The 119,098-nt window shown below is 46.7% G+C and overlaps 4 protein-coding genes and 2 long non-coding RNA genes across 16 annotated transcripts; 2 read left to right on the forward strand and 4 right to left on the reverse strand.

The window, feature by feature from the left end:
• Window positions 1–344: 344 nt before the first annotated feature.
• Window positions 345–19,463, forward strand: ZSCAN2 (zinc finger and SCAN domain containing 2). 5 transcript variants are annotated; one of them, XM_026510513.4, is made up of 3 exons: window positions 345–479; window positions 2,177–2,687; window positions 16,713–19,463. In XM_026510513.4, the coding sequence occupies exons 2-3, from the start codon at window positions 2,285–2,287 to the stop codon at window positions 18,152–18,154; spliced, it is 1,845 nt and encodes a 614-aa protein (XP_026366298.2). In that variant the 5' UTR covers window positions 345–479; window positions 2,177–2,284; the 3' UTR covers window positions 18,155–19,463. The 5 variants fall into 5 exon arrangements, with proteins under 5 accessions (XP_026366298.2, XP_044244354.2, XP_026366299.1 ...); XM_044388419.3 differs by having other exon boundaries at window positions 345–396; XM_026510514.4 differs by lacking the exon at window positions 16,713–19,463 and adding an exon at window positions 5,483–6,801 and having other exon boundaries at window positions 360–479.
• Window positions 19,464–22,920: 3,457 nt separating this feature from the next.
• On the reverse strand, window positions 22,921–26,936 carry LOC130541963 (uncharacterized). Its single transcript, XR_008956125.1, has 2 exons — window positions 26,853–26,936; window positions 22,921–25,870 (listed from the first exon to the last, which is right to left on the reverse strand). It is a non-coding gene; the product is annotated as an uncharacterized LOC130541963 (long non-coding RNA).
• Window positions 26,332–33,850, forward strand: LOC123001675 (uncharacterized). 3 transcript variants are annotated; one of them, XR_006410819.2, is made up of 5 exons: window positions 26,332–26,903; window positions 27,425–27,647; window positions 28,299–28,485; window positions 29,094–29,170; window positions 30,121–33,849. It is a non-coding gene; the product is annotated as an uncharacterized LOC123001675 (long non-coding RNA). The 3 variants fall into 3 exon arrangements; XR_007190382.2 differs by having other exon boundaries at window positions 26,336–26,903; window positions 27,546–27,647; XR_006410818.2 differs by lacking the exon at window positions 26,332–26,903 and having other exon boundaries at window positions 27,256–27,647; window positions 28,299–28,562; window positions 30,121–33,850.
• On the reverse strand, window positions 29,524–52,322 carry WDR73 (WD repeat domain 73). 4 transcript variants are annotated; one of them, XR_008956124.1, is made up of 9 exons: window positions 52,202–52,302; window positions 51,607–51,674; window positions 51,191–51,279; window positions 49,706–49,794; window positions 48,999–49,063; window positions 44,608–44,772; window positions 44,160–44,519; window positions 42,575–42,867; window positions 29,524–30,266 (listed from the first exon to the last, which is right to left on the reverse strand). XR_008956124.1 is itself a non-coding variant. In XM_026510515.4 (8 exons), the coding sequence occupies exons 1-8, from the start codon at window positions 52,240–52,242 to the stop codon at window positions 42,632–42,634; spliced, it is 1,113 nt and encodes a 370-aa protein (XP_026366300.1). In that variant the 5' UTR covers window positions 52,243–52,322; the 3' UTR covers window positions 41,209–42,631. The 4 variants fall into 4 exon arrangements, 1 of the variants encoding a protein (XP_026366300.1); XR_003319334.4 differs by lacking the exon at window positions 29,524–30,266 and adding an exon at window positions 33,417–41,194 and having other exon boundaries at window positions 52,202–52,322; XR_003319337.4 differs by lacking the exon at window positions 29,524–30,266 and adding an exon at window positions 33,417–41,111.
• Window positions 52,323–53,151: 829 nt separating this feature from the next.
• NMB (neuromedin B) lies at window positions 53,152–56,133 on the reverse strand. 2 transcript variants are annotated; one of them, XM_026510516.4, is made up of 3 exons: window positions 55,919–56,133; window positions 55,118–55,290; window positions 53,152–53,422 (listed from the first exon to the last, which is right to left on the reverse strand). In XM_026510516.4, the coding sequence occupies exons 1-3, from the start codon at window positions 56,073–56,075 to the stop codon at window positions 53,258–53,260; spliced, it is 495 nt and encodes a 164-aa protein (XP_026366301.1). In that variant the 5' UTR covers window positions 56,076–56,133; the 3' UTR covers window positions 53,152–53,257. The 2 variants fall into 2 exon arrangements, with proteins under 2 accessions (XP_026366301.1, XP_026366302.1); XM_026510517.4 differs by having other exon boundaries at window positions 53,152–53,427; window positions 55,919–56,132.
• A 9,289-nt stretch (window positions 56,134–65,422) lies between these two features.
• Window positions 65,423–102,210, reverse strand: SEC11A (SEC11 homolog A, signal peptidase complex subunit). The gene is made up of 6 exons (XM_026510520.4): window positions 102,026–102,210; window positions 83,862–83,971; window positions 78,179–78,328; window positions 72,268–72,387; window positions 66,145–66,202; window positions 65,423–65,947 (listed from the first exon to the last, which is right to left on the reverse strand). Exons 1-6 carry the CDS (start codon window positions 102,074–102,076, stop codon window positions 65,897–65,899), a joined length of 540 nt encoding a protein of 179 aa, XP_026366305.1. The 5' UTR covers window positions 102,077–102,210; the 3' UTR covers window positions 65,423–65,896.
• Window positions 102,211–119,098: the final 16,888 nt, after the last annotated feature.

The following is a 119,098-nucleotide window of genomic DNA, read 5'->3' on the forward strand; positions in this document are numbered from 1 at the left end:
AAAAGGACCTTCAAGCCCCTCCACACAACTTTCCATTTTTCAGAGGCAAATACACGGAGGCCTCAGGGAAGTGAAATGACCGGTACCAGGTCCCAACTCTGGCCAACCATGGGGTCTTGAGGGCCAGTCCGAGGATTTGCCTGCCGCTCTCACGGCGGCACCGCCGGGGCTCTCAATCCCCAGCTCCGCTCCCCTCCTGCCAGCCCGGCCGCCGTGGTGGACTACATCTCCCACAATGCCCTCGGCCCGGCCTCCCCACCCCACCGCCAGGCTGGGGGCCGGCTTCGCCAGTAGGAGAGCAGGGTTTCCAGGGGGCGTTCTCGGCGGCCAATGAGCGCGGCGGGGGGCGGGCCTCTCCCGTCCATTGTTCTCGGTGCCCCTCGGGCTTGAGCCTTGGTGAGTCCGGAGGGGCCGGGCAGTGCCCGGGGGCGCTTTTGCGCGCGGAGTGGCTGCCGGAGCCCGACCTGGTCTCTCGAGAGGTGAGCCCGGAGAGACGGGCCTGGAGCGGCGCGGGCCGGGGGAGTAGCCCGCGGAGAGGGAATAACGGGCCTGGAGCCAGTGCGGGCAGCCCTGCTGGGGGAGGGGCGTCGGGGGCGCTGTCCGCGCCCGCGGGCCGGGGCCCCCAGGTTGACGCGCCCGGTCTACTGGGCGAATGGGCACCCGGACCCTGCTCCGGGGCGGCGAGCTCTCTGCACATTCAGCCAGGGGCGCGGGGTTGGGACTGGAAGTCACGCTGGACGGCATCCCGCGCAGCTCCTCGTTTTACAAATGGGGAAACTGAGCTTCCGAGGGGGCGTGTCTTGCCCCTGGTCAGGCAGCGAATGAGCTGACCCGGAGCAGTTTTCCCGGGCTCCCAAGCAGGACTTCTGTTATACCTGTGCCTCTTGCAGCCCTTTGGTAAATACACATTGAGAGCCTCGGTGTTCCCACTAGCTTTGCTTTCTTCTTCTTTTTTTTTTTTTCTCCTTCCCCGCCCCCCCATCTTTTTTTTTAAAAGGGGAGTTACCTGAGTCTTTGTGATGTGGTAGTGATTTTTAAAACATAATTTTTCATTGCTTTTATAGGCTTTATTTTAAATAGTAATTTCACTGCTCACAACATTTTGTAGAATTAACGTCCAAGTTTTGTTTTTCCTTGTGTATGTGTTCATTTTTAAACAGATTTGGGATCATACTGTGCCTGGTTTTTCTGTTTGGCTAGGTTTGTTTTTTTATCGGTAATTTTCATGTTTACGAAGATTATCTCATATTATTAATGGTTAATAATCTTTATCAGCCTGATTTTTAAAATATTTAAAACTACATGCAGCAGAATGAACAGATCTTAAATTTCATATGTATGCTTTGTGCAACCGTCATCAAATCAAGATATAGAACATTTCCAGCACCCCAAAGACTTCTTTGAGCCCCTTCTCAGTCAGTACCCCATGCCCCAAAGGTAGCCATTATTAAATCAGCATAGTTTTAAATACATTTTACTGTATGGATGTGCCATAATTCATTAAGCATTCCTGTGCTGCTGGATTTTTAAAATGTCTTTTTTTTTTCTTTCAATTAGAAACAAGGCTATGGCTTTGTTTCCTTGCAAATAAGTTCTTCTTCACAAAGATGGTTATTTTTAAAGATAAATTCCTGAGGGGGCCAAGGCTGCACTGAAGAGTGTGAGTATTTTAAAACTCATACTCATATAGTAAGAATGCAGTTAAGATACTGCCTTCCTCTCAGTGAGGCTCAAAGTGTCTTGACATCTGATCCATTGCTAATCCTGAAGATGTCCCCATAAGATAAGAAGGTTGGGTGTTACTATCTCTACCTATTAGATGGGCACTGAGGTTAAGGGACTGAGTTGTATGTTAGGTCAAGGTCACTCACTCTGCAGCAAATCTGAACTGATTTAGGGCAGAATAACTCAGTCCTGGGTTCTTAGGAGGACTCTGAATTTCTGATACTCATTCTTTTGGAAAGAAAAGTTCTGTATTTTTTTGTGATTTTTCTTAACTTATTTCACCACAGAGAGAGGTTTTCAGGAGTAAGCCATTTTTCCTTTAAGAGGGACAGGAAACTTGTGTTGATTTGCGGATGTAAGAATCACTTGGTGGACTGACCTGGGCTGCTGTGAGTTAGATCATTGTAGGACAGTCTACTTATTGATTGTGGTTCTCTTTCTCATTTCCCAGCCAGACTACTTGTTGAAATTTGAGGAGGGAGGTGTCTTCTCCGTGAGTCTGGCTCTAGAAGACTGAGGTTCAAGGCTAGAAGCCTGGGAGATTGCCCCGGGAAGGTGGATGATGGCTGCAGAGGTGCCGAGAGTAACCACCCCCCTGAGCCCCTTGGTCCAGGTGCCTCAAGCGGAAGAGGAACAGGAGGAGGTCACCACCATGATCCTGGAGGATGATTCATGGGTGCAGGAAGCAGTATTGCAGGAGGATGGCCCGGAGTCTGAGCCTTTTCCCCAGAGTGCTGGCAAGAGGAGCCCCCACGGGGAGGCCGTTGGAGGGCCGCAGGGTGCACTTGGCCGCCTCCGAGAGCTCTGTCGGCGCTGGCTGAGGCCGGAAGTGCACACCAAGGAACAGATGCTGACCATGTTACCAAGGGAAATTCAGGCCTGGCTGCAAGAACATCGTCCCGAAAGCAGCGAGGAGGCCGTAGCCTTGGTGGAGGACTTGACCCAGACCCTTCGGGATGGCGGTAAGATGCTGGGCCTCATGGGGAGAGGGTGGGAGCATCCCCCCACTGTGGAGGAGTGTGGTGTTTATGGAAGAGGAGAAGGTGGTATCGAGGATGGAGGTGGGGACACCCTGTCCTCCTGCTGCTGCTGTAGGCAACCAGGACAGGCTCACCTTTTTTAACGCCCTTATGTGCAATGGCAGTTCCAGAATTTCAGTATAGGAGAGGCTTACAGGACTATTCTTGGAGCTATATTTGCATAATAAGCACAGTGTTTACTTCTGTGTTCATTTAGAGTGGTTGGGAAGCTGATGGAGGTTATAGGGAGGGGGACTGAAGACCGTATAAACCGCCCCTTGGCACCTTCCCTTGGTTGTGCAATAAACATCCAAATATTTGAAGTTCCAGCAATTAGAAGAACCAGATAATCCTATTTTTTAAAAGTGATTATTCTTATGACACCAGCTAGTAACTAGAAACTTGCTATGGTATAAAGTCGTCCTAAGCTCTTGGAAGAGTCATTTCAAACTTGAGCTCTTTGCCACGGTTACCATTCTTGTCTCCCATGTTACTGATACATTCTGGGGTCCAGGCATGCCATTTAACTACTCTGTCTCCATTCTGGTCTTCAACTGTAGACTGGACTCCCTTGATTACAGATGTTTCCTTCACATCTGCCTGTGTCCCTGGGGCTGCTTCAGGACCCATGGATGATGGCTGCCTTGGCACTGATGAGAGCCGTAGAAGTTCAGAGAAAGGAAGGGAGAGGACCAGAGAGGTCAGAGAGCTCCAGAAGGAGGTTGTAGGCTGGAGTGGAGTTTGCAATGGTGCAGGGCAGCAGGGAGGGTTTGGCTGCTGAGAAGAAAGTGGCGGGTGGCATGAAGCTCACTGGTTCAGGTGACAGTAAGAAAGGCTGGCCAGTTGGAGTAGAAAGTGTGTTTTTAGGAAGTGGTAGGATGTGGAGTTTGGGGGAAGGGTGGGTGGGGGCTTGGACTGAATGTCGTTGGCCTCAGCAGGTTCTTGAACTAAGCCCAAGGGGCATGGGAGGAAGTGGAATTTGGCAACAGGATGTAGGTTTGATTCGAGTAGGGAGAGGCCAGCGGCAGGAGAGCAGCCAGGAAGCCGCCTAGACATCAGGCGTGCCGGCATAGGGGTCGGGCTGAGGCAGGGACGGAGGAGAAGGGGAGGACATTGGACGCAGGTAAGAAGAACCCATAGTAACACTAGTTAGCATTTACAGATCCCTTTCTGGTCCAGGTCTCATGCGTAGTATCCACTATGCAAAACTGACGGACACTTCACCGTCTTGGGAGATAAGTGACGTTATTATCACCAGAGAAGTTAAGTGACTTCCTGAAGATCACGCAGCTAGTATGAGGCCGAACCAGGATTTGAACCCATGGGTCTGAGGACATGGCCCATGTTCTTTTTTTTTTAGATTTTATTTATTTATTTGAGAGAGAAAGAGAGAGAGAGAGAGCACGAGACAGAGGAGGGTCAGAGGGAGAAGCAGATTTCCCGCTGAGCAGGGAGCCGGATGTGGGAATTGATCCTGAGGCTCCAGGACCATGACCTGAGCCGAAGGCAGTCACTTAGCCCACTGAGCCACCCAGGCGCCCCTTGGCCCGTGTTCTTAAGCAGTTTATCACATCTGTGGTACAAAGCGATAGTTCCCAGTGGGGTGTTGCAGGCAAGGACTAAGACAAAGATGGCCAGCCCAGAGGCGTCCAGTGTGGAGGATTCAGAAGACCGGGAAGAGAAGAGAGGAAAGGAGGTGGTTTGGGAGCAGAGGCTGCGACCAAGCCCAGGGACTTGGGAGGTAGAGGAGTAAAGCTGGCTTTTGGAGGAAGGGACTGACATTGAGGGCCTCCTGTGAGCCCAGCCCCCTGGGCTCCTCCTGTGTCTGCCTCACTAGCAATCCTGGGAGGTGGGTGGGACTGTCATTTTACAGATGAGGAAATGGAAATTCAGCAGGGTCAGGCCCTTACTCAAGGTCACGCACTAGATGGTAAGTGGTGGAGCCGGGATTCAGACTCTGGTCTTTGTGCTTCCACATGTGTTCGGTGTGTTTTATCTGAAGCAAAGTACCTGGTTTTCTTTGGCCCTGAAAAATAACTTTTAACTTTACTCTTCCTATTAGAAAAAAACCCAAAATCTCTCATCCTGTCCTAAAAACTTAATTGACTTGCCTCCTGATGAAAGTGACAAGTTTGTAACGAACTTTAGGATCTTTAGTCAGATACTGTGGAGAGGCTGGAGGGGTTGAGGGCTGAGGAGTAACCTCTGAGGTAGTTGCTTATTTTTATTTTTTTGAGATTTATTTATTTGAGAGAGAAAGCAAGCATGAGTCAGGGGAGGGTCAGAGAGAGCATCTCAAGCCGACTCCCTGCTGAGCACGAGGCCCGGGGCTCGATCCCATGACCCATGAAATGACCCAAGCTGAAACCAAGAGTCAGACCCTTCACCGACTGAGCCACCCAGGCGCCCCTGGGGTGATTGTGTCATTGGGGGAAGTGGAGAAGCGGAGGGTCAGGTCGGAGCAGGTGCTTCTGAGGCAGGGATAGGCACCCACTGTGGCAGCCCTCGCCACCCGGCTGGCTGCGGGGGCTTTGTGCCTTTTATCACTCCCAGAACGTCTAAGATGGGTTCGTCAGTCCTCTGACTTCTACCCTTGAGATCGGCTTTGTTGGTCTCCACCCGTTTAACAAAGTCCCCTGACCTTCCCGTGATTACTCAGAGGAACCCATGCACTTTACCTTCATCCCCTGAAACATTTGTTCAGCCTAAACCACTTGACCTCTGTTCTGTTCGTCCAGCTCGGGACCTTTGGACACACTGACCCAGCACCGGACATTTCAATCCCTGTTTCGACGGTGGTTATTTAATATCTGACTAACAGGTACCTCTGGGTGCTCACATTAAAAGTTCTTATAACTGCCATGAAGGTGGGACCTGTGCTACTGGTTTAAGGGGTAAAGCTCATCTCTCCTTGCGACTGTGTCCCAAGGACGTTTTCATCCCCATGCGCAGTCCTCTTTCAGGCTTGTGCTGCTTCTGCCCAGAACTCTTACAGCGGCCCAGCCCTTTCCTCCTCCAGGGCCCCCTGCTCCACTCCTACCTACGTGGCCGGGCGCTCTCCTGCTTCGAAATCTTCGGAAGTTCCCCAGTGTGTCCAAATCAAGCACGAGCTCCTTATTCTGCTTGGAACTGGGGCCTTGTATGACAGCCCAGAGCTGCCCTGCAGCGGCCCCTGGTCCTCCCACCATTGCCCTGGTCCATTCAGACCAGATCTTGCCATTTCTTGAACGAAGCCTGTACTTTCTGGCATGCGTCTGTGCTCTTGAAGTTTGAGTTGGAATGGCTTTGTCCCATCCCTGTGTGATAAAATCCTGGGTGCCCTTTGAGGGTACACCCTTGGAGACCCGCTCCAGAAATCCGTCCTTACTTCAGGTCCCCCTTGCCTGTCCCCAGCTCCAGCCACCCGGGAGCACTCTGACCCCCTCTTCCAGAAGCCGTCTGCCCCAGAGCCTTGGGGTTCTCCTTGTCCTTTAGCTTTTGATTATGTTCCATTTTGTTTTCTATTTATATGAATAGTTGTCTTATTTCTCCTAGGAACCTTTAGAACCCCAGAAGGCATGGAACCTGTTTTCTTCTCTTTTTTTCTTTTTTTCCTTTCTTCTCTCCCAGCACTGTGCACAGTGCCCCCCACACAGTGGGAGCTCAGTAAGTATTGCTGGCGTGAATACATGCATCCTTCCTGCCCGCCGGCAGGTGTGGAGAAGCTCCCTTGCTAGCACGGTCCATGAAGGGGGTGGACAGACGGCTTCTTCATTCCAGGCTTCTCTGCCTTTCCTTGAGAAAGCCATGCTAAGCTTTTAAAACAAAATCGGGTCAAGGCCATGTTTGGCAGAACAGAGCTGGAACACGGCCAAGTCTGGAAAGTGGGGAGAGGTGAGGCTGCAGAGCTGGGGGTGCTCAGGCCGGTGGGCAGCCCGGGCAGCTCAGTCCAGTGAAAGAGCACTCACTCTCAGTCTCTGGCATTTTCGATCTTGGAAGCGCCATATGAATCCTTTGTTCAGCAAACCTGGTGAATGCTATCATGTTTATGCTATTAATAAAGATATTGCTAAGTTGATTTTATTTTTTTAGTAATCTCTTCCCACAACACGAGGCTCGAACTCACAACCCTGAGATCGAGAGTCAGTCACATGCTCTTCCGACTGAGCCAGCCAGGCGCCCCAAAGATATTTTTACACAGAGCAAACATGTTTCTGAGGATGGAGGTTTGTGCTGTTCCCATTTCTCAAATTCCAAAGGCTCCAGGACATCCTCCCGGCCTGGCCTGAGTATAAACTAGAAGGTGGCCTTTTTGACCTGATGTTATCCAGCCAAAGTGCAGGAATCGTGTGGGAGACCTATAGCAATTACTTGCGTGGGACAAGCTTTGACTCTGGAAACCTCTGGTTTGGTGAATCCACACCCCAGGGAGGACATTTGCCTGAAAGTTTTTGTGCACATCAATGAATTACAGGATGGAGAAAATGAACCGGTGAAGGGCAGGAATTGCAAACCTCAGGAGGGCGTCACTGGTCCCGTGGGGCTCATCTCCCCAGTGGTGAGGATTTTCAGTTGAAGGGAGATTGGAAGTTTTCGCCTGGTGGCTGTGTTTTCAGCTTGTGTTTCATAGACTCACTGCAAGACCATTTATGAATAGCATGGGTTATCTCGAGTTCTTGTTAGAAAGTCCCAACGTAAAAATCAGAACGCTTCCTTTTCTTCTTTTTTTCTGGTGATTTGGTGAATGACAACCCAGATTGTCCAGGGTAATCCTGAATATAAAATACTTGTCCTTGCAAATCATCAGAATGTCTCGGAGTTCAATAGTGTGGGTGGCCAAGCCCTACCTCTCAGACTCCTATCTGTAAGTGGCCTGGGGCTGGAAATCATTTCTCAAATTGTATGGCCCAGTTTTTGGTTCAGAAACTGTAGCCCTGCAGAGCTGAGACAGCTTGAGCCCACACTGTCGTCTGACTGCTCTACCCAGGGTTCAAGCACCTTTCTGTAAGACGTGAGCGGAGAGACAGTGCTAGAGCCTGCAGACCGGGGACTCATGGCACGGTGGCCTTCCCCAGGCCCCCCATATCAGTGTTGGTGCAACATCAGGGTAGCGGGGAAATGCTCCTCTCCTGACACATAGATTTTTATCTCACAGAAGCTCCACCGCCCAAAAAAGAAACTGCTGACATCAGAGGGGAGCAAAGGGGAAATTACCGGGCTCAAAATGGATGACTCCTGATATGTAAATCCTCTGACCATCGGCGCAGCGTGTGGTCCCTGCGCCCCGCGGCGTCAGCATCGTCTGCAAATGTGTTAGAAATGAACTTCCTGGGCCCCACCCCAGACCTACTGCACCAGAAACTTTGGGGGTGGGGCCCAGTACGCTGTGGTTTAACAAGCCCTCCTAGTGCTCCCGATGAGCAAGCCACTGTGCTAGACCTCTGGTTCTCAGACTTGGCCCCACATCGGAATCACCTGGGGCCCCACTCCCAGGGAGTCTGACTTTCTGATTTCATTGGCATTGGGTGTGGCCCAGGCAAGAAAGTTTTGGAAGCTCCCAGGTGGCCCTAAGCTGCAGCAAAGTGTCAAAACCACTGCTTAGAGCCTTGTTACTCAGTGTGGTCCGCGGACCAACAGTACTGGTGTCACCTGGAGCTTGTAGGAAAGGCACGCTCTGCCTCACCCCAAGTGAAGCAGCATCTGCATTCAACAGAATCTCCAGGGGATTCATCTGCACTCTGAAGTGGGAGAAGCACTGCTCCAGCCAGAGAGGAGTGGAGGCTGTCAGCTTCAAACCTCCTCCCGCCCCAGAGTCACAGCTGGCCTCTCCAGGCGTCGGTAGCGTCACCTGGCTTTGGGTGCACACAGGCAGCAACAGGTTACCTCGTCTGAGTTTGCTGCCCCAGAAATGCTCCCTTCATGCCAGCAACGAGCAAATGCATTCATTTTTCATGACAAGACAGGGAACGGAGAGTGTTGGAGGGTTGTAAAGGTGTTAGTCTTTTTAAAGCTACGATGCTCAGTTTCCAAACAAAACTCACCTTTAAGTCACTGAAATAGTTGCAGCGTATACCATACAGAGCTCTGAGAGAGACGTAATGTTCTGACTGTAAAATGTCTGGCAATCATTCATTTAAACTGATAACGGAGCTCATTGCCGTTGTTATCCGTGGTTCATGTCTCAGGCAGCCGGAGTGCGGGAACAATGGTCCCAGTCATCTGGGGCCAGCGGGCTCCTGCCAGGCTTGCCAGGACCGCGCTCCGATGGGGAGAGCCCGGCTCAGGAGGAAGCTGTGTGACAGTCACGCCTGCATTTTAGACCAATGGCTCTGACCATGGCATTGAGACACAGTGGTGTGTCACGATCAGGTGAGGGGGCTTCCGCAGAGTTTGGAGCCTAACCCATACTAAATCGCCAAAGTCTGTGACTAGTTCACTTTTCTAAATAAATTACAGTAAATTCAGGTTGATCTCCCTATTGATATCAGTTTTCCTCACACTCACCGTGATATGCTTTCCAGTGTGGGAGAGGAAGAGGAGGTGTCAGGCTGGGCAGGGGACATACACGGCCCCGTGAACAGCAGTGGGGATGTGCTGTGCATGGGACTCCAGAGCCTGTGTCCGGGGGTAATCCAACAACCACTGCTTTAGCCCGAGCCTCGAACGTGGCTATTGTTTACAACCGAGAAGGGAAGAAGGGGGGCCTATGACAATTCAACAACCATTCCGTGAATGGCATGTGGGACGGTGGTCTCACCATTTTGAAAAACCTAACATTGGATCCTTACTTCATAACTTAACATGGAAACAGATCTCTGGCTTATAAGTGACACAAACATAAATTTCAGATGGATTACAGATCTCAACTGTAAAAGACCTGGAATAACAGGTAGGGAATATTTTTATAACCTTGTGGTGAAGGACTTCTTAAGCAAGACAGCAGTCTTCAAAGCTGGATTGGACTCAGGAAAACAGAAAAGCCCTTTGTATAAAAAAGTACCATGAACAAAGTTAAAAGACAATACACCAACTGGAAGGGAATATTTGCAACAAACTCTGCGGTACAGCAGATAAGAGTCAAAAACCCTTGATCTGGGGGCGCCTGGTTCTTGGTTTTGGCTCAGGTCATTATTTCAGAGTCCTGGTATGGAGCCCCGCGTCAGGCTCCCTGCTCAGCGGGGAGTCTGCTTCCCCTCCCCCTCCTCTCCCTCTGCATCCCCCCCCCCCCCCCGTGTACTCTCTTTCTCTCTCTGAAATAAATAAGTAAATAAGTAAATCTTAAAAAACAACAACAAAAAAACCCTAGATCTGTAAGGGCTTCTGTAATCCCTAAGAAAAGTCAGTGCAGTGCAGTGTAAGGTAAAAGATATGAACGGGGGAAAAAGATATAAAGGGGCTATTTATTTTTAAAGATTTTATTTATTTGAGAGAGAGAGCACAAGCAGGGAGGAGAGGGAGAAGCAGGCTCCTCACTGAGCAGGGAGCCCGATGTAGGGTTTGATCCCAGGACCTTGGGGATCTTGACCTGAGCCAAAGGCAGACGCCCAACTGGCTGAGCCACCCAGGTGCACCAAGAATGGGCAATTTAGAAATGAAGAAAAGTAAATTATAACTTTATGAAACCATATGTCCCATCTTAACGACTGATCAGGGAAGTACTCAATTCTTTTGCCTACTGGACCATCAGAAATTTAATAGAGTGTTTCTGAGAATTCTCTGCCTTTCTAAGCATTTATTTACATCTTCTAAAACTAATTTCAGAATTAGTAGGTAATGTCACCTATTTTAAATTTGATAGAGCGCATAAAATTATGAGCCATATATTCTCTTTTGAGTGTGATAAAATTTACATAACATAAAATTTGCCATTTTAACCTTTTTTTTCATTTTAATCATTTTTATGTGTACAGTTCACGGACATTAAATATATTCATGTTGTTGTACAACCATCACCACCATCCATCTTCAGCACTGTCTCCTCTTCTCAAACTGAAACTGTGCTCAGTAAACAACTCCCCGTTCCTCCCTCCCTCCCCCATAGCCCCTTGCACCCACCTTTCTAATTCCTATCACTATGATAACTTTGTTCTCAGTACCTTATATAGAGGAATCATACGATATTTATCCTTTTGTGGCTGGCTTATTCTTTCACTTAGCATAATGTCCTCAAGATTCGTCCATGTGGAAGCATGGGTCTGAATTTCATTCCTCATTAAGGCTGAATAATATTCCATTCATTCATTTGTTGATAGACCTTTGGGTTTTCAACATGGGGTTATTATGAGTAATGCAGGAACAGGGATGTACAAATACCTGTTTGAGTCCCTACTTTCAGTTCTTTTGGATGTAGACCCAGATGTGGAATTATTAGATCATATGGTAATTCTAGGTTTAATTTTTTGAGGAGCCACCATACTGTTTTCCACCGTGGCTGCACTATTTTACATTCCCACCAGCAGTGCACATGGGGAGAATCATATGTATCTTTTAAAGATTTATTCATTTTTAGAGAGAGAGCACGTGTGAGAGTGGGGAGGGTCAGAGGGAGAGGGAGAGACAGAATCTCAAGCAGACTCCACGCTAAGTGGAGCCTGAGCAGGGCTTGATCCCAAGACCCTGAGATCATGACCTGAGCCAAAACCAAGAGTCAGACGCCCAACCGACTGAGCCACCCTGGCGCCCAAAGAATCATATGTTCTTTTAAGTCTTTCTCAGGGATACATTTTTTTTTTTTTTAAGATTTATTTATTTTAGAGAGAGAGCATGAGCAGGGGGGACGAAGGGAGAGACTCCGTGTTGAGCAGCTGAGCATGGAGCCCAATGCACGCAGTGTTGCCTCTTTGTCTAGTAAAGGAGGGGACGGCTGGTCCTTAAGCTGCTGACAGGGCAGGGGGTCTGGATTCTCCTCTGCAGTGAGATGGTAGAAGATAATCACACAGATTAAGTATTACATTTAAAGGCTTTCTGATTATGAGAGAAGTCTCATAATTCTGTCTAATACTTGGATACTGTTTTTGTTTACATTTAAATCTTTGATCAGTTTGGGATTTTTCCCAGTATGGGATCCAACCTCAGATTTTTTCCATTCGGCCTCGCTAGTCAGTCCAGCATCATTTCTAGAATGTCAGTTGAATGTTGAGCCTTTTCTCCGTGGATTTGAGAGGCTGCCCTTGTCAGACATTCAAGTCCCATTGTCGTTAGAGTCGTGTTTCTGTTCACTCGTCTGTCTATTCATGTACCACCCGTGTTCAGTTCTGAATTCACACGTCTGCTGAGTCTGTTTCTAGTGTTTGTGGTGTTTCCCTGATCTATTAATGTTTTCATTCTTGAGATCTTGTAGTGTGCTTGAACATCGGACAAAGATAGTCCCTCTCCTCCCCATCCCCGGTCTCAGTCAGTAATCCTGTCTTAACGTTTTAAGGTGGTTTTCTTTTTTTAGTTGTCTCTACCCCCAACGAGGGGCTCAAACTCATGACCCCGAGGTCAAGAGCTGCGCGCTCCACCAACGGAGCCGCCACCTGGTAAAGACCCGTGCGTGCCCTTCAGGTGCCTGATTTGCCAGTTTTAAAGGGTACGCTCTGAACTCCCAGGTGAGGGAGGCAATGCAGATGAGGCGATCAATGAACATATCCTCTGTCCCACCTTCTCTCAACCCCAGTTTGGCTAGAGTGTCATTTCTGCGTTGCTGGGTAGCCTCTTCGTTCTCTTCTCATTGTAATGGCCACAGTCGTTTGAGACTTCGTTCTCAAGTCTGCCGGATCAGGCGCTCGTCCCCAGCCCGTTTGCTCGGAGTTCCCTTCATCTCTCGGTTGACTGAAGCTCACCTCCTAGTAGTTTCTTCAAGAAGGGCTCATCGGAACCATATTCCGAGAATTTGTGCGTATTCAAAGCGTGATACTTGAAGGACAGTTTTGTTGAACACAAAATCCTGGGCCTCCCCTTTCTTTCCTTGTCTGCCTCATGTCTGCAGTGTCGTCACTGTGGGGAAGTCTGAACCCAAGTGATTCTCTTCCCCCACGTACGTGATTCGAGCCCTTTGCCTTGCGGTCCGCTCTCATCGCTAACCACTCTGGCTTCGCTTTCCGAACACAGCGCGCCTTCCCAGGGTCCTTTAGCTTCCTCGCTGCAGCGTGTGCTCTGCTCCTTGGGTCTAGTTCCCCTGTTTGAGGACTCGGTTATGTGTGCGTGGACTCTCCTTTCATCTAGCTTCTCTGTCTTTCTCGTCAATCCCTTCATCCTCCCTGTCCCCTTCCTTTCACTGCTCTTCTCCTTTCGGCCCTCCTCTGCCCTTCCCGCTTGCCAGTGTGCCTGTTGTCCTTCGTACTCCTCCTCCTGTGCTCGGGTCTCTGGATTTCCTCTGCTTTCCCACGTCCTGCCGGCTCCCACTCTGTCTCTTCCTGCTGTCTCCTGTCTTCCAACTTTTACTGTGTGGTCTTCCTTCCTGGAGGTGGTTGCTTCAAGTTTTTTTTTCCTTTTTTTCTGCTTTTTTTAAGAGAAAGAGAGTGCATGTGCAGGGGGGGTGGGTCTCAAGCAGACTCCCGGCTGAGCGGGGAGCCCGAGGCGGGCTCGATCTCATGACCCTGAGATCATGCCCTGAGGCGCAACCAAGAGTCGGAAGCTCAACTGACTGAGCCACGCAGGAGGCCCTCATTTATTATTTTTTTTTAATGCATGAAAAATGTCACTTTCTCAGTCATAATTGCCATGATTACTGTATGAGGGTCAAAGGCTCCCTCCTTCTCTGCTTTACAGAAACAGAAGCTTCCTGCATAGAGAGGCCATCTGGGTGATTCTGGTTGGAGTGTCCCCTCCTGCACTTCTCTGAGCCAAAGCAGCCAGCCCTGCTTGCCCCAGTTCCCAAATGCACTGTTGCTCTTGAGGGGCAGTCCCTTACCTTCAGGAAGTGATTTTCTGCCTGAGCTTTTTTTATATCCTTTTTTTTTTTTTTAATTAAGTAAGCTCCACATGCCCAGTGTGGAGCCCAACGCGGGGCTTGAACTTATGATCCTGAGATCAAGACCTGAGCTGAGATCAAGTCAGATGCTTAACCGACTGAGCCACCCAGTGCCCCTCTGTCTGAGCTTTTTGAGATCAGCTGCCCCTCAGTTCTGTCCCCTGCCCCCCCCCCCACTGCTTTCCATGCTTGTTCTCTTCACTTCGTGCCTCATTGGCCTCTGCCCTGTCTCTGCTGTTTTTGGAAGCCCTTATATGTATTTTAGTGTCTGCAAATTAATCTTTCTCCTAATCTCACTGCTTATGCAGTTTGAGGTTTGTTTTTTTTTTGTTTTCCCTGTTGCTTCTGAGCTCATTCCAGAACATACCAACCAGTTCTTCTGATTTTAAGGCAGTGGGACATCAGCTAATGTCCCTGTTCAGAAGAGAACAATTACTAAAGTCACTTTTTAAAAACAATTTATTTATTAGAGAGAGAAGCACGTGGGGGGTAGGAGCAGAGGGAGAGAAAGAGAGAAACTTAAGCAGACTCCCCGCTGAGCGCGACAATGTGGAGCTTGATCTCAGGACTCTGAGATCAGACCTGAGCTGAAACCAAGAGTCAGATGCTCAACCGACTGAGCCACCCAGGTGCCCCTACTAAAGTCATTTTTAAAAATGTTTTCGGTAGGGGAGCCTGGGTGGCTCAGTCGTTAAGTGTCTGCCTTCGGCTCAGGTCATGATCCCAGGGTCCTCGGATCAAGCCCTGCGTTGGGCTCCCTGCTCAGCAGGAAGCCTGCTTCTCCCTCTCCCTTTGCTTGTGTTCCCTCTCTCTCTATCTCTCTCTCTGTCAAATAAATAAAATCTTTTTTAAAAATGTTTTTGGTAGTATTAGCTTGCAGAAAATAAATCAGGGCCTCTGCCTAGAAGAGTGGTGATAGCAGGCCTCTGTGCTAGAAACTTGCAAAACACTGTTGCAGGAAGTCGAGGAGGTGCAGAACTCCCAGTCCTGGCCATGTGGGAGCATGCACTGTGCCCCCCATGCCTGCATCTGTCCCCTGGATGCCTGGGGCCACAGATTACCAGCAGTGTATGTGCTATAAGCATGAAATGGAATCATAGGCCTACTTGTAAGTGTAAATACAATCTTCTGTGGACTGACAGCATAACTAGAACCCAGATTCTGCTTGAGGGCATGTCAGATTTTATCCTGTGCACCTATGGAAATTTACCTTAACCTACAGAAACTAAGAATGACTGAATCGACCATCTAATGTTAAATAAACTATTTCTTAGCTTCAGTAATGGGAATGTCACTCAGACCTTGTGAATTATTTTACTAATTGTCTTCCCAGTTCTGGATGGATCTGCTTTCTCTGGAGGTCTGATGTTAGGTGTTAGGGATAATTAGGCTATCACCCTGATCGACAAATCATTGATTTATTTCTGTACAGCCTACAGAATTCCAAAAGAGAATTGAAGACAGCTTACAGAAACAGAGCACAAGGGTGCTTGCTTCGGCACCACATACACTCAAACTGGAACAATACAGAGAAGATTAGCCAAAGAAGGAGGGAGGCAGGAAGGGAGGGAAGGAAGGAAGGGAGCACAAGGAAATTATAGCAAAGAAGGAAATAATGGGAGGACAAACTGAAAGAACACAGATTGCGGGCTGTACAAATATCCAGTATTCTCTCTCTGAGTGCTTGGCTCCAAGCTTCCAAGCAGGCAAGGCAGAGAGAGAGCCACAACCAGGGGCATGAGGCAAACACAAATCTGTTGCTCAGAATAGCAGTGCTCTTGGGAATTTTGGTTAGAGGAAAATTTCCTTCTCGTTCATCAAGAGGACATTGTGTGGCATAAACAGTGTCACCAACAACTTCCTGGCAGTGTTAATGTTCCTGACGGCCATTAATTTCCGATGACACTTCTCAGACTGTTCGTGACTGTCAGCCAGAGCCATTAAATCAACACGCAGCTCAGTTCTATGGAGATCAGAACAGTGAGGTCCAGGCTCACGGCTCTCCGCTGCTCCAACCTGGGATAGCCTTCAGAGTCTCTCAACGAAGGAAGGGGAAGCATATGTTGTTAGCAATCTGCCCTCCTGATTTCTTTGTTGTTGTTCTTCTTTTTTTAAGATTCTATTTATTTATTTGAGAGAGAGCTCACAAGAAAGCACAAGCAGGGGGAGAGACAGAGGGAGAGGGAGAAGCAGGCTCCCTGCTGAGCAGGGAGCCCCATGTGGGGCTCCATCCCAGGACCCTGAGATCATGATCTGAGCTGAAGGCAGACGCTTAACCTACTGAGCCACCCAGGCGCCCCCTCCTAATTTCTTTCACCCGGATGTTTGATAAGTGTTGGGCAGTAGAGTTTGGCAAGTTTTTGGATGGTAGATAGTTTGTATTACCAATGGGAGGTCCATCTGTAAGCTCCTACTGCGGATACATTTTAGGGCTCTTCTAAGTGCCCACTTGTTTGCAGTCATCTGTATAGACACCTAGAGTCCTTGTTGTAGGGGCCCTGTCATCTTATCTGTGTCTTACTTACATATTATAATTTAGTAAGATTATAAACACAGGACATACTGTAATGCAGAGATGATTATATAAGCTCTCTTTGAAAGGAGACTGGGCTTTAGGGAAATTTCTTTGGTACCAGTGAAAAACCCATTCATTCATTCTCCAAATTTAATTGAGCACCTGTTACACATGAGGCACCTTGGTGAGTACTGGGGGTCACTGTGTACCCTTTTGCTTTCCGCTGATCCGGATTTTCAGATTCCCACCTGACTTCCGTTCCCCAGTGGAGAAACAGGTGCAGATCTAGAACCCAGATCTTGAAGACTTAGAAATTCTGGGTGATCACTGCGTGGCTGTGAGCTCCGACAACTAGATAATCATGTAGAAGGAAATCAACCTGGTTTTTAAAAGTTTTGAGGGTTCTTCAGCTTATTTTTAGTAGAAGTTTAATTTTTAAAATATTTCACGTGGGTTTCCTTTCCTTCTCTCATCATTACAGGAAACTGAGTATAAATCGTATGTGTTTCTTCACTTTCAGATTTCGAGATCCAGAGTGACAATGGGGAGAACTCTAATCAGGATCTGTTTGAGGATGTGGAATCACATGAGATGTTCTCAGAAATGCCCGAAGGAGAAGGCATTCAGCAGTCCGACTGGGAAAGTGACTCTGAGAGAGACTGTGGCTCCAGGGGGCCCCTGGGGAACGCCCGGCGAGAGGATCGCAGGGAGGCGCCGGTCCAGGGCAGGGAAGTGGGACAGCTCATCGGCCTTCAGGGCACCTACCTGGGTGAGAAGCCCTACGAGTGTCCCCAGTGTGGGAAAACCTTCAGCCGGAAATCCCACCTGATCACCCACGAGCGGACCCACACAGGAGAGAAATACTACAAATGCAACGAATGCGGGAAAAGCTTTAGCGATGGTTCTAACTTCAGCAGACACCAAACCACCCACACGGGGGAGAAACCTTACAAATGCAGAGACTGTGGGAAAAGCTTTAGCCGGAGCGCAAACCTCATCACCCACCAGCGGATCCACACAGGCGAAAAGCCCTTCCAGTGCGCCGAGTGCGGCAAGAGCTTCAGCAGGAGCCCCAATCTCATCGCCCACCAGCGAACGCACACGGGCGAGAAGCCCTACTCGTGCCCCGAGTGTGGGAAGAGCTTCGGCAACCGGTCCAGCCTTAACACGCACCAGGGCATCCACACGGGCGAGAAGCCGTACGAGTGCAAGGAGTGCGGCGAGAGCTTCAGCTACAACTCCAACCTGATCCGCCACCAGAGGATCCACACGGGCGAGAAGCCCTACAAGTGCCCCGACTGCGGCCAGAGGTTCAGCCAGAGCTCGGCGCTCATCACGCACCGGAGAACGCACACGGGCGAGAAGCCCTACCAGTGCGGCGAGTGCGGCAAGAGCTTCAGCCGCAGCTCCAACCTGGCCACGCACCGCCGGACGCACCTGCTCGAGAAGCCCTACAAGTGCGGCGAGTGCGGCAAGAGCTTCAGCCAGAGCTCCAGCCTCATCGCCCACCAGGGCACGCACACGGGCGAGAAGCCCTACGAGTGCCTGACGTGCGGGGAGAGCTTCAGCTGGAGCTCCAACCTCCTCAAGCACCAGCGCGTGCACACGGGCGAGAAGCCGCACAAGTGCGCCGAGTGCGGCAAGGGCTTCAGCCAGCGCTCGCAGCTCGTGGTGCACCAGCGGACGCACACGGGCGAGAAGCCCTACAAGTGCCTCATGTGCGGCAAGAGCTTCAGCCGGGGCTCCATCCTGGTCATGCACCAGCGCGCACACCTGGGCGACAAGCCGTACCGCTGCCCCGAGTGCGGCAAGGGCTTCAGCTGGAACTCTGTCCTCATCATCCACCAGCGCATCCACACCGGGGAGAAGCCCTACAAGTGCCCCGAGTGCGGCAAGGGCTTCAGCAACAGCTCCAACTTCATCACCCACCAGAGAACGCACGCCAAAGAGAAAACGTCCTGAGCCGGCGGGGCCCAGCCACGGGGCCCTGGAACAGCGACGTCCGTGCAGGAGAGCCGTTCTTCCCCGGGGGCCTCCGGGGACTTGGGCCAGCATCTCACCCTCGCTTGCCCTCGTTCCTAACACCCACTGCCATCTCGGTGGGCAGAGTCAAACGCCCAGAACAGAGGACAGGGACGGAAGGTCGCAGAGTGGGGTCTCTGTTTCCCTGCATGACACTCAGTTGGCTTCCTCTCTCCTGATCCTCCATGCCTCGGTTTCCTCTTTGTAGCACAGGGGGAGTGTTTCTTGGGGGGTACAGAAGACAGTGTGGCCCACAGCCCAGGCCGAGGCCTCAGAAATACTGGAAAGCGATAGGTGTGGTCTGGTGGTTCTGCTGCCACTTGGTCGGGTTAAGGTGCCTTTGCCCCAAGCTGCTGGCATGCCAGGGGGTCAGGTCAGAAGTGGCTCTTCCTGGCCTTGTGTCTTGGGCTTTGATTTCAGGTCAAGGTGGGTGGGCTTTTCTAACTCTGAGTCATCCACAGGAAGGTAAAGCCCTTCTCTCTGTAGAAAGTGTCAGGGACACCGAGACGTGAGCAAGTACGCCCTGGAACCAGTGTCCCAGTAGCCTTTCCACTGATAAGAGCTAAAGAGGGCCCACCAGGGATGGTAGAAGATGAGGCGATGTACACATCTGCTTGTGTCTCTGCTTACTGTCCTGTGCTAAGTCGGCTGCCAGGGGAATGCACTAGTTTTTGTGGGGTTTTGTTTTTTGAGTGGGAAATCGGGGACCCCCAGCCACCTACCCCTGGTGGGTGGTGGGTTCTGTCTCTTCAAGGGCAAAAGAGTCCTGCACCCTTCAGGGTGGGCTTGTGTCTTTACCCCCACAAATACCAGCCCCAAAATCATCTCTCTATGCACTTGTCATTCTCCCATTCTTCTCGTTTTTATTTTATATGTGCAGGGCTAAAATTCTGTCTGGTAGCTTTTGTATACTTTCATATTTTTAAGGAAGTGTTGATTTTGAGGACACTTCCTCTGTCCTCTGGACAGATGTGGGCCTGAGTCAGGAGTTGTCCTACAGGTGTCACCCTTGATCTCCAGATGCTACCAGGGCTTTGTTCTTGGGTCCTTGAGACTTGAAACCATAAAGACCAGGGGATGCTAACAGGTCAAGGGGTTTGTTATAGGGAAGAGGAGAACGGAGAAGGTGTTTCTGGGAGATATGAAACCACCTCCTCCAGTGCATGGAGCCCATGCTCACAATGGGCCTTGGTTCTTATAGAATGGATACTCAAGATTTCCTAATAAAATAGAGTCCCATTCTTTTTCTGCATCTGCCTTTCAATGTGAACTTGACTATTAGCAAACCCACACCTCACTTCCCACCCACTCACCTCCTGCCTTAGGCCGAAAGTGGTCCAAGACCTTCAGGGAGTAAAAATCAGTGGTTTCAAAGAACGCACCTTTGGGTGAACCGAGATCTGTGTGCTTAACCAATGTACACACCTGTCCACTGTCCTTTGCCAACTGTGCATTCAGTCTGTCAGCTAAGACTTGGAGTGGCAGCTTTGGCTAAGGAGCCAGGTGGCCTCCTAAGGAGGCCGTTGGGAATCATCTCTATCCAGAATCAACTAGATTAGACACAAGGAGGACATTTCTAAGCTCAGCAGTGATTGTTGTTAAACCAAACCATGTAGGCTGTGAAATACCCATCATTAATCTCTTTCCTTCACTTATTTAGCAAACGTCAAGGACTTAAGTACCATCACTGTGCTAGGTACTAGGGAAAGGTGATGAATGAGAAATCCCGTTACCCGTCTTTATCAAGTTTTCACAGGAGGAATAACCCCATCTGTCTGGGAAGCTACAAGAGCCATCCAAGGGAGAACGAATAGGGTGGTTTCCTAGCTGATAGTAAGATCTGGGATTTGGGTTGTAGAAGATACCAGCTCTTTCTTCCCCCAAGTCTCAATTTAAGAAAAGAACTGACACTAAGTTTTGCAAAGCTTTCTTTTTTTTCTTTCTTTTCTTTCTTTCTTTCTTTCTTTTTTTTTTTTTACTCCTCTCTACCTGGTAGGCACACAAAATATCTTGGGAAAAAGGGACACAAGATCAGGCTGGACTCAGGATGGGAAATGACAGACCGTGGTCCTAGAAAGGTTGAGAGTCCTTCACTTCCTGAGCTGCTTGCCCGAGGCGGGTCTGCGGAGGCAGCGCGGGCTCGGCCTACATGGGCCTTCACGCAGCTCGGTGTGGGAAGGCATGGCCTTCCTCCCCAGAAGACCCCGGTCCCCTTGGCAGATCCATTTCCACCACGTCTTTGCTCTCAATTCAGTTACACCTGTGTCTCTGTAACAAAGGACATCTCCCCTAAATGTACATGCGTTTAGGGACTGAGGTTTTGTCCTCCGTTTGTTCGAAGTTCATGGGAACAGCCTTGGGACAGTTGAAATTTATAATAAGGAGCGCTTGCGTGGCTCAGTCGGTTAAGCGTCCGATTCTTGGTTTTGGCTCAGGTCATGATCTGCTCCGTGCTCAGCGGGGAGTCTGCTTCCCCTCTCCCTCTCCCTTTGCCACCCCCCTCCTCGCACACTCTCTCTCTAAAGTAAATCATAAATCTTTTTAAAAATGTATAGTAAATGGTAAAAAGAAAACAAAGAGCAACTGGTTTACCGTCAGCGAGGCCCCCATGCCCATCTCGGCAGGTCTTCTCCGAGACTTGCCCACTTCCCTCTCCTGAGCCCTACAGTGGCCACCTTGTACCCTTCAGCCCTTCTCCTCAGACTCAGCCAACTCCCAGGCCTGGCTCCCCCTTCCCAGAGAACCTCGAACCTGTCAGGTGTCAGGAACTTCCCTCAGCGTCCCAGCCTCAGAGCAACACACCTCTGTAGCAAGCCCCTCGCTTCCTTCCTCCAGGCTCAGCCTGGAGATGTGTGTTCCGGAGGTGTGGGGGGGTGGCATCTCTGCCTGTGTTAGCCTCCACTCCCTCCAGGGGCAGGGCCTTGCCCCCTCAGCCGTTTCCTCCCCCGGTTTCCAGTCTCCTCTACTGGCTTCGTCCCACAGCTTACGTGCTGCAGTCAGTCATTCCTGGAGCCTCGGACTCAGTATGTCCAGAAGCCACCTCCCTGCCTCCCTTGTGTCTCCTCTGTGAGCAGCACGGCCTCCCCAGCCTCACCCAACCCCAGACCTGGGAGTCATCCAAGACTCCTTCCTCCCTCGCCTCCCTCAGAGCCATTCAGGAATCCAGCCCTACAAATCCTGCCTCCCTATTAACATCTCCCAGCTCTCACCTCACCATCACCACCACCCCGGGCATAGTTCAGACCCTTGCAACCACAGTAGCCTCCAAATTCCCTCAAGCCCTGCCTCCCTCCACTTTATCCTCCAGATTGTAGTCGGCATGAGTGCTCAACACAGAACTGAACCTGTCACAACCCAGCTTATACGCCCTGGGGCTCCTCATCCCTACAGAGAGGCCATGGTCCTTAGAATGCAGATGAAGCCTTCCCAATGGGGCCTCTGTGAAACCTCTTTACTGCACCCCAATACCCTGACCATCCTTGTTCCCTGGCCGCTCCCCCTTGAATGTGCTCCACCGGGCCTTGCCTTGTCCTCACGCTGTTCCCCCTTCCTGGAATGCCTGGTCCATCTGGGGCATACTTGCACATCTCTGAAAACTCAGCCTGGGTATCCCCCCTCCGAGAAGCCTTCCCTGCACTTTTCTGGCAGACCTGACCTCCCCCCGTGCACTGTCCAACTTCAGAGCCTGGGACAAGATTCTGCCCCTCTGCCTTCTATTTGTTATGTTCACACCCAAACTCTGTCTCCAGCACCCGGTGCAGGGCCTGGTGTGTGACAGGAACTCAGTTTTTGCCAGCTGAGTTCTCTTCATGGGGATACACAGAAATGCAAGAGGCAGGTAGAGCCCAAAACTCTAAGCTGGAAAATGGACTCAGTCTCCCACACTTCCCTTTGGTAAGATGTTAAATGTAAGTTAGTTTTAACCTCAGTGCCTCTCACCTAAGTTATGATTTATTGGTATTGGTGGATGAAGTCCCAGCTGAAGACCTTTATAAAAACCAACTAACCAGAGCGTGCGGCTGGCTCCGTCGCTAGAGCACGCAATTCTTGATCTCGACGTTGTAAGTTCAAGCCCCATGTTGGGTATAAGGATTACTTAAGAAAGTAAAATCTTAAAAAAAAAAAAAAAAAAAAAAACCAACTAACCAGTACCCTAATGAAACAACTCATATTTTTGAAATTTCGCAGACATCAAAAGGCAGTGGAAAACTAGGCATCTTCTTTACTGTAACCGAGTCTAGCACACAATCTGTTCCTCTTCTTTCTGGGCAAGCAATGGAACTTGGAGACTGTATCTTACTCTCACCCCTTGGTCCCAGCACATTCATGTGACTATCTCCTGAGACAGCTCCCCTTGTTTCAATCTTTTTTTTTTTTTTTTTTTTTTTAGAAATACAACACACAGATAAGCATATGGAAGTGTAAGCTCATTGTACTTTTACAAACTCAACACGCCCGTGTAACCAGCACCCAGATCAAGAAACAACTTAGCCACATCCCAGAAGTCCTCCTCGGGTCCCCTCCCAGGCTGTGCTTTGTCCTCCTTCCCCTGTTCTCAAGTTGGGCGTAGTGGAGGGAGTGTTGGGAGCTGGACAGACCCGGTTCTAGACACTTAGGCCACTAACCACACCCTCACTTTTATAAGAGATTTTACAATTTGAGGCAGGTAATAACAAGACTTCTTTTTTCCATGGAATTTTACTTCCTTTTGGGTTGTGTTTATAGTTTATGATAAGCTATAATAGCTTATAGTGACAATTTACCGAGCAGTGACCACGCACAGGTGGTCTGTGCTAAGCTCGACACACAGCCCTCCCTACTTAACCCTGACAACGAAGCAGGGAGGGAAGTGAGGTAGGTCCATATCCCCACTTTCGGGCTGAGGAAGTGGAGGCTGGGAAGAGAGGTTCAGTAAGTACCTTGCCCAGTAGCTGTTGGGCTACCAGAGCCCTGAGAAATACCTATGGGAAGAATGGGGAAAACAGCAAACCCCTGAAATACAAACGGTCTACTGGCTTTGCGTCAGTCTTCTCCCGAGCCGGCATCGAGAAGACCCACAAATGTCACTGGCCCTTCCTTGCACGTGGCCATGTGACCGGCTCTTCCCAGCCCTTTATCCCCAACGTTGGGGTCCTGTCTTATGTGAGGGCACTCCGTGGGGGCCCAGTGTCCTGGGCTCACCCCCACAGACAGCCCCGGAGTTTGTCAAACCTCCCTGCTGCTGGGCCCTGTTAGGCTATTCCAAATTTCTGGACAGAATAGTTGGTCCTTCCTTTTTCCATCCTCTTAACTTGATAAAGTAGCCCCAGACCACAGAGGAAGAAGTGCATGGAAAACGGTCAGATTTTGAGACAGAGGATTTCCGAGCCTGGTGGAGAGTAAGGGCGGGTGGGAGTCCCCTTTGGCTTTCCACCCAGTCGCCGGTGCAACTGAGCTCATGCTTCTGGCATCGGCAGAGGCTGTGGCTCTAGGGCCTATTGGCCCCCCGCTTCCCGATCCTGCTGGCTCTTCCCAGCGTCCCAACTCAGAGAAACTTCCATCCATCCCTTCCCAGGCCCAAGGCAGCAGTACAACCAATGTGTGTGTGTGTGGGGAGGGGAATCCAAGAAAACACTGCTCAAGCCCCTCACACCTCCCAGGCCCTGGCAGGCACAGCGTCTCCGCTGTCTACGCTGTTGGTGTTTGAGGGCAGGGGCGCCTGCCAGGAGGCCTCAGGGGTGGTACATTTTGGCAAATTTACCCCAGAGTACTGGTCCCCAGCCTTTCTGGTGCAGAGCCTGGATTTCCTCAGTACACCCAGAGATGACCGAATCCTGGGTGGGAGGCTCCTGTTAACTAGATTTCGAGGAGACCAATAGAATCTAGAACCCCAGTTATTAATTTATAGGAGGGGATCTCCCATCGCAAGCCAGCTTCAGAGCACCCCTTGGTCCTGGTCTCAAGTGACTGAAAAGAGTGGCTTTGGGATCAGCTAATGCTTGAGCAGCACAGGACGAAAGGAAGAGGTCATGTGAGGGACAGGCAGACACCAGCCACGAACCCCCTAGGGGACAGACGCTGTGCTTCAAATCCTGCTTATCTTCTGGCCCCCCAGGGCCGTCTGCTCAGTGCCCAAGATTCCCTTGTTAACTCCTTCTTCCAGGTTTTCCTGCTGACCACGTCCCCTTGTGTAGATAAGTTAGTACCACCAGTTAACTTGGGAGTTAAATGCATGATCCAGTGGGCCTAGGGAACATTAGTCTCCACTCATTCTCTGTGGCTGTAATCCCCTGAATTCCTAGAGGATAAGCATATCTCTTTCATCTGGAAATCCTCGTCTCCTCAGGCACTGCTTATAAACACCTCTTGTGCAATGTTTTTCTACATACATCCCAATAATCTAGAAACCAAACTTGCTGAAACTGACCTACTAACCTTTGCCTGCCTCTCGCAGCTGCTCGGACAGCGCTGCCCTTCAGAGCTAGTAGCTCCTGTGTGTCTCCCTCCCACTCCTGTCCTGACATCTGTGGTGTCGTAGATGCAGTGTTGGGAGCCAGAGAGACCTGGCCGACCTGGCTCTAGACACACTTGCACCACTGACTAGCCGTCTGAAGAGGGCAAATCACTTTCGGAGGGCCTCATTTTCCACATCTGCAAAACTGATGGCAATACTTGCTGTTCCCATTCCAGAAGGCTGCTGGGAAGAGGTAAGAAAGGGTAATCCCATTCTCTGTGGTAATATTGATAACTCTGACCTACATGGAGCCTGCTTTCACCAAAAAACGGGTCTGTCTAGGTTGCCGAGGACAATTGTCCTCCGAGGGCCCAGGAGACCCCAAGTGGGAAAGTATCTCATCTCAGTAGACTTGTGGGGTCCTTTAGTCCCCTTCTTTGAGGAGCGTGGCTCGCAGCTTGAGGACGTGTATGCCTGTCTTCTCCCTTGAAGTACTGGGTGTGGTGTTGATGGTGAAGATGATATGACCTGTGTTTGGGGCTACCCTCTCCGTGCTTGATTTTGCTTCCAGTGACAGTTCCATTTGCTCAGGAGCTCCCTGAGTTAAGATAATAGGGCATCGGGCTTGGATCAGTAATTTTCCATTTTCTTTTTTTTCAACAGTGGAAAATGCATAAAAGCAAAGCAGCTGCTCTGGTGACTTGGTGGGAACCCAAAGCTTTCTCCTGGCTCAGACCCACAACTGGACTTAGGACTTTCTGGAAAGCCCCTCTTGTCATCCTGTCCTTCCCTTGCCCAGCTCTGCCCTCCTCAGGCTGCCCCTTCTGTGGGAAGAATCACAGCTTCGTCCATCTCCAGTTGAATTTTGGATCTTTCTTCTGTTAAATAGGGAGTGAGACCTACTATGCAGGATCTCTTGTCAGATCCAAACTAGATAAAATACGCAACGCAGGTGCTCTGTCAAGTACAATTTCCTGCCCCCTCCCCCTGTGGCTGCACCTTCTTACCTCTTGGGCTCTCCCAGTTGCTCTCCAGTATCTTTCCAGCCATTCACTTAGAAGGCACCTTCTAGCACTTACCACACCGCATTGGAAATTTGTGGGTTGTTCAGCACCGCATTTTAAAAACGCATCCTCTAGGGGCGCCTGGCCGGCTCAGTCGGTGGAGCATGCGACTGGATCTCCCGGTCGTGAGTTCCAGTTCAAAGTTGGGCGTAGAGATTACTAAAAATAAATAAGTAAAATAAAAATGCATCCTCTGCTGGAATGCATCTCTTAGAGGAGGAGGGAAGGTTTAGCTTGGGCTAAAGTTGATGACTGATACTTGAATGAATAAGCGTCAGTAGTATTCATCTTGTCAATAGCATTCACCGTGAATTTCGCAGGACTGTGCAGGCAGGACCTGAGGGTGGTGTGTGTGTGTGTGTGTGTGTGTGTGTGTGTGTGCGCGCGCGCGTAAAGCATTACCATAGTGGACAACCATGCGGGAAAAGTACTTTCTTAAGTGGCAAAAAATGTGAATTGGAGTCTTGGCTTCATACTCGCATACCTCCTGTCCCCAAGGACCCTTCTCCCTCTCAGTGCTCCCGAGAGTGAGAGAAAAGAGTACGACCACACGTCCTCCAGCTGGGTGCGTTCTGGTTGTGGCTCTGAACCCCCAAATCCAGCGTGCAGTGAGGTCCCACCCATCGTTAATGATTCGTCTGAAACACGTAGACACCTAGGCCATTGCTATAGCTTATTGGCTAACGCTGCTGTCAATCTGAGGGCACAGGCGGAGGCCTATGGGAAATGGAGTCCGGCAAAACCGAGTCCTTCTGGGGTCCGCGTTTCCGCTTCCGGTGTTTAGTGGCTGTCCGAATGCCCGGACTACGGGCCTGGGCTCGGGGTTCGGGGGTCGTGTGGGGACGTTGAGTGGCCGCGGAGAAGGTGCCAGGGGCCCCGGCTACCCGTACTCACAGGGCCTCGGCGGGCCCACGCCACTCTCAGTTAGGGTGCTGACCGCCCTCGCCGAGGGGTGGGGGGCGTGGCCGGACCGAAACCCTGGGTCCCGCCGCCTCGGGCCCTGGCCCCGGGAGCGGCCCCCAAGCAGGATGCGCCCCTCGTGCTGGCACCGCCCCTCCTTCGCGCCGCCCACCGGACCCGGCGGGGACGACCCTGGCCCTGTAGGCGCCGAGGCGACCCCGTACCCAGTGCCCGCGTTTACCCAATAAGGCTTCCAGAGAAAGTCGCCCGCGGAGCGGAGTAGTCCTCCAGTGTAAGTCACGCTCTGCGGGCCAGTCCCCTAAGTACAGGGTCAAGGGGCGGAGCCCCTGCTTGTTTCCTGCCCTATACCAGCTATGTGACCTGGGCAAATCCCTGAGGGGGGCTCTGAGCCGTGATTGTCCCGCCGAAGTATCCAACTTTCCTGCCAGTTTTAACATCCTATATGAGTGTGTTTATTATCCCTGCTCTTAAAGCGTATAACCTTAGCCAGGGTAAGTCTCCCTACTTGGGAGAGAGTTATTCCAGGGCTGAGACTTGGGGTGCCCAGTGCCGAGAGCCTAGCCAGAGAAGTGGGCAGTTGACAGTTTGGACCCTATGAGTCGCTGAAGCTTAGAGCGAGCTCCACCCGGGTGCTGCTCTCCAAGGTGCTGCTACCTTGTAGGCCTTCTCGTCCTTGTCCTGCTCATTCACTTCCCAAGACAAGTGGCTTGGGAGGGTGGGCGGTTTATTGTCCCCATTATCTCCTCCAGCCCATCCTCATTCGTCAGTATGGATAACTGACATTTTTCTCAGCCGGGAGACCCTCGTCCAACTCCGGAAGCTCTGCCATCAGTGGCTGAGACCAGAAAAGTGTACGAAAGAGCAGATCCTGGAGTTGCTTGTGCTGAAACAGTTCCTGACTGTCCTTCCTCAGGAGATCCAGATCTGGGTTAGACAGAAGCATCCAGAGAGTGGGGAGGAGGCCGTGTCTCTGGTGGAAGACTTGCAGAAAGAACCTGGAAGATGGGGGCTCCAGGTGAGAACCAGGAGCCTTGTTCTGAGTAGTTCACAGAGGGGAATGGGAGAGCAGAGTGCCCTTGGTTTGCCAGCCAGATAGGTGACGTGTAGTACTTTGCTCTTTGTGTTAAGTGGCATTTGCTTCTTCCCTGGGCCCAGTAGCCACAACTTCCCTTCCGAGCTCAGACTGATGCTTCAGGAAATGCATAGCATTGGTTGTTCTGAGTGTTGGTTCCTTCCATTAAGTAAGAGAATTGCTTAAACTGGCTCGAACACCACTCTGGGCCAGGAGGCGCACCCAGGAGAACATAGAAGCTATTTGTGGTGGTGGTGGTGTTTTGGAGAGTAGCTCTCATTCATCAGCAGCCAGCTGGAAGCAAGGGGCTTTACTAGTCTTTACTAACAATATTGAACCTTTGGGTCCTACTGAAAATTGGCTGTAGTTTTGGTTGGCTGAGTTTTGCCCAGGGACTGACAGGAGCAGCCCCAGGAGAGCTGGTGGGCAGACTGCAGTAAGCCTGGGTTCCAGACCTTTCCTGTTTGTCTTCCACACACCCACGCTCCTTACTGCCCTGCAGTGATCTGCATAAGGCTGATTTCCTCCTCTGCATCTTGGGATGGTTACGTTTTAGTACCTACAGAACTCTGACCACTTCTAGTCCTTGAACAGGGGCAGGAGGGACGCTTCGAGGAGAAGGAACCCTCAGGATCAGGACTGTGTTCCCTAAACATCCGTCTGAAGCAAGCACAGACAGGATCCATGTGTCTGTGACAGGCGATGGTGAAGAACTCACAGCCAGAACCAGAAGAGTTGAATCACAGCCCCGAAGTAGAATTCCGACCCATCCACAAGAGCGGTAAGCAGCCGCAGTTTGGGGAGGAAGAAGGGACGCTTCTGTGAAGAGGATGCGGAAGTCCCCTCCAAGTGCAGAAAGTAGGATTCCTTTCCACTCGGAGGAGGGGGCGTGTGAAATGTGGCTGACCACATGAATCTGGGGGGTCCTCAATAAGGCACGTCCAAAGGGATGAAGGGCCTTGGTTGGCATGTTTTGCAAAATCACTTAGGGGAGCCTGGGGCACCTTTCCTTATGTGAGTGAGAGGTTACTGGTCCCAGTAGGTTAGGTGTGTGCACAGATTTTAGGCATGACTGGTGGGAAAAGCAAACCAAAGTGCAGTAATTCTCAGACCAGGTACACATGTCCCCAGACCAATTCTGATGACTCAAGTGTGTTATCAAAACTGAAGAAGAAAATCATAAAACCGGGACAGTAGGTAACCTGGATGGACATGGAAGGGAACAACCTGGGACTCTCCTCTTAGAAATGTGTCATTTTGGTTTTTCACCAACCTTCTTTGGTGGGACAAAGCAGACACAAAGAGAAGGGGGAAGACTCTAAGTTGGGCTGGTCTCCAGGGGGAGTCAAGAAACATCGTCTTCTAACAGCTCCTTTCTCTTCTCCACAGCCCTGCCTGATCCTCGGGCTCTGGCTCTTTCTGTGGAGGAGAGTGGTGATGACCAGGGGATGATGAGCCCCTCCCAGGTGAGCCAGATTTTTCTCTTACCCGGGACACCTTTTACTACTTGAGTGGGGGCCTTTTGCGACCAACTCTCTTGCTTATCAGAAATGCCGAGGCAGGGGCGCCTGGGTGGCACAGTTGTTAAGCGTCTGCCTTCGGCTCAGGGTGTGATCCCGGCATTATGGGATCGAGCCCCACATCAGGCTCCTCCGCTGGGAGCCTGCTTCTTCCTCTCCCACTCCCCCTGCTTGTGTTCCCTCTCTCACTGGCTGGCTGTCTCTCTGTCAAATAAATAAATAAAATCTTAAAAAAAAAAAAAAAAAAAAAAAAGCAATGCCAAGGCAATTTTAGCCAGCAGGGAGGCCCAGTAACTTTACAGATCAGGCTCCACAGTTTCATCCACCAGCACTCGAGTGCTGGCTGAGGCTGTGTTGGAAGGCAGGTCAGAGAAGCCCGGGCACAAACCAGGCCACACAGCAGCAGCTTTAGAGGACGGGCATTCAGGAACCATCACAGAGGATTCTGAGGGGGAAGAACTGGGTGTTGAAGAAGTGTGTAGAAGCTCTGGGATCCCAGCCCTGTTGCGGAGTCGTACTCGTAAGCCCTGGTCACAAGCAAGGCGGGAGGGCCCTAGCCGTTGGCAGGGTTTGGAGAGAACCTCACTGCAACCAGTTAGTTCAGAGGTGCCGTGGGGTTCAGGGCATGCTGCAGGCATCTGGAAGGGGCAAGGGAAGCCTGTGTTTACACACAAGTGGGACAGCCCTTTGTTCCTGTGTGCCATCAAGGAAAAGGAAGAACCATTATGGAAGAGTAATGTTTCTAAGCGTAAAAATAAACGTGCATATTGTCAGATCACGTCCCATCGCTTCTCAGGAAGTCGCCAAGATGCTGTGGTCAGCGGTAGGGGGTCTTCTGCTCAGGCCTCATGACAACCAGCAGCAGCGTCTTAGCTCACTCTGTCCCTTTCCTGCAGGTGTGCACTGGGGGTATGAAGAGACGAAAACCTTCCTGGGGATTCCTCAGGGAACCTACATAGGAGGAAAGGCCCATCTCTGCTGTGCATGCGGAAAACATAGCACAGCCAGGGCTCACGCTTTGCTGTCCACCGAGCAGCCCACACTGGAGAAAAAGAAAAGAAAAGAAATCTTCTAAGTGTGGCCATTGTGTGAAAAGCTTTGGTTGAAGCTCACATCTGGTTTGCCACCAGAAAATCCACACTGGGGAGAAGCCCTACAAAGGCCCTGAATGTGGGAAAGGCTTCAGTGATCCTTCTAACCTCACAGCACACCAGAGAGTCCACACTGGAGAGAAGCCCTATAATGTGGAGAGTGCTGGAAAAGCTTTGACCAGAGCTCCAGCCTTACTATGCACCAGTGAGTCCACACAGGGGAGAAGCCCCGTAAGTGCAGCGAGTGTGGGAAAAGTTTCACCAATAGCTCGCACTTCAGTGCACTCTGGTGAACACACACTGGCAAAAAGCCCCACCAGTGCCCTGAGTGTGGGAAAAGATTCAGCAAGAGTTCCACGCTCACCAGCCATCAGAGGATCCACACAGGAGAGAAACCCTACGAATGTCTCGAGTGCGGGAAACGTTTCAGCGACCACTCAAACCTCATTACCCACTGGCGAATTCACACTGGAGAGAGACCCTATACATGTGGGGAGTGTGGGAAAAGCTTCAACCAGAGCTGCAGTCTCATCATCCACCAGAGAATCCACACCAGAGAGAAACCCTACGAGTGTGCTGAATGTGGGCGGCGATTCAGCAATAGCTCACATTTTAGTGAGCACCGGAGGACCCAAGTGGTAGACTCGAAATGTGGTAGGAACGTCTTTAAAGTATGCAGTCTAAGAACACTGCAGAATGTTCCAAAAACGGTTGGTACGGTCTTTGATTCTATACCATGACACCCACACGAGATGGAGAGAAAGAATTTAGACCCCAGTCCAACAGATGTTATTTTATTTCTCTTTCTAAAAAGTCACTGGGCTTATGAAATACTACTCAGGGCTTTCTTCTCCACGCTATTGAAATGGAAGCTCATTTGGAGAGAATTCAGAGACCAGTTCTGAATTTGACTGGCTCACCATCACAGTACATCTCCACTATGATCCTGTACCTTAATTTCCACAGCTTGGTACGCTGAGGGGGAGAGTCCCGTCCCTGAGACCCTCCTCCAGGGACAGAAGCTTCGCCCCACCCCGCTGCTGGCCCTGTGGACAGCCGGCTCAGCCACAGTGCCAGCAGCTGCCGAGCTGTCTTCTCAGCGTGGGGCAGCTACACAGGGATTTATGAACTAGATACGGTTTTAGAAGTCTTCCGTGGTCCTCCCTATGGGAGGATTGGGCCCGGGAACTGCCTACATTTCTCCACATTCCTTTTCTTAGGATGTCCATGGAGTTGAGAGAAAAGCACTCAATCATGTCATTTGGAGGAGGGAAAAGGAGAAAAGATCAATGCTGGAGTTGGCTTTCTGAACCACAACCTACTCTTCCTCTCAGCATATTAAGCTGAATCATATGAGATTGCCATTTTGATCTCCAAAACCAGCAATTTCATGATTCAACTGACAGACTTTTTGCAGGATAGAATTACTCCAAATTTACAGGGCTGCCGTAGAGCCTGACAGCTCCCACCGCGTCCTAAAATATCACACCGGGTCTAGGAGATCACAGACAGGATAATGTAGTGGGAAAGCCTCTTCTATTTACAAATCTGTCCAGAGCAATAACTACGAACCACAGCATTGATCAAGAAGACTCCCAGTTGCAGGTTCACGGGTTCCTGGAGATTTGGGGTGTCTCTGTGAGAGCAGAGCACAGTTCCTGCGGGGACTCTGACACACACAGCAAATGGTGCTTGGAAATAAGTGAAATACAGTTTCTCCCTCTTAAAATAGTTTCCTTTGGGGCACCTGGGTGGCTCCGGTGGTTAAGTGTCTGACTCTTGATCTCAGCTCAGGTCTCAATCTCACGCTTGTGAGTTCAAGCCCCACAATGGGCCCAGCATGGAGCCCACTTAAAAAAAAAAAGTTTCCTTTGTGCATTTCACTTGAAAATATTTCCCCACAAATTTCTAGAAACCCACCAATTATAAAACAAAGCACTGTCAACACATGACAATTTCATATAATTAGATTTATAAAATATGATTAATGAGTTTTTTAAATGAACATCAAAGAACTTATTTAAATAAAGTCTTATCTGTCAAAAGCAGTCATTCTGATGGGCTGTGGGCTTTTTATGTTGTTGCCATTAAGGAAGACACTGAGTTTTCCTGTAAGAATTGTCTTTGCACCACCTTAGAAGCCCCCCATCAGTGTATTTCCAGCACAGAGTGTCCTGCACGTAAGAAAGGCTTCACCAACACTGACAGAACGAGCTTGTTATCTAGCCCCATCAATCACCTCTCTTATCCATGAGACTTGGCTCTGCCCAGTATCTGCTCTCTGAAGACAGATTCCCTTCAAAAGATGTCAGTTTGCTGCCACTGAGCAGACTTCAGAGAGCCTGTTTTCGGACATGGTTTTCAAAAACCTATCCCAGAAATTTGGGTTCAGGATTTTTTTGTAAGGCCACGAAATCAATCTGATATGTATTATTTTAAATCATTTCACTCTTCAGAATGAGAAAGGCCTTCCTTGGGTGGAAATTCAACATACTAAAACCAGTGTGGCTATGTATTTTAAAAAAAACTTTGGAAATAACCAGAGTCCCTTCTGGAAAACTTTTGCCATTATCCTTTGGAATGGAACAAGGAGATTGAAACAGAATATCCATACAATTTCATCTCACATGTATTTGCCCCTCAGCAAAGTAACGGAAAGGCTGAGCGGGAGACTGTAGATCTTTCCTCGGGAATTTACACTCCCTGAGCGATAGGACCTGCGAGGCCACGGCTCTCGGTGGTGTCCACAGTTAGTTCTCCAGGGAAGACTCGAGCAGGGAGTGAACATGAGCTGACTCACATGGAGCGGCTTCCCTGGGAACCAAGGGCAATAGGTACTCCGTACAAGGTCTGGAGTTTGACTTGAAACTAGCCATCTGTTACCTTGCTCAAGAGTGTTGGGATGTACCTTTTTGTCCGCCACGGTACTTGGCAGGAGCAAAGCAGGGGGCTTTTATTTTTAGCTCAACTCAGACTCACTATCACGGCTTTCGAAGTTTCTGAATCAGGCCAGCAGGGCGGCTTTTGGAAGCTGTTTGCTTGGAAATCCCTCAAGATGAAAATAATAATGAAAGTTCTAAGTGGGAATGCATGAAATTCACTTTTTTTTTTTTTTAAGATTTATTTGTCAGAGAGAGAGTGTGCGCGCACAATCGGGGAGCGACAGGCAGAGGGGGAGCAGGCTCCCCACTGACCAAGGAGCCCGATGCGGGACTCGATCTCAGGACCCTGGGATCATGACCTGAGCCAAAGGCGGACGCTTAACTGACTGAGCCACCCACATGCCCCAAAATTCACTTCTATTATAACAGTTGCAGTAGAGGACAGTCAATCGAAATATGCATTGCAAAATTTTAACTGAAAAAGCTCATAGCAAAAATACTGGCCCATATTCTTATTTACAGATAGCTAAAACAGGAGGTGGGTTTTAGAAGCTAATCCCGCTAGCTGAAGCGGATGCAAGTATGTTCACCCATTAAATAAATGAATTCCAAGTGCATCCTATGAGTGGAAGGGTCAAAGGGTGAGCCGTTTTCACCAAGTGGTCATAGACGCAGCCCCAAGGCAGAGGCTTTGTGAGGCTGAGGTCCCCCAGGGCTGAACGAGCCACATGGGGCACCGTGCAGGTGACCTCGGCCTTCCCCCCCTCCCCCGACTCAACCCAGAATGGGGGCCCCCTCACTGGCTTTGATAGCTCTGCTTTACCTGCAGAGAACCGACCCTCCCCCTTTACTTCTCTCCAGGACTCCAGCTTCTGGTATCCTCACAGCTCTGAGTCCTCCAGTCCGGAGGCCGGAACAAAGCCAGCTCCACCTGCTGCAGATTCACGGAGGCAGGCCCTGCGCTGAGCACTTTGCTGCAGGGGGTCTGGGAACCACCACAGCCACGGCAGGTGTGGGCCACCGAGCAGAGCTGGGCCTTGCTTGGGCCCTGATCTGACTGCACATGGTGGGGGGGTCCTCATGACCCTGTATCGGCCCCCAGCCGTGCACTGCTGGGAACCACAGTGGCTGTGGGGGTTGGCCTGTAAAGTCAGCCCACAAGGAAATGATTGTATCTGCTCAAAATGACTCTCGCGAGTCCCCTCCACAGCCCAGGAGGCAAAGGCAGCGTCTCTCGCAGGCCTGTGAGATGCTCCCGAGCTGAAGGCCCAGGGGCACGAACCCTGCAGGCAGCAGCAGGAGCCCGCCTCCCACTGCCGCTCTGGACAGCTGGGCCCTCTCGTCCATGGGCCGAGGGGCCGCCGCCCCGGCCAGGCCACATCACTTCTCTGCGCCCCCGTGCTCATCTGCAAAACAGGGAGGGGGTGCAACCCTCACTCCTGGTTCCGAGGTCTGATTCCCCAAACACCTCACCACCACTCCCAACCCGTCACCGCGAGCCCCTGGCTGGAGCGCGCTGTAGCACTCGTCTACACACTAAGGGTTCTAAGTCAAGCTAGCGAACTTAAATTCTTAGCCTCTCCCCTTCACAGTATCCTTCAGAATGATGTGGAATGCCAGAGTTGTGGGCGTTTTTTTAAAGTTTAAAATTCTTGTTTTTAGGATATTTAGAAGATTGTGCAACTGTCACCATTATCTAATTTTAGACCATTTTCTTCACGCCAGAAAACCCCAAACTCATCAGCAGTCACTCCCCAGTCCCCATGCCCCTCATCCCATCCTCTGGCCACCACACCTCTCCTTTCTGTCTCTCTGGATTGGCCTGTTCCGAACATTTCCAGAAATGGAGTCCTACAGCGAGTGGCCTTTCGTGACTTCCCCTCAGCGTGCTGTCTGCAGGCCCCTCCACATTGTGCCGGGTGGCCGAGCCGCCATCCTCCCTCTGGCCGATAATGTTCCAGGACACAGACGCGCCGCAGCGTGTTAGCCCTTGGTCAGCTGGTGGACAGCGGGCTTGTTCCACCAGTGCTTAGTGTGAATTGTTCGTGTACGTGTTTTGACACGTTTTGTGTGGACACGTGTTTTCAGTTCTGTTGGATAAATAACTGAGGAGTGCAACTGCTGGGCCACACAGTAACTCGAGGTTTGGCCTTTTGAGGAAGTGCCAGCCTTCTTTTCCAAAGAGGCTGCGCCATTTTACATTCCCAGCCTCGGTGTACGAGGGTTCAGATTTCTCCACATCCTCCCCGCAAACTGGGTAGTCTTTTTTTTTTTTTTTCTTTTTAGGTAATCTCTACCCCCAACATGGGGCTCGAACTCACAGCGCCAAGATCAAGAGCTGCATGCCAGGCGCCCCTAGTCTTTTTGGTTCTAGCCATCCTGGAGGGCGTGAAGTGATGAAGCCGGGTTCTGACTATACCGCGGACTCGTGCAAGGTGCAGGGTGGCAGGTGGCGGCTCGGGAGGAGGGGCCCCTGCCCCGCCCGCTCCGCAAGTGTGCAGGTGCCCTGGTGTGTGCCCGCGGGCTCCAGCCACGCTCCCCGCCAGCGGCCACTCTGGCCACCTCTGAGGCCCAGCGTGCACATGCCAGGTGCACAGCCTGCCCCCGAGAGGACAGAATGGAGGAGGGTGTGCAGGCCCCGGAAGCAGGCTCTGGCCATTTGGACAGGACGTTCTGGGTCCCAGGTGCCTGGAAGTTGGCCTGGCGGAGGGATGTAGGCTCTGTGGGCACACAGCCGTGGCCTTCTCACCCCTGGAGAAGGGCACGGCTAGAGGAGGGCTGGGTGGGGCTGGGCCCCCTACAGCACTGGGCCCTGGCATCCACTTTTTAAAAAGTGTGATAAAACATACGGAACGTAAATTTTGCCATTTTACCGTAATGTTTAAGTGTACAATTCACCGGCAGTAAGTCCATTTGCATTTCTGTGCAGTTATCGCCACCATCCAACACCAAAACCTTTTCATCGTCCCAAACTGAAAGCGTACGTGTTCCACACGATCTCCGCGTGCCCTCCCCCAGCCCCCCGCAACCACTGTTCCACTTCCCGTCTCAGCCAACCGGCCTGTTTTGGGTCCCTTCGCGTAAGCGGCATCATAGATCTGTCCTTTGCGTCTGGCTTACGGCCTGGCTGCCATTCTGCCCAAGTCCGGGGGTCGCGCTGCGGGCAGAGCAATCTGAACCACCTCACTGACTGGTTATACTTCCTCGAGGAAGTGAACGCGCACAGACAGACAGAGGGCCGCGCTCTTCCTGCCTGGAGGAGGCCCGCATGTCCTCGTCCCCACACGCACCGTGGCCGCCCCCCTTCTCTGCTCTCACTCTGAAGCCCGCAGGGACGCCCCCCTCCGCTCTCCTGCACAGCACGCAGGCCTTACGGACCGGCGCAGCCCATTTTCTCAGTCGTGTGTCCAACTTGCTTTCTCCCCGCGCTGGCGCTGCGCCTTCTCTCAGTTCTGTTTTCTCCCAGGCGGTTCCCCCTGCCGGGAACACCCACCCTCTCCCTCGCCTGAGGGAAGGACGCAACTCAAATATGGCCTTTGCGGAGCACACCTGGTCTCTAACCAGGCAGGTTAGCTACTCAGCCCCCTGTGCTCCCACATCGCACGACCCCCTTCCCTCTCCAAGTGTTCCTTCCGTCCCCCCACCAGGGCGGCGGCTGTACACCTCTGACCTCATATCCCCGCGGCCAGCACGGCGCTCGGCACACAGCACTGCTCGGTGGGTGCTGGCTGGGAGAACCGGGACCCCGAGCATCACCTCCTCCTCCCGCAGCTGCGGGACACCCGCTTCGCTCCCGAAGCCCAGGGACGGGGCCCGCTGACAAAACCAGTCACGGCAATCACACACCCCTGCACATCCTTCATTCACGCAAACTGACCGTGCCCTTGCTGACCGCCCGTGCTGCCCTCTCCACACGTGCTCCGTGCCAGGGCTCCTTCCAGACTCTTGCTCCTGCCCCCCAGAAGCCCAGCCTCACACATGTGGGGCTGACCTTGGCACGGACTCCGCTCTCCCCGCCGGACCACCGTTCTGTGTTATGCAGCTCGCACTCTCAGGAGAGAAGTGCAGATCGGCTCGTCCCAGGGAATGGATTGGGGCCACCCGGCTGTGGCCAGGTGGGGCTGGCTACCTCACCCTTCCAGAGAAGGACGGGGCGGGAGGCAGGGCCTGAGAAGGGACTGCGGCCGAGCCCCCCCAGACACGGCCTTTGAGAGCATCCCTTACTCCCCTGGCCACGCGTCCTCCTCCGGCCTGGTCATCTCCTCCTTGACCACGGCACATTCTGTTCTGGAACACATCCTTCCGAGCACACACGTGCGCAACGGTGCCCCCAAATGCATTACTCACCTTTGCTACTTTGCCATTTGCTGTGTTTCTCGCTGCTTCCTTTTCAATCTCTCCAAATCTTTCTCTTGTGTTTTGAATCTCTGAGATGCCAAAACAAGTTCCTGAACGTTCTCTCCCCTTCGTGCTGAGTCTCCATCGCCTTTGCCCGGAGCCAAACTGGAGCGGATCCTGTGCTGATGTCAGTGTGAATTGCTGATGGTCTTCGGGTCCCCCTAGGGGTTCTCTGGGGCTTCTTCCTAGAGCAGCTGAGAGAACCCCAGGCGTTCCTCGCCGGGGACTGTGCAGGTTCCCAAAGGAGCATTCTGGAAACCGGAGGTGAGGCTTTGTAGCTGTCCCACAAATCGGAAGCACAGCTGGCATATGCGGGCAGGGGCCGCACAGACACAATACGACTGTTGAGACAGTGCTGCACAACCAATGCTGCTGGGCGTGCGTGGAGGGCAGGGACTCTCGGGGTGCCTCACACACTCGCACAACTTACTCGAAGTGCAAATTCTCGAGCTGCACCTCAAACGTGAGGCGGCTTTCCAATGTGGTGACGTGGCCAGGTGGAACCACAGTCCCCGGAGTTCATCTCCCCGTATGTTTCCAGGTAGAGTGAGCCAAAAGAGTCGCTTTCGGGTGAGATTTGGAGGAAGTGAGGTGGCAGCCATTTTTTCTGAGCGCTTGGGCCCTGAGGCAGGTGTAGCTCGCACCGGCGCTTCTCTGCGCAGCTGCTCTACCTTCCGTGACCGCGTCGCCGCTCGGCCACAGGTGTGTTCGGCTCCGCAGTGAAGGGCGCCGGCTGCTCCTGCCGGAGACCCAAGCATCAGGACTGCAGACAGCTAGAACTGCCCCGGCTCTCCCCTCTTCCGCCCACCGTCCCTTCCGGGCTGCGGGCCCGGCTCCAGCAGCCGACTGAGACTGCTCGCCAGCTCCCCCGATGCACAAGGTCAAGTCTGTGTGCGCGTGTGGGAAGGATCTCCTGCTGGCCTGTTCCTCTCATTGGAGCCTGGCTAATACTCCTACAGATCGGAAACCCCAGGGGTGGAGCTCAGCAGTCGGGTCTAACCAGTCCTCTAGGTGCTCCGGACACGTGCAATTTTGAGAACCACTGATGGACGGAAACTTTTTATAGTTATGTGGGCCTAGACCCTACCTTTTTACAACGACATAAGGACAGTTTTAATGTACCTGAATTTCCCAGAAATGCGACTACTATATAAAACCAGGGAAAAGAGTGAATTCTTTTGTTCAGAACTTTCCAAAGTGTTTTTTAAATTTATTTCAGTAAACTCTATCCTCAACATGGGGCTCAAACTCATGACCCCAAATTCAAGAGTTGCAAGCTCCACTGACCCAGGCAGCCAGGTGCCCCTTAGCAGTTCAGAAAAATCACGTCACGGACTCTTTGGTGTGTGGCACAAATACAGCACACCTGTATCGGTCTGTAGTTGCAGCCGTCCTGTTCTCCAGGATTTTACAAACAGCGCGAGCATCGGATTACACCCCATGCAGAAGTGTGAACATTTATGTATGTAAATACACGTTCTTTTGTATTTATACTGGTTTTGAAATTGTAAGTAATCAATTTTCCCTGTGAAATTTTATTTCAGCATAGTAAAGGGGGGTTCACAGAAGGCATGTTGGGGCTGACAGTGCTGAGGGGCACTGTCTTGTATTAATAACTGAGCTGCAGCGAGTGTGTCTGTGTGTGTGTGTCCATGAGCACAGTTTCTGGGCCACGTTTTGGTATCATGATTGTAGGAATTGGCTAGTTCCCCAGAATTTAAATGAGTGTTTCTAATTGGGGCACCTGAGTGGCTTAATCAGTTAAGCTTCTGACTTTGGCTCAGGTCATGATCTCAGGGTCCTGGGATGGAGCCCTGCATCGGGCTCTGTGCTCTGTGGGGGAACCTGCTTCTCCCTCTCTCTTCGTCCCTCCCCCTGCTTGTGCTCTTTCTCTCTCAAATAAATGAAATCTTAAAAAAGAAAAGAAAAGAAAAGAATGTCTCTACCATGGGAATTTGCTGTTCTTTAAAAGTTTGAAAGACAGTGTACCTACAAAATTGCCCCACCCCCAACGTCCTTTCTGGTTTACTTACTCCTTCAAGTTTTTCTTTCTTGAGTATTGGAGAATTCGGATTTTCTACTAAAAAGTAGTTTACAATGTCAGTTTTTAAGAAAATTAACTATCTTGAGCTTTTCAAATTAACATATAATTTTACACATTGTTTTCTTATAATCTTCGTTGTTCTTTTTTTTTTTTTTCCTTTTTCTTGCTTAATTCGTTGAGGTTTAGATGTGGTGCCAGTCATCTGTTTGTCCTCAGTTCCACGCCGGTTCCAACCCTCTGCTGTACTGCAGGTGCAGACACCCCCCGCCCCCCGCACCTCCCAGGCTCCCCGGCTGGCGAGCTCCCGTCACATCTGGTCCTTGGTGCAGGCCAGTACTGGAGGGCGGAAGGAAAGGAGCTGGGGGACTTCTCCGGTCTCTGTACTTCCTGCTGTCTTCAGCTGTGTCCTCTGCAGTCCCAGCTACTGCTCCACAGTCCCAGCCCCAGCCAGCAGGACTGCTGTGCTCCCCTTCCCACTGGGAGGCCCCACTCTTCAGCTCTAGTCACACCCACACCCCACCCCTCTGTCCCTCTGGGTAACTTCCCGCTGTTGCTCTTCTCTCATGGGCCCCACCTTGCCCTGCACCCCTTTCAGATGCCTCCTAACTGAATTCCTGCAGCTGAAATACTGGCTGTGGGTTCAGTCCTTCTGGCTGGACCTTGACTGACTGACACGCATTTTATCACTATTTTTCAGCAAAGCAGCTTTTGAATTCATGCATCAATTCTACTATTTTCTAAATGACTCATTTCTGCTTCTATTTGGTGAAATAATATAGCTTTGCCAGTGGTATCCTGTAGTATTTGCCAATTTCTGTGGGTAAGTATTTCCATCACAGCCAATTTCAACTGTCAGTGTGACGTCACTAACAGGAGGACAGAAGGAAGACTTCAGAAAATGGTAAAAACAATCACATCTTCAAACTGAATATTTGAAATTAAACTTCTCCAATATGGAACACTCCCTCAACTTCATTGTTAAATAAGAAAATCATTTCGTTTGAAAATTTCTCAGGTTTTTCTCACTTCAAAATAATTCCTAGCTGCTATGAATAGACTTGTGCCCTGCCCCAAATTCTTATGTTGAAACCCTAACCCCCAAAGTGACAGTATTTGGAGACACAGCCTTTAAGAGGTAAATAAGGTTAAATGAGGTCATGAGGGTGGGGCTCCAAACCGAAAGGACTGGTGTCCTTGTAAGAGAAACAGAGACCAGAGCTCTCTCCGCAAGGACACAAAGAGGCCCCGTGAGCACACAGATGATGGCTCCCACAAGCCAGGAGAAGAGGCCTCAGAAGGAAACTTGCTGGCACCCGGATCTTGGATTTCCAGCCTCCAGGACTGTGAGAAAGTGAGTTCTGTCGTGTGAGCCCCCAGTCTGTGGTGTTCTATTGGGGCGGCCCGAGCTGATGAATACAAGTATGCCCACTGACGGCCAGCAAACCAGAGCCCATCATGGTCACAGAGCTTGTCTGGGTGACGAAAACATTTTGGAATTAGAAGTGCTGATGGTTGTGCAACACTGTGAATGCCGTTAATTCTACGGAATTGTACACTTAAAAATGAAAAGACAGGCAAAGTGTTACATATATTTTAACCACAATCTTTAAAAAAATTAATATACCCAAACCACCAAATCATATACTTTCAGTGGGTGAATTGTGTGGTGTGTGAATTATATGTAAGGTGTGTGAATTATAGCTCAATAAAATTATTTTTTAAGACTCAGAGCCCAAACTGACGAGTAATCAAATAATTTCAAAAGCAAACTTGCTGAAAATTCCTTAACAAATGTGACAGTGAGAAAGTCTGTGTAACAGGAATGCAGGTACACTTTACTATTTGCTATGGGCCACCAAAAAGAACTGTCCCTTGGGTCTCCTCCCCTGGGAGGGCAGGGGCAGGTGTGGGAAGGCACCACCCTGGCCCCGGCTGTGTCCCAGTGTGAACCACCCAAGAAGGGAGCGGTCCAGGCTCTGCTGCAGGAGTACTGGTGAGAATGCCTATCTCCCCACCCCGGCTAGTCTCATCTTTAGAAAAATTGGCCCCAAATGTTTAAATACATGAAGAGTCTCGATTTCACAAATCCAGGAAGTAAAGACAAAAACGACAAGTAATGAGTTTTCACTTATCAGACTGGCAAAGGTCAAAAAGCCACTAGGGACCCTTGGCTGGTGAGAGAAGAGAAACAGACAGACCCATCACTGCTGCCGTCACAAATGGCACATCTCCGGGGAGGACACACTGGCAGTATTTAGAGAACCTAAAAATGCACGTATCCTCTGCCTTAGCGATTTTAATTTTAGAAATTTATCCTACAGGCTTTTGCTCCCGGGTACAAACATTGTTCACACTATTTGTAACAGCGAAAGATCAACTGCCATTTAACAGGGGACTGGATGTACAAATTATGGTCGACTGCACACCAGTCCCACGCACCATCGGGAGCAGCAACCACGCTGTTGCCTTGTGCCTCCTGGACTGGGTCATCATGTCACCTTCATCAGCTGTCCAAGCAATGTTTTACAATTTGGCAACTTGATAGGTAAAAAAGGGCAATAACCTTGTTTTATGTTATTTCCTTCATTGCTACTGGGGTTGACTTCTTTTTTCATGCTTATTGGCCCTTGTACATTTTGAGTTCTATAAAGAAGTTCACAAAACGTGTTTTCATTTGTTGGTTTTTTTGATTTTCACTGATGTTGTGAATACAGACAGGTATAAAGCACTGTCACTCTACACGTGGGGGAAATGGGGCTCTCGGATCTAACAGGAGCTATGCATCCTGTTTTTTAATACATCACCTCACTTTCCCAACAACCCTGAGAGGTTAGCTCTTACTATTCTCACCTTACAAATAAAGAACCCGGGGGTAGGAGAAGCTGGCGGACTTGCCCAAGGCCACTTGGCGGGTAACAGGGACCAAAGTCGGTACCTTGGCTCTACAGTAGCTCCTCCTCTTCTTTGAGGCGAGGGCAGAAAGACGCTGGGGTCAGGAGGCCACGCGGAGGTCCACCCAGTCCCACACGTGCAGTGAGGCGTCACTTGCTGCCGATAACAAAGTCCGTGGTTTGTGGGGGTGCCAAGTGTGGGTAGTGACCAGTGGAGCAGTGTCTATCTGACTGCCCTCCAGGAAGATGTGACCTCTGTGAGTGAAGAGAGGGTCTACTTGGCTCCCCACTCCATCCCAAGATGTGGCATCGTAGACCTGGACTGTCCCATCAAAACCTAAGGAAGAACGAGAAAAGAGAGGATTGACATTGAATCTCTAAAGTAATTTTTATTGTTTGTTTGTTTTTTATCTCTATGCCCAACAAGGGGCTTGAACTCACGACCCTGAGATCAAGAGTCCACACTCCAACTGAGTCAGCCAGGTGTCCCTGAAGTAATTTTTATAGTTTGCTCTCTGGTACCAAAACAGGCTATAGAATGAGAAATCAAATAATAACAAGATGCTTAAGGCCAGGGGCGCCTGGCTGGCTCAGCCTGTACAGCATCTGACTCTTGATCTTGGGGTCACAGAGCTGAGCCCCATATTGGGTGGCAATTACCTAAAAAAGAAAAAAGATGCTTAAAGCCAGCTGAAGGGCACGTAAGCTCTGCCCTCGACGTCGGCAGCTGACGACTCCACTGAGCAGGTGCCGGTGTACTTCCGCTGTTCATCTGTTACACGCCAGGCCTAAGGCCAATCCTGGACAGGCATTCTTTTAATCCAAACACACGCATGAAATAGGTACTATTATTTTGCTTGGGAAACTGACGCTTAAGAGACTCTTTCAAACCTTTTCCACTTGCCTCAAATTCTAATCCCTCCGCATCTGGATCCCTCTCAGCAGATGGTCTTGCCCCCTGCTTGATGGGGTTAACAGAAGCCCTTACAGAGGGGCACCCGCATGTCCCCCCACGACCTGGCTACACCCACACTCTGTCCTGTTGTCTTCTTGCTACCAAAGAGACAGTTCCTCCACCAAGCTTGGTTCTTTTCTCCCGCTCTTTTTGGATCCTGCCATTTTCAATGATCTTTTCTTATTCTCTCGACTATTCTTTCAACCTCTCCCCTTCCATAGGTCCTTCCCATTGACTTCTGGATGCCCTCATTATTAGATACCCTCCTTAAGCTAGAAACTGCCGTGCCAGACCCAGGAGTCTGCTGACCTAGCAGCCTGCTAGAATTCGAAAAGCAAGCAGACCAAGAAGCATTTTTGTGATCCTCTCACCTCTTCCTGGTACTGCTCGGTGACCATCCTAGAGCCCCACTGGCTGCAGGCCTCTCGACCAACCTCAGCACCGCATTCCTGCTCAGGTAGGAAAGGCCTGCTACCAAGGTCAAAATTTAGTAGCTAGAACGGGGAAGGGCCTGCCATGGAAGAACCCGGAGGGAGTTGATCTGGAGCTTCTCCGAGAGCGACTTTCACTTCTGGGGCCAGATTTATTATGGGGCTGCAGGCTCCTTCCTGAGCACCGTATAGTCCCCTGGGAAAGAGATCAAGTAACAGACCCAAAATGCTGCTCAGCAGTACCTGAAATGGCCAAGCAGCCGTCCAGGCCTGGAGCCCAAGTCACTCGCAGCAGCTCTGGGTCAGGGCTGGGTGCAGACACTGAGCACTGGACGGAGCTCACAGGATGGCCGAGGTCCCGGGGATCGAGAAGGCAGAGCTGCCCATTGGAGCCAAGGCTGGCAATGCTGGGCCCAGGGCCCCGGCCCCCAACGTCAGCATACCACCTCCCGCCAGCAGCTCCAGGGCCGGGGCTGAGATTCTCTGACGGCGCCCACTTCTGGCGGATGTCAACGAGCCCCAGCCGGCCGGAGGCACAGCAGAAGGCAAAAGTGTCTGCGTCCAGGACCTGCAGGCTACTCAGCTCCTCACTGTCGCTGACCCCTGCAACACAGAGGGTGACACAGAAAGCTGCTGGAGTCACAGGAGCCTGGCCGGTCGCACGGCTGCAAGGGCTGACCGGCTGCAGTACCTGAGGTGTACGTGGTCTTCTGTGTTTCCAGATCCACGATGTTCAGACTGCGGAGCCTCGCCCCGTGGAGGACTCTGGGTGCCGTAGAAGAGAAGATGGCCACCCTGGGCCAGAGACCGCCCTCCTTCTGCTGCACAGCAATGCTGCTGACAGCCTGAATGACATCTGGAGGAAAGCACAAGAGGCTGAAATCCGGGATGCTGATGAAGGCCTGAAACATCATGAGGTGAAGGCCAGCCAGTAGTCTTCCCTCGTACATTTAGGTCAAGGAAGAAAGGGGGCTGACAGCTGGCAGAGAGGACGTGAGACATAAACACTCTGGATTATGTTCACATCTCTGAAACTGTCAGAAGCACGTGAATTCCTTTACAATCTGTCTTACAGTTTTGCAAATGGGAGATGATGAATCACAGCAGGCATCTCAAAACCCCAAAAGCAGTTCTGGCTTTTTATAGTTTTGCAAAGAACAAATAAAGATAGAAAACAGCAAAGAACGCCCTGAGGATGTCACTTACACCTTAAGTGAAAATAACAGGTACAGAGTTCACGGACTAATAGTATTTCTTCAAACACATGTTCCAGGACCTCAAGCCATCTGTGGACGCCTAGCAGGAAAAGGTCACGACGCCAAAGTCTCCAAATGGAAACCGGGCAGCAGGGTCCACATCGCTGTTGCACCGAATGGAGGAAAGACACGCCTGACCTCAAGACGGATCCAGTTTCGGTGCGTGTGCTCAGCCTGCTTGGTTCTCACCTCTGTGTTCTACACGGGAGGCTTCTCTTAGTGGCAGCCATTTAGAGCACAGCTCGGAACAAGTGGTTTGCTGTACAAACTACTTAATGGGCGATGCAGATTTCCATTTTGTACTTTCTTGCTCCTAGCAACCATCTTTCAACAAAGGTACCAAGGCACATCAATGGAGAAAGGTTAGGCTCTCTGACAAATGGTGCTGAGACAACTGGATATTTACATGCAAAAAAGGGACTTCACACTGCACACAAAGGGTAACTCTAAAGATATCACAGGCTTAAATGCTGGCACGAAAACAATAAAACTTTGGGGGAAAAAAGAAAACAAAGCATAGGGGAAAAATCTGTGGGTTAGATAAAGATTTCTTAAATATGACACCAAGAGTATAGTTCTTATGAGAAAACACTGACAAACTGGACCTCACCAAAATGTAGAACTTTTATGCTTCAAAAAACACTATTAAGAAAATGAAAAGACAGTAACAGACTGTAAAAATATTAGCAAAACACATATAGGATTAAAAATAGAGCTACTCTATGACCCAGCAATTGCACTACTGGGTATTTACCCAAAGGATACAGACATAGTGATCTGAAGGGACACCTGCACCCCAATGTTCATAGAAGCAATGGCGACAACAGCCAAACTATGGGAAGAGCCCAGATGTCCATCAACACATAAATGGATAAAGAAGATGTGGTATATATATAAATGGAATATTACTCAGCCACCAAAAAAATGTAATCTTACCATTTCTAATGACATGGATGGAACTAGAGGGTATTATGCTAAGTGAAATAAGTCAATCAGAGAAAGATAATTATCAGATGATTTCACTCATATGTGGAATTTAAGAAACAAAACAGAAGATCATAGAGGAAGGGAAGGCAAAATAAAACAAGACGAAATCCAGAGGGAAACAAACCATAAGAGACTTTTAATTCTAGGAAACAAACTGAGGGTTGCTGGAGGGGAGGGGGGTTGGGAGATGGGGCACCTGGGGGATGGGCATTGAGGAGGGCACATATGTAATTAGCACTGTGTATTATACGCAATTGATGAATCCCTGAACTCTACCTCTGAAACTAATAATATACTGTGTGTCAATTAGTTGAATTTAAATAAGATAAAATAAACACATATAGGACAAATCTAGAATGTATAGAGGACTCTTAAAGATGAAAAAGTCAATCAAAAAAACAGGCAAAATATGTGATCAAATATAAGCACCAAGAAAAAAGGAGCGTCTGTGTTCCGCCGGCTGCCGTAATCCCCGAACCTTGCTCACTGCCTGACACCTCAGAAGCGCACGGTGAGTATTTGCGACTGAGTGAGATAGTGGCCGCTGCTACAAATCACAGTACTGATAATAATCGTAAATGTTCCCTTTTCTTTTAAAGTAGGCTCCACACCCAATGTGGGGCTCAAACTCACAACGCCAGCATCAGGAGTCCCATGCTCTGCCGACTGAGCCAGCCCATAAATGTTCCCTATCATCTGCCTCCAGGAACGAGCTCTAAGCAAAATGGAGGCGCAGACCACGCTGCTGCTCAGTGAAGAGCCTTCACCTGCACTGAGATCACTTCTCATCATCTAACTACAGCTACCACCAGACGTGTTCCGAGGGGACCCTGAAGTCGGACCAGACCCGCGTCTAAGTCGTGCTACTATCTTCGTGTCTTTCAACAACTTCGCCTCTCTGGGACAGTCTGTTCTCAGACTCCTGAGAATTTAATGAGATCAGGCATGGAAAGTCCTTGGTACAGTGCCTGGAGTACAATATGCTTGTTAAGATTACTGTTACCGTGTACAGATTATCGATTACTCTGAGTAAGTACCTACTAAATGTACAGTGAAAGCAGAGCATCAAAGGGCCTGGGATGGCACGCTGCCTCAGCCTGCAGGGGTGGGAAAAACAACAAACTCTCTCACGAAGATCTGCGGAGGCATTTCACCACAGAAGATCTATGAATGGCTAATAAGCACAGGAAAGATGCTCGATATCATTAGTTATTAAGAAGATGTAAATGACAGGCACAATGAGAAACAACTGCACGCTGACTAGGATGCTTTAATAAATGCTGACGAGGACTGTGGGAAAATAGAAACCCTCCTACACTGTTGGTGGGAGTGTAAATAATGAAGCCAGTCTGGAAGAGTTTGGAAGTTTCTTAAAAAAAAAAAAAAAAAAATCCAACATAAATTTACCATATGATCCAGCAATTTCACTCCTAAGCGTCTATTCGAGGGAAATGAAAACATATGTCCCCACTAAGACTTGTGCACGATAAGAGCCAGAAGTCAGACCCATCACCTGGTGAAAGGAAAGGCAAATGCAGTGTGTCCATGCAGTGGAATATTATTCAGCCACACGAAGGAACTACTGATGCACCCTGACCGTGCCTGGGGAACCAGATGCCCTCTCATGGCACGACAGGGCAGACCTCGAAGCGTTATGCCGAGTGAAAGAAGCCACATACAAGAGACCACACACTGTATGACAGGAAATGTTCACAAGAGGCAATCTATTACAGAGACAGAAAGGAGATTAGTGGGGCAGGGTGCAGGCATGGGGAGGAACGGGAAAGGGCACAATAGATCTTACCGGGGTTATGAAAATGTTCTCAAACTGGCTTACAGTGATGGCTGCACAACTTGTTAAATGTACTAGAAATCACTCAACTGTACACTTAAAATGTGTGAATTTCAATAAAATTATAAAAAAATCAACAATCGTAACTACAAGTCAATGATACAAACTGGACGCTGCAGCATTAGACAACTGACGAAGAAGAAACAAGAGGAAAGCCCTTTGAGTCAGTGATCTTGCAAAGCAAACGAGCACAAGAACTGTCTCTCTGGACAGTGAGGCCTGGGGAGAAGCCGGCAGCTGCCAGCCGGGTTCTGGAAAGCATCCGAGTGAGGCGGTGCGGGGACCAGGGGCGGAGGATCCCACAAGCAGAGGGGCAGTACCCAGATCGGTGGCCTGTGCCTGTGAGGCACACCTGCATTCTGGCCAACAATGCCCTAACTGAAGGAGGGATGGAAGGGGCTGGATCAGGGCTGCCCGCTCTTGGTGCCTGCCTGGCAAGGGAACCCGCAAACCCACTGCTGGAGGGAAGGTTATTCCACACGAACGAATGTCCCTTCCCTCCTGAAGGGAACAGGATTAACAACCCCTGGTCCTTCTCCCGTTCCCTTTAGGGAGTAGAGTGACTTCATGAAGAGGGAGACTGGTAGGCTGAGCCTCTTGCTCCCTCATTATTTTCCAGCCCTGAGACGAGCATGCCTGCAAAGCGAGGTGACCTCCTTGCCACCGCCTCCTCCCCGAGGTGAGCTCGCCTGGGTGCCCTAGCTCTGCCCTAGCTCTGCCCCCACCCGGGGGAGAGGCACGGAGTACAGCAGGAGCTCCGCCTGTAACTGGGTGGGTGAAGGGAATTCCTGAAGGCGCAGGAAGCTCCACCTGGGAGCTGTACGCCAGGCCGCGGTTGCTAACTCATCTCTGCCCACGTTACAGTAGATACTGCGTTCTAATTCCCACCTGGCCCTGTGACTACTCCTTAACTGGCTTAGATGAGGGGGCAGGGGCGTATGGGTATCAGGCTTTCCCACAACCCCGCTCCAAGTCAAATTCACTCACCACTGTCCTCTGTGACCTGCCACACATGCAGGTAAGAACTCGGAAGACCAGTGGTGACCAGCAACCTATTCATAACAGACAGAAGTATCAGTCCAGAGAGCGGGGAGCTCACCCACATACCCCCCGGCCTTTTCCCTTCCCAGCCCACTCAGCTTGGGATCCCTCCACTCCCCATACTGGGAAGCTTCCTGCAGGGAGAGATCATCGAGACCAGTCACGCTCATTTCACGGAGGAGGAGCAGACTCACTCCACCTGAGGGACCCGCAGAGCTCAGGGAGGCTCATGGGACTGAGCCCAGGCTTCCACGGGGCACGATGCATCCTAGAGAGGACACAGCGTGAAGCCTGGACACACAACCCTCACCCGGACACTCTCAGCCTCTGCCAACCGGGGCTACTGGTCCCCACTACCCACCGCCAGTTCTTTGAGAAACCAAGGGCATCCTTCTACTCTATGTTCCTTGGAACAACTCCAGCGATCTGGGGGTTACACTAGCCCAAAGGTCTGTCGTCTGTGAGGGACCATCAAACTACCAAACAATGAGGGTTTTTTTTTTTTTTGTTTTTTTATTCCAAATCTGGGGGGGGGGGTGTGCCTGCGTGTTGAGGGGGTAGGGGCAGAGGTGGTGATAAAGAGGCAGGATACCCCTGACAGCTCCAGCTACTCCACCCAGAATGGAAGGTCTGGGTCACAGAGCTGACCATACCTGGTGTCTGGCACGTGCTTCAGATCGAAGACAGACGTGTCTGAAAACCCTCCATGGCACACCTTGAAATCTCTTTCTGGGCATAAGCCCTAAAATACAAAGGGGTGGCCCATCAGAAAGCCTGCTTTCCAAAGGAACATTTCCGACAAGTTCTAGGTCAGACGCCAGCATGGAGGCCCCTTGGCTGCAACAGACGCTTCTCTCTGCTGGGCCTCAGTGCGCAACCCTTGTAAACAGTGGTCTCAGCTACCTACACAGACACCTTCCCTTCCTTCCTGCACATCCAAAACCCTTCTCTGAACCTTTCCCCGGGTCCTTTCACTAGAGTACAAGTGTTACACTCCAGGCTTTCTTAGAGGAGTCACAGAAGCTTCATAGCTTCATTGGAGACAGCTGGAACCTATCAGTCAACTAACCCATCCCCCATTCCTCCCCCACCTCCCACTGGAAGTCAGGTGGGTTCTTCTAGCAATAAAAATGTAACCACCACCAATTATCCAGTGTTCGCTGTGTCAGGCGCTGTGTTCAGTGCTTTATCTACTTTATCACATTGAATTCTTACACCACCCTGTCACCTATATACTGTAATGACTTCTAGAGTGACAAAACAAAGGCACAGGGAACTTAAGCACCTTTTCCAAGGTCACACAGGGATTATGCTGCGGATCTGAACCCAAGTCTGTCTAACCAAAGTTCACGCTCTGAGCCACTAGACTCCACTCTTTCCATGTGAGGAACTGGAACCAGAGGGAAAGGAGGTAGCCACAAGAAAAAAGAGGAAAGGCCAGGTGAGGCAGGAGATAAATGAAGTATCTTCTCAGGGCTCAGTCTGGGTGAGTCAGCTCCTGGCTCAAGCCTGAGTGGTGGGGATCCGGGAGATCAAGAGCACTAGGCAGGAAAATCCCCTCCAAGGCAACAAAGGCCAGGCTGTCTTCAGACGAGTCTGAGTGATTTTACAGCAACATCACGTAGCTACCCACTCTTTTCTTCTTCACATGTTCTCTTTTCTTGGCTTCTGAGACACTGCCCTTTTCTGAGACTCCTGCTTCACAGACTGTTCCTTCTTAGCGTTTGTTGTGGGTCCATCTTCCTCTAACCACTCCTGAAATATACTCCCTAAGGTTTGATCTTTAGACATCATCTGCTTCTATTCCTTATATGCGACACTGTCATCTTAGGTGATCTTAACCATTCTAAGGGCTTCAACTACCCTCTATGCCCTAATGGCTCCCTAAGCCAAAATCTATTTTTGATAAAGTAAAATTGACCACTTCCTCTAGGAGCCCTCTGTAAACCTCAGACATCTTGTAGCACTTATCTCTGTGCATCCCTGCCTCCCCGTGAGACACGCAGAGCAGGACCAGTGCTTGGCCCTCTCTCTGTCTAGTATCCGGGACAATACCTAGTAGACACAGGCACTCTCTAAAGGTTTAATAAATGGATAAAAAGTAGACACAAATACTCAGCGTTTATATTTCAAGTTACCTGGTTTTCTTTTACAGAAAGTCTGAGAGGTAATATCAGATGAAGAATCTCATTTTTTTTCAGGCTTTCATAGCCAGCAACAAAGACTCCTGGAAAAAGAAGCAGAAGTAGCTGTGACAAACTGCTAGAAAGATCCTGGACAGAGGCTGGGTCTAGAAATTTCACCAAAACCTCCAAAGCAAAGATAAATTCCTTCACCATTGGTATGCAGGCTTGTGTTGGGGAATGGAAGGGATCTAGATCTTACTGAGAGGAATGTTAAGTGCTGACAGGGTGGAAATTGCTACAAGACCAAGAGGAGGGGGCCTCAGACTCCCAGAAGCGTGGGTTGGGTCCCTTCGGGCTGAGCTAGCATGAAGAGGTCCAGCCTGAGGATTGAAAATCTATCTCCTTCAGGGCCAGGCAGGGCAGATCACCTTTGTCACCAATCCATTCAAGGACTCGAGTGGCTCCTGAAAGATCGAATGCATGGAAATCTTGGTACCTGCATGATAAAGACACAATGTCACACGGTGCACAGCTCTCTACAGCTGTTAAAACTCTGAGACGGCAGCACGGCAGCATGGTTCGGTAGGCGGGGGCCAGGCTCTGGAGCAAAGCAGACCTGGGAGCAGCTCTTGTTGCACACTATAGCCCCGTATGACTGGGGCAGGCCGGTCATAGCTATCCCTGAGCCTCGGTCCTCAGCTGTAAAATGGGACTCCCAGAGCACCCGCATTTCCCAAGGCTGATGTGGGGAATCACTGAGATAATCTCAGGGTTTCACTCAGGCTGGCGCAAAATAACGGGTCACCTGAGTGATTATTATCCTCCACGACCGCCCCTCTTCCTGGCACCGCACACAAGCTGCGCACACGGGGAGGTAGGTGCCCCTTCCCAGATGCCGGAGCCCACTTCCAGGCGGAGTCCTCGGTGCCGGGCCCGCACCGGGCTTCCCTGCGCGCTCCACCCCGCGTCCGTCCACCCGCCCCGCCAGCTCCAGGCCCAGGACCCAGGGCCCACAGGATTTACAAGCGCAAGGATTCCACCAGCCAGTCCTCCTCGGGCTCCATGGCAACGCTGCTTCCGGAACCCCACTTCCGCCGCCCTACTTCCGCCTCTGAGAACTTTCCTCGGCAGGCGCAGCCCTCTCGCGAGGAGTGGGCGCGGCCGGCTCCGGCTGGGGGGCGTGGTCCCACGCCAGGGGGCGGGGCCGAGAAGTGCCTCGAGAAGTCACCAACGCGCGGTACCCTCGCCGGGCTGGGTCCGGGATTCTCCGGGCAAAAAGCTCCGGGGAAAATGACGTAAAATCAGGGGTTCCCAGGATGTCAGTTCCGGGGGGGCCTCAGAGACCAAATACCCGCCCGTTTCACTACCGAATATTTGCAGATCACAGGGTCAAGGACAGATAAAATACAGGATGCTCGGTTACATTCGAATTTTGGATAAACTAATGAATAATTTTTTTCCTGTAAGTATGTCCATGCAATACTTAGGACATCTCATATGAAAAAAGTATTCGTTGTTTATATGAAATGAGAATTTAACTGAGTGTCCTGTATTTTTATTTGCTGAATCTGTCACCCCTACCCAAGGCCAGAGAAGAGAGTAAGCAGTGAGGTCTGGATCCTAGCTCGGCTCACTCTCTTGTATGCCCTGGGCACTCCCCTCAAAGCTTGGCAGGGGGATGAAATGGAACGGGGTAAGCAAAACCCCATCTGGTACTGGAGGCTTGGCTGTGCCAGTAGGTGGCAGAGGTGAGAGTAAGAACCCAGTGCCTGGCACAGGACCTGGCATATACAACAGGCGCTGAGTACCTGCTTGCTGAATGAGCGACTGAATAGGAGTCCTGAGTAGACTGGTGTCCTTAAGTTTTCTTGGCTCTTTGGAGCCAGCTCTATCTCACTCAACATGCCGCCCGCCAGCCCCCTTTCCCTCCCGTGCCCTCAAATGTGGCTGGAAGGAGAGGCCCAGACATTCTACATAAAGAGCAGGGTTTTATTCACAACTTCAACACGGAAGCAAGAAATACAGCAGGGACATAATGTGTGTCTATGTGGGCAATATTCCTGGAGATACAACCAGAAATCACAGTAACGGAGTAACAGACATTTGAGCCCGGGTTTCACATCCAGATGGGACCACCGCCAGGGCCCCGCTCAGCACCTTCCCTGGGTGGGCGCAGTGTAAGTCACGTCGGCGTCTCTTCCTCATTAGGGGCATCCCTTCTGCAGCATCTGCACCAGCAGCCTCCTGTGCTGAAGGGGAACACACAGAACTGACCTGGGCAGCGGGGGCACATGATAGGGGCGTCCTGCCATTCCTAAGTGCTGGGCATCCACAGAGGTAGGCAGGGCCCACCTCTTAGCTTTGGCAGGCCCCCCTAGCAATTTTCTCCCTGAAGAAGGGCCTGGAAGGGGTCGGGGCAGTGGTTTTCTCAGTGGTCATGACAGTCAAGGAGATCATGGAAGTGAAGTCCACAGATGTGCCTGGCCCTGGGCCAGCGTCAGTGTTTTCACTCCCCTGCTCCCAGGTCTTCCCCAGTCGTCACTTCTGAAGCCCCATCCCCCAGTGCTAGGTATTGCTTCCTCTGAGGTTTGCTAGCTGGTCTGCATGCCTTAGACCTTCAAGACCAACAGCCCCAGAGGTGACATCATCTCCCTTCAGACTCAGCCAGCCCAAGCTCCTGGCCCTTACATCTGATGTCCCCAGGGCGTGGTGGTTCTCTGCATGAGGAGGGCCAGGGAAGTTGACTGGGGCTGGAGTTGGACCCACTCTAGGGAATGCTCCTCCCTTCTTTCAAAATGTATGCACTATATGCTAGGCACAGTGGGGGATATGAAGGTGAGTCTGTGACAGGTGCTCCCAGGGAGCTCACAGACTGGTAAGAACTCCTGTGTACTAAGTGCTTTCTACGTGCCAGGGATCACGCTGAGCGCGTGACACAAATGGTCTCATTTAATACAAGATGGGCGCTATCCGCTATCATCCCCATTATATAAATGAGGAAGATGAGGCCTTTAAGGTCACACAACACTAAATAGCTAGGTTGCTGTCATGGAAACCCACATTCTACCACACTACTGTGCCTTCTGGGCACAATAACAAAGAACGAGGGAAGGTGGAGTGGGGTGGGGACAGCACCAGGAGCAGGGAATGGAAGAGCTGCCCTTCTACCAGGCTAGAGACTAAAGCTGGCTTGGCTCTAGCTTTGGGGTCTTGAACGTCCTAGGTCCGTGGTTTACAACCAGGGATAATTTTGGCTCCCGCCCCTTTCCCCTCACAAGAAGAGCTCTGGCAATGTCTGGAGGCATTTTTTTGTGGTTGTCACAAACAGGCCGGGGGGAGGATGCTCCAGTGGGTAGAGACAAGGGATACTACTAAACTTCCTCCAACGCACAGGGCAGCCCCTGCAACAAAGAATTATCCAGCCCATAATGTCAGGAGTGCTGAGGTTGAGAAACCCTGCACTGAGGGTCACTTAGGCACATGAGCGACTGGGAAGAGCACTGGTCAAGTTGAACAAGGTCTGGACCCCCCTTGGATGCTGACTCTTCTCCTTTCTGGGCCTCAGGGCCCCAACTGTAGCCACAAGTATGAACAAGGCACAGCAAAGGTGGACAGCTGGGGTGGGGCAAGTCTGGGGAGGGGGGAGGTCCTGCGTCAAGAGGCTGGCTAATTAATTCTAGGCTGTGACTTCAGACTAGGGACTAGGTGAGGGGAAACTTCTTTCCTACTTTTTGCTCTGTGAGGTTTGCTGGGAAGGTCAGCTTCCTTTCTTTGAAGTCTTCTCCCTTTGACTCTGGATCACAAGGAGAGCCTGGAATCCCTGGCTTTCTGGGGCCCATCACACCTGGGGAGGGGCGCATCACACCTGATTACCAATGCTGGAACTAGGGGCAGCCCTGGCTGGGCCTCTCCTGAGCCTGAGGTAGGAGCTTGGCTCACCTGGGGGTGAGGTGCTGGGCCGCTAAGGCTCATGCCCAGAACTTTCTTTAGCAGGAGGATCCTGGGCAGATCATGACTCAGCTGCAGTCTCTGGTCCCTCAGGGAGATGTGGGGAGCTGTCCCCAGGAGGAATGGGCTGGGGGTTTCCAGACTCTTCTTGCCCATGAAGTGACCTAGAAAGGAGGTGCCCAGGCACAAAGAATTTGGGAAGCGAGGATCCTATCCCAGTGGGAAAGTTCCCCATCTCTCCCAACTTTGAGTTCTCATGACAGGAAGATCCACGGTCAGTCTTCCTCCTCCTCCTCCTCACCAAGGAGACACAAATACCCCTGGGGTGTGGCAAAGCCAGTACCTCGGCTTTTCCTGAACAGGTAGAGATGGTGGAGAGGGTGGCACAGCTGGAAGGAAGGCAGAGGGCACATGGCCAGGAAGAAACTCTGCCAGTTGTGCTGCCTGCTTACAGGAGGGACAGGCAAGGGCAAGGAGGAAAGTGGAGAATGAAGAGGTGTCTGGAAGGTGGAGGTGCAAATAGGTTAGAAGATTCAGTAGACTCTTGCCTAAGGCAAGGTGAACCGGCTGGCAGGCAGACTAGGATCCAGCCCCAGCTCTGCTTTAACTGGCTGAGTGATGTTAGCCAAGTCACTGAACTGCCTGGGTCTCAAGTTTCCCATCTGTTAAATTAGGCGAGTCCCAGGGTCCTCACCAGCGCGGACACGAGTGTCCGTGGCTGAGGAATGTCCTGAGAAGGAAAATGGGATCAGAGCAGGGTGAGAGGCGCTTGCCCGGGTCCCGAAGACTTACCGGTGGCCCAGAGGTTGCCCCGCGGGTGCACTCGGATCTTGATGGCCCGGCCGCGGGGCTCTGGGGGATCCCAGCTGAGCGGCGCGGCGCCGGCAGCGAGCAGAGCGAAGAGCAGGAGTCCGCCGAGCAGCCGACCGCCCCCCGCCCGCAGGGTCATGGCTGTACCCTCGCCGGTGCTCCAACCCCGCGCGCTTCGCAGCCGCTGGAGCCGGAGCCGCCTCCTTCCATCCTTTTAAACCCTCGCCCCTGGGGGGCGGAGCCTGTCCCGAGGCGCCCGCCCCTGGCGCGCTCGCCACCGCCCGGCCCCGCCCCCACGGGACGCCCCGCCCCGCTGGACCCTCATCGCAGAGGGCTTGCGCTCCTGCGCCGGCTTGGGCATCGCTTCCGGTCCGTGCGCACCACCCTCCAGGGGAGGACCCTGACTTGGGGCAAAGCCTCGCCGCTCCCACTGGCTTTCAGCCCACGAGTGGTTACTTAGCCTCAGAAACTCTCTTTATAAGAGTAAAAGTGGGGGCGAGGACACTGGCGCTATAGTGCCCAGCAAAGCGCCAGGCACGAGGCGAGCCATAAAACGCTTGCCAGCCCCTCCCTCTTAGGGAATGTGACCGTGTTCACCCTGCTCTCTGCCCTCTCACCGCCAGCACTCCCCAGGTGGTGTAGAAACCACAGCAGGTGCTTGGGCTGGCAATGCAGAATGATGGTGAAGACAGCGAGCACCCCCCACCCCAAGAATGGATGCTGTACTGGGGGGAGCCTGGCCTATCATTTGGGCAGGAGGCAGATCTCTGGGTCAGGGAAGTGGAAAGAGCACCGGACCAGGAATTCATATATAAACTGTGTGACCTTGTTGAACCTCACTTTCTTCAACTGTAAAATAGTAATACCCATGTTGCCCTATTTGTAATGACTTTACTCTTTTTTTAGCACAATTACTTTGTGGCAGGAAGGAGCAGTCCTGTAGGACTGGCCTCTCACACCCAGCACTCATCCCTCCCAAGTCCATACTTGTCTTGGAAAGAACTTTTGGGTCAGTGCCATCACTTAATGAGTAAAACACTGTGCTCCAGAATAATACATTTATTTTTCTTTAAATGTTTACTAAACACCCATGTTCAGGAGCACCATGCTAGGCACAGGAGGAGGGGAGACAAAAGATCATTCCCTGCTGCCAAGGGAGTTTACCATTTCACTGGAGAAACAGAGTGCCAAAGGAGTGAATGATGGAGGAGTGGGGTGCAGACCAAAGCCCGGATTCTGGGCTCTGCCCTGAAACACTGCACAGTGTGGCTATGACAGAGCCTACTCCCCAGTCTGGCTCAATAATGGTACTTGGTATTGCCCTTGCACGTACCTAGTTCAGCAAGGCCAGCTAGCTCTGTGGATCACCGATCTAAAAGGGGAAGTATAGTTCAGAGGCTGGATGTCATGCTGAGTTCCCAGGAGCATGACGCACAGGACAGGGACACTCCATTTCTGGCCCTGACTTTTTCCCCAGTCTCCTTGCTTCTCATCCCCCACCCTGGCATTTACACCTCTCTGCATTCTTGTCACTGCTAAGCCGTGGTGTACAAATATAGCTCTTATCACCTTCCCATAATAACCACTCCCTTTGTGACCCCCTTCCTCTCCTCTGGCCCACAGACGTAGAAATTAATGGGAACACACGGGAGCTGGTATTGAGTGCTGCTTCACTTCAATGCTTGAAGGAACCTTATTTGGTAGGTTTATCTCTCATTTTATAACTGGAAACAGGCTCAGAGGTTGTGTCACTCACCCAGACGTCACACTAAAATCAGACTTCGGGTCTGTTTGAACCACTCTTATCAGGCCCCCAAACTCATGCAGGGCAGATGCTATTTCCCTAAACCACACCCACTCCCGTTTTACCATCGCAAGTGCAAACGTCAAGTTGGTTTAGATTTCTCAGGGGAGAAAGGGAGCAGGCACTGAATTTAGAGTTTGCCCTCACTTCTGCAGGGGACCCTGGGACTCTGGGTTCTGCTCTGACCAGTTCATTGATACTCCAGCCAAGCCTCCTGTCACAGCCTGCGTTCACAGCTCCAACCACAGCTCCAAGACTGACCTGAGGTGCTCCCAGTGACATCATTTCATCTGTCAGGCTAGCACAGCAAGCAAGGGGCCTCCGAGGACCCTGGAAAAAGAAGCAGGGCAGCAGCTCCATAGTTGCTATGAAACACCGTCCCGGGAATGAGAAGCAGTAGGCCCAGCAGAGAGGGTGGCTGGCCCAAGAGAGCACTTCCAAGCTCCATGTCCCAGGGAATGTGCCAGGCTCTGAGGCCAGAGCGAGGACCTCAGCAGCCCACTGCCCGTTCCCCAAGTGTACTGTGATGGCAAGGGAAGTCTAAGGGCCTCCAACCCACTGGGAAGACTGGCGGTGAGTGCGGCGGAGGCCCACAGGGAAGCTCCTCAGTGCTCACACTGGGCCCTTCAAGGATAGCCACAAGAAACCTACACAAGTGGCACAAGACAATTCTAGAAATGACTAAGGGGTGAAAGAGACATAGCAACTCTTGCTATAACCAACAGCAACAAAACATTTGAACTGCACCACAGTTTTTAGTCAAAGACTGCTTGAAATAAAGGACACGTGTATTACTGTTCACTATATTTTCATCATATTGGAATCAACTGTTAAGTAACATCTTTTCACAACTGAATCTTTGTTGTTGTTTTCCAAAAGTACTTACATGCATCTCCTTTGATCACCAACACTGTTCTGATGTAGTAACGACTAGTATTATGCCCATTTTATAGAATAATTGATTCAAGTACAAAGCAAGTTAGCTGCAGAGAAACTACACAAATGGAGAAAACCAGAGTGGACTTCACGGACATGAAAGGTGCAGAGGACAACAGAGGAAGCGAAAAGGAGAAATTTAGACATACATGAGTCTGGTGAAAAGGAATGACAACAAAGGCAGAGCTGCTCAGAAAAGGATCGGACAAAATCACTCCCCCCGCAAACCTCTGAGCGCAGATCTCCACCCGTGTGGGCCGGGAGGATGAAGAGAAACATCCTGAGATACCTCGGATCCTGCGCCTTCGTTTCAGAATGGGAAAGGACTGGAGAGTCAGGAGAACAGCAGAATCTTCAAGAGAGTCAGGGATATAGGATACAATTTCCCAAAGTCAGAGGGAACACATAAGAATTAGCTAGAAAATCAGAACATTCACCATTAATCAGGAAATGTACCAGAAACTGAAACTGCCAAAACACAAAATATTTTTTAAGGCAATTTTCAAAAAAAAAAAAAAAGAGAAAATACCTACATCTAACAAGAAAGTGATGACAATCCCAGCAGGGGCTAAGGGAGCTAGGCAGCCGCTGCTCAGCTCAGTGACACAGGTGCTCAAGGGAACTTATAAAAAACGGAAGAAAGGGACGAGCCCCAGGCCCAGCATTCATAATTATTTGGGTGGGACAGTCATGTATTTCAGGGGACATTCAGTAACTTGAATTAATACTCTTGAAACTCCAAAGAGGTTTAAATGCTTGGAAATCTGCCTGAGAATGTATTTCTAATGGATTTGCTAATCTGAGCAAGTCCACAGAAGAACCACCTAGAGTCTCGGAAGAATTCCCAAGGGCCCTGCAGTTGTGGGCTTTACGCCAAATCAAAGAGTCTCATTAGATATTATAAAGGTACAAGGACTGGGTTATGACGCCCAACATTGTGACATGAGAAAAGCAACAGACCTGGGAGTTGCGGCCGTGCCATTCACGGGCCAGGAGATCCTGGGCAAATCTCTTAACTTGTGGTTTCTCTTTTGTAAAATGGAGTTTATTTTGAAGACTGAATGAGAGAAAATAAAAATCTCATAAACTGAAAAGCACTTAGTGAAGCACATGGCACATTCTAAGTACTCAATATTATTAGCTGGGTCCCAGGAAACGCAAAGCCTGCTTTCAATCTGAAGCCCATTACAGGGGAAAGAAAAGGTTCCCTGGACAGTCGCTAAAGCTGTGGTGTTGACACAACAGTCAACAAAATGCCTATTACACTGTGAGTTGTTTGACAGACTGAAAGGCCAGTATATCTACCTCAACGTTTGACCAATTCCAAGAAACAAATCCTACAGCAGCCCCTCTTTTTCCGCTTAAGTAAGTTGTCAGGCTGCTTTGATCAAGCCTCATGCTAGTGATTTACTTACTTGCCTGGCATAAGGCCTGAGTACAAATTCTTTTAACTAGACTCCTTGAAGTAAGGCTGGAAGCCAGCTTACCAATCTAAATAAACTGGCCAGTTAAAGTAAGGGTTCTAGAGAAATGATTCCTAACCAAGAGGAGGAACTGTTCCAGAAACTCCCAAGATTGGTAGAATAGGGATTTATAGTTTGAAAGTCATATTCAATGTAATAACTATATATGAGAAAGAAATAACTTGTTTTTATAATACAAATGAGAAAAAGCAAGATAAAATAATCTTGGCTGCTGAGGATGGAGTTGGGGACAACAGACCTGAGGGAGAGTTTGTGAGAATGGAGAAGAGGTATGAGATTTCAGGTTTCTTAAAGGAGGCAATGAGTTTTGAAAGACTAAGGAACACTGTTCTGGGGGCGCCTGGGTGGCTCAGTCGGTGAAGCATCTGCCTTCGGCTCGGGTCATGATCCCAGGGTCCTGGGACACAGCCCTGTGTCGGGCTCCCTGCTCAGCGGGGAGTCTGCTTCTCCCTCTCCCCTGACCCTCCCCACTGCTTGTGCTCCGTCTCTCAGATGAATAAATAAATAAAAATAAAAAAAAAAAAAAGGGCCACTGTTCTACAGGAAAGGTGTTTGGAGGTTCCTGACTGATTAGATAGGTAGCTGGTTTTTGTGAGGTAGCCCTCTGCCAAACTATACCTACACTAAAGGAACATTCTCTGAAACAATTCTACAGAAATCACTAGGCTACTTAATAGAGAGATTATTGCAGGACATCACACAGTGCCCTTACAATGAGGTCCCAGGAGAGAAATTTCTTCGTCCTTGGGTATCATCAAAAGGTTCTTGTTGTTAATTCCATTTATGCCCATTCTATGCATAGAAGTGATTGTTTCCCCTTTACATTAGCCCCTAAGGAACTGAGAATCAACACTATGGATCTCCTCTGGCAGACAGAAGTTTTTGATGCGTCTTGTGGGCACTAACCTCCCCTCTGACTTCATCCCTTTTTCTTCCCACACTTATTTCAACCCTAGATTCTTCAATTATTTTATAACTTATCACGTAGTACTAGATGGATCTTTATGAACTGCTCCAAATCCTTTCTGGAACTATTTATTTATTTATTAATAAATCTAAAATGAGCAAAGCACTGTGATAGGGACTAGAGGATAGACAAAGATGAACCAGAGGTTGGCCTTGTCTTACCGCCCTCAAGGAGCTGGTCGGGCTATGGGACCCACAGCAGACAGACCACTCTGAGGGCGCCGTTAAAGAGTCACGAGCAAAGTCCTGACAGCACTGCGTGGGAAGCACTACACACTCGAGAGCTTTTTTGGGAATAAAACCACTCCTCTCTCGAGCTCCCTGTGCACCTATCACTCCACCTAGCACCCTGTGTGGAAAAAAACTGTTTGCATGTTGCCCTGGTTAAGGCACTGAGTTCCTAGCAGTTCTGGGCCTTACTCATCCTTGTTCCGCAGGGGCCAGTCCAAAATCTGGCACCGAGTAGATGCTCAGTAAGTGTCTGCGGAATGAGAAAGCTTTCAGCAGGTACAGAAGTGAGCAGGCGCTCCAGGCAGAGCGACCAGCATGAGCAGAAACTAGACGTCTGGACAGCGAGGCCAATGTCAAGGGGACAAGAATGGGCGCTCTGTGGAGAGCTCAGGCTGAAAAAGTCCTGAGGGCCTAGTATGCTACATGACACTTAGAAGGCAAGGTCCTCACTATTTGTTTTGGTAACTCCTGCATACTCTAGTCTTTAAGTAACATTTCTTCGTTACACAGAATTCCTTCTACACCCAGACTCACCAACACTTGTGTGCAAAGGGTCATATTTGTGGTTGATTTCTAAAAGTCTATCTGGTATTACTTATAGTTCTAGTGAGGGAGAATAGTAACAAAGATCTACCTCGCCTGAAAACAATAGGCTGTCCCGACTGAAGGAGCATCTTGAGGAAGGTAGACAATGTATTTGGTCAGCCAGAATCAGCTGGATCATTCCAGAAGCTCAACAGAGTGATAAATGTTGTAAGGGTGCCCTCAGATGCTGAGATAGCCCCCACATTGTTCTTAGGGGCTGGATGGACTTGGTAACACACTAAAGAAATACACTTAAGGATCACAGAGCTTTCATTTTTTAAAATATTTATTTATTTATTTGAGAGAGAGACAAAGTGAGAGACAATGAGTCGGGGGAGGGGCAGAGGGGGGTGGGGAGAGAGAATCTCCAGCAGACTTCCCACTGAGCCTGATGCGGGGCTCCTTGATCCCACCACCCTGAGATCACGACCTGAGCCAAAATCACGAATCAGACGCTTAGCCAACTGAGCCACCCAGCAGCCCACAGAGCCTTTATTTTAAGCCTAAGTTCTTGGAGAAACCTGGGACTCCCCAAGGAAATGGACAAACACCAATACTTCTCCCATTGACAAAAGAGAAGGCAGGAAGAGTCCAAGGACACACATAAAAAGGAAGAAAACAGGAACACAAAAAATTCTACAAAGGGAACACACTGTGTAAATGGAACCACAGGGAGAGAAAGTTTTCAGATTCAAATCTGGCAAGGCCAAGATCATGTACTTACTAAATAACAGGAAAGTTCACTTCAGTGCTTCATATGCTCTCCCCAGAGTAACAGCTCAATAATAACGCTACCCTAAGTGACTGGGGTGCCTGGGTAGCTCAGTCGGTTATGTGTCTGACTTCAGCTCAGGTCATGAGGTCCTGGGATTGAGCCCCGTGTCAGGCTCCCTGCTCAAGGTGGGAGGGAGTCTGCTTCTCCCTCTGCCCCTCCCCACCACTCATGCTCTCTTTTTCTCTCTCTCAAATAAATACAATCTTTAAAAAAAAAAAAAATGCCACCCTAAGTCACTGCCTCTGTTCCAGTGCATGATTATACAGAACATGCAGTTCATGCTACAAGATGCTGCTGGGTCAGCAGAGCACAGTGTCTATAAAACAGGGCCCCTGCCCAGGAGGGGCTGGCCATTGGGTGGGGAAACTTGAGGCCATAGCCACAAACGTACACAAATAGCGTAAGGCTGCAAAGGCTTCCAGATGGAGGAAGGACAGTTACTCTGTGCAGAAAGTGAGACTCAGACAAGCAGAAATGAGAGTGTAAGATAATGGAAGTGAAGATACAGCAGTTTACCACAAGGGTGCTTAATGCTGGCTGAATTCAAAGTCCAAACTTGCCACATAGGTAATACAAGGTCAACACAACATTTATGGTCCAAAAAGAGACACTTCTTAAAGTAAACAGGGAGCTAAAACTAACAACCAAGTGGAATTGATCTCATAGGCCCAGACTGGCCTGCTGCAGGGAAACAGAGACATACAGTCACCCCAGCAAAGGGAATCACTGACTTTGTTTCTGGAGTCAGGTGATGGCCATGAGAAATGGAACGACAGGGGTAAATGTAGGGCTTGTAAAAGTGACTAAATATGGTGGGAAAATGAAAAAATCTAGGTGAATCCTCCTTCAAAGAAAAGGTGAAATCTGGAGCAACTGCTTGAGCTTCATTTTAAACAGAGGACGACAAAGTAGAAATGTTCAGAGGGAACACAGAGGCAGGGACTAGAAGTGAGGACACGCATTTGCAAGCAACTCGTAGAGACTTACCCGCTGGGAGTGATGACAGCGGAGGAGTCACAGCCCAGAGACAATGCCATGAATTCTCACTTGAGTTTTATCAATCCTCATCTTCTTTGATCCCGGACACTCACAGTGGGCAAGCCCTCCCAACTCCCCACTGGCCCAGCCAAATCTCAGAGAGCTTATACCTCCATTACAACACCAAATTGAACATCTCCGGCATGTCTTACGTTCTCTGAGAGCTTTTAAAACACATTACATTTACTAATAAAAAACTGTCTAGCTTAAGTCTTAGACTTTTGCACTAGACAATACAAAACTGACAACATAAAACCTCTCTCCCAAAATAATCTTTATTTTTGGCTAATAGGGTAATTCAAATACTTCTGATCTGATTACTTCTCAGAAAAAATTAGCTGTTGCTTCCAATGAGAGCATCCAGCAAAGGAGGAAAATCAAAACTGGGTATGAAAATATGCAAATGAGGAAAATATTTCATGTTTTAAGTGTATACGGATGAGAAATCTGGATGGCTGAGGATACAAGTCCAACTCAGGCAAGCTAGGCTCACAGAGAACCCCAGGATCCCAACACTGGGCAGCATAGAGCAGTCCCAGAAAGGTTGCTACAAAAACGGGAGTGAGGGCGGGTAGGCCAAGAGGTTCACCCCATCCTCTGCAGGTGATCAGGAGGGAAAACGGGGAGAGAATAGCAATTTTCTGTCATTCTGTGCACGGGGGACTGCTCTCCGAGTCCACACTCGGCGGCTCTGAGAAAATGTTAAGTACAATCCAAGCCTCACAGGCAGGTTCAAAGAAGCACTTGCTAGCCCTGCTGTGCCAAGTTTCCTACTCGGTTGAGATCATTCAGAGCCCACATCCAGAGTGTAAAGACTACAGCCTAGTTAATGGATGTCGGATGGCACTATTCTCTATATGGGAGAGCTTCCAGAAGATTAACTGTTCTTAGTTGTAAACTGTCTCCATCTTTTAATGCTGATTCCATTAGCATTAAAGTGCGGACTGATTTCCACTTCAGTGAACAAATAATAGAAAATGCTCATTTAGTGCAATACAGAAAATTTGCTTACTTTCAGATTTCACATTAATACAAGAAAAGAACAAAAAGAACTAAGAGTATTTTGTCCTTAAAACCCACTGGCCTACCCTACACTGGCCATTTCCCTAACTGCCTCAATATGAGAGGAAGAAAGACGCAACTGGGCTTTGCATTCACTACTTTAAACCTTGTCTTCCCTAAGTCTGCAGGAGAAAAGCGAAGCCAGGCACTTAAGAGAACAGGCTCAGGCAAATTAGAGTTTTAAAATAGCAAGCAGCACATTCGCCCTCCAGCACCTTCCTCCTGCTTCCTCCAGATGCGGAAACACACTGCCATGGTGTAGAAAGGGCTGAGAGTGTCTCAAGTGCAGAAAAGGAGAGGAGCCTTTACAGCACAGTGAGGTTTTCTGAACCTTTCAGCAACACTAACTGCGTTTCTACACATCTGAGTCACACCCTAGTGAAGAATCAATTTTATGGCTAAGAGATTTCCTATGAACGCCACCGGCCACTTTCGCCCCACAAAAACAAAAACAAACAAACAAACAAACAGAAGGCAGTTGTTAGGATGAGGACAATCTTCGCTGAAGGACTGCTCACATCAGAACCTCTATTCCCCCCGAAGGCACGAAGAACCAGCAGAGGGAGGCAAAGCTTTCCCGACAAACACAAGTCAGGGATAAGGGGTTCGATATGCAAAGTCTTTTATTTAAAATTTGAAAAGTTAAGACTTACGACCACCTCAGTATATGCCATTCCCATCTTATAAATAAGGAGGAATGACGGGTTCAAACTCGTGCAGAGCTGCATTTTCGTTTACAGAACTCTGTAGGCACTTTAGAAGTGAAGCTTGGCTTCAAAATACAAACACTGGGGGCTTTGGCTCAACCTTTTAATATAAAAAATTCACTGATGTACAAAAATGTGAAAGTGTGACAATGATAACATATGAAATCCTGTGATTGCGAGTCCCCTCGAGTGCGCGCCATGGTGCCCGAGCACCCGCCCACACGCACCCGGCGTGGAAACAGAAACCAATGCAACGGCTGCTCCGGAGAAGCGCCAACAGTGCGCGCGGCACTCCACCAATCACAGACCAACACCTACTCCAAACATTCAGAACGAAAATACGGCATCTTCCAGAACAGCAGGGCGGACTTCCTACTCACGATGCACCAGCACGAACAGACCCAGCAAGAAGAGTACTGCATACTAGGAAACAAACGCAGAACACAAGTCAGGGAAGCTCTTAAAAGTGTCCAAGTCCTCAGAGTTCAGTCCTGCGCTGGCTGACTTTGTGACCGTGACCAATGACTAAACTAACCAGTTAAGTCTGTAACCCATGTAATAGTTCCCAAAAGTAAGCAAAAGAGCGCATGTGTAATGAAACACGTAGGATAGGCTCTTACCTTAAATTTCGGGTAGTCATTCATGAGGATCGTCACAATCCCAATATAAGGAACAAATCTAAACAAACGAGCAAACAGAAAACTGGTCATCACAGAACTTCCTCGGTAGCCAGTCTCATTTACCGAATATTCTCAGTATCTTTCGCAGAAAACTGATTTTCAGGTCACAAAGTCCATTTGTACGGACCGTCCTATTAGAACCTTCCAACGACTCATGTGACAGGGAAGTTAGGAGTACCACCATTTTACAGATGAGGAAACAGATGCTCGTGCCCGAGGTACGCGGTTTCGGTGCAGGAGAACGAGTACCAGACCTAAAGTCTCAGGCTCCCAGATGGGGACTCTCGCGCTACACGCGGAGTCAGCGCTAGGGGCTGGGTTTGTTGTCATGACCTTCCGGGAGCGGTCAATCTAGCTGGGGCGACAAGGCAAACACAGCCAGACCATTACAAGGTACTTCACGTTAAGTAACCAAAAAGTGAGCGTAAGAGCTCCATTACAGCGCTCCAGATTTCATCACCCACTCATTTGTTAACCACCTGTAATCTGGCTCTGGCTCTCCTGACCCCAAAATTTCTTCCAGAACAGTTTAAATCGCTGTATGCAGTAGACCAGTCTCACCTCCCATCTTCCTTTTCATCTCTGCAGAATCTGACTTTGAGGACCACAAACTTCCCTCAAAATCCCTTCCCTCCTCGGTTTCTCGAACACACCACAAATCTATTTCTCCACCTACCTCTTGGCTGCTATCCCTTGTTTTTTTCACTAGCTCTTTCTTCTTCCTTGCCCCTAAAGTGTATCCCCTTAAATCAGATACAGATAAAACCACCTGTTAAATACTCTCATAGACCTGATATATTTCCTTTGGAGTCTTTACCCCTTTTATTACATAATTGGTCGTACAACTAGCTCTATAGTGTCTGTCTCTCCTACTCGACTCTGAGCTCCATAAGGGCAAAGACGATGCCAGTCTTGCTCCCTACTGTATCCTCAGGGCTGGACGTAACCCCTGTACACAGTAGGCATCTAGTAAACACTGCCTGATGGAATGTCTGGATGTCCAGGCCTCTTCTCTTCCTTTCCCTTGGAGAGCTTATTTACTCCGGACTTCACTTCTCCCAACAGAAAGCACTCCTCAACCTCGTAAGAATTCAGGGGAGAAAGGAAAGGTTAGCAGGGTACCATTACTGTGGGAGGAAACGCACAACTTTCTTTTCTCTCCTCCTCTCTTACAGCTGGACTCTAGAATGGGCCCCGTGATACTGACCTAGAGCTTGTCCTGGAGAAGGGAGGTTGGGCTGAGGTGGAGACTGAACTTTGTGTACTTTAAAATAGCCCAGATATTTCTATTCAGGGCATCCACAACCTGTGCACCATCATCCCAAAGGTGCACAAACAGAAATCACCTCCCACATAACGCCTCCACCATCAAAGCCGTAGGCAAGCTTGAAAAACAGAAATTTTGTCTTTGGTGCACTTCCTTCCTTTGAAGAACTCCTCTTACTTCCTGTCTCCTGTCCTCACCCCGTCCTGTCCCTCTTCCTTCTGGCAGCATTACCACACCCCCCCCACCTCTCCCCATCCCCAAACTTCCATTCTGCAAGCTGATGTTTCCTAAATCCAAGCCTCCTTCGTCAGCATCACCTGCATAGCCTGTTAAAAACGCAGCTTGCTGTATCTCCCTCGCAGTTACCGAGTCAGAGCATCTGTGGAATAATGCTTCTGCACAGCACAGCACCGGCAGCTCAGTTCTAGCTGAGCTGAGAGGCCTGGAACAGGCATGTGGTGGCAAACACTATCCCTTCCTAGGACCCTGGAGCCTCTAAGAGCTGAAGAGTAACAGTCCCTACAGGACGGCAGAGCTAAGCGCTAGGAGGGCAGACAGGGGTTTTCTGTGTTTTTAAATATGTATTTTTTCTTTGTAATACGATAAGTTATTTCTTTTGTCTCACTTATAAGATCTTCATACAAGCAGTAGCTTTCAGTGAACGTAAATCATTTAAGAAGGTGACGGCAGATGCCTCACAGTAATATGCAGGCTAAAAGCGACAGAAGTATCTGTGATTTCTACTGCTGCTGATTCTGGGCTGATGATCCACCAGCAGCCGTTCTCACAGAAAGACGTGCGCTGTTCCCTCCGCGCGGTATCCATCCTCGAGTGATCACACAGCTGTTCAGGAGTTACCCCTGGCAACATGGTCCCCTAAGGTTGGTTTTTCCTTGCCCCACCACAAGAGAAATGGAAGCAACTTGGTCTTTAGGAGTAATGAAAACAAATAATATGAGAGGCAGTCCGAAGTCAAAGAAAAGATTTAATTATCTGTTTTCCTCCACAGAGACAGCAAAGGGTTGCTGATCGAGACATAACGCCTCTCCCATTAGTCATCTTCGATTCAAATCAGCTGCACTTTTCTTCCTACTGCTGGAGATACTCAGCTACAGCAGAGCTGACAATAGCAGAAGAAGGTCAAACACGCTGCCCACAAAGCCAGCTCCAACAGCAGCCTGTGCCAAGCTAACATCTAGAAGATAGCGTGGGGCAGAATACGTGCCCCTGGGAAGTGCTGGTGAGGACGGAGCCTCAGATGGAAAGACTACCTGCTGACATTTGGAGAACATAATTTGTCAGACGTCAAAGGGGCCTCTATCTGGGAAGCCCGGACCTCGACAGCTGACTGAAAAGGGATCATTGTTTCTACCCCAGAATAATCGGTTTCAAGTTGAAGTAAAAAGTACATTTTAAAAGCCTCATCCTTAAAACTGGTTTTAGTCAACAGAGAGCTCAATTACTCTACTTCTTCCTTCTCTTCTGCATCCTTCTTCATTGTCAATGTTCTCCGTTCCCAGCCTCCGGCCTGTCTCTCACCCTCTTCTCCTCTTGCTCCTCCTGTGTTTTCAACCACCTCAACTGAGAAAGAATCACCCCTATTAAATACTTAGTTGGCTCAGTAGGAGTTTCATGAACAAACCTCGAAGGCATGATGCAAGGTGAAAGAAGTAAATTAAGACGTAAATTAAGACCACATATTGTGCGATTCCATCTATATGAAATGTCCAGAACGGGCAATCCACAGAGCAGAAAGTAGATGAGTGGTTGCCAGGGCTGCGGGGAAAAGGGGATGGGGAGTGACTACAAATGAGTACGGGGTTTTCTTTTCGGGGTGTGGACATGTTCTGGAATTAGTGCTGACAGCTGGGTAACCCTGTGGATATAATAAAACCCACTGAATTATACACTTTTAAATGGTGAATTTTATCTCCTAATATATGTGAATTATATCTCAATAAATCTGTTTTAACTTGTTTTTGTTTTGGGCCTTATGCTCCAGCATAAAATTTTTTAGTGTGCAACTATCTAGCAAAAAAATGTTTTTACTGTGTAAAGACACTTGCACCACCATCACATACTGGTCTGCAGAAAAGCGATTCCCAGGGTTTGGGTACAGTCTGACTGTGAACTATCGGTCTGTGTTTTATAATCTCCACAAAAGGAGGTGCTATGTGTCCAGGTAAGTGGCAGTATAATCGAGGCAAAGTAAACTTGTACAGTTAAGATTCGGTGCTCCTGCTATGTAGCTACGTATGTCCCAGGTGTTTATATTTCATGGGAAGTTACTTAATCCAGAGAGTACCATGCTATTGCTTTTTTTCTTTACTAAAAGCTACAAAAGACCTGTATTTTCAATGTTGGGATTTTATTTTATTTTTAAGAAATCTCTACATCCAACGTGGGGCTCAAACTCACAACCCTGAGACTGAGCCAGCCAGGTGCCCCCCAATGTTGGGATTTTAGAAATGATACTGAATATAGTTTGAGGTTAAAAAAAAAATCCTTCAGAAAGACAAGTTACTTGAGTGAAAGCCTGGCTCCTTAGCCCTTTTGTTGGATGATGCATCTTCTACCCAAACAGGGAGCCAGAGTGAGCAGACAGAACTGCATTAAATACCTAAGACTCAAGATCCACATAGAGGGACACTCTGTTACACTGTAAGAGCATAAATAAAACAGTACGGCAGAATCTAACAAAAGCCGTAAAGTATGCATAGGTTTCACCCAGTAATTCCACTTCTATGAATTTACTGAAGAAATGATTACTGGGCAGACGCACTGAGATGTATGTAAGATGCTCATTATTAACACTGTTCACACACACACACACACGAAACACTCAAAGCATCTACCAATAGGAGATTGGCTAAATAAAAACACAGTCTAGCCATTCCATGGAATAGCATACAGCTATGAAAACGATGATATGGAGATATATCTTTTGATTTGTAAAAAGACTGACAACTTTGGGGTTAATAAAATGTTATAAACAGAGTGACTATCTCTCCTCACACACAAAATGTGTTTATGTATGTTACATACATATGTTATCTGCACCTTTTACATAAAGACTAAAAGAACATAAACCAAAAAGTTAAAACACTTATGGAGGGGGAGGGGAAGGAGAGATATAACTTTCTTCTTCTTCTTTTTTTTTTAAAGATTTATTTATTTATTTGAGTGAGAGAGAGAGAAACTCAAGCCTACTCTCCACTGAGCGCAGAGCCCAACACGGGACTCCATCCCACGACCCACGCTGAAACCAAATTGGACGCTTAACCGACTGCACCGCCCGGCGCCCTGTGACTTTACTTTTTGATGACTGTTACTTATATTTCTACGTAAATCTGAACATTACAGTTAAAAGAAAAACAGAAAGACTCAATGAGACTGGAGAGTGTGAATAACCACGTTAGCAGCATCCTGGGAACTGTGGGACACGGGAGTGTTATTTCTCAGGAGCACTGATGATCTAGTTTGTAGTATAAAAGGATGTCTGGGGCGCCCGGCTGGCTCAGTCAGTGCAGCATGATCTTGGAGATCTCTTGACCTCAGTAAGTTTTGAGCCCCATGTTGGGTGTAGCAATTACTTAAAAATAAATAAAAATCTTTAAAAAAAAAACATGTCTAGCTCCAACATAGGAAATGAAGTTCCCTTGAACCGGAGGCATGCATACAAACAGCTCTGCAAGAGACAAAACACACCGGTGCCTGTTCTGATCCAACCTGTCTGGCCCCAAAGCAGCATCTCTCACGCTCTAACTGAAGCAGCTTTCACTTAGTACCGCACACCGACTTCTCCGTGGGAAGAGAACGCCTCAGTGTGGTGGCCTGATCTCTAGTAGAATCGCTCTGAATCCAGTGTCTACAGAAGGAGCAGATGTTCTGACAGGGGTAGAGCCCCATGTTGCATCTGAATAGTGAGAACCAGCAGCTCTCCACTTTCAGAAGTGCAGTGCCAGTAATTCTGGCATGACGGTTAGGAGGGTGGGCTCCGGAGTCAGCCGGCCACTTAGCATCATCAGTGTGGACTTAGATAAACAACCTAACTCGTCTGTGTTTCCTCATCTGTAGAATGGAAATATTAGGGTTGTTCTGTGGTTAAAATGAGGTAATACTTGTAAAACATTTAGAATGAGTCTCTGGCACACAGTAAGCCCTGATAAATGTGAGTTATTGTTAATACTATTAATAACATGAAGGTAGTAACAATTCTATTACGTCCTCATGTCAGTAACTTACAATTCCTGTCCTCCACTGATCTGTTCTCCTGATAAAATCTGAAATAAACAGGCTTAATATAACTTTTAAATTTCATTTGACCCCAGTGATTGTAAGACTAGAAATAAAACAGTATGAAATAAACATGATAAAATTAACTTAGATGAATACTTTAAGCTGTTGACTCAGTAACTGCTGAAGAAAGACATTTCCAGAAGCAGGATCAACACTGCTCTGGACCCCCCAGACTAGCACAGTATAGACTCAGAGTACAAGAAGGTGCCCAATAACATTTCTTGAATGAATTAAATAAACAAAGGAGGTTTTAAAATTATCTCTCCGATCCATCATCTCATCACTAATATTCTACTCTTTTGCTGCACCCCATTTCCTCCCCTCTGGAGCAGTATACCCAAAGTTTTAGATGCATTTTAAGAAGCATGCTTTTTCAGACACAAGGTGATTTCGTAGAACCAGGACCAAAACATTATATTCAATTGTGTGTGATCAGACAATATGACAGAGGGCCACATTTCACGTAAAGCTCAGTAAATGCTCCCCTCTATACTTACCCCCTTGCTCTCCCCACGACATCTTTCTTCTCTAGCCAGTGTTGTCCTTGTTTATAGAGGCCTCGGTCATCAACAGCATTATTATCTCCTTTGGTCAAAAACTTGATATGTCCATTTTGCCTTAAAAGAATAAAGGGGGAAAGAAGAGCGAGGGAAAGCCAAGTTATCAAGCACCTCCATGCCATTTGCAAGCACAAAATCTGCTTTGTTAACCAGAACTGTAGTGTTTCATCATCATTCCTAATATCAAAATAATTCTCTATTTAGCTAAAAGGATGTTCATAGCTGTGTTTATACTGGGGAAAAACTGGAAACAAGCTGAAAGTCTAACACTCATGAGTTGAAATAATGTAAGCATTGAGGACAATGTTACAGAAGAATAGTCAATGACTTTGGAAGATGATACACATTTATTAAGTGAAGAAAAGATTACAGAATAGCATATACAGTATAATCTCATTTTTATATTTAGACAAACACAAACCACCAGTTTTCTGTAAATACAAAGAGCAAAGGAACCCATTAAACTACCCCACAGGATATAATCCACAACAAATACTAGGGAAACTACAGAATAACCTAGTTTCTTCAACCAACAAGTTGTGAGGAACAAGGTAAGTCGGAGAAAGAATTTACAGCTTAAAGAAAGATTATAAAGCCTTATCAACCAACTGCAAGCAATGACCTTATGTGAATCTAGAGTCAAACAAACGGTTAAAAAAAAAAGCTTATGACAATTGGGAATTTGCACAAAGATTAGAAACACAATAATACAAAGGTATGGTTGTTCTTTTTTGGGGTGTAAGCATGCTAAGTGTAGTTATGTTTTTTAAATGCTCATTGCTTATGCTTTATAGCTATTTACTAAAATATCTACATATGACAGGACATGATATCTAGAATTTGATCCAAATAATACAGGAAGGAGAGTGGGAAGAGGTGGTAGTGTAAGTGGGGCAGAACTGGCCATAGATTTGTAATTATTGGGACTGGCTGAGAGCACATGGGAGTTGAGTATGCAGTTTTGTGTACTGTTGTGCATGTTAGAAATTCTAACATATTTCTAAATATATATATATATATTTATATTTATTTTATATTTTATTTTTAAGTAGGGCAACACGGAGCTTGACATGACCCTGAGATTGTGAGTCGTGGGCTCCAATGACTAAGCCAGCCAGGCGCCCCAGAAATTCTCCCTATTTAAAAAATAAAATGAAAGAAAAAATAAGATAGTAAAAAAGATCTAAACTGACAAACCAAGGTATAAACAGAGGCCATCTATGGCTTTCTTTAGCTTCTAATTTTTTTCTTTAGCTTCTAATTTTATCCTCCAACAAACCTACATGCTTTGACATGCCAAGGTTTTTAGGAAAAGCATTTTACTTATCAAGAAATTATTAGTTTAATTCTGTTAAAGAACAGGAGGTTTCTAGTAATTTTAAAATTTAATCGAAAGCATTTTACAGTTTGATAAAGACTATCTTAAAACTAATTCAAGTGAGTTTGGGTTAAGTACTATATAAAGAAGAAAATTAGCTCAGACTCCTACTGACTAACATCCACTTAGATTCTAAGCCAGACACTGGCTCACTAGACACAAAATGTGGCAGATGAAACTAAATTGGAAGGTGTTGCGAACAGCAAAAACAGTTAAGTGCAAACAGTCACATTAAAAATGAGATTCCAGTTAGAAAAAATGCAAATATATACAGAAAAAAACAATCCTTAGCTGACAACTCAGTGAGGGAAAGAGTGTCTGAAAACTTCTGGAGAGGGAAAGAGGACAGGTGCCAAGAGGGGCCACAAGAGCACAGGAAGGAAGAGTGTACGCAACCATGAAAACAACAGCAAGCCCACGGAGGCAGAATTGAAACACCAAATTTGAGGAAAGCGAAATGGGGGAGTGGAGAAGCTCCCCAGGAAAGGAAAGGGATGAGACCTGGGCTCTCCACAAAGACTTGATTTGCCAACAAGCCACACAAACACACCCGAGTTCCCCGCTCTGGGGTGGTGTCGGGAGAGACCACTAGAGCTGTGTGAAAAAGCACAGGTCTCCGTCTGCGGAACGGGAGTGGCGGCACTGGCCCCTGTTCGACCTGCCATCAAGACCAGCCCAGCACTTCACCGCTCATGGCCCCCAACACTGACCGATGACGCACTTACACAGGGCTTTCCCCTGGTGACCACAGGGACCAAATATTCAATATCATCTATCTCCAAGGAGCTCGATGTGCTTGCAGTTCAATTCAACCATCATAATGCTGTGATGTTAGGAGGGAAGAATTAATCACCTTCTAGGTAAGAAAAAGTAAGACCCAAAAAGCCAAACGGGTGCAATACAATCTCTCTCTGCACAGAAAGAGCAAAGCCGAGGACTAAGTCATCCCCACCGCAATCTTTCTCCTTCCAGAATACTTGACCACATGCCAGGAGCCGCCATCATCAACGATAATACCCTCTATAACAGGCGGAACTTAGTAAGTGTGCGTCAGAGGAAGCTGTAAAATAAAGTACGAATTTATATGTGGGAAAAGCATCAGCATTAAGAGGGACTTGACTAGCAGGCTAACGGGAGGAACTAGCCAAAAGAATTAAGTCAACTGATGATATTTCAAAATGATGTTGTCTCTTAAATGAAAACACAGACCTTGCTATGTGCTAGCTCTTTCCTGATTCATTTATGTTGGAAGAAAATGGAAAACAAGAGAGTAGGTAGGGGAGAAGGACTCAAAGAAGAGATGTTCTGCCATCTGCCACAGCATGTGTGACCTTGCCTGCAGGCGTGTCTCACAGCCCTCCTGGAGGAGCCAGGAGTAATAACTCCCCCTTTTTTAGTTAATTAAAAACACAGTAACTACAATAAATGCAGGACGTGGGTCAGTCTTTTTAAAAAACACCACCAACTACTTTTTCTCAATGTACTATTTACTCCTCCAAACTACCTCCTATTAAAAATACTGGAAATTTCTTAATATCCCTTACAAGAGTATTTTGCCTGAGCTCAGCAGTGCACGAGAGCAAAGCCCTGGATTACGCACGCTTTCCCACCGCCTGGTCAGACAGCTCAGCGCACACCGTGTGTCCTCCGGAGAACAGGTAGGACGAGGTAATGACCACGCTGGGCACAAAGAACGGATTCAAATTCATGGGCCCATTACCAACATATTAAGCAGTACTTGGCAAGCTGATCTTTTAGTTTAGGGAGTCTTTGCATATGTGGTAATACCAGGTATATTCTACCACACATTCATGAGATAAGCATGTTACCAAAAATTGTATTGAGTAGATCCCAGTGTTGTGCGGGGGAAAGTGTATATTTATAAAACAAAGAGAAAATTACCCCAAATTTAACATTCTCTCTGGGTGTTAAGGTTGCATGTGATTCTGTTTGCTATATTTCCCAATTTTATATAGCATCTTATTACATGCTGTATAATAAGACTGTTACAAGACAGAGAGTCAACATATGAAAAAAAGAGCTTTTTATGATATTTACAAATTTACAAAGGCACAGTACATTAAGAAGGTGGAGAAGGATAGGAGGAATGAGACCAAAGAGAGAGGTCAGCTGAATGATTCCTACCTTTCTTATTCTCAAAGTTCAGGATTTTATTTCTTAAAACAATGTTCAGATGAAAGAAATGAATAACAATGCAAAAATCAGCCTGAAAACGTTCAGGGCATATTTCCAGAACACTTCATCCATTCTGGTTTTCATTCAGTCTCACATTTAAGAATGCTGTTAACTCTACCAAATCAAATGATAATCACAATCAGGTAATTTAGTCTCCCCCAAAAGAAAAAAGGAGACCGGAATCTTCAGAATACTAACTGGATATGTTAACTAAATAGGCCTTCAAGTTGAAGGCATCTCGAGAATCTAAAATGAAATCACCAAAAACCCCACTAGTAGTGCTACCATACACCTTACTATATTCTGAATTCTGTTAAAATTATTTTTAAAATTTAAAGAATGTCTAATTGATATAGTATCTGTCAATGAACTTGCCCTAAAACAAGATCAACTATTTATAATAAAAAAATCACTCGACTTCAAAGGATTGCATATAAAACTGGACAACTGCTCTACCCAAAACAGGGTCTGAGTGTCATTTGATTTGCTCTGATAAGTTCAGGGCAAAGTTGGCTCTGCTTTGCTCACAACAGGCAGGGCTAAGAACAAATGCCACAAATCCACTTTGAGAATCCGGAAAACACTGCCTGTACTGAAGAAACCTACACAATTCCAAATTAAATTTCTAAAAAATTAAGTTATTCCTTCCTAGTCAATAGTAGAATGCCTTTTTAAAATTATAATCCTTCAGGGGCGCCTGGGTGGCTCAGTCGTTAAGTGTCTGCCTTCAGCTCAGGGCGTGATTCCGGCATTCTGGGATCGAGTTCCACATCAGGCTCCTCTGCTGGGAGCCTGCTTCTTCCTCTCCCACTCCCCCTGCCTGTGTTCCCTCTCTCGCTGGCTGTCTCTCTCTGTCAAATAAATAAATAAAAATCTTTAAAAAAATTAAATTAAATTAAATTAAAATCCTTCAAAATATATAACTGAAGTTTGGTGGGGGGGGGGGGGAAGAGCAGTCCCATCTTTATTTCACCAATGAAGAAAGAACTCTTTTAAACTAGAGTGTTTACAGGGATTTTGAAAAGGCAACAGCTGAGGGCGCCTGGGTGGCTCAGTTGGTTAAGCATCTGCCTTTGGCTCAGGTCATGATCCCAGGGCCCCGGGATCGAGTCCCCCGTCGAGTCCCCCGTCGAGTCCCAGGTTGGGCTCCCTGCTCCATGGGGAGTCTGTTTCTCCCTCTCCCCCTCCCCCCTGCTCATGCTCACTCTCTCTCACAAATAAATAAAATCTTAAAAAAAAAAAAAAGATGAAAGAGCAACAGTTGACCGTTCCCTCTTCTCTAAGTGGAGAAAATAAATTAGAGAGTAGGGTAAGAATAAGATAATATTTATTTAGGGCTCCCTCATTCTCAAGAACCCAAATCACTGTCTCACTGATTTCCTTCCCCTCTGTGTGTCCTCCAGGACACCTACCTTTTCCTTCATTTCTTTCTTTCCCTCCCTCCTGAATGTTTTCCTTAACTAGAATTACTACAGATTTGGAAAGCAGGGGGTGAGGAATATGGAGCTGGACAGGGAAGCACAGGCTCAGAACTCACAGTAATTCATCTTCCTAAACCTCTTAACATCACAGATGAGGAAACAGACCCAGAGAGGTGAAATTTTTTGCTCATTGTTATGTCCCACTCCACCTCTAGGTGACTCTAAAGGTTTTACACAAGTCCTTTCTAACTCTAAAACGCAAGAGTCTATGTTTAAAAGAGTAACTTAGATTTTGGAAATTTTCTTTGGAATTTAGGGGCGCCTGGCTGGCTCAGTCAGTGCAGTGTGCAACTCTTGATCTTGGGGTTGTATATTTGAGTACCACATTGGGTGCAGAAATTACCTAAAATCTTTTAAAAATTTTTTTTTCTTTGGAATTTGAAAAAGTTGGTAAATTTATTCTTATTGGACATGACTGCTAGATTGCCATAAAGATCTTTTTTTCTTTTGGAAAGATTAGGGAGGGCTACCTCATCAATTACATTAGAAGATTCTATTTGGGATCAACCTTTACGTCATGTTTTTTTGGGGGGTGATACACAGGGCTATGGATCTGGTTGGGAAGTAAAAGGAAACCAAGAAAAACTTCCAGAAAAAGCTTCAGAGAAATAAAGAATAATTAACTATTTAGCTTTCCAGATGTTCACGAAACCTTCAGACATTCATAAAAATGGATTGGAAGAAGGATGCAGGCACTGCCCACTCTTCTTAATCTTCAGGTTATCAAAATAAATACTGCAAACACTAAAACAGGAAAAGTTCTTTAAACAGAGAAGACATAGTTTGCACATACTTTTCATGAATCTTCAAGACTCGGTGAACTATAGGAATCTCTCTTCCTTCTATCCTAAAAACAACAATTTCTCCCACTCGGATGGGATCTTCAACTCGATTTGTTAAAAAGAGAAGATCTCCTCTATGAAATGCTGGCTCCATGCTGCCACTAGGAGAGAGAAAAGAATATAATAGAAAACAAAGTGTGAGATTAAATTTACTTTCAAATCAGATATTCAACAAAACAGTCGCAAGTATCACCCCTGGAGTATACTCAATACTTTAACAAATATATCAGCATTGATGTGTGTTGTTCTCAAAATACGGTTTCCACAGACTAATGAATTACACAAAAGTTTCTTTAGTTATTAGCCTTTACTGACTAGATGCGTTTGAAGCATTACTATTCAAAGGAGCTTAAATCTTGAAAAGGGCAATGTAACTAATTCCTTAACCTTTTAAAATTTCAAGTGACAAATGGAATATAAAAGAATGAACTTTATAATCACTGCCCTTATTCTCACCTCATCTGAAAATGCTAAACACATTCAAATATTCAAATGAGAACTGGATCGCCTTCTGCCATTTATAAAGATATAGACCAAGATGACCTTACGGTTTTGATTCACTAAGAAGGAAAAACAGCTCATCAAGTCAAAGAATAGTCAGCTACACAGATAATGCTTCTGTTATCAACTTATGTCAAAAAGAAAAACAAGAAAGAAAACCAAGAACAAAAGCAGAGATTTTTAAGAATTTCAGAAATGAGAAAAGGCTTCAATTCCATGGTAATTAGTGAGGACAAACTTCTAGAATGTCTTCTCATCTCTCCCCTGTTCTACCCTATACCAAGTTCTTCAGAGGTCCTATGATATTTGCACTAATTAATGAACCTTTTCTTTCTTTCTTTCTATTTTTTTTGAAGATTTTATTTATTTATTTGACAGCGAGAGACAGTGAGATAGGGAACACAAGCAGGGGGAGTTAGAGAGGGAAAAGCAGGCTCCTCCCCAAGCAGGGAGCCCGATGCGGGGCTTGGTCCCAGGACGCTGGGATCGTGGCCTGAACCAAAGGCAGATGCTTAATGACTGAGCCACCCAGATGCCCCCTAATGAATTTTTTCTTGCTACGAAGAGGTAGCCCATCAGTATTATTTTCTGAAACTCAAGCTCCAGTTTTCAATAATAGACTTAGTAAGAGAAAAGTAGACAGGTAAGGGTTAAAATCCAATATAGGAATAATGACAAAGTCCAAACATGTCCGTATAAGACTCTGGTACCTCAATATAAGGGAATATGGTAGTTGTTCCCAAATTTTGCTGCACATTAGAATCACCTGGGGAACTTAAAAAAAGAAAAAAGAAAAAAATCCCAATGTCTAGGTTGTAACTCCAGCCATTTAAATCAGAATGTCTGGGTATGGGAGGCAGACATCGTATTTTGTAAAGACCCAAGTGACTCCAATATATAGGGGAAAAAAAAAACAACAACAAACAACAACCCAGGTGACTCCAATATACAGCAACATATAGTGAACTACTGGGGACATGGATTTTCAGTACATGTTTATTCTTACAACTTTTGTTAAGATTCCTCAGGGGACAATGAGTTCCCTTTTTCAGATGTTAAGGCAGAAGATAGGACATGTGCTTGGTGAAAATATTAGAGAAAGTATTCTAGACCGACCTGTAGTTTTCAAGTTTTTACTTTGATTGATTTTTAAAATCAGTGACATCCTTTGTTCAAATAAAACTTTGCTTGAAAATTATATCAATAAAACAGATAAAAGCTGAGCTGCTACAGTTTAATGGCTCATTTTTACTGAGCACTTACTGTGTGCAAAGTGCCATTCTAAGTTTTTTTTTTTAAACAGTCTTCAGAACAACTCTATGATGTAGATATTATCATCCCAATTTTATAAACAAGGAGATTGAGGCTTAGAAAGTTGTAGTGTTCCCTCTCTCGCTGGCTGTCTCTCTGCCACATAAATAAATTAAAAAAAAAAAAAAAAAAGTTGTAAAGTTATAAATCAAAAAAATGTTAAAGGTGAGATTTGAACAGGGAGCCCAACAGAATCCACTCTCCCAGTGCTAACCTGCCTCTAAGACACTCTAGAATTTTCAGCAAGGAGTATCATAATCACATTTACATTTAAGAAACATCACTTCATGGGGTGCCTGGGTGGCGCAGTCGTTAAGCGTCTGCCTTCGGCTCAGGGCGTGATCCCAGTGCTCTGCGATCGAGCCCCACATCAGGCTCCTCCACTAGGAGCCTGCTTCTTCCTCTCCCACTCCCCCTGCTTGTGTTCCCTCTCTCGCTGGCTGTATCTCTCTCTGTTAAATAAATAAATAAAATCTTTAAAAAAAAAGAAAAGAAAAGAAAAGATCAGAAGGTAGACTGGGAGACCAGTTGTCCAGGTTAGTACTTATAACTGAATTCTTGGCAATCACTGGGAGTGTTATTAAAAATATGGACACAGGGGGTGCCTGGGTGGCACAGCGATTAAGCGTTTGCCTTCAGCTCAGGGCGTGATCCCGGCGTTGTGGGATCGAGCCCCACATCAGGCTCCTCCGCTATGAGCCTGCTTCTTCCTCTTCCACTCCCCCTGCTTGTGTTCCCGCTCTCGCTGGCTGTCTCTATCTCTGTCAAATAAATAAATAAAAAAATCTTAAAAAAAAAAATATGGACACAGGAGAATCATAAGGGGACACACAAAGAAAAGGATGCACTTACAGAAGCAAGTAAGAAGTAATGTACAGGAAAAAAGAGACTAAAATGTTAATGGTGACTATATCCCAGAACTATGGGTGACTTCATTCCATTTAGATTTTTTCTGTGTTTTCAACATTCCATATAATGAAAATATATTAACTTTTTCTGATTATAAAAGCATATTTTTAAAGGTCACTACAACAGCCCAGGCAGGACATGAGGAGGGCCTGAAATAGAACAACAACAGGGCAAACAGCTATAAAATAAGAGAAGAAGAGAGAGGGAAAATAACAAATTTGATGGCCAATCAGACAGGACAGAAAGGGGTGATCAAAGATGACTGCTGGATTTTTAACAATGGCAATGGAGCAGATGGCAGTGACAGTCACAGAAAAAGGAGGAAGAAGGGGTGCCTGAGTGGCTCTGTCGGTTAAGCATCTGCCTCCAGCTCAGGTCATGATCCCAGGGTCCTAGGATCGAGTCCTTCATCGGGTTCCTTGCCCAGCAGGAAGCCTGCTTCTTCCTCTGCCTACAGCTCCCCCTGCTTGTGTGCTCATTCTCCCTCTCTCTCTCTGACAAATACATAATAAAATCTTTAAGGGGAAAAAAAAAAAAGAAGTAGTAGGAGGAAGAACAGGTGTGTGAGAAAAGAAGATGAATTTTACTTTTATTACATGGAGTTTCAAGTGCCCCGTCAACATTCAGATGGAGATGTCCACTGTGGGGTGAAAACAACTCTAGATTTCAGGGAAGAAAGCTGGATGAGAAATAAAAAGATTTAAAAATTCAGAAACAGATGGCATTAAAAATAGTGTGCAATGGGGCACCTGGGTGGCTTAGTCAGTTAGGCTTCTGACTTTTGATTTGGGCCCAGGTTATGATCTCAGGGTCATGGGATCAAGCTTGGTGCTGGGCTCTGAGCTCAGCGGGGAGCTTTCGGCTTGGGAGTCTCTCTCTCCTTTTCCTTCTGCCCCTCCCCCCACCCTGCATGCTTGCTCGCACTCTCAAATAAATAAATCTTAAAAACAAAACAGTGTGCAGTAAGAGGACCGTTAAAGAAATAAACTGGGGGACACTTTTTAAACATTAAGTTATTAGTAAACTTTTTACTATTGCCTGACTAAACTAAATTTTTAGAATACATCAATTGTAAATTTTATAAGTTATATATAAACCACTTAAATATTTTTAAACTGACTTCAGCTCTATAAAGGGGAAAAAAGTTTTGAATGTTCGCTGAATCTCCGTTAAAAAAAAAAATAATATAGTATTTGTCTGCATCTGAAGCGAATATAACACTATGGGTCAAATACTGGAATTTAAAAAATAAATATATTTTTCTAAGAAGTTATTTGTCTTTATCCCCAGTGACTTCACAAAAGTCCTAAAAGTGGATTCTCAGTTAACCTGAATCCTCTGAGGCATATTTAGTTTCAGGTAATAATTATATTCCTCGAAGTTACATGAAACCTGGGCCACCTGGTTTTACTTGGCCACCCAATCATGTACATTACCTTTCTCTAATGACCGCTCCTTCTAGTCTTGACCACATTCTCTTCCAAAAGGACCTGGTCTCTTTTAATTTCCCTTCTTTATTCCACATCAGTAATCAGAAAAGCTTAGTATATAAATAAACCTACCTGCAAAATAATTTGTCCAAACACCACTTTTAAGCCCCAACTGAGATTATAAATTTTCCAGCCGTAGCAGAAGTGAACTGTTTTCAGGACCACTGTGTGAAGAGGTCCTCAGTCGAATCCCTTGTTCACTCCAACATCCCCAGTTTACAAGTCATTAGAGTGTCCTTAAGCATCTCCACTGAAGGGAACTCAATCTGAAATAATCCCAGAAGAACCTCTAAAAGAAGCCTCCCTGGGTTCTCTGTCTACATCTTTTTCCCACAGTGCCAATTAGTGTGGCTTCTCCTTCTGTCAGCGTCTGAAACTGAAGCTCTCCACTGAATTTAAAACTGTCTGGGAACTTGGGGCCACATCGCTGTACTCCCAGAGTAGTGCATGCTTTCCCAGCTAATAAAATATATACATGCCTTCGGATCTCTAAACTTACAGTTGGATGTGTTCATTAATAAACATAGAACAAAGGTATGCGTAAGAGCAGGAGTAAGGTAAGACACCGGAGACCCAGTGCCTTGCTGTTGGAACCACTTATTGCTGAAGTGCATATATGACAATGAAGGAATCAAACGGATATTGTTAAGAGTAACGTACTATTATCTATACTCTAGATAATGTTAAAGATTTATTTTCTATTTATACACCATTATCTCCAGAGAAGATTTGAAATAGCTTATATAATTAAGCCCCAAATAAGACAGAATTATAATGATTCAATTAAACAACCAAGGGTAATTCTCCAAAAAGGAGTTAGTTACTAAATTTGTTTTTAAATCACTAGAGTATGAGTTCAAGGGTAGAGAAGGAAGTACAATGGGAAAAGATTCAGTACTGTCACTTTAAGAGGCAGCATTAAAATCTTCAAAATTCCTGAAGTCTGTCTGGAAGTGGTATTTAAAGGTCAGCAGGAAACACGAAAATAATTAGTGATGCTTCTGTACTGACACTGAGAACATGCTGCAGAAAAACTCTTTTAATTAATTCGTGGAGATGATACCTAATCCAGCAAACTAACAACTATGCAGCAGCCCTGCTGTATCAAAAGGAAGAATGTAAGAAGACAGAATTATTTCAGGAAAATACAGTACACGCAAACACTTTCTTACAAGAATGCCCAAAATAAAACTCACATAGTAAACGTTTTACGGAAAAGTCATGAGCCCTTTGGGGTCTGAATTCTAAGTGCCTAACAAGGCTGTGCATTTCTCACAGTTGAAAAATAGTAACTAATTTTCTTTCAGGCCCTCTTCTGGGAAAGCATAGTTTCCAGAGGAATAATATAATCGTTACTCAATTTCTCAATTTTCCTCTCAAGTAATGGCATGCAATCCTACGCCTTGAAAAGAAAAATTGTTACCTGAGCACCACTACAATTGGACTTTCACTTCCAGTTATGACCATTAGCCCCTTCCAGATCATCAGTGCCGAGGAGACAATCATTCCAAAATTTAGGACTTGATAATAGAGCTGTAAGAACAAAAGAGAAGAAATGAGATCCATAATTATCCCCACTCAAGAAAGCAACTGAGAGTATATCAATTTAAAAGTTTCAAAACAAAAACAAAACCAAAAATGTTTCAGGTAGTACTATTAGGGCAGCTGAAGTTCTGAGACAGTCTTAAAAATACTGTAATAATTATACCATCAGCATCCCAGCCCAGCCTCCTATCCCCCAGTAACCTTTCTCTTGTTTGGTCACTCAACACACGACCCTTACATAATAACTTACGTTTAAAACTTTTCACAGATGTTATTTCATTTAGGCTTCACCAAAATTCACCTTAAGTTCAAGCACAACCGTGGTACATACCACTGCTTCTACACTCCTCTAGGACTTAGTTTTCTACAACGCTTATCCCTTGACAACAATGGGCTATTCAATGGCATTTAACTCCACTCCTCTTCTTACATTGGAGGAAACTTAGTCTCAGACAGAGAAAATGACTTTGCCAAAGTCACACAGCTTGTCAGTCACATAATTAGGACTTGAAGGCCAGCCTTTTCTGTCTTACTAAATTTCCACTACTTGACAAATTGTAAGATTCTACTGCAATAAGCAGATATGATATGAGAAAGGCATTTCAAGTGAGAGAAACAACGTGGGCTAATTGTGTTGGACTAGGCTGGATAAGAGGATGATTGACTCATTTTTGTGATTTTAAAAAATGTACGTGCATGTGGACATTCTGCAAGACAACTGTTCTAGTCTTCAAAAATTCAATGCCATTGTTCTAGATCAAAAAGGACTACAGAGACATAACCAAATGTAATGCATAAACTTTGATTAGATCTTGGTTCAAAAGAACAAAATGCATATAAGAAAAAAATCCCAACTATAAAAGACATTTTGGGGGGTGCCTGGCTGGCTTAGTTGGTAGAGCATGTGACTGTTGATCTCAGGGTCACGAGTTCGAGTCCCACACATGCCATAGAAATTACTTTAAAAAAAGGAGACGTTTTGGGGTCAGTTGGGGAAACTCAAACATAAAATAATAGTAGGAAATTAGTGTTAATTTTTTTAGGTGTGATAACAGTATTATGGTTATGGAGGATACTGCATGCTAGTAGTAGTGAGCCAACAGTAGTTAGGAATGAACTGTCATATCTGCAACCCATTTCAAATGATTCAGAAAAAAAAATCATATGCACACATAAGTACACATGGAGCAAATACAGCAAAATGTTAACAACTGTTGAATCTATGTGGTAGCTTACAGGTGTTTGTGTACTGTTCTTTCAATTTTTTTCAGCTTTGAGATATAACTGACAAATAAAAATGCAAGACTTTTTTTTTAAGAAGGATCCATGCCCAACATGGGGCTTGAACTCAAAACCCTGAGATCAAGAGTTTCATGTTCTACCAACTAAGCCAGCCAGGTGCCCCCAAAGAGTAAGATATTTAAAGTGTATAACGTGAGGGGAGCCTGGGTGGCTCAGTGGGTTAAGTGTCTGACTCTTGATTTCAGCTCAGGTCATGATCTCAGGGTCGTGGGATTGAGCCCCATGCCAAGATCTGCGCCGGGCATAGCACCTGCTTGGGATTCTCTCTCTTCCTCTCCCTTTGCCCCTCCCTGCCCCCCTCTCTCTGTCTCAAATAAATAAGTGGATCTTCAAAAAAAAAAAAGGATCTGATATGCGTATGCCCTGTGAAAGGGTCCCCCATGGAGCTCGTTACCACATCTACCACCTCAGTAACCGCCCCTTCCGGCAGGGGAGGGAGGGAGGTCTTTCGATTTTTCTTGAAACAAACGTATAGAAAAAACTGGAAGAACATAAATATGTGAGTGGTTACATCTGGGGCTACAATACTAGCCAATTTTGTGTCATCTTATTTACCTTTATTTTCTACTTTTACAATTAATTTTTATTTCTATCGAAATATAATTTAAAAACCAGCAATTATCCTGGTCATGGGAGGCCAGCCCAGCAATCATTTTGTCTTTTAGCTCTTTCTTGTGCTATTTACCCTCATGCTTCTGAAAATTGTTACTACTATTTTTATAAATTTGGATCATCTATTAACTACCTATTATGATAAGAATTTTAGCTCGGGAAGGATACACAAGAAACTGGGGACAGTGGCTGTCTCTGAAAGACGAATCGGCTGTTGAGGTGAAACGAAAATAACTTCCAGTATATACGCTTCATGTTTTTTAAGTTTTTACTAAGTTCAAGCATCATCTATTTAAAAATAAGTTGTTTAGGTTTATTTTCTTAAGTCCATGTTAACGGCCAGAACATTATTTTTCTGGTGCTCCAATGAAGTACGACATACTCTACTGACGCAATTAACGTAGCCCTCAAAGGACGAAAATATGAACATTTTCTAAAAGACACAAATATTTCCTATTCTTTGAGTAACGGAGTAATATGAGCATACAGGTATAATCTGATACGTAGTTTGACATTCCCATCTGGGGACATTTCCTCCCATTTACAGGCAAGGAAACTGAGGCACAGAAAGGCTAAGTGATACGCTCATAGCGGCACAGCTACTGGCACGCAGAGCAGTAACTGTTATTATTATTATTTTTAAAGAGTTTATTTATTTATTTGACAGAGCAAGAGACAGCTAGCGAGAGGGAACACAAGCAGGGGGAGTGGGAGAGGAAGAAGCAGGCTCCCAGTGGAGGAGCCTGATGCGGGGCTCGATCCCAGGACACCGGGATCACGCCCTGAGCCGAAGGCAGACCCTTAACGACTGAGCCACCCAGGCACCCCAGAGCAGTAACTATTAGAACTCAGGTCTCCTAAATTCTACCTCTTCAAGATGGTAGCTTTTTAAAAGATCAAAAATATGGTCCTCTTACTCAGAAAACAGAACTGAGGAAGTGGAGTGGGAGAGGTCAGAAGTAGGAAAACTAATTTCTAAGAAGTAATTCTGGTCAACCAGTGGATAAGCAGTCAGGAATTCAGCTAAAGCCCTACTTTCCAAGCTTTTGCTCCTGAAAAATCACCTACAGTACTGGTGAGAACAACAGAATCCACACCCCAATCCTGACCTCTGAGGGAAGGGCTGTGAGAGTCCACCTAAATGACCAAATATAAAATGTAGCTCCATGATTCCTTACCTGGGGGTCAGATAAGTTTCATATTTCAAAACTGGCCAGATTTTGAAAAGGTAACCCTTGCATGTACCACATATTTACATAATACCCCTAGCGGGGTCTATGGCAATATCCCATAATCAACCATGTTAATATTTCTGCAGCAAAACTTTAAAAATTCACACTGAAATAAGTAAAATCTAAAAATAGCTACACGTCAATCAGTTCAGGTCTGTTTCCTTGATGAGAATCTTTCCATTTTCAGAAGGGTACCATTGTAGCATTGGCAGAACAGGTGTGAGATATCTAATAACCATTCTTTAAAAGAAAAATGAAAAGACAAAAATTACAACTCCCCAGGTCCCTGCAAGGAGGTCACTGTTCTACCCATAATTAGCCTTCTCCTTTCCCTCAGACTTGTAATACGACCTTTCACTACAGAGTCATTGTTGTGAAATTTATCTAATCACTAAAATCACCGCCATCATTCTTATCAGTGAGAAAGAGGTTAAAAGTCCCTCACTGTGTATGACCCGTATGTTCCTTAAAATGTGCTAAGTCAGTCTGTGAGCCAAAACCTAGACAGAAGCACACTATTTGCTGAAACAAATACTCTATCTGAGCAAAAGTCTGAAAAATGTCGTATTCTTCTCCCTTTCTTTTCTCCCCTTTTTCCCACCAACAGTCTTTACTCAAAAGACAAACACACTGCCTCCCTAGCTCCTGCTTTCTTTACCACTACATCTGAATACTTAAGAAAAAGGGCTGTCTTTTTCTGGTATTAGCAGAAATAAGGTGGCAGCTACCTAACCTCATACCATGTGGCAACATCATGCTAACTATTAATAAGACACCGTGACATATGTAGAACGACAACCACAGAAGTGAATAGCCCTATTATCGTTTCTAAGAAGTGATGAACAATACGCTCTTCAACGCTCAAGGTGAAACTAGAAAAAAATGTTATTAAAACCAATCAAAGCAGGGCCCCTCGGGCAGCTCAGTTGGTTAACTGCATGTCTTCAGCTCAGATCATGATCTCTCAGTTGGTTGAGCGTCTGCCTTTGGCTCAGGTCATGATCCTGGGGTCCTCACATCGAGCCCCGCATCAGGCTCCCTGCTCAGCGGGGAGCCTGCTTCTCCCTCCGCCCTGCCCCTCCCCCTGCTCATGCCCTCTCTCTCTCTCTCAAATAACTAAAATCTTAAAAAAAAAAAAATCAAAGCTTTTGGTAGGTATGGTATGTAGATTTGTGTGTGATATTTTACTTTTACAGTTTTAGGAAGCCGAATCCTCTCCTACGAGTTCTGTGACAATTTAAAATACACTGTAAGTAATAAGTAACAAGAGTTTAAAAAAAAAAATGTAGGACCGAAAATTCAGCAACATAAAAGTTGACAAATTTAACAGCCATAATCTGGAAGTCACGTACCGTGCAGTTATCTGCTACAGTTATCAAATCCACCATTATATTTCCTATTCTTGCAAGAGATATTTGAGGTTCAACACATAGGTTATTTTCATAGAAGTCACACTTCCAGCAATCAAGCAAAGACAGAAGTGACCATGGAAGCAAAAATGTGTCTCAGAGCTACAAAACTGCAGTTGTCCTAAGTTTTCAACTTCTCTTAAGATCTCAAACTAAGAGACTCATCAATCCATAACCACAATTCCCCTGCTTCCTAACTCACAAAAGAGGAAGTGATTAGAAGCTGAGGTATTAGAGGCAGATACCTTGACAGCAGCTAGAAGTAAAGCTGATGGTGTTGGAAAAATGGAAGCATATTCAGAATATGTGCTGTTATTATGGCCCAATAAAGTCACTGATAGAGCCAGTGATGATCTTAAATGAAAATAAGAAAAGAAAAAATCCTGAACAGCCTAAACAGGCATAATATCAGAAATAGTAAAACAAGTTTCATTTTTAAAAATGTTAAATTTTTTGGGACTCCTGGGTGGCTCAGTTGGTTAAGCGTCTGCCTTTGGCTCAGGTCACGATCTCAGGGTCCTGGGATCCAGCCCAGAATCGGGCTCCCTGCTCAGTGGGAAGGCTGCTTCTCCCTCTCCCTCTGCCATTCCCCTCCTTGTGCTCTCTTGCTCATTCTCTCTCAAACAAATAAAATCTTTTTAAAAAATTTGGGGGAGGGGGGCCTGGGTGGCTCAGTTGGTTAAAGCAGCTGCCTTTGGCTCAGGTCATGGTCCCGGGGTGCTGGGATCAAGTCCTGCATCAGGGATCCCTGCTCTTCTGGGAGCCTGCTTCTCCCTCTGCCTCTTTCTCCTCTCCCAGCCCTGTCTCTTTTGAGTAAATAAAGAAAATCTTGAAAGAAAGAAAGAAAGAAAGAAAGAAAGAAAGAAAGAAAGAGAAAGAAAGGAGGGAAGAAAGAAAGAAAGAAGGGAAGAAAGAAAAGAAAGAAAACGTTAGAAAGTATTTTGACTTGAATAAAATGAAAATACATCAAAATCTGTGGGATGCGCCTAGAAATGCTACACAGAAGGAATCTTATAGCAATAAAGGCCTAGATTAAGAAAAAAAGAAAAGTCTCACATTATATGTTGTATTTTGGTTTATACTCAGTTCAAAATATTTTGTAACTTCTCTTGTGATTCTCCTTTAACCCATGGGTTATTTAGAAATTGTTTAATTTCCAAATATTTGTAAACTTCCTAAATTAAGCTTCTACCTTAAAACACTAGAAAAAGCAAATGAAACCCAAAGTAACTCACTGAAAATGAATACTAAAAATAAGAGGGGTGTCTGGGTGGCTCAGTTGGTTAAGCATCTGCCTTCAGCTCAGGTCATGATCCTGGAGTCCCAGGATCGAGCCCCAGGGATAGAACCCCACGTCCTTGTTCCTTTTGCCCCTTCTCCCCCACTGTGTATGTGTGCTCCCTCTCTCTCATGCGCTCTCAAATAAATAAAATCTTAAAAAACAACAAAAACAGAAAATCAGCAAGGATACAGAAAACTTGAATACCATCAACCAACTAAACACCTAGAGAACACTCCACCCAACACAGCAGAATACACATTCTTTTCAAACACACGTGATGCATTCTCTGGAGATCAGGCCCTTGGCAACTAAAAAAGAGCCTCAAATTTTAAAAGATTGTAATCATACAAACTATGCTTTCCAACCACAATGGAATTAAATTAGAAATCAGCACTGGAAAGAAATTTGGAAAGTCCACAGATACTCAGAAATTAAACAACATTTTTCTAGATAATCCATGGGTCAAAAAAGAGATCACAAGGGAAATCAGAAAATATTTTGAGAACTGAGTATAAACAAAAACAGAACATATCAAAATTTATGGAATGAAGCTAAAGCACTGCTTGGAGGAAAATATATAGCTTTAAATACATATGTTAGAAAAGATCTTAAATCAATAACCCAAGATTCCACTTTAAGAAACTAGAAAAAATAGCAAACTAAACACAAAGCAATCAGGGAAGGAAATATAGTTTAGAGCATAAATCCACAAAGTAGAAAACATATAAACAACAGAGAAAAAATCAATAGAAGTCAAATTCATAGAGATGGAAAGGAGAAAGGTAGCTGCCAAAGGGTTGGGGTGAAGGGAGAATGGGGAGTTTTTAATGGGTACAGAACTTTAATTCTGCAAGATGAAGAGAGTCTTGGAGATTGGTTGTAAAACGATGTTCACGTACTCGACACTACCGAACCCTACACTTTAAAAAATGGTTGAGACATTTTATGTGTATTTCACCACAAGTTTTAATAATTACGCTAAATGAAAGTAGTCAGCTGCAATGGTTTTATTTATACAAACTATCCAGTTAAGGCAAATCCTAAGAGAAAGATTCGCAGATGCCCAGGACTGGGAATGGGAACAGGCATCAACTGCAGAAGTGCACAAAGGATCTTTCTGGGATGATGGAAATGTTCTAAAACTGGACTGTCGTGATGGCTGCACGACTCGATAAATTTACTGAAGAACATGAACTATACACTTAAAAAGGTGAATTTTATAAACTATGTATCAATAAACCTTTTCTTTTTTTAAAGCACACACACACAAAATAGAAGCAAACAGAGCGGGCAAGGCCTCAGAGTAAAGGAGGTCTTTTTAATTGACCTGAAGTCCAGAAGCTATGAAGAAAATAGAGGAAAATGTGATTACCAAAACAAAATAAAATAACCAAACAATAACCAAAAAACCCCACAACTATGCATGGCGAATTACACTATAAGTCAAAAGACAGATGACAAACTCAGAAAATACTTACCATATATAGAAACAAAAGACCAATCTTCCTATAAACAGCTCTGAGAAATCAGTAAGAAAATAACCACCCAAAAAGGAAAATAGGCAAAGGATTATGAACTGCTAGTTCATAGAAAAAGAAGTAAAAATGACTCCCAAATCATATGAAAATGTGCTCAACCAACTCAGAATAAGGGAAATACAAAGTAGAACTGTCCTGAGGTACCGCTCTTCAACTAGAACAGGAGAAACCTAGAAGTTCGAAAGCACGCAATGCTGCAAAGCTACAGGAAAAAGTCACTTCCGCTTTTCAAATTTTTGAATAACGTAAATATAATATTTAAACTATTCATTACAAGGGGGGGTAAGGGTGAGCTCACAAACTTACTTCAACTACCTTACTTCTCTTTCTGAAGCACTTGGCACTGGATTAACTTTCTTGTAACTCACTCATCCCTTGGTTTGTTACGTCGGTCCCCCAAATACACGTGTTCTAAGATCCAATCTTTGTCCTCTTCTCTTCCCATTCTGCATGCAATCTTGTCTCTTCATGGCTTCGATTACAACATTCGCTGATGACACCCAAATCTCTATCTTCATATCACACCACGTATATCCCCTAGGTAAATATATTATTACTTACTAAAAATCACCTTAAATTCAGCAGATCAAAAGCTGAACTCAATCCCTTTCCTCAAATCTCTTCCTCCTCTACACTCTCTAGTGTAGCGACTGGTACCATCATCCGCCCAAGGCCTCTGGATTTCACCTCCCCGACATCTCTCACATCCAGTCCGTGGGCTTTACTCCTGTGGCTCCTGCTTGATCAGGTCTTGTTTCCTCTCACCAAGACTATTAGAATAATCTGACGGTTCTACCTCTAGACTTGCATCCATATAACTCATGTGCCTATATATTAATTTTATAAGGTGAAAATGAAATTATTGTACTGTCTGCTCCAAATTCCTTCTCACTACTTATGAAGTATGAACTCCTCAGTGTACAGGCCTTCCATGATTTGGCCCCTGCTGTCCTCTCCAACCTTATTTCCTGCTCTAAGTGATATTCCAGGCTCATAACCATAAACATAATCTAGCTTATCATGCAGTCTATCACGGTCCCTTAACAATGCTACTACATGTAGCAATAATCAGAACTACAAGGTACATTTTTTTTTAAGATTTTATTTATTTGACAGAGAGAGACACAGCGAGAGAGGGAACACCAGCAGAGGGAGTGGGAAAGGAAGAAGCAGACTTCCCGCTGAGCAGGGAGCCCAATGAGGGGCTCGATCCCAGGACTCTGGGATCATGACCTGAGCCGAAGGCAGACACTTAATGACTAAGCCACCCAGGAGCCCTTTTTTTTTTTTTTTAAGTAGGCTCTATGCCCAGCGTGGAGCCCAACATGGGGCCCAAATTCACAACCCTGAGATCAAGACCTGAGCTGAAATCAAGAGTTGGGACGTCCAACTGATTGAGCCACCCGGGCCCCAGTACATATTCTTAATAAGTCTGAATGATGAGAATCAGAGGTTAGGTACCCTGTCTTGGTAAGACAATCATCAGCTTCTAACAATGCCAACTTAAAATAGGCTCATTCCATGTTTTTGTGACAATTTCCTACCTTTGAAGACCCCTGCAGCAAGAGGAATAAGACCACTAGGTATGCTTTTGGTAACAGGGCCTACTTGAGGGCTACATCAACTCTAGAGCTTTCTATCCTAATCTGGTAAAGGAGACCCTTGATTGGCCCTCCATTCCAAACTTGTTTATTATATTGATGATATCATGCTGACTGGACTTGGTAGTTGAACCTCGTGACCTAGACTCCTTGGTAAAATATGTATGTGGCCAGAGTGTGGGAAATAAATACCACAAAAATTCCCGTCCCAATGAAAATTCTTGGGGTCCAGCGGTCCCTGCTAAGATAGCTCTTCTAAGACAAGGGATAAGTTGCTGCATCTGGTTCCTGCTACCACGAACAAACTTAAAGCGCAGTGGGCCTCTTTGGATTCGGGAGGCAACATATACCTCATTTGGGTGAACTACTGCAAGCTCTTATCTAATAGACCCATTTTGAGCCAGTTTTGAGTAGGGCTCCGCGACAGGTCCACGCTGCCATGAAAGCCGTTCTAACACTTGAGCCATATGACCCAGAAGATCTCATGGTGACTGAAGTATTTATGACAGGGAGCCTCTGGCCATTCCCTATAGGTGAACGGCAGCACAGACCTTCGGATTAGGGGCAAAGCTATGCTATGCTCTGAACTATTCTCTTGAGCAACAGCCTCTGGCTTGTTACTAAGTTCTAGTAGAGACCGAACACTTGACCGTGGGTCACCAAGTTACCATGTGACCTGAACACTGCAGCTTGAACTAGATGTTGCCAGATACACCCAGCCATGCAGTTGGGCACTCATACAGCACTCCGCCATCACGTGGGCGTGGTCTATACAAGTCTGGGCTTGAGCAGGTCCGGAAGACATAAGCAAACTGTACAAGCAAGAGACTCAGACACTCACCGCTCCTGCTCATGTCATACCGCTTCATCTCTCTCAGCTCATACCCATCGCCGCATGGGGAGCTGACTAAGGAAGACTGTGGGCCCGGTTTTTAGATGGTTCTACAGGAACCATCAAGCACCAACTGAAAACAGACGGCTGTGGCATTACATGTCCATTCAGGGCTGACCACAAGGGACTGTAATTAAGGGAAATCCCTCCAAGGGGCATAACTTTGAGTGATGTAACAGTTGTTCACTTTGCCTGGAATGAGAGATGGCCACAGGTGTGGATTTATACTGCTTCAAGAGTGACTACCAGTTTGGCTAGATGGCCAGGGGCTTGGAAGGGACATAACTGAAAAGCCAGAGACAACAAGGTTGGGAAGAGGTATGCTGAATGAGCTCTCCAAATAGGTACTTAGAATGTGAAGATACCTGTGTCCCATATAAATGTTCACCAAAGAATGACCTCAGCAGAGGAGTCTCTTAATACTTAGATAAAATTCCCTGTTCTCTGGATGTCAGTCCTCCACTCTGCCCAGCTACTCCTGTCTTGTCCAAAGATCAAAGTGGCTGTCTGTAGCAGCCAAGTTGAAGGTTAGCAACATGGATTTTCACTCACCAAAACCAATTTGGTTCTAACCAATGATGAGTGCCTAGTCCGCCAACTGCAAAAAAAATCAACAATGACACCATGCTTGATACTGGTTCACTTTCATCATGGGAGGGGCAGCAATTTTCCTTACTAGAATATATTCTGGATATGGATCTGTCTTCTTTGTCCTTGGTATTTGTCAAAACCCCATCTGTGAACTTATGGAATGCTTTATTTCCTCATCATGGTATTCCACACAACACTGCTTGTGACCAGGAAACCCATTTTATGGATAATTAAAGTACAGCTGTGGGCACATGGGTCATGGAATTCACTGGTCTTACTGTCTCCCATCACCTTGAAGTGGCCGGCCTGAAAGAAAAGTGGAACAGTAGGCTAGTTATCAAGTTATTGTCTCTGAATTCCAATCCATCCTTGTGTTACCTAAACAAATTCTTTTCCAACTGGCTCAATGATGTTAAGTTTTGTTTGTTTGTTTTTAAAGACTATTCATTTTAGAGAGAAAGAGAGAGCCCAAGCAAAGGGAGAAGCAGAGGGAGAGGGAGAAGCAGACTTCCCACTGAGCTGGGAGCCCAGCATGGGGCTCAATCCCAGGACCTGGAGATCATGACCTGAGCTGAAGGCAGATGCTTAACCATCTGAGTCACCCAGGTGCCCTGATGTTAAGTTTTATTAATAAAAGCATGGGTGGACCACTGCGAGGTGATGGAGGGACTTCTCCTGTCTGTCCCATGTTTTTATTCCACATGGTAGCAGCGAGTGGATCTGTGTGCAGGTGCAATAGTGCTCTCTTCAGTGACCATCATAGCCTGGCTCCTGCCCACACGATCTCTGGCAAGTTTCTCGGCCTCCCAGCAGGCCACTGCTATGGACCAGCTCCAGCTCCCTGCCATGCAAATGTCACTGCCGTAGCAGATCGAATGTTCCTATGGAGCCACACCCTCTCCAAAGAGGTCTGAATCTCAGGCTTGGGAGGGGGGCTGGAGAAAGGTATTTTCTTATTTCTTTCCTTGTCCACTCCCTCATCCTAGAGGGTAGTAACTGTTTTCTCACCATGCTATCTCTGAACCTTTTATGAGTGCTCTTTTACCCCTTTTTAGTAGTTAAGCATGTTTTACTAGTTAACAGTTTTTTATATTAAACTTTTCCCTGTTAAGTTACTGGTAAGGTTTCTATCTTCTGAGTGATACAGATGGCCTTTTGAGAATAGTTATAGCACCAGCTAGGCATCAGCAACACTCTGTGGGGCTGGGAGAGTCTAACGCCTTCCAGTATATGGTATATGCCCTGAAATCAGCAACAAACCTATGGGATTATTTCTTCTATAGGTACAATTCACTAATCTGGAGTTACAGGATGATTGGGATGCCTGGGTGGCTCAGTTAAGTGTCTGCCTTCAGCTCAGGTCATGATCTCAGCATGCCACACTAGCTAAGCCCCTCGCTCAGTGGGGAGCCTGCTTCTCCCTCTGCCTGCCACTCCCCTTGCTTGTGTTCTCTCTCTCTGACAAATAAATAAAAGCTTTTTTAAAAATGGAATTAAAGGGTGAGAATGGGAGTGACCCCTCTCACTATTACCCTTAAAAATCTGCTAGTGAAAATTCTGCTTTCTATTCTCACAACTTTGGATGATGATGGCCCAAAACTTTTCATTTCCAAAAGAAATATCCTTCCATCAGGGAACACAATGGTTCCGTTAAACTGGAAGTTGAGACTACTACCTGGCCACTCTGGGCTCCTCATGCAAGTGAACCAAAATGCAAAGACTGGAGGTTATTTATTGGCAAGCGTGACTGATGCTGACTTTCAGAAAAAAAATAAGGTTGTTTCTAAATGAGGGAAGTGAGTATAACGGGACTACAGAACCCTCTGAGGCCTCTTAGTACTCTCATGTCCTGTGAGAAAAGTTGGTGAAAACTACAACAATCCATTTCAGGCTGGACTACCCTTTTTTTTTTTTTTTAAAGATTTTATTTATTTATTCAACAGAGATAGAGACAGCCAGCGAGAGAGGGAACACAAGCAGGGGGAGTGGGAGAGGAAGAAGCAGGCTCATAGCGGAAGAGTCTGATGTGGGGCTCGATCCCATAACGCCGGGATCACGCCCTGAGCCGAAGGCAGACGCTTAACCGCTGTGCCACCCAGGCGCCCCATAGGCTGGACTACTCTTGACATTAACCCTTTAGTAATGAAGGTTTGGGTCACTCTACCAGGCAAGAAACTATGACCTACTTGAGCTCTTGCTGAGAGCAGAAGGAATATGGAATGCTTAATGGAAGAAAGACTACAGCTACAACCACATGGCCAATTACAGAAACAAAGGATAGCTACATATTAGAAGCATAATTTTGCCTTTACCTTTATTTGAAAAATTAAATACAATTAGAAGAGGTGTATATAGTTGCTGAGTTGACAAAGGGTAAACTACAGCAGTTTTGTTCTTTGCCAACTTGACTAAGCTCCCTGTAGGGCTCTGGGTTAAAGTTGGCCAAAAAAGGAAATGTGCCCAAGATCTGGAAGGTGAAAGAGAAGCAGCTGCTACTACGCTGAAGGTCAGTGTGGTTGGAGGTGGTGAGCAACAGACGGCAAGGGCCTGGCTGAGTCTGGTTTGTCCTTGCTTTCTCCTGTCCAAGCCCGGCTCTTCTGGCTAACGGAGCCTCAATGTAGAGGCAACAGCCGTCCACAGACTTCATCTACTCTCCTTCCGTGTGGTCCCACTCCATCAACCAGACATTTGTCCACCCGTAACAGTGCTCCAGAAGAGCTGGTGAATGACATTTCTCTGATTCTCCATCTCTCAGTTTTAGACTGTGACTTATCCAGCTTTTCCCACAATTGTGTAATATCTAATTCCTTCAATAAATCCTTAATTCCATAATAGTCATAGTGGTTCTGCCTCCCAGACTAAACTCTGACCGATAAACCATGTTTTCAGGTAAACCTTCCGTCTCTGTGCACGACTTGTGTTTGGATACTATACCTCACCTCGTTCCCTGAAGTCAGAGAAGACAACTCTTTAAAGAGTTATAATCACAATTTCTGCGTAAGTACAGCTCATCTTTATCGTTGTAGGCTAGAGCCATTTGGCCATGGGAATGAATTATCATGCTTGTCTTTGTGTCCTTGGAAAGAATATTATGAAAAAGACCTCCCCAAACTAAGAAATATGAAGTCTCTAGGAACCATTGCAAATAAATGTCTCAATCCTTACGATGGTGCTGTATTCTAGATTTTGCTCAAAGTTACATAGGATAAAGAATGATTTCTAGATGCCTGAGAATATGCTCATGGATGCTAAGTGCAGTTTATAATTTTACTTGTAATTTTTCCTTGTTTGTCTTTTGAGACTGTAGTATTTCTACACTGAAACTTGACAATTAATTACTGAATGCAGACACCCTGTCAATAACACTTTCCAGATCCTAAACAAGACTACTAGTTTTCAAAAATCTGGACAGATCTGTCCTCTGTGCTGTATATACCTATTTGCTGCACACTTACTCATATTTGGTTGACGGTTAAGAAAAGTCTCCTAGGTTTCTGTGTGCTTTACTGGAGGGCCAATTTATTTTTAAAAAATTATCAAAGATATCTAGAATTCAATCAGATATCATTACAACAGCCATTAGGAGTTGAGTGATCCTAAGGGATAAGAAGATAGAAAAATGAAGAATTCTGCTAAGTCCTAAGGTCTTTAGATTTAGGCAGGAAGACATACAGATAATTAAAATCCAAAGAAATACAAAATTCAATCAAGTAATATAAGCGGCCTAAGGAGGAGCTAATAAGCAAATTCTGTGAAAGGTGGATTAATCCCATCAGGGCTGAAACATGAATCTAGCCACATCCTGACCAATATCCTCTGGTCATTTAGAATTCTCAGCAAGCAGAGAAGACAATCCCAAAAATTACACGTGAAAGCAACCTAAAAATTATCTGGCATGACATAGTCATTTTCTTAGCAGGTAAACATCTTTTAACCCAAGGAAAATTTATAACTAAGAACAGAAATGCTTAAAGGAAATTATGTATAGTGTTAATATTTTTATGTTAAAAACTCTGTGCATATTTGGTATTTTAAGTATTTATAAAATTTTAAGAGAATTTCCCCTATCAAAGGAATAGGTCAGGTTTGTAGTTCCAGTTTGAAATGCATAATCAATTGTTGTGAAGTTATTATTTTGATCAGAAAGTTTACTATTTATACAGTGTTGAAACATTTCAGAGAACTTAAGTAGCCCCAGACATATAAAGAATTATATAAGTATTCAGTGGCTTGTTGAATAATGGATGTTCTTAAAAAGGAAATTTTTGAATTTATAATATTTTTAAGATGTTTGTTTGTAAATTAGCCCAAATATTCAAAGCCTCTTAAAACTGATTGTTAAAATTTCCTATACTTTCTTTTTTTAATTTCCTGGCCTTTAAATAGGGTAAGATTTGTAAACTGATTCTGAAAAGCTTAAGAACTCAGTTTTAAAATTTTAGTTTTTACAAACAACATTATATTTTAAAATGAAAGATAACTCTATGAACAGGCTTTTCTGGACACAAAGGCCACTTCAATGGGCATCAAAAAACTAATCTATAACCTGGGGTGCCTGGCTGGCTCAGTCGGTACAGCATGTGACTCTTGATCTTGGGGTTCTAAGTTTGACCCCCTCCCTGGGTATAGAGATTACTTAAAAATAAAATCTTAAAAACAAAAACAAACAGAAACTAACCTATAACCAGTCAATTTGGAATCAATTTGCTAAATTTTCAGGAGTTTTACAAGTTGATTGTTAAACAGTGTTATTAAAAATTAGTACGATTAAATGACATTAAAAACAAAGGTAGGGGTGCCTGGATGGCTCAGTCGTTAAGCGTCTGCCTTCAGCTCAGGGCCCTGGGATAGAGCCCCACATCCGGCTCCCTGCTCCCCTGGGAGCCTGCTTCTTCCTCTCCCACTCCCCCTGCTTGTGTTCCCTCTCTCGCTGGCTCTCTCTCTCTCTGTCAAATAAATAAAAAATGTTTAAAAGTAAAAAATAAAAACAAAGGTAATAAATAATCTAAATCCATCAGTCCCTGACTATTTTACTACATTTTCTCATTATCTATGTTCTTGAGGTGATTTTTTCTACTTTTTCTCTAGGTGGAAATTATAGTTGCATGCTACCCCATCTCTTCCTAATTTCACATTCAGTGATGTCATGTTAGTAGTGTGTAATCAGCCATCTCGGGTGTATGTGCACCATGGAAATAGGCAAACTTGATCAATCAGGGCTTCGTGGATTAAGAAAAGCCTCAGGAAAACAGTGCCCTGATACTCCAGTAAAGGAGCTACACTCCAAAGCGGAGAAGACAAATGAAATAGTACGTAAGTGCTAAAAGGACTGCAGAGCTCACCTAATGTCCTGGGGCAGTCCACAAAGACTCAGAAAGAATACAAGAGGAGTTCTAAAGACAGTTGAGTATGAGATGTTTGAATAGAGCAATGTTCATAGCGACAGTAACATGAAATAGGAAGGAAAAGTAAACTGAAACAAGTGAGAAATAGCAGCCTGTAAAATGACTGGGACTTACACGGCAAATGCCATTCTGAGGGTTTGGGCGATTACCTACAAGGCAAGGAGGAGCTACTGAAGGTTTGAGGGTAGGAGAGAGGGCTTTAATCTGGCAACTGACAACGATGTATAGGATTCAGTAAAGGTAGTGAAACACTTTATTTCAGGAAACTGTGAGGCCAACCAAAAAAACTGCATTACATACAATAAACAAAATAATCAATTAAAACCCAAAACTCCAAAGAATACAAACTCTGTGATTCTATGTATATAAAATGCAAGGTCATCTATACTGACAAAAAGCAAGTATGTGGTTGCCGGGTGCTGGAGGAGAGATGAGCACAAGGGCTCTTGTGGGTGATAGAAATGTTCTGTTATCTTGACTGAGATGGGTGCATAGAACTGTGGAAACTTATCAAATTGTACACTTTAAATGGATGAAGCTCATTGTACTCAAGTATTCCCCTTGAACCTGATAAGAAAAAGAATTACAACTCAAACAACTTAATCAGACATTTGGTATGTTATTTAGGCATAAATGGAAAAGTTATGTAAATGACAGCAGTTTTAGAAGAGTAGAACCAAACTAGTTTCCCTCTTTCCATCTGATTAGCTCTCAGTATCTACAGTCACTGACAATTCTTTTTCCCAGATATCATGTACAAGTAAAACCTCCTTCATAACTTTCCCTCAACCCCACAGCCATGCTATCCAGTCCCTGCCATCCCCCCAACAACGTCCCGGAGGTTGCTCATCTTCATCTGTATTATGGGAGTAATATTACCTACCTCACTGGTATATAAAACACTTCATACATAGCAAGAGCTCAAAATAATTATTATCTGCCTTAGTCATTTTCTACACACTTATGCTCCTTGAAGGCAGAGTTTGTCTCATTTATCTTTGCATTTCTCTCATTGTACCTAGCGTAAGTTACAATGAATAGAAGGCCCAAAGTACATACTTTTTCAGAGAAATGTCTGTGGAACCTAGAAATTCAGATATGAAGAAAACACTATACCACAAGTGAGAATCGAAGTGTTACCATAAAGACACAAACGTTTAGTGCCATTTGATAAGAATGATCACGTATGACTGAAGGAATTATGAAACCTGTCTAAGAGGTGACACTGAGCTAGGTGAAATCTGAAGGGGGGATTAAAGGAAGGGTGCATATCCACTTCCCTAAACGGTAATTATAAATAGCATAAAATACAAGTCCAAGAGAAACATTTTCAATAGTGACATGTTAAATTCTTAACAGTAAAATACTATAAAAAGGTCCAAGGCAAGCAAAACTAGGCTCTACACACACTTCGTGCAGAGAGGCAACCTTTTCTAATGACTGAATAATTACAGCACTGTTCCAGTACCACCTGGCATATGGTCTAGAAGTTCAAGATGGAGTAAGGAAGGTTTAAGGGCAAAATCAGAAGATCTGAATTTCAAGATCCCTGTACCACTAATATTGGGCATTCTGAGGGCTGCCACCTTCCTGCTAAGCGGACTCAAGGGCAAGTATTACTACTGTTCCAACTCTGAAGTCAGAGGTGCTCCAGGAAAAGGCACGGCAGCCCGCTGGGGCCCAGCTGTACTAGAAGGGTTGCTACGGGCTGAAAGCAGCACAGCGGCTTTTGAGGGGCCTACACCCGCCTTCCCGAGCATCCCAGAAGCCAGTGTAGTGCTGAACTGCTAAACCTAGTCACCGGAATTGATCGGGAGTCGCTGCGATTGCAGGAAACACGAGTTTGCCGCCTTCCCAAATCTCAAATGCTAAGCAACCCCAACTCCCACTTAGAAAGCACCCTGCGGTTTCCATTTGCTCTCCTGCCTCGTTAGGGGGAATGGAACGTGAAAAGCCGGCCTCCCGCTCCGCCCCTGGCAGGCCCCAACGCAGCTAGAGGCTAAACATAGGGGGCGGACAAAGCGACCTCCGGCCACACGCTCCACAAAGGCAAGGAATGATCCAGGCGTCAGAGCCACTCAGCCCCTCGCACATGGTGCCAGAGGTCTGCCGGGCTCCGCAGGGGCGGTGTCAAAGGGAGACGGGGAGCCCCGCGAGACAGTGGGCGGCCAACCTCACCTGCCGCTTGTTCATTCGCCGCACATCGTCCAAAAAATCTAGAGACAGCATGGCGCGGCCGGCGAGGGGCACACGAGCAGCGGGGAGGGCGCGAAGTGACCAGAAGGCGGAACGGCGGGCGCACCGGCCGGGCTCGCACTGGACAGGACCCCGCGGCGCCCGCACTTCCGCTTCCGGGGCGGGAACCGGCTCTCCCTCTCCCCCCCTCCCTGCCCCGCCCCGCGCGTCGCTGCGGAGAGCAGACAAAGGGACTCGCGACTCTCCTAATCTTGTCTCCCGGCCTAGTCTCGCTGCAGGAGGGCGCTCCCACGCCGGACCTCGCCTGCCTAGAACCTACCGGAGCCCTGTCTGCGCGCTTAGCCCCCGGCCCCTAGCGGAGGCGGTGACCCGGGTTCTCCGGCAGGCAGCCCTGCAACCTCCGGAAGGCGGGCTCTCGCGCACTCCCGGCCAATCGGGAGCCGGTCTTGGGTGTCCCGGGGGCCGCGGCGGCCCTTGAGTGGCCGGCAGCTCCAGTCGGGCCTCGGGTCTGGGTGTGGCCCTGGACGTGTGGCCAGGCCTTGCCTTTGCTGTTGGGGCTGTTCTCCCGCGTTACGGGAAGTGGCGGCAGACGTGGTTGCGTTAAGTGCTTTCGGGTAGCGGTGGAGAATGGGAGAGCCTTTCGAAGCACTGCCTGAGCCTCCCGGGAGTTCACAGGCTTTGGTGGAAGAGAGAACAACCAAAGAATGCTACGGTGTGATGCGACCACCAGGGGTGCGGGGTGTCAGGAAGTCCCTGGCTGCCAAGAACGTGACCTTGGGAGGATCTGCCCTCTCCTTGACCTCTGCCTCCTGCTTTTGTTACCTTGGGCACCTGGATGTGACCCTCTTCTGGCTGCCGCCGACTCTGTAACAAACAGCCTTTGCCTTCTTCACTTGCTCAGGCTGCGTTATAATATGCACCTAGGACGGGAAGGACCGAAGCTGGTCTCTTACTACTAGTATTTCTATGTTTTTCAAAATACTAGTTATCTCACATTAGGGTGAAGGATCTACCGGAACTTTTTGCACTGTCTTTGCAATTCTTTACATCGAAAATTACCTCAAAATAAAAAGTTAAATATTTTGGAGGATGGATGTAATGAAAAAGATAGATAATAAATTTGGGGGAGGATGGAAGCCTCATAGGCTGCAGGTGGGAATGTGAAATGGGACAGCCATTTTGGAAAATGGACTGGTAGTTCCTCAAAAGGTTAAATATAGAGTTATTATATTAACCAGCAGTTCCACTGTTAGGTATATATCAAAGAGAATTGAAAACATATGTCCACACAAAAACTTGTACATGAATATTTATGGCAGCATTGCTCTTAAAAAACCAAAATGTTCAAATAACCCAGATGTGCATTAACTGATGAATGGATAAGCAAAATGTGGTAGAGCTATACAATGCAATATTGTCAATAAAGACAAATACAGCAACACGAATTGGACCTTGATAACATTAGGCTTAGTGAAAAAAAAAGTCACATGCTGTATGATTCCATTTATATAAAATGTCCAGAATAGTCTGTTTGATAGAGATAGAATGAAGTGGTTGCCTAGGGCTGAGAAGGTTGAGAAAAATGGGGAGTGACTGCTACTGGTTACAGGGGTTTCTTTCTTTAAAAAAAAAAAAAAAAAGATTTTATTTGAGAGAGAGAGGGAGAATGCAAAGGGAGACTGAGAGGGAGAAGCAGACTCCCCACTGAGCGGAGAGCTCGATGTGGGACTCAATCCCAGGACCCTGGGATCCTGACTTGAGCCAAAGGCAGATGCTTAACCAACTGAGCCACCCAGGCACCCCTGGTGTATGAATTATATCACAATAAAGCTGTTATGAAAAAGAAAAAAGAAAAAAGAAACCATTGATGTCTTGTTCACTGTTAAATTCCCAGGGGCCAATACACGACCTGGCATATATTAGGTACCCAATAAATATTTGTTTAATTTAAAACTTGTCTATGGTTTTGTACATGGTGATCTCCAACTGCTGCCCATAGGCAACCCTTACCAGATTGAAAAATGAATTCCTGATTTCTCCAAATTAGGAAGGCCTGTGGAAGAAAATACGCATAAGAGGGCAGGGACCTTGTCCACCTCTCTATCCCTGGCTCTTGTAAGAGTGCCAAACTCGTAGCAAATACTTAATAAGTATTTGTTAATAAATGTTGAATATGGAGCTAACCTGAATTCTGGCTAATAGAGTGCTTCGCCTATGCTTGTTAATGTTGAATTCAAATCTAAAGATGAGGCTCTGTAACCATTTAAATGGGTGTGAGCCTCAGTCAGTCTTCATATTGTAAAGAAAAGATCCCTAAGAGAGGCACAAAGTTCTGGGGGCTTCAGATGTAGCAGGAGTCAGTGTAGTTGGGATGTTCAAAGGGGCCTCAGAAGGGAAAGAACATTTGATATACGGGTAAAATTGATTTGCTATGTGGGTCAAGTTGGCAGGCGAAAAGGATCTACCCAGTGGAGGGAATCGTAGCAAGCTATAGGGACAGGACACTGGAAAATGTATTTGGAAAATCCAGTCTGATTTTCCAACTTTGCCTATAGCTTAAGGAATGGGCTAGCTGGGTCTCTAGGTGCTCTTTTGTCACTGAGGAAAGTTGAGCATGCCCGAGATGTCACTTGTTGGATTCGCACAGTTCCTACGTCTGGCCACATTCAGGTACTGCTCTACATCTGACACCTTATGTGCCCATAACCCACTTTCTGATAGTTACTTCTTTTTTATTTCTCTGTTTTAAATTATACAAATGATACATGAGTACATTCTCATCATAAACGATTAAGACAAGACACGCAATCCAGCCATCCGCCTTATGGGCATATACCTAAAACAATTGAAAGCAGGGACTTAGGGGTGCCTGGCTGGCTCAGTCAGAAGAGCATGCAACTCTTGATCTCAGGGTCATGAGTTTGAGCCCCACATTGGGTGTAGAGATTACTTAAATAAATACTTAAAAAAAAAAAAAAAGCAGGTCTTGAAGAGGTATTTGCATACCCATGTTCGTAGCAGCATTACTTAAATACCTAAAAGGTGGAAGAAACCCAAGTGTCCATGAATGAATGAATGAATGAATGAATAAATAAAATGTGATATAAACACAATGGAATATTATTGTCTTAAAAAGAAATGAAGTTCTTTTTAAAAAAAATATTTTATTTTATTTACTTATTTGAGAGTGAGAGAGAGAAAGAGAAAGAGAGCATTAGCGGGGGCGGGGGGTAGGGAGAGAGGGAGAAAAAGGAGAAGCAGACTCCCTGCTGAGCAGGAAGCCCAACGGGGGACTCAGTCTCAGGACCCCGGGATCATGAACCAAGCTGAAACCAGATGCTTAACTGACTAAGCCACCCAGGCGCTCCAGTCATTTTGCTCTCAAGGTTTGGGTTGTGTTGGCTCCATAGTTTGTCTCGGCTAATGTTTAATTATTAGGGTGTAGTTAATCTAAACTAATGGGTTGTTTCACAATATGTGCTGTTTATGTGTTCAATGTGAAATTTCATTGTGTTACATTTTATTTTAAATTCACAAAAATAGATCAGTAACTCAACTCAGTAATTAAATTAGTTAGTTGAAAGTTAATTAAATCTGGATGCTGAATACTTTTAAACTCAGGGGGAAGAAAAGTTGTAAGTGAAACATTGACCAGATATCCAGTACAAATAACAATATAGTGTGACTCTATGCTGGGGCCGGGCAATCCACAAACATGATGAATTATGATGAGCAGCTGAAAAGAAAAGGGCTAATAAGAAATACAATGAGCCTCTAGGATATATGTTTTATTAAACTGGTAATCTATTTTTCCCTGGTCCCTAGTACATTAGGTTATGAAACTTGGCCAAACAGTGGCATAAAGCCAATTAAGCCTTAGTGCCATTTTTAAGAAAAGCTCAGTGGCCAATCTGATAATCGAAACAAATTTTTCTAGAGGAAGAAAAGCCCACGAGATACTGCTTCCTAATAAAACATTGATAACATTTACCCCTAAAGATAAGAGAAGTGGTCAAAACTATAACGACATCCTTTAAAGTTGCACTTTTCAAAGCCAAAACAGTGACAGGTCATATTCTTGCCAAGAAGCTTTAGCAGTCAGTCATAACATCAATGATGAACATGCTCAGTGAGAAAGGTAAATAAGCTTTTGGCAAAATTCCTTTATCAAAAGATATTGTTGGGGGAAAACAAACGATACTGTTGGACATTGCATAATATCAATGGCATAGAAAGTGGTTGAGCACATTGTCTGTAGTTGTCTGGGGCTGCTGGAGAAAGTCGTCCAAATCAACCTATCTCACCACTTTGCCCTCATTTTCATTGCTCTGATGAATTAGTTGCCCCAAACTTAGCAAATTAACACAACAAACATTATCTCACAATGTCTATGGGTCAGAAATCTGGGACCATCACAGCTGCGTGGCTTGAGCTCAAAGTTTTTCATGAAGTTATAGTCAAGCTGTCCAGACAGCCTACAGTCTCATCTGAAGGCTTAACTGAAGGATCTGCTTCCAAGCCCCACTCATGTGGCTGTTGGTAGGTCTCCATTATTCTTGGACTACTGGACTGAAGCCTCAGTTCCTAGCTGCCCCTTGACTCCCAGGTCTCCCTCAGTTTCGTGCCATGTGGGCCTCTCTTTAGGGCAGCTTGTGACATGGCAGCTAGCTTCCATCCAAGTAAATGGTCCAAGAGAGAAAGAACCAACTCAAGAATAGGACTGCCAATGCATCCCATTTTTGCACTGAAATTTCTGCGTTTCAGAAAATCCTTCAGTCCCAGGTAAAGCAGGATGGTTGGTTATCCCATCGAGACAGAAGTTGCAGTGTTTTTTTGAGCCTAATCTCTGAAGTGACATATCATCATTTCTTCCACATTCTATTCATTAGAAATGAGTATAGACTCAAAGGAAGGGGAATTAAGTTCTCCATTTTGAAGGAAGGTGTATCAGAGAATTTGTAGGTATATTTTAAAAATCATCACATATGGAGTCCAGTTTCATGGTGAAAAGAGAGTATTACCAAGAAACTCAACTTTTTAACTTACTCCCTACCCAACTTACCTGCTCCCATAAACATCCCTTCCTCCTCTTCTCTCCCTCCATTGGTGAAAGAGGCATCCCTCCTCCTGTCTAAAGCTAACCTCTTCCACCTACTCAAAACCTTTCTCTCACTCCCTCAATTTCTTCCCATTAACTTTCTCTTTTCCTGGCATATGATCATGTTCAGGTATACCTTACAAAATTTTTATGCTGAGTGTTTTATGGATAATTTACATATAGTAAAATGTGTAAATAGTATGTATACAGCTCTATGAATTTCAACAGACGGACATATCTATTCATCATCTATATCCTTCTTCAATTCGCTGAAAGCTGGTACCTGTCCCCAACCCATGGTGGAAAGCCATAAAATAGCCTCTTAAAATCCCTTTAGGTCCATTGGGTCCCCTTTTCAGTTTGTGTCCTGCCTCTCTGGCTTGTTGTTCTCAGTCTCCATCATGGACTCTTTAGCTTACTCCTTAAATGGAGGAAGCCTGCACCACTTCTCACTCTGCAATGCCTCTGGGTGATTTTCTCTGTTCTCATGACTTCAACTACCTTCTCTATGCATTCACCTCTCCAATATCTATAGCTCTGATCTCCTCCTGGATGTTGACTTTTATATCAACTGCTTCTGGACATCTCCACTTGGATGTCCAACAGACACCTCAAACTCAGTGTGTCCCAAATGTCACATCTCCCCAGCCTTATTACTCCCACTGAAGACCTGTTCTTCCTCTTATGTTCCAAATCTCTATAAAAGGCACCACGTCGGAGCACCTGGGTGGCTCAGTCAGTAAGCGTCTGCCTTTGGCTCAGGTCATGATCCCAGGGTCCTGGGATTGAGCCCCGCACTGGGCTCTCTGCTCGGGAGGGAGTCTGCTTCTCCCTCTCCACCCCCCTCCCTGCTCATGCTCACTCTGTCTCTTATAAATAAATTAAATCTTAAAAAAATAAAAAAGGCACCACCCAATTACAAAAGTAATTGTCATCCTTGACTCTTACTTCTCACTCACTTGCCAAATCCAATTAGTCACCAATCTTGTTATTCTACTTTCTTAATGTACCTCTTATTATCTACTTTCTCCAACCCCACTGTCACTACCTTGGTTCACGCTAGTTATCCTGATTGTTGCAATGCACTCCTAACCAGTCTTTCAGCCTGTAGTCTTGCTCCCAATTCTTGCCTCACTCCAATCTCTTTTCCACACTACAGCCAGAGTGATTTATTCAAACCATAAATGTGATGATGCTACTTCCTTACATAAAACCTTTCAGTAGATCTTCCTGACTTTCAGGATATGGCTGAATTCCTCAGCATGCTACAAAAGTAATGCTGTGTTCTGGCCCCTGCCTACCTCTCCTGCTGGTCTTACTCTCCTCGTGTTTGAGAGTACGTAGTTCCCTGAATGCTGCACGCTCTCGCTTTTGTGTAAGCGGCTTCCGCTGCCTGGAAAGTTCTCCATCTCACCCCCACATCTTTTTATTCCTCCTTGCCTTTCAAATTCAGCTCAGGCATCATGTCCTCTGGCAAGCCTCCACTGCACTTCTCCTGCATACTCGCCATCTAATTATGGATCTGTTGCTCTCACCAGACTGAATTTCCTGGGGGCAAGGGCCTTCTCACTTATCTTTTTACCCCCAGAATATTACAAGAAATAAACACTTGAAAAAAATTGTCAAGTGAATGAATGGAGATGTTAAGGCCTGGGAAGCTCAGTCCACCCAGAGACAGGTGGACCAAACCAAACTTTAAGGTTAAGATTATCTTCATTCAGATCAATGGGGACGGTGGCCCACAATGTGTGCTCAAGGCTGAAGGAGGATTTATCAAAGTAAAAAGCAGAAGACATAGCCCTAGTCCTTGAAGTATTTTCAGTATTATTTGCAGCAGAAAAAAATAAGACAGGGGTGCCAGTCAATTAAGCGTTTGCCTTTGGCTCAGTCAATTAAGCGTTTGCCTTTGGCTCAGGTCAGGACCTTGGGGTCCTGGGATCGAGCCCCTGCTCAGTGGGGAGTCTGCTTCTCCCTCTCCCTCTGCCTCTCCCTCTGCTCCTGCTTGTTCTCTCTCTCTCAAATAAATTTAAAAAATCTTAAAAAAATAAAAATAAAGATAAAAGCTATTTTTATGAAAAGAAACAACAAGTTAAGGTATAACTGTCAGCCTATACATTCTACAGAAACTCAAGAGAGGAGGCAGAATCTTCCAGGCACCATTAAAGGACACTTTCTTCTCTCCATCAGAGGAGACTTCTAAGGGACTCTGGGTCACATGTGGCAGTGTAAGAGAGGAAACATAATGTCCAGCACAAACTAGAAATGGGGTTATGTGTGGCGTACTTCCTTCCCTGGAGCTTACGGTCTTGAGGAACAAATAGACTGAGCAAGAAATAATTGGGATGAAAAGAATCTGGTAGGAAGGACTAGGACCTAGAGAGATCAGTATAAACGGGGTGGATCTGGAAAGGCTGAATGAAGTTTCCCTGCAATGTTGAAGTAGAAGCAGTGTGTCCTATGAAAATAATTCAGATATTTAGGACAGGTGATTCCAGACTAGATAAAGACATAAAGCCTAAGGCGTTAAGTTTTCCAAATGTGGGGCTCTGACATGCTATTTTCTCTGCTCACTGGGCTGCCAATCTTCCCAACATAGAAGTCTTTTAGACCCCATCCATCACAATGGCATGTCTGATATTTTCTTTCATAGACAGCCTGCTGGTCTGCCTGAAGGAAACATCTTCTTATAGAGGTTAAGTCAGACCCGCTTGGCTTTAAATTACAGATCAACTACTCACTAGCTGCATGATCTTGGACCAATGAGTTAACTCTTTTTTTTTAAGTTTATTTTAATTTATTTAAGTAATCTCTATACCCAATGTGGGGCTTGAGTTCACAACCCAAGTTCAAGAGCATCATGCTTCTCTGACTGAGCCAGCCAGTTGCCCCAAGTTAACTTTTTTAAAAAGTTTGTCATATTTTTAAAAAGATTTATGTATGTATGTATGTATGTATGTATGTATTTGAGACAGAGAGAGAACAAGGGGGGGAGAGCAGAAGGAGAGAGAATCTCAAGCAGACTCTGTGCTGAGCATGGAGCCCCATGTGGGGCTTGATCTCATGACCCCGAGATCATGACCTGAGCCAAAATCAAGAGTCAGACACTTAACCGACTGAGCCACCCAGGCGCCCCTAAGTTAACTTTTTTTTTTTAAGATTTTTTATTTATTTGGCAGAGAGAGAGAGAGAGAGACAGCCAGCAAGAGGGAACACAAGCAGGGGGAGTAGGAGAGGAAGAAGCAGGCTCCCAGCAGAGGAGCCCGATGCGGGGCTCGATCCCAGAACGCCGGGATCACACCCTGAGCCGAAGGCAGACGCATAATGACTGAGCCACCCGGGCGCCCCATAAGTTAACTCCTTTTTTATCCTCAGTTTTCTGGGTATAAAGTGTGAATAGAAGATCATTTTCATCATTTGAATATTAAACAAGATAGTACCTGTTAATAGAGCTGTTGCATGACAAATGGTAAGTGGACAATGGATGTTAATAATTATTAAAAACAAGAAGTGGGTTCAAACTGATACCCAAATGCTCAGTCTTTATAGCTGAACCTCGGTTAATCGCTTTTGTACAAATCAAACGTATCTACCAGCAGAAGCAAAGTTGACTCCATTTTTTTTTTAAACCTATTCAAAATAACCATGATCTTACCATTTTCTCCTTGACCTTTCCAATGAAAGAAGTGGTGGGTGGAAGGAGAAGGTTCCTGCATAGCCCTGCCAGGAAGGGAAGTGGTCCAGGAGTATCAAGGCACACCAGCGCACAGGCCACCCTGAAAGCCTCGTTCTTCCCTAGTGCCACCTCCCAAAAGGATCTATGTGGGTTTGCTGGGAGGACACATCCATCCCAGCTGCCCTTAGGTCAGGTCAGGGGCTAAAGAGGTGAGACTTTCCGCCTACCAACCCAAAGGCTATGGACATCAGAGAGCCTGATTTTTAAAAGATGCAGCAGCTCTGTGTCACATAGGGTGTCAGGAAGAAGTCTCGTTCCCCCAAATTAAAGGTGCCTTCTGAGCAGAGAGGTTACTGGAGCCACTCAAGTCTTCCTGGGAGGTTTTTGGGGAGCTCTCTTAAAAGGCTGCAGAGGCAGCCTTCTGAGTTGGTGTGTGTGTGTGTGTATGCAGTGGGGGTAGGGAGACACCAATTTTCTGTTTGGCCATTCTGCTTTGACTAAAAGAAGAAAGGGACCCTGCTGTTTATTCTATAGATTCTTAGAGAGGAGAAAGGGTGTTGTGACTGTGAAGGTCCTTTGGGGGAAGGGCCAAGCCAGGGGACAGCTTTAGCCTCTCTCTAACTAGGGCTTATACCTCCTCCCTCCCTGATGAATTGTCTTTGGAACTTTTGCATTTTCTAGTTAATAATAGGGACACTGAAGGGACTCCATTTTTAGAAAGGCTCTGTCCCTGCTGTTTTTCTGCGAGGCCCCATTTATTCATGTTCTATATCTTACCTTGCATCCAAATAAACCAAAGAACCTATGTTCCCACTCCAAGGGGGAAGCAAGAAAGTTAATCATTTTCTGAGTTTGGTCCTAGGCCCCCAAACACCTGATCACATCTAAAAAGTACTGGGTCCCAAACATGTTCCAGGACATTAGCCTCGAACAAACCTCACCTGATGCTGGCATCAACACCCCCTACCTTCCATGCTGTATGAAATAACACCTATTGTTCACCTGACACTTGCCTTCGATCGAACCCTACCCTGGATTCCTGAAGGAACACGTACCCTGAACCCCTTTCCAATATAATCTCCTGAACCCAAGCAAGGAAGAGCCTCCCTCTCTCATCCTGACTCTGCCAGACACTCCGTCTGCTATAGTCTATCACTTATGCTATTCAGTAAACTCTGCTCTCACTTCCTCCTGGCTTATGTTTGATTTCTATCCTGCACATAGCCAGAGACCCTCTTGGCTGGTCCTGTGGGACCCCCTCTGGGTCCTCGGATCCGGCCTGCCTACGTCAACTTGATGGTTTAAAGGGTCCTTTGGGAATCTGTTGAGGCAGTGAATCACCACTGGAAATGTGGTTTGTGTAAATCTGGATTTGAATATAATGTTCTCCTAATGCAACCACATTCAGAAATATGATCATTAGCAATCATTTATACATGCACTCAAGTAATAAAAAACATTTACCTAAAGGCTGCCATGTAGCCTGTCTTCAAGGTGCTGGTGCTGAAAGTCTGCATGATTTGGCCACTCCCTCCTTCATCAGTCTGACCTGACATTCCTTGCTAATCCCTCATCCTACAATGCAGGCACATGCAAACACTTGCAGTCCCAAGACATGACAGAGGGGTTAATGAAATGAGCTCTGGAGCCAAACTGCTCTACCCCTTCCAGACTGTGTGATTCTAGACAAGTTACTTTATTTATTTTTTAAGATTTTCTTTATTTGTCAGAGGGAGAGAGAGCACAAGCAGGGGGAGCGGCAGGCAGAGGGAGAAGCAGACGCTCTGCTGAGCAAGGAGCCCAATGGAGGACTCCATCCCAGGACCCTGGGATCATGGCCTGAGCTGAAGGCAGACAATTAACCGATTGAGCCACCCGGGTGTCCCAACAAGTTACTTTAAAGTTAATTTACTTCTCTGCACCTCAGTTTCTTTACCTATGAACAGGGATTGTGGGATCTAGGGCGTCTTACGGAGGTAAAATGAGCTTAGATCCTAACCCATGAGAATAGTGCCTGACACTTAGTAAATAATGATCATCATTATCATCAGAATGTCCTTGCATTGGGAGGCCTGACAATCCTCCTTCTTTCAGACCCTGTTGAAGTGTCATCTGCTGTGGGAAGCCTCTGCAGACCTCCCCTGGGCAGAGTTAACACCCCTTCCTTAGTCCCACTCCTGTATTTTATATGTGCTTTTATATGACCTTTATTATGTGGAACTTCAATCACGTTCAATTTTCTGAATCAAAAAGAAGGCTTCAGAGCCTGACATAATCTGAAAAGAGAATAATCCTTATAGGAGAGATTCTTGCTTCTATAAAGAACAGCTCACCAAAAAACAGACCCTTTACTACAGAGAACTAGTGGTTACCGGAGGGGAGGTGGGTGGGAGGAATGGGAGAAATAGGGGATGGGGATCAAGCACACAGTACCGTGATGAGCACTGGGTGATGTATGGAAGCGCTGAATCCCTACGTTGTACACCAGAAGCTAACATCACACTGTATGTGAACTATACTGGAATTAAAATTAAAAAGAGTAAAAAAAGAAAAAAGAGTAGCTCATTAACCTGTTTGAGCGTGTAACTGGTGAACTCCAAACTGAGCTGGTGAAGGAATATTTTCAGGGTGGAGTTCTTCCTGTCTTGGGCTGCCTATTCCCAATTTGTCAACATCCTGCCTCCCAGCTCGCACCACTGACTGGGCTGCCCAGAGAATGATGCCTGATACCAGCGTTCCCTCTCACCCCGGGGGGGGCCCAGCCACAGGGAACCGCTTTCAGTTCCACAAACGCCTTCTGGGCCTTCCTTACAGCAGTTCTTTCTGCCTCCAGCATTTTCCAGCTCTCCCTTCTCCCTTTTGCTTAGCTCTTCTTCCTTCAATCTTCCTTCCTTCCTCTACCCCTAAAGCCTTCTCTTACCTCATCTCCGGAGATGGATTCCATTACTCTCCCAGGTGGCCACTCAGCTCCTCCGCCTTCCCCTTTCATAACACTTACCACATTTTATTGTAACGATTTCTCTGACTTTTCTGCAAAATTGTAGGTTTCACAAGCCAGGGACTATGCTTGGAAGACTAACCTTAGGCACAATCCCTAACGGTAGGTGATGTGTAGTAATGGTTGTTAAGAGCAAACATGAATGAATGAATGAATGAATGAATGAATGAATGAATGAACAGAAGGAGTGAATGCTTGGTAGCAGGCACCCGCCTGCGTCACATTCCCTCTTTTTATCTCCCAAGAGAATCTGTGCACCATGGGGCTTAAAAAAGAGAAGCAGCCGCAGCAGCAGCAGCAGCAGCAGCAGCAGCATCTCTCAACGAAAGGAAGGAAATTGACTAGGAGAGGGATACCCGAATCATTTAAAATTTCACAATAGAAACTCTCGGCATCTGAGAGTTTTCTCCCACTCCCTTCAAAGTCCACCCCCTCCCAATTCAACACGTTTTAAAAGAAAGCAAAAGAAAAAATATATAGACAAAATGCTTTAATGCCAGAATGTTAACTACGGTTTTCTCTAAGCCTGTGTTGACTGACACAAAGGCCACTAGCCATAGAGGCCACTGACCACTCGAGAGAAGGTGAGTTAGGATCAAAATATATTGCAAGTGCAAGTGCACATGCTAGATTTTGAAGACTTAGCATGAAAAAAGGAATTTAAACTATTGGTCATATTGATTACAATGTGAAATGATAGTACTTCTTTTTTTAATGAAGTAGGCTCTGTGCCCAACATGGGGCTTGAACTCACGACCCTGAGATCAAGAGTCGCATGCTCCACGGACTGAGCCAGCCAGGCGCCCCACTAGTACTTCTGATATATTCAGTTAAATAAAGCATATTAAATTTGATTTCACTGGTTTCTTTTCACTGTTTTTAATAGGCTAGATGACTTAAAACGGCCTTTGTGGGCATGTAGAGGTTAGTCTGCAAGCAGGGTCAGGTGGCTACCTCCTTTCTGCTGAGAGCTGCTTTTTTCAGTCCTTTCCTGGTCTGCTAGATGCCCTTGAACCCTGGCATTTTCTCCACTGCCTTTGGTGTGACCTCTGGGACTGGGATTTTGGTGTGGCAATAGGGTCTGCTTCCTGTGTCCTGACCTTGGGTCCTGTTTGCCCAGCTACTTACCACAGCTCTCAGTTTCTGTCTCTGGCCCTGGCCTGTGACCTGACCATAAAGCTACACAGTTCCCTTTGGGCTATGGTTTGGTTTTGGTTTTTCTCTGTGTTCCCTGAATGTGGGAGTTTGACAAAAAGAAATGAGATCTGTTCTTTAGGCAGTTATTTTGAAATCACCCATCAGAAAATATTGTTGGGGCACCTGGGGGGCTCAGTCGGTTAAGGGTCTGCCTTCGGCTTGGGTCATGATCCCCAGGGTCCTGGGATAGAGCCCCACTTCGTCGTCTCTGTCTCCCCCTCCCCCTCTTCCTCCCCCTCCCCCATCTCCTCTTCCTCCTCCCCCTCCTCCTCCCCCTCCCTCTTCTCCTCCCCCTCCTCCCCCTCCTCCTCCCCATCTCCTCTTCCTCCTCCCCCTCCTCCTCCCCCTCCCTCTTCTCCTCCCCCTCCTCCCCCTCCACCTCCCCCATCTCCTCTTCCTCCTCCCCCCCCCCTCCCTACTCAGCAGGGAGTCTGCTCCTCCCTCTGCTGCTCCCCCTGCATGTGCTCTCTCGCTCTCTCTCTGACAAATACATGAATAAAATCTTAAAAAGAAAGAAAATATTGATAGATGAAAAATACATCACAAAATGCCTCAAGTTGATCATTGTAATAAACAACTTGTCAACACATGCAAACTGTTTGCCCTCTGTTCTCTTGAATTAAGGGGAGATTGATTCTCCCAGGAAGCTACCATTTGGGTAGAGGGTTGGGTGAATCAGGTGGCCACACAGCTGTCTTGGGTCTTCAGAGGCAACTTTCTCAGCCACGTCCAATCAGTTCTCTCACTACAGAAAGGTTGGCTCAGTCCTCTGGCTCAGTTTTTTTCTGTGTCAAGTTAGGCTTCCTCAATCATGCCAACTTTAAAAGTCCATATGCTTATACATGTGAGTGGGAAGGAGAATAACTCTAAATAAACACAAAATCTTGAGCACACACGTCTTCCAAATCTTTCTGCCTTTCCTGGGTGCCAAGAGAAGTATTCCTCCTCCTCAGTAGTGTCAACGTTTCTGCCCGTCTGTGGGATACGGGTCCGTAAGTACTGGCGCTTTGGAGTGCTATGACCTGGGTTTAAATCCTGGCTCTGTCACATACTAGCAGTGTGATTTGGGGCAAGTAACCTCTCTGAGCCTCAGTTTTCTCCTCTGTATATTGGGGATGACAGTCTTCTGGAAAACACCTGGCCAAGAGGAGCTATTTATTACCATTTTATGCTTGCGTCATACCCTGCTGACCTGGGGCCTCACTCCTCCCTTTCCCGCCAGCAACTACAACAGCTGCCTTTGCCTTAAAAAATTATACATATACATATGTGTTCACATAGGCATCTCTCCTAACTTTTAGAAAGAAAAATATGCCCCACTTGACTCTCTCTTTGGTTAATGTCTTACTTTCCCCTTTACTCCACAGCCAGATCTTGGATTGCGGGTAGTTTACCGCTGTCCCGTTCTTCTTCTTTTCTTCCCAGCCATCTGTCATCTGCTCTGACATTACAAGGGATCCTCAGACACCACTTCGGCGGTGACCAGTTGGTTGGCAAGTCCAGCAGTCCCCTGTGGGTCCCCATTCTTCCTGACTTCACTCAGCACTCACTGCCCCTTCTTTAATGCTTTTCTCCTCCCGTAGCTCTGATGACCATCAGAAGTTCCCCAACCAGAAGGATCCCTGTCCTTATGAACTGGGGGCCCTGAGGGATCCCCAGCAATCTCCTCACCTCCTCTACTCCCTGGCTATCCCCTCTTTAAAATGCTCCGTCAGCCGGCCACTAGCCCTCTCTTCTCAGACCTCCTGCCAGCCCCTACTCCCCACCCCTCCCCCACGGGCGACATTCCTTCCCGATGGCCTGTGGTTACTTCGGAGCCAGCACCTGCAGCCACACCACAGTTGACTCCTCCCCTCCAGCTCACAAGCGGAAGTGGCTTCCCAGCTAAAGCCAGACCCTCCACCTCTGCCCTAGAGCCCTCCCATCTGCCTTCTGGGCACCTTTAGGGGAAACAGCATTGATCAGTGATTTGCCTTCAGCCTCACGCACTCCACTGTGTCCTCCCCGCAGCATTTAGGATCTCACCCACCTTTAAAAAAAAATTTTTTTTTCCCTTGCCCTCACTTCCCCCTCTAATTACTGCCTTCTCTCCCCTCCTCCATTTTAGCCAAAGCTCTTGAAATCAAGCCCATGTTCTCTGCTTCCTCCTTTTGCTCTCCACTCTGGTTTCTGCCTTAAGGCTCTGCCAACGGCTCCCTCCATGCCTTGAATTCTAAGTGCTTTACTGGGATGTAGGATTCCCTTAATGATGAGGGTGATGATAGTACTGTCTCTGTGAAACACCTGCAGAGTGCAGATGGATTTCGCAAATTAGCCAAGGTCACCTGGCAGGGGTTTGAAACCAACAGGACACTTGGGCTCAGAGTCTGTGCTGCTGACCACCATGTCACACTGTACTCCATGCTTTAAACCGGGTGGTGTGTGTGTCCAGCACTGGGCACAGTGCCTTGCATCTAGTAGGAGAGGGATCAACGTGTCTGAGTGAATGAACACATTCTGCCATCACGGTTCAAGTTCTTCATCTCTTGCTCTTAGAATAACCCACTGATCAAAGGTTCTTAAAAAGGGCAGGGGTTGGGGCGCCTGGCTGACTCGGTTGGTGGAGCGTGCGGCTCTCGATCTTGGGGTTGTGAGTTCAAGCCCCACGTTGGGTGTAGAGATGACTTAAATAAATAACCCCCCCCCAAAAAAAAACTTAAAGTGCGGGGGCTGAGGTTTATGTCTGCTTTTCTGGAAGAGGGCCTAGTTTTCATGAATTTTTCATAGGAGTCTGTGTCCCCCCCCAAAAGTTAGTAACTTCTTGATTCATTCATTTCTCTGTCTTTGGTTTTCTTTTCCCCAACCTCCTCCCTTATCATCTCGTACACTGCCATTAGATGACTAGATTGTCAATGTTTTATTTTAATTCTGTCGCTGATAAAAACGTAAGAACAAATAACCTGCCTGCACCCGAAGTGGCCTTGAGTGCCTCCTTGGCAGTCTGCCTCCAAGATAAAAATCAAACACTTTGGCCCAACAGCTAAGGGTTTAAGTGATCAAGCCCCAGAACATTTTACCAGTACTATCCTCCATTTTTCTCCTGAGTCTTCTGTTCCAGTCAAACTGAAGTCTTGTACCTTTAAAACTTCTCTTCTGACCCACCTCTCAGGAGTCAGTTCAACAGTGATGTGTTACATTCCTGATCTAAGCCAGGACTTTGCCTGGGGCTGGGAATACGAGGATGACCACAACACAGTCCTTACTTTTGAGAAACGATCTGATTTGGGAGACATACGTGAAAACGAAATCCCAAAAATAGGGGATGACAAACTCGTGAGAGTCATTCCTGCTCAGAGGTGGGGTGGAACTGACATAAAGAAGACTTTCTCTATGTTAGATGTGTCTGTATTCTTTACATGTTTCTTTTACGACAAGCGTGCCTTAATTTTGTAACCAGAAAAAAGGTTTTATCAGGTAAAGACTGTGATTAAGTCAATTCTGAGCACCTGAGTGCCAAGGGAAAAAAACCCTATAACTGTCCAAGAATTAGTAAAATTAGGGGTGCCTGGCTGGTTCAGTTGATGAAGCATGTGACTCTTGATCTTGGGGTTGTGAGTTTGAGCCCCATGTTGGAGGTAGAGATTACTTAAATACATAAATAAAAATTAAAAAATAAAGAATTAGTGAAATTAATGAGGAAAGGACACTCAACCAATAGAAAAATGGGCAAAAGCTAAGAATAGACATTTCCCGGAAGATGAAACATTTATGGTCAATAAATATATGAAGCCCTGTTCAATTTCACAAATTATCAGGAAGTACAAATTGAGACCACAATGAGATTCCATTTGATATCCATTTGAGTGGTGAAAATTGAGAAACCTGACAACAGCAAGTATCGGAGAGGATGTGGAACAATAAGATCCCATATATGATGTTGAAACTACGAACTGTTAAAAAGCACGTTGGTAAACAGTTCGGAACTGTCTTGTAGCATTGAAAGTTGACTTAGCCTTTGACCCAGCATTTCTACTCCTACATATATACACAAGAGAAATTCCTATACTCGTGTACCAGTGGGTTTTACATGAATTTTCTTAGCAGCGCTCT

This window comes from Ursus arctos, unplaced genomic scaffold (genome assembly GCF_023065955.2).
Source record: "Ursus arctos isolate Adak ecotype North America unplaced genomic scaffold, UrsArc2.0 scaffold_28, whole genome shotgun sequence".
NCBI lineage: Eukaryota > Metazoa > Chordata > Mammalia > Carnivora > Ursidae > Ursus > Ursus arctos.

Coding starts and splice junctions, on each gene's coding strand:
- WDR73 (XM_026510515.4), bottom strand. CDS start 52,242: ATGGAGCCCGAGGAGGACTGGCTGGTGGAATCCTTGCGCTT. Junction 44,773..48,998: donor GCAGGTCACAGAGGACAGTG/GTGAGTGAATTT, acceptor GCTTTCCTCCAG/ATGTCATTCAGGCTGTCAGC. Junction 42,868..44,159: donor CGGCTGCTTGGCCATTTCAG/GTACTGCTGAGC, acceptor GTTCTTCCTTAG/GTTTTGATGGGACAGTCCAG.
- SEC11A (XM_026510520.4), bottom strand. CDS start 102,076: ATGCTGTCTCTAGATTTTTTGGACGATGTGCGGCGAATGAACAAGCGG. Junction 78,329..83,861: donor CCAATTGTAGTGGTGCTCAG/GTAACAATTTTT, acceptor TCTCTCTCCTAG/TGGCAGCATGGAGCCAGCAT. Junction 66,203..72,267: donor GTCGTGGGGAGAGCAAGGGG/GTAAGTATAGAG, acceptor TCGTTTGTTTAG/ATTTGTTCCTTATATTGGGA.
- ZSCAN2 (XM_026510513.4), top strand. CDS start 2,285: ATGATGGCTGCAGAGGTGCCGAGAGTAACCACCCCCCTGAGCCCCTTG. Junction 2,688..16,712: donor CCAGACCCTTCGGGATGGCG/GTAAGATGCTGG, acceptor CTTCACTTTCAG/ATTTCGAGATCCAGAGTGAC.
- NMB (XM_026510516.4), bottom strand. CDS start 56,075: ATGACCCTGCGGGCGGGGGGCGGTCGGCTGCTCGGCGGACTCCTGCTC. Junction 55,291..55,918: donor GGGCAACCTCTGGGCCACCG/GTAAGTCTTCGG, acceptor CCTCCTTTCTAG/GTCACTTCATGGGCAAGAAG. Junction 53,423..55,117: donor GCCCAGCACCTCACCCCCAG/GTGAGCCAAGCT, acceptor CCTTCAGCACAG/GAGGCTGCTGGTGCAGATGC.